This window comes from Hypomesus transpacificus, chromosome 9 (assembly GCF_021917145.1).
Source record: "Hypomesus transpacificus isolate Combined female chromosome 9, fHypTra1, whole genome shotgun sequence".
Classification (NCBI taxonomy): domain Eukaryota; kingdom Metazoa; phylum Chordata; class Actinopteri; order Osmeriformes; family Osmeridae; genus Hypomesus; species Hypomesus transpacificus.
Genome location: NC_061068.1, coordinates 13,512,115 through 13,630,904, shown reverse-complemented (window position 1 = coordinate 13,630,904; position 118,790 = coordinate 13,512,115). Strand labels below are relative to the sequence as shown.

At 43.9% G+C, this 118,790-nt stretch overlaps 4 protein-coding genes across 7 annotated transcripts; 1 reads left to right on the top strand and 3 right to left on the bottom strand.

Annotated features, from left to right (window-relative positions):
* Positions 1–12,570: 12,570 nt before the first annotated feature.
* LOC124471315 lies at positions 12,571–15,120 on the bottom strand. Its single transcript, XM_047025785.1, has one exon. The coding sequence runs from the start codon at positions 15,118–15,120 to the stop codon at positions 13,063–13,065; it is 2,058 nt and encodes a 685-aa protein (XP_046881741.1). The 3' UTR covers positions 12,571–13,062.
* Positions 15,121–36,005: 20,885 nt separating this feature from the next.
* Positions 36,006–55,095, bottom strand: LOC124471333 (oocyte zinc finger protein XlCOF20-like). 3 transcript variants are annotated; one of them, XM_047025813.1, is made up of 3 exons: positions 43,793–44,362; positions 43,363–43,431; positions 36,006–37,369 (listed from the first exon to the last, which is right to left on the bottom strand). In XM_047025813.1, exons 1-3 carry the CDS (start codon positions 43,983–43,985, stop codon positions 36,153–36,155), a joined length of 1,479 nt encoding a protein of 492 aa, XP_046881769.1. In that variant the 5' UTR covers positions 43,986–44,362; the 3' UTR covers positions 36,006–36,152. The 3 variants fall into 3 exon arrangements, with proteins under 3 accessions (XP_046881769.1, XP_046881770.1, XP_046881771.1); XM_047025814.1 differs by lacking the exons at positions 43,363–43,431; positions 43,793–44,362 and adding an exon at positions 54,835–55,095; XM_047025815.1 differs by lacking the exons at positions 43,363–43,431; positions 43,793–44,362 and adding an exon at positions 54,800–54,925.
* Positions 55,096–76,132: 21,037 nt separating this feature from the next.
* On the bottom strand, positions 76,133–89,606 carry LOC124471339 (zinc finger protein OZF-like). Of its 2 annotated transcripts, none has more exons than XM_047025821.1 (2): positions 89,372–89,475; positions 76,133–77,903 (listed from the first exon to the last, which is right to left on the bottom strand). In XM_047025821.1, the coding sequence occupies exons 1-2, from the start codon at positions 89,391–89,393 to the stop codon at positions 76,675–76,677; spliced, it is 1,251 nt and encodes a 416-aa protein (XP_046881777.1). In that variant the 5' UTR covers positions 89,394–89,475; the 3' UTR covers positions 76,133–76,674. The 2 variants fall into 2 exon arrangements, with proteins under 2 accessions (XP_046881777.1, XP_046881776.1); XM_047025820.1 differs by having other exon boundaries at positions 76,153–77,903; positions 89,325–89,606.
* Positions 89,607–90,500: 894 nt separating this feature from the next.
* Positions 90,501–97,845, top strand: LOC124470613. Its single transcript, XM_047024540.1, has 6 exons — positions 90,501–90,632; positions 96,000–96,196; positions 96,307–96,415; positions 96,658–97,075; positions 97,263–97,422; positions 97,682–97,845. Exons 2-6 carry the CDS (start codon positions 96,001–96,003, stop codon positions 97,843–97,845), a joined length of 1,047 nt encoding a protein of 348 aa, XP_046880496.1. The 5' UTR covers positions 90,501–90,632; position 96,000.
* The last annotated feature ends 20,945 nt before the right edge of the window (positions 97,846–118,790 follow it).

Genomic DNA, 118,790 nt, shown 5'->3' with positions numbered 1-118,790 from the left:
CTAGTCAAACTAACAGTGGTGGGAAATCATACGTGATTTGTGTTTATAAAGAAGGGGAGGTTAGAGTCCTCTCCAAGGGTTAGTGTCCCTGAACACTGTCTTTGTCAGGGGAGGTTAGAGACCTCTCCCAGGGTTAGAGTCCCTAAACACTGTCTTTGTCAGTGTAGCAGCAATTTCCAAGTTACTACCACTGGTGGCTGAGATAGATTTAGTTCTGACGCGTGTAGAAAGGATGAGAAGTAGAGGTGAGTCCAGTTGGTATCTTTGACTGTTTATTGTAGAATGGTGGATAACAAGTTGTTGGAAAATAAAAGATGTTAAACTAAAGAGTCTTTCGTAAAGCGCATAGTTCCTTTGCAAATGTCCTGGCACACGGTCAAAAAACTGTTTTAAACATACTAGGAAAGAGAGATAACGTAAGAACCAACGTAAAGGTTAATTTGGCTCCTACATAGCTCAATGGACTGGGACAGTGGCTGCTTTGAGTTAGAGTTTAGGGCATTTATGAACTCGGCTCCTACAGTCAGGGAAGGTTAGAGTCCTCTCCCAGGGTTAGAGTCCCTAAACAATGTCTTTGTCAGGGGAGGTTAGAGTCCTCTCCCAGGGTTAGAGTCCCTGAACACTGTCTTTGTCAGGGGAGGTAAGAGTCCTCTCCCAGGGTTAGAGTCTCTAAACACTGTCTTTGTCAGGGGAGGTTAAAGTCCTCTCCAAGGTTTAGAGTCCCTGAACATGCAATATTTGTGTGGAGTCAGATTGAGTTGAATAAAAATAGAGAGGAGTGTGGTGTGGTTTTTTCTTTGACCAAGAAGTTAAAGAAATCCCGAGGAGAGATGGAGAAAGGTAAGGGCTGTAAGAGTCGCGTTACTTGAGATCTTATAAAGGTAATCTCTAGTTCTGCATAATTATGTGAGTATTAATGCTGATAGATGTGTTTGTTTAGATGAATTAGAAGTTTGGTGGTTAACAAATGCGTGATCAACATTTGTTGTAATTCCTAGCCAAACAGAGAGGTTTCTTCAAGCCATTTTTGAACATTAAGAACATTATTTGGTCTATATTTCATTTGAGAAGCATACAGATTCTGGTTTGGCATAATGAAAATGTATTTTATCATATCTTTGATGAAAAGAGGTGTGATTTGGTAAAATTGAGAATCTGAAACAAAATAAGTCTTAAACTTAACTTTTAAAAGAAAGAAAACGTTTTTTGAAGTGAAAGAAACAAGACTAACAGTTGATTTTGTTTAAACAAGGAAACAAAGAAACAGATTGTAAATTCTGGTAGGTTATGTAAATTCACAGGAGGAACTTATGTTACTAAAGTATCTGTTTAATGCTGATAGATGTGTTTGTTTAGATGAATTAGAAGTTTGATGGTTAACAAATGCGTGATCAACATTTGTTGTAATTCCTAGCCAAACAGAGAGGTTTCTTCAAGCCATTTTGAACATTAAGAACATTATTTGGTCTATATTTCATTTGAGAAGCATACGGATTCTGGTTTGGCATAATGAAAATTTATTTTATCACATCTTTGATGAAAAGAGGTGTGATTTGGTAAAATTGAGAATCTGAAACAAAATAAGTCTTAAACTTAACTTTTAAAAGAAAGAAAACGTTTTTTGTTCATCAAATTACGCTAATTATTGTTTCTTTTTTAAGTGAAAGAAACAAGACTAACAGTTGATTTTGTTTAAACAAGGAAACAAAGAAACAGATTGTAAATTCTGGTAGGTTATGTAAATTCACAGGAGGAACTTATGTTACTAAAGTATCTGTTTCATTATGTGCTGATTTGAGCCATGGGATGAATCATGTCTCAAACAGGAGGGATGGAGATAACGAAAGAGTGTTTATAGAATATGGATTTTAAAACTATGAAACTTTAAGATTTTTTTAGCATACCCTATTTGTGCAAACATGATATGCATGAACTTCATTGAGCTAAAGAAATGTGAAGGGGGAAATACTGCCAGGTAAGTATAGATACAGAATGTTTACTATATGAATTGAAGTCTTTCCCAGTCCTATACCAGATGCTTAACACCATTTGAATTGATTTATAGAAGAACATTGAATTGATTTATTCTCATTATATTCTTTGTAATAGCACAACTTAAACCTTTCACATAGCATGATGAAGAGACGAATCAAATGGTTAACCGATTGTATAAAAAATGCTAACTAGAAAATAGATGTATTCTGCTAAATTCTGTTCCAGGTGAAGCTGTAAATCAAAGAGTGGGACAGGGTCGGACTGGCACCTCCTGGGAAGCGGGAGACCACGTTGAGAAAGTGGTACTGGGCATCGCAGATTATCTGCACATTTATGGAATGATACCGTTTTTCTATTTAAATAGGAAAACGGATCTAGAGAGGGTGCCTTGATGCGCACGTGAGTGCAGTCTAGTGCACCGATGGTGTTTGGCTGACCAGCAATGGCATAAAATGCCCTCGTCACTGGGATCTGCTCCATCTCGCTATACGGGAAGCGGATATATTCTGGGACCAGTTCGACGATCCCATTAACCACCCTATGGAGGCTACGGCTGATTGATGGCTGTGAAATGCCCACCCTGTCTCCCAGCTCCCTCTGAAATGTCCCAGTGGCTAAAAATCCCAATGCAGACAGCACCTGGACGTGTGGTGGCACTGGGTTGGAGCATCTGGTCCAGCTCCTCAGTGCTGGCTCCAGTGTGTTGCATAGGTCCAAGAGGACAGGTTTCGGAAGCCTAAAGCGTCCAATGAGAAACTCATCACTCTCTGCGAAAAGGTCCAAATGGTCGCGGTACAGGCGCTCCCTCCTCAGCGCACGATCAGCAATTTGCTCGAGCAACAGTAATTGTGCCATATTGTATGCCTAAGGTGCACAATTATCCCTTTAAATAGGTAGAGTGATCAGTGATAATTGGATGGCCTGGTTGAATTTATGATGTTCAAGTCCAAGTGCAAGTTAAAGGTTTTATTTGTCACATACAACATCAGACCAGTAAGATGAGCAGTGGAATTGTTCTCCACTGGATCTAACAGTGTGCACACTAAGCTAGTTAAATTATTATAATTATTTTAATCCAAGGATGTCTGTAGAGTTGATGGGAACGCAATCACCAACGATTTCTCACAAATTCATTAACACTTCTAACTTGGAGAGTTTTCTTAAATGCGATTCCCCTTGTGGTTTTTTAAGGAATCGCATTTGAGACAACTCTGCCCGATTTACGACTGCTATTTCGAGTTCGGAAAGTCTTCTGAAGTTACGAATAAATCCCAGATGAGAAAACTTTCATGAAAGCCCAATGTTTTTCGTAAATCGAATTGAGAAGAAATTCCTTCTTAAATTCTTCTTAACTGTGTTCGAGAATGAAGCCAAATAATCAGTTAACTATATTCAATAATAACAATAAATTCAACAAACTAATTTCCATATAATAACCCTGTTAACAGACTGACTACTGTGGAATAAATTGCGATTTCCAGTGTACCTACATTATTCACTAATCAATAGAACTAGTCATTGGATACTAGTTAGTATGTTCTCATAAGCTTGCTATTAATAAGAGTAGATTGTGTCTATGTGTCAGGGTTAATAGATGTTCGGGATCAGGAGAAAGTACTGGCTAAACGTCCTCTGTCATGACTACAAGGAGAGCGCCAACTATGAACTCTCTAGTCTGAGTGGTTATGTGTTGGGAGCAGTGAATCTCTTACTCTGAGACTGTTGTAACATCATTACTGCCTGACTGTCACTATCTATGTTTACATTCTTGTGCCCTATAAAAGATGGTCCTCCAGCCTTCAGGGCTGAGAGAGACATCATTGAGACCTAAGCCTGGTGTTGTGGTGTCATTTATTGTCAGAGGTCTGGTTTTCTCTCCCAATCTTCAGATTGATAAATACTTATTGAAATCCAGAACTCAACTGAACTTAGTCACTCCGTTTATGAAGAGACGGACTAAACGCTTTCTTCATCACTCTTGTGTAAAGTTGCAATGCTGCACCTGTTATAGTCTCTCCACTGGACCCTGTCTCCACAGCAGCCTCCATCTCTTTCCCTGTGTCACCTGTGCCTGCTTTAATACACAGAACCGAAAATAAAGACAATTGCATTTGAGCCACATAGCACATTTATTATTTAAAGCCAAAAAACATGTTGTGCATGTTTAGAAGAGTGCCTTTTTCTCTTGGCCATTTATTTTACTTCATTTAAAATGTATATCCTATATATTGGCTAACAGTAATACCAAATGTGTAATGTTTTTACAAAAATTTAAACAATATGGTTTGGAATGATATTTGAATTTTTTTTATGTCGAAAATACAGCAGCTTACAGCTACTTGCACCTGGCGCCTCTGGTACAGCCGCATTTTCGGGCTGCAAACTCTCTCGTCTTTTGACGGCGTAAACATGTATTCTATAGACCAATTATTTGTTTGTAAACATTCGGGATGCGCCCGCAATGTGGGTGCAGAAAACCGAGAAAGGATAGCATTTTTAATGGCAAAAGGACCACACGGATAATACAAATAGTTAGATTTAAAAAGACCAAAAAGGTTGAGGAGGACAGCCTTTAAAGGGAAAGCGATTACCCATTAATCTGTCGCACCAGAATTTTGATTTGGGTCACGAAGGTCTTGAAATTTGAGTGAGAATGTCGCCCGGTACAGACCGCATAGTCGAGCGGCAACCATGTCTTTACGTCATGTCACAAAGTTCATAATTTTACAGTTTTACAGTCAATTTTACATTTTAAAAAGTCAAGCAGGGCAGCTTTCAAGAGATATGGGAATTCTGCTTTTAGCCAGCTGGTCCGATGGTTTTTCTGATTTGTTTAAACTGGCAATCTGAGTGAGACTGCATCCCGTTACACTGTTTTGACGTTAGCCTCAGTCAGACTCGCTCACTGGCAGTGTGCAGTGTGCACAATGTTGTATTTCACTCCATTCTACACCAGAAGGACTGCCTAATGTAGATACGAGCCTGATGAAGATAGCCAGCATCTCGGATTTCTTTAACCAAGCCTGTTTAATTCGTCATTTGCCTGAGAAAGCGACATCCGTTAGCCAGGCTAGTTTTGTCCGATCACTTGGTCAGGCTATTTAAGGGTATCGGGGTCAAGTGACTTTTGTGCATAGACAAGTGAAACGTAAATGTATATTTGTCCAAAGGCCAAGAGCCTCAAAAAGTTAATATCAAGCCCTGCAATCCAGTGGCCAGAGATATATGATGACCTGATCGACACTCCAAGTGTAATAGACCGGGGAGAAGTTTGTCTTTTGCAACCAACATGCGCACTTGAGACTGCTTGACAGTTGTGTGACGTAGGGTGATAATTGGTCTATACATTTTGCAGCATTTGCTTGCTGTGCCCGTTGTTTTTCTCCTTTTCTTTTCCTTTCAATTTTTTTGCCAAAGAAACAACGATGTTAGCTAAAATAGCTCCAACGAATGGGCTGTACCCGGAAAACGATTGATTTTGACCAATCGTGATCTGTAAAATGGACGGACAAGTGCACCGTTCAAGTTTACACGGGGGAAATTACGGGATTCGGTAAAAGTTTAATTTATCAGCTGGCCCCGATGGAGTTGTAATCCTAAACGGAGAACTTGTTCGTATATGCATTGCCCTTTATTGTTTCGCTCAAAAAGGTTGACCGTGTGAACAAGTACTCTCCCTACCCTTAAATTAATTTTACAACACCGGCAAAAATCGTTTGTATTCATTCTTCAAGCATATGTCGTAAATAATTATTCCAGTTCCCGTGTATAGTGAAAATAAATCAGAGTGTCGAAGTGAGGAAAATCCTAAGTCCGTACAAGTCAAAAATAAACTAAGTCCAAAGGTTGAAAATTATTCCAAGTGTAGACAAGTGAAAAATAAACTAAGTCCAAACGATGAAAATTATTCTAAGTGTTGACCCGTCAAAAATCAGGCTAAGTCCCAACGTTGAAAATTATTCTAAGTCCAAACCAGTCAAAAATCAGGCTAAGTCCCAACAGATGCACTGAAACTCAGAGTATTGATGCAAAGGTTTATTCCAACACAGGGTAAAAAAAAAAGGTATCCAAGTGAGTAAGCTCCCAAGAGCAGACTGCCCGTTTCTCTCCGGACAGTCCCTTTTATACAGTATTTTCTGCCTATTATTTGTGTCATTATTTGCTATTGGTACAATACAGTTGGTCACAGATACATTATGCATCCTCACATTATTGGTACCTTTCTGCTGATGACCATTTCTACGCTTTGTCACCCAATTGGCCCCTATACTATGGTTTCTGATTACAGAAGCTGGGTCACGTTGACATCTCTGTCCTTGAATAAATCTGACCTTGTCGAGGCTCGTGTTGGGTGCACACTTATCTTGGTTTGGAGGAGTTTTCCTGCAGCTTGGCCTTGTGTGTACGTTCTAATTTACAGCTAGGCCTCTGCATTCCTTAGAGTGGTACTTCCCTATCTTCCTTTGCTAAAACCAACTTTTCACACCTCTATTGTTTTTACTCAGTCAGAGCTTAGCATCACATTTCCCATAATACAACTTAGAGTATAATATAAGGAATAATTGAGACATTCACTTTTCAATTAGATAGTTCCATAAATGTAACCCATCTCCATCATTTTCAGCAGGGTGACGTAATTTTCTTCATCAATTCCCCCCTTTGGGACTCGCAAAGTCCCATCTTTACTAATGATGGGATGAGATTACAACTATCAAATAAAACAGTAGTAGTTACATAAAGATGATATGGACATGTAAATGTGAGAATACTGTCAGCTCGTAAAACACAACTGATAACAAGACCATTCTCTTCCATTATGCAGTTGAGGTAATAAACAGTAGTGCAGACCTATGCATTATCAATTGTCATCTTGTGCATAAATGTCATCATGTGCGAAGCTTTACCTTGGTGGCCTGGTGGTCTTCCTATCGCCCAATACTCGCATAAGCTATCAGCTTATAGCAACACATAGCAGGGGAGTGAAGTAAAAGGGTTATGGGTGATGGAAACTCCCCGTAGCCCCAATGATGCACATGGCGCAGGACATCAGGGCAAACTATGCTCATAATGCGACATGAGTATCTGTTCCAGCCTCTACCTAAGTATATAAGACAAACTGAGTCATCGCTAGTTGTCATACTGTACTTTCCCGCTCATCCACCATCCACACCTCGGAAGCTTGGCACTGAGGTCCTGATTACTTATACAAAATTGGTCCGTCTCGTAAGTGTAAGAAAAAAATGGTAAGAAAGGAAGAGTATAAAATACATAGTGTATGAATATTCGTTGATTATACATATCACCCCAGCCAGTGGTCGTGACATATGAGATATAGGTGTTCGTTGCCACATGAAGATTTACTACCATTTCCCACCCAATGACTAGTGGTTATATGATGGGCTAGTAAGCAACGTGGTCATGCAACATTTAAAATGTCCCCCTGCAGTATGCGAGGCTAACAACCAAAACAATGACATCAACACAACATTACTGCAGGGTCAGCAAACCAAAAACAAACAATACATTGACAACAACACAACAAAAATCAGTTTGAAGACATGCAGTGAGGTTGACTGTGAGGTAATGTGGTATGATATCCATAAACCTGAGGCAGACTATAAGGTAATGGTGTATGGTGTCCATAACATTGAATCAATTGTGACTTGTTCTTCGTGGTGATGGAGAACGAGTCCAATTACCCCTCGTCGTACTATCCACGTGGTGGCGGGTTTGGCGGGTAAATGCGTTGAGAGGTTCCCCACACCCGCTGCAATCTGTCCATCGTCTCTCTGAGCTCCTCATTCTCGCGAATCAGCACCCGATTTTGGTGCTGAACTGCCAGACACTCGTCCTTCTGACGAGTGTCTTCCTGGCGGCGAACTCTCCACCGCTGCAGTGATTGCCCTCGCTTTCTAGCAGTAGCGAGACGTTGTCTAATCCTTCGGGACACACGTTGCTGGAGGCTCCTAAACTTAGCCAGTGACATGTCTCCGATCCGTTGTATGGCCTCAGTGGTCCAGGAACCGGCTATCATCATTTCGTCGTCAGCGTCGTCATCCGTCTCGTCATCGGGGCCCTCGTCCGCGTCGTCCGTGGATTCCCCCGCCGTTGGGCCCTCTGCTCCACCTGGTCTGGTCTGGTCTCCTGGAGGTGGTGGTTGGCCGCTGGATGATGGTGGTTGGTCACTGGATGATGGTCCTGATAGACTGAAATCGATTGGCCACCCCACGCCTTGGTCCAGTGCGATCAGAGGACCAAGGTCAACGAGTGGATGATCCTGCAGCAGCTGTAACTCGTCTACCTGAGGGGGAGGCAGGTCTATGGGCTGGATCTGCCACTTCCTTTGTCTGGGGTCGCTGGGAACCTGAATTTCTTCTCTTACAGCGATAATTCTACACACTGGTATGGGGATTGGGGGACGCATGTCTACATCTCTAGGGGCCAGTGGGGGTGGACTCTCAGGGGTATCTGGTACAGATGAAACTGGGGACACTAACTGACGTAAATCTAGACCTGGAGTTGGGGGTTTCTGACTTGTTGGGGATGGCATGGATGAAGTTGGCGTCTGCCGGGGGGTTGGGTTGCCTTGGTCATTCTTCTGGTTGGGGTCGTCTGCCGTGTTCATCTAGTGACATAACACAAGATTAGTATTTGCCAACCTCCCCATGGTTTAGCTCATACAGGTTAGATTTGTACTTGAATTTTGGTGACTCCCCTAAATCCTTCATTTCTGTGTAAATCTCTAAATCGAGTTGGTTGTTAGTGGGAACCATATACAGTGATTCATCACTTTCCTCACCTTTCGGATATACTTGTACGGGAAACTGTCCAGTTATTACTCCTGCCATCTTTTTTATCAGTCGCGCTACCAATGGCAATATGCAGCACGCAGCTACTACCACTATTATCACAATCATTGCCACGGCCATCGCTATCCCCCTCAGTAATTTAGGCCACGTTAAATTTGTCAACCAGCTCCATAACGCATTTGTTCCCGTCTTCCAATTGGAATGTATTACATGCTCCTGTCTTAGTTCTTTTAGATTAATCAGAGCTTTAGTAAGATTCCCCCCCTCCCCGGTGTGCATGGGAATGACGGTACAGCATTCTTCACCAATGAGATCGCAAACTCCCTGATCTTCTGCTAGTATGGTTTCAATGATAAACCTATTTTGCATGGCCATCAGCGAGGTGGCATGTAGTTGTTCTTTTACTCCTTCTAGGGCAGTTATTGTGTAGTTCATGAATCGTTGTTGGTTGTACCATAAGTAATTGATCCATCTGCTGTTACGTGCTATGTATTGAGCATTTATTACCTGACCGAAAAAGGGCAATGAGCCTGCTATATGTCCTGAGATTATCCAGTCATTACTTATGGCCATATGTTCAGTGGGCGTTCCGACCGGTATTTGGTCGTAAGAGATGTATACCGTGTCACCTGTCTTCCACTGAGTTTGTGTGTCTCTTTTTTGTTTGTTTTGTACTTGGCTTTGCGGTACTAACACTGTTACTTTTCCAGTTAGCATAACTGGGGTGCAGATACCCTCCCATCCCGGCTCTAACCTAATTTTAAGACTTTCGTCCCCTTCGCACAACCAAAATATATCTCCCAATGGTACTGTTCCTTCTGCGTAACTAGGTATGCGATATTGTTCAGTATCTGTGGATTCTATTTTATGGGTAATGTATTCACCGTCTAATACCAGCTGTTCGCACTTTATTGTAGCCGTGTTTGCCGTGGCGCACCGTCTGCCAAATACTTCCTGTTTACAACTCACTAATCCTTTGGAGTCAGTTAAGGCGTAGCGTTTAATCACATCCTCTATTTCCGTACCCCTTACTATACAAAATGGAAAAATTAGAGTTGGCGGGATCTTAACCAGGGGTGGCGCACTATAATCGCCCTCTTTTAACGTTTCATCTAGTTTGCGCGGACAGACCGTCTCATCCATACTCATACTTTGGTATTTTCTATTCGCCATGTACATAGTACAGTAAGCAAAGCACTGGTCTAAGTCTGCACAGGACCCCAATGCACTGCCTGGGATGGGCCTGACCTGTGGAATCTTTTTTGCATTGTAACATGCTACACAGGTTTCCTGACTTACTTGCCGAGCTGAGTACTTCAGCCATTTGTAGAACAAGTTAGAATTGAGTTGCCCCGTTCTTATCGATTTAACTATGTCCTGGCTGCGTTTGACTCGACGGGTTACGGAGTATATTTTGATCATATTCCAGGCTCTCCGGGTATTCATTGTTTGTTTGGTGTTTACATCAATACATTGAGTTTTCAAGCATTTTATTGTTATTTTTGTCATTCCTTTGTCCCTGCACCTTTGGTTCGGGGAATAGCTGTAGATTAATACATTACTGGGGCCGGTTGTTGTTATGTTGTTAACGTCTCGGTTGGGTGGGTTGCTGTATGTTAAGTTAACTTCCTCTGCTAATGTTATATGCCCTAGGTTGGCTGCCACGACTCCTACAGCTAATGCACATTTTGCCATCTGTATATCCTCCATAGATGTTTTTGACTCATTAATGGGCACTTCCCGTTGTGGCGTTGGGTCATATTGGTGATATGGGGTGGGTAAAACCTGCTGAGTTGAGTTAGGTTGGGGATACATGGTGGGTTTCGGGCGTGCTAGCATCCACATCAAACTACCTGCCAACACTATGGCTGTCCCTATAAGCATCATCCCTATCCCCAGCTGTATCATGGCTGCACAATCTGGGTTTCTTTCCTCATGTCTCAAGGTGATTTCACACCTTGATACATTCTTAACTGCCCGTTGACCCTCGCTTTGGTACTCCCTTAACTGGCGAGCAGCTGCTGACAATGTTGCTGTTGTTTGTGACTCTCTGCTGGACCAGTCTGTGAGATCGTCTGAGTCCCTGCGGGGAGGAGTGTCCATCCCCATCCTGGAGTCCCTGCGGGGCGGTGACACCTGCCCCTGTTGTCTCCGGTAGAGCTGCTTCATTCCTAAGCGCCTCAGTCTGTTCTGGATCTTCTGCTCTGAAGCAGTGATTTAAATGGTACCAAAACTTCTTACCGTCGACTTTTAGAGCTGTGTGGGTCGTTAGACGGACTCTGAAGGGACCTTCCCGTCTGGGCTCGTTCCACTTCCGTTTGAATACCTTCACGTAGACCCAATCTCCAGGCTCAACCGTCTGCAGGTTCTCTGGGATCTCTGCTTCCCTTTGCTCTGTAGCACCTTTTACCTGTGAGAACACTTCCTTATGTATTTGAGTTAAATGTAGTAGGTAGCTTTGCAGCTCCCTTTCCAATTTTTCTAGGGGAGGACCTGTAATGGGTCCTCTCAAGTAAGGAACTGGAAGCGGTCTTCCAGTTGCCATCTCATGCGGTGTTAGAAATGTCATGCGGTTAGTACTTGAGCGCATTGCCATTAGTGCCAGCGGTAAAGCTTGTACCCAGTTTAACTTACCATCGGCCATGATCTTTGCTAACTTAGCTTTCAAGATACCGTTGGCCCTCTCGACTGTCCCTTGTGACTGGGGATGGTAAACACAGCCAAACCTTTGTCTAATACCTAGCATTTTCAATGCCAATTTAAAAGTTTCAGCCACAAAGTGCGGTCCATTGTCTGAGCTTATGCTATCCGGGATTCCGAATCTCGGAAAGACCTCTCTACACAAAAATTTTGCTACTGATCGGGAGTCTGGACCTGCAGTTGGTACCGCCTCTACCCATCTGCTGAATCGACATATTACTACCAAGATGTATCTCAGCCTTCCTATGCGTTGCGTCATGTCAACATAATCGATCATCAAATGTCGAAATGGTCCATCAGGTGTTGGGATGTGTGATATGGGGGCAGGAAGTGTTTTCCTAACATTATAATGTGCACATACCTCACATTCGTGTAACACTCTATCAACTGTGGCTGCTAAGTATGGGGACCACCATACGGCCTGAAGACGACGTATAGTCTCCCCCCTTGCGCCATGGTCGCCGCCATGCGCATTCCTAACAGCAAAGCGTAACAACGAACTAGGTAGGACAAAATGTCCCTGACAGCTCCTCCATAGACCTTTGTGCGGTCCGTCTTGAGTGGTTTGTATCGCCCCCCGTCTCACCCACATGTCCTTTTCCTGGGGACTGACTCCGTCCTGTGCTAACACAAGGGAAGACAACGTGGTAAGAGGGGCAGGGTCCTCAGCTACCTGTACGGGTCCCATTACTGCCCCTGTCGCTGCCTGTCTGGCCGCCTCATCGGCCATATTGTTACCCTTGGCTATGAGAGTATCTGTCTTTTGGTGGGCTGGGCACTTGATAATGGCCAAGGCCGTTGGAACGTGCATAGCTTCTAAAAGGTGCGAAATGGAGCTTCCGTGACTGATAGTTGTACCATCCGCTCGACGGAAACCTCTCTGTTTCCATATGTTACCATACACGTGACACACACCATATGCATATGCAGAGTCAGTATAAACATTAAGACTCTTACCCGACGCCACCTGACATGCAGCTGTAAGAGCCTTGATCTCAGCCAATTGGGCTGAACATGGTTGGTCCACTTTTACAGATTGGAGTATCTCAAATGTGGTGTCATCCCTAAGCTGCACCACGCTGTAACCTGCATGGTTACCTACAGCATCCCTAAAGCAAGATCCATCCACAAACAATGTGAGGTCTGCTACGATGGGCTCATTGTGCAAGTCGTCGCGTGCTCGCATAAATACATCAGTTACATGAACACAATCATGTGGTGTCCCATCTACAGGTAACACCATCTTAGTTGCTGGGTTTACTATGCTGCACCTTTGAATGGTAAGCTCTGGTGCAGACAGTATCACCTCGTAGCCAGTCCGTCTGGCTTGTGTTAACACAAACCGGGGACTTGTGAGTAAGGCATACAGTTGATGGGACGTATATAACGTGATTGGGTGTCCCATGGTTAGTGATGATGCCTTCTTGAAAGCAAAGACAGCGGCTGCCAGTCCCTGGTAGCAGGGTGGGAGTCCTGCCTCTACATTATCCAGTTTTGTACTGTAATAGGCTAACGGTTGTTTCCCAATGGGCGTGTCCTGCAACAACACAGCAGTAGCTTATCCAGACCGTTCTGCAACATATAGGTGAAATGGTTTTGAGTAATCCGGATTGCCAAGGGCGGGGGCGGATTGCATGTCACTTTTAAGGGCCAAGAAAGCGCCCTCCGCCTCTTCGGTCCACTGCAGAGCAGCAGCAATACTGGTCTGCCCCGCAGCCCTAATAAGGGCCCGCAGAGGCGCTGATTTGAGGGCATAGTCACAAATCCATGGTCTACTGTATCCCGCCATTTCCAACAAGGTGAGCATTTGCCCTACCGTCTGTGGTTTCGGAGCTCTGGCTATGGCCTCTATCTGTGACAGAGCTATCTGCCTCTTATCCCCACTAAGTCGTCTCCCCAAATAATCAACTGTCGTCTGACAGAACTGCAACTTATCTCTACTGACCTTATGACCGCCTTCTGCCAGCTGGTTTAACACGGTGACAGAGTCTCTCTCACACTGCTCCTTTGAACTACTGCAAATAAGGATATCATCTACATACTGCAAGACGGTACTAGTGACGTGCAGGTTCTGCAGGTCCTGGGCCAACACTCGATTAAACACAGCTGGGCTGTCCAGGAATCCCTGGGGTAACCGAGTATAAGTCATTTGTTTGCCTTCAAAGGTGAAAGCAAACAGGTATTGTGAATCAGTGTGTAGGGGAACTGAGAAAAAGGCAGAGCACAGATCGATGACGGTGTACCATTTGGTACCTGGGGGTATGTTAGAAAGTAGTGTATGTGGATCGGGAACAATTGCCTTTGGAACGTCCACAATGGAGTTAATAGCCCGCAGATCATGTACTAACCGATAATCATTAGAATGTGGCTTCTTTATTGGAAAGATGGGTGTATTACAGGAACTTTTTGTCTCTATTAAGACTCCCGCATCCACTAAACCCCTAATCGTGGGTCTAATCCCGTCTATGGCGTGTTGTCGGAGTGGGTACTGCCTCTGGTATGGTAATCTTGCTCCCTTCTTCACTTTTATGTGTATGGGGTCTGCTGCCCGTATAAAACCCACATCTGTCTTATGTTTTGACCATAGGGATGGGGGCACCTGTCCTAACACATCTTCATGTTCCGACAATGGGCATTGATGTGATGCTGTCTTTACATTTACAACCACTATCTCAGCTGTCCCTACGTTGTAATTTCTCGCTGAAATTCTATGAAACCGGGCATCAGGAGATATGTGTAAGTACTTATTATTGGTGGGCCTCCAGTCTAACACTTGTAAAGCTGCTTTTATCATTGGTCCTAACTCACTAGATCGATGTCCTTCGGTTGTCATCAATGGGACATGCGGGGCTGAGTTCTGTACATGATACCATTCTCGTAATTCTGGTGGGAGTGTTACGGCTGCGGCTGCTCCTTCAGGGCCTACAAAAATATCCTGGCTGATGATGGAGTATTGTTTTTTATTGATCAGCTCCATCCAGCAGTCGGCATAGTCTGTGTAGTTTTGATGTTCGTCATATAGAAGAGTGCAGTGGAGCGGCATCTGTTGTGGTCTTGGTTTCCCTACCAAAGCTTGGACCCACGGTTCCCATTCTTCCCATAATTGGATTAGTGAAGATTCTTGTGGGGCCAATTGTAGCCAGTACGCTAGCGGTGGTGTCCGGCTGTGATGATCTTGTGCTGTTACATTCATTAATGGACTTAAGCCATTTTGGAGTTCCTTTCCAACCATCACTGGCATCATCTGGTTTGCTGAGGGACCTTCATGGAACTCTATTTGCAGGCCGCGTTGAGTACACACAATGTTGGCTTTTAGTATGCAGAGAATGTCTCTTCCTAATAGATTGATGGGAGTGTGTGCGGAGTACAGTAGAGGCGCTACAATAGTTTTTCCTTCAATTTGCATCGTGAGTGGCTCCGTAAGTGGTATTACTTGTGTTTTCCCAGAAAAGCCTACAGTTCGGATGGATGAACTGGAGAGGGGGAGATTGAAGCCGTTTTTTCCAATGCATGAATACGTCGCTCCGGTGTCTACCATGAAGGCATGTTCTCGTCCTTGCACTGTAACTGGTATGGTGGGTTCTTCTCGTGGTTGTAGTGAGATAACTGGTGACATTATTGTTTCCCCCTCAGGCTTCTCCGGGCACCTCTATTGCCAGTCCGCTGCTGGTCCCCAAGACTGTGATGGACAGTCTCTTTTGATATGTCCTGGTTGTTTACATCCCCAGCACACATTAGCTTGTTGATTGTCAGTGCGATTGGGGTAGGACTGCGCTTGTCCGTTCTGATTGGGGTTGGACTGTGCTTGTCCGTACTGCTGTGGGGGTGGGCCTTGTCCTCCTCCCCCCTGGGAGTTCCCACCTCGCTGCATAGGTCCACCTTTTCCCTTCCAGGATCGATAGATGCCATCTGGGGGTCCAATGTGCACATGGATTGGTGGCAGAGCTGTAGGGTTAACTATTGCTGCCTGTACTGGTCCTGTTGCAACAGGTGGCTTGGGTGGTGGCTGGAACATCACTGGGGCCTGGAGTGTCGGGTTCTCGGGAGCCTGGGGTGGTGCTGTTATAACCGGGGCTTGTGTCTTGGCTTTGTCTTTTTTCAGCTTACACAGTTCTCCCAGCTGCAGTTGCGCTAGCTTGTTGAGAAGTTGCTTGTTTAGTTCTTCCGCCTCCCGCTTATCTTTCCTGCTATTATCAACGTGATGGACAATGTGTTCTGAGAACAGTGGCCAGTCCATTTTCATCAGACCCACCACACCGTCCAGACACTTCTGTACTTCCAGTGGCATTGCCTTCTTCACCATTAGCATAAACAGTCTCTGTGTGGTGTTGTTCGTGTTCCAGGCACTCCCTGTCTCATCTCTCCATCTGCGTTGGAAAACATGCAGAAACTTGGATGGACACTCGTCGTCTTTCAGCATTTCGCCTTCCAGCTTGGAGGGATCCATCTTCTCTGGGTAGTGTTTCCTTAGCTCTGCCCATACTTGGTTGCGATGACCTCCGAACCCTACACCGTCCACTTGGTTTCCGGACACCACTATTGGCAGTTGTGCACTCTGGAAGATTTCTTCTGTTATTTGTTTTCCGGCAGTATGCATCAGTAGAGCCTTTATATCTCCCAGAGCCAGAGTCACCCCTGCTGTGCTCTCTTCCAGTGCTGTTATCCATTTATTTGCTCCATCCGTGAGTGTGGGCAGTCTCCCTGCTAGGCCGATCATGTCCATGAATGACCATGGCACGTACATGGGATTTTGTCCAGCTCCTTTCAACACCAGGGGGCACAGTGAGGTTGGTGCGTCTAGGTCTTCTATTCCCCCTTCGGCTGGGTGGTCCATTTGGCTGGATCTTCTCCCCAGTCTTCCTCCATCTCTCACCCAGCGCCGCTGTTGCTCTTCCTGTTGGTGTCGTCTGGGCGGTGGACTGTCGACTGAAGCCTTCTCCACTTCCGCAGCTCTTCTGTCTTGTGGAGTTATGGTCCCTTCCAGACTTAAGTGCATTGCCCCTCTGTCGTTGTTCTGTTGCCATGCGCTGTGGGGATCCTTGTTGGGTCTGTCATAAGGCGTTGGCCTGGGCGTGGGTGTTTTTTCTCTGTGGACTCGTAATTTTGTCGTCAGGTTGGTTATTTCGTCATCCATCCTACGTAATGACTGCTCCCAGTCTTCACATGTCCGTGTGAGGTGGGCCCACTCCTCTGATGGTTGCCCTCTGCTTTTTTGTTTAGGCCGTGCCCCTGATGAGAGATATAGTGATTCTAGTTTCGGAGGTGTTTGATAAATTTCCTCGCCCTCCTCCTGTCGGATGTCTCGATGGTCACGTTGTCTCAGTGATTCAGCTCTCTTAAGTTGGCTCCATATCCTCCCCTCTTGATCGGATTCTTTTATTGCCTCTTCCAGGTAATTCAGTTTATCAGCCAGGTGCGCCACTTCTGCTTTGGCTGCCGCTTTCTCTTGGTACTCCCTTCTGTCTCGACTATCCTGGGACCGTTCACTATCACATGTTGTTTTCCCGTCCTCTTTTCCCATGTCAGTTTCGACCAGCTGTCCTGACTTGACTGGTAGTTCAGGCGCTTGCCTAATGTGGATTTCAGGTGCTTTGTTCAGACTGAAAGTGAAATCTCCCTGTAGTTGCCCTGTTACTTTTCCTTCCTCAGGGCCCATGTTCAGGAGTGGATACTGTCCCATTCTGAATGGATTCATGTTGTCAGGATATGGGGGCGGCTCCGAAGGCCATGCTGGTGCGGTGGGGTCCTGACCCTGTACTCTCTCTATCCCTGTCTCCATTGCTGTAGCCACGTCATCTGTTTTGTCTTTTTCATTACTTCGTATTTTCCACATGGTTTTGGCTATCTGCTGGCGCTTTTGTCCATGCATTTTAAACCAGCTTAACACCATTCTTTCCCTCGTCCTCCTGCCTAATCTCTTGTCACCGTGGTCTTCAGATTTATGGTGTTTGATATTGACCTCCATCTCCTCACAACACGCCCAATCAAAGGATCCACCTTTCGGCCAAAGTGGGTTGCGAACATGCCATTTCTTCATTAGTTGTTGAATTAATTTTTTGTCCTCTGGGTGGCGCTTTATTATTATCTCCATTGGGACCTTCGACTGGCTGTCTCTGGCCCCCCCTCTACTGTTACCGTGAGTGATCCCCATGTAGATTTGTTGTGCTCTGTTGGCCAAGGACCCGGGAAGCTCCGGTTGGTCGTCTGTTTTCCTGATTTTATTTATCTCTATCAAATAGCTCATTGGCTGTCCTAGTTGGTGTTCTGCGGCTCAGTTGGAGTCCTGCACCAGCTCCTCAGATCTATCTTGTCTTGGAGGTCAGGTATTATGATCCCTGCTCAACCTACTGGGAATAACAGTGACACCGAGTGATGGATCTGGGGCTAACTCGTCCCGTTATTACCCTCCCGACACTGTAAGGCGGATATCACCAGTATATTTGCCAATGTGGTCCGCTCTAAGAGCTGGGCCAGACTGTTACAGTTACACAAACAATGCAATGCTTGTTGCTCCAGACACGTCTGAGAAAAAACGTCTTCTGGGCTTAAATTTATAATCAAGCTTTAAATGTATTTGGTGGGCTTTTTACCCCTTTTATGTTAATCAATGTGTAAGAATGGTACGCCGTCTATATCACGGAACTCCCGAGTCTTTGATGCGTTTAGTAATACTTTTTGCAAATGCTGTTCTGTGTAACTCACACCAGTCCCTCTGACTTCAGACGGTCGTTAAAGTTTCACACAGACCTCTGGTGTTTCCTCCCAGCTTTACCATCTGTATGTGATTTATTTGCAAATGGCACACTGCTCTTCCCGCCACTCAGTTGTCAAATACAACCTAGTGTGAAACTACAAGAAACGGAAGGACTGGTAGCAAGAGTCTAAGTGTGTACCTGTGTGTGGGGTGTGTGTAGGTGTCAATGTATGATTATATATGTGAGTGTGTGTATACGAAAGTGTGTGTGTGAGAGAAAGAGGGTATGTGGAGTGAGTATGTGTGTGAGAGTGTGTGAATGTGTGTGGATGTGTGAGTGTGTATGTTGTGTGAGAGGTGTGTGGGAGTGTATGCAGGGGAGAGGGTGGTAGAGGAGAGAGGAAAGGGGAGGGGGGAGATGTGAGAGAGGAAAGAGGAGAGAGGAAAGAGGAGATGTGGGAGAGGACTGAGGAGAGAGGACAGAGGAGAGAGGTGAAGCGAGAGGGGGAGGAGGGAGGAAAGAGCAGAGAGGAGATGTGAGAGGGGAGGGAGGAGAGAGAAAAGAAGGAGAGGCTCAACTCGAGCTGGGGAGAGCAAAATGGGCGTGGCCACTTGCTTGGTGGCAGGAGCGAGTGAGAGAGGGAGAGAGAGCGGAGGGGTCCCTTCGCAAAGTGCGAAACTTACGCAGATGGGAGTTGTCCGTCGAAGTTCAGACAACCTTCCCACACAACTATATCTGTTTTCCACTGTTCCAGAGAACCACCACTTATATGTCCCACAACTTAGTATTCTCAAACTCATGAAACACTGAAACAGAGCTCTCCGTCGGCTCTCACAATCCCATTTCCTGTCTTTATAAAATTTATTTAAAATATATATCAGCCTATTTTCCACGTTTCACATGTTATTACACTTACGTTCTAGCAACAAAAGGTATCTGTTGTATATCAGAAATATGCTGTTCTACCTTTTAGTACCAATAACACTTTTATTTTAACTTTCTGAAAATTCCCCAAATGCTCTATGGTTTGCTATTACTTTAAATAAAAAACGACAATTACAAAATCCTTACGGAATAACGTCAAATGTGAAACAATGTTCAACTCAATTTACATAAATCTGTAATTTTGTCTGTTCACCCGCTGCCCCGTCCAAGAAAACGGACAGCGTCTGTCTACCGGTCGTGTCTCCCTCGGGGAGTCTCCGAGCGGTACTCTGAGTTGCCTCTCGTCAGCTCCAATCAGGTTTATAATCAAGCCTCTACCTTCCCCTTTCCTGACAGCGGTCTACCTATATTATAATGCTGTGCAAAGCGCAGGTCACTTTGTCTTTTTCTCTCTATTTCAACAACCTGCTATACAACACGTTATATGACTTTTGTCTAAATCTACTCATGCAGTATATACAAGCAAATTTACAAGCATTGGTTCTGGCCAGTTTTATTATCTGTCGCCCCTCCAGCGACCCACGCAGTTTTTTACAAAGTACTTTCGTTCCCCCCAAGGGAAACCGCCGGCTCACTCCCAATTTAGACCAGCTGAAGGGAGTCGCTCTCTTGACTTAGACCAGCCAGGAGCTCTGCCAACTTAAACCAGTTGGGCGTCGCTCTCCCAACTTAGACCAGATGGGAGGCGCTCTCCCAACTTAAACCAGCTGGGAGTCTCTCCTCCAACTTAGACCAGCTGAAGGGAGTCGCTCTCTCGACTTAGACCAGCCGGGAGCCGCTCTCTCGACTTAGACCAGCCGGGAGCCACTTGTATTTATTTATCCCCAAGGATAACTGCCTCGCTTACTAGCGCGGAGGACTTCACACATTCGTTATTTACTTATCCCCTAGGATAACTGCCTCGCTTACTAGCGCGGAGGACTTCACACATACTACAGTTTTACTACTATTATTCTAAACACACTAAAACAGAAAATACAATTTATATAGGGCGACACAGGGTTCTCTCTCTACAGAGTCTCAAAAAATAACTCACAGCGTAGCGATTAATGCCAACGTCTCGCCGTCAAAGCAAGCCAAAGCAAACATCCCGCAAATACTAAGCATGCAATCAGCCAGCAAATGATAGACGTACGTTCCATGTTAGTCATTCATTCTTTCCGCACCATAGCAAAACATATAGGCAACAATTATTACAATTATTAAAAATCACAAATTAATAAAATATATAAAAATACATGTACGTTTGCATCAAAACTGTGGTTGCAGTGCACTAATATATTTTATAAATCCAATTTAAAAACTAGGTTCTTTTGAAAAAATGACACTATACCAGTATCGGGCCTGGGCGGACACACTCGGACACGCATTCAAATTTAGCAGAGTAAATGGTCTGCTTACCTTGTAAATTTTGTGGCCAAGCGTGTTCCGAAGTGCGTCCTCCCGGGACCCGTTAGCTTAGCGTCGGTAAATTCCCTCCTGGCTGGCTCGCCAATTGTCGTAAATAATTATTCCAGTTCCCGTGTATAGTGAAAATAAATCAGAGTGTCGAAGTGAGGAAAATCCTAAGTCCGTACAAGTCAAAAATAAACTAAGTCCAAAGGTTGAAAATTATTCCAAGTGTAGACAAGTGAAAAATTGAAAATTTATTCCAACACAGGGTAAAAAAAAAAGGTATCCAAGTGAGTAAGCTCCCAAGAGCAGACTGCCCGTTTCTCTCCGGACAGTCCCTTTTATACAGTATTTTCTGCCTATTATTTGTGTCATTATTTGCTATTGGTACAATACAGTTGGTCACAGATACATTATGCATCCTCACATTATTGGTACCTTTCTGCTGATGACCATTTCTACGCTTTGTCACCCAATTGGCCCCTATACTATGGTTTCTGATTACAGAAGCTGGGTCACGTTGACATCTCTGTCCTTGAATAAATCTGACCTTGTCGAGGCTCGTGTTGGGTGCACACTTATCTTGGTTTGGAGGAGTTTTCCTGCAGCTTGGCCTTGTGTGTACGCTCTAATTTACAGCTAGGCCTCTGCATTCCTTAGAGTGGTACTTCCCTATCTTCCTTTGCTAAAACCAACTTTTCACACCTCTATTGTTTTTACTCAGTCAGAGCTTAGCATCACATTTCCCATAATACAACTTAGAGTATAATATAAGGAATAATTGAGACATTCACTTTTCAATTAGATAGTCCCATAAATGTAACCCATCTCCATCATTTTCAGCAGGGTGACGTAATTTTCTTCATCACATACTTCAAGTCTGCTTGTAGTTTAGTTCTGTTGACAACAACTATGCGGTGCTTAACATACGTCACATACTCTGTTGCTCTGATTGGTTGTAGATCTATCCAATTGAGCGAAGAGGCATTTGTTTTCCAGGCTCGTTTGAAACACGCCCTGCAGTCAAAGCCCAACGGAGAGTTCTCAGACTCATATTCTGACTAGAATTATGAGTATGACAACGTCAGGCTAGAAATGCCCACCCCCACCCTTTGGATTTTGGATTGCTCCAGTTAAACAGTTGCTTGGTATTAAGGCCGTCTTCAAAGTGAGTGTAAACTATTAGGATTTTTTCTTCTTGAATAATGCCGTGGCCGAAGCGGCCGTTTGTTTGACTGGTCGTTCGGGAAATCCGAGTCTCCTGATGGCCAGTCCGACCCTGAGTGGAAGAGTTAAACCAGGACATTGGTTTGACAGTTACATTGTTTTTTAGTTTTTTTTTAATGTATATATTTTTTTCTTCTATATTACAATTCTAAAAGCTTGGCTAAAGTTGTATGTATGTGGTGAAGGGGGCCTGAGAGTATGTCCAGGTCTGCCGTGGATATATGGATGTCGAATGTCCACTCTGCGGAGTGATGGTGGGTTTTCCCTTATAACATCATTAGGGTTTTCCCTTATAACATCATTAGTGTTTTCCCACTGTGTCCAGTGTGTCCTCACCACTTGGCCATAACGCTGCATAGTCTCATCAGTATTGTTGAATTGTATGTCAACATTGTGTAATCAGTAATGGGATCTTTTAAAATTTGTGTTTGTTGTCACACCCTAAAAGGGTGTGAAAGGAGGGATTTATTTGAACTTTAAAAATATCCACTTTAAATCCTCAAATTACATTTACATTACATTACATTTAGTCATTTAGCAGACGCTCTTATCCAGAGCGACTTACAGTAAGTACAGGGACATTCCCCCCGAGACAAGTAGGGTGAAGTGCCTTGCCCACAACTTCATTTGGGGCGGGGAATCGATCCGGCAACCTTCTGATTACTAGCCCGACTCCCTCACCGCTCAGCCATCTGACTCCCATCAAATGGGTTCTTGATTTCAATATCTGTCTTTAATCATTGGTGTTTGACTGTTCGCATCTCATTTGACTCAGTAACTGCTTGATCATGGGAGATAAGGTGATGCTGGGACTGTAACTCTTTTCTGCTTCAGGACATGTCAGACCGGCTACCTTCTGACGACCTTTGGATATACAACCCCTGTTCTAAGGCCCCATTCCCCTGGAGACCCTGTCCCCCCCTTTCTCACTGGATGATCTACCCCTTCCCCTTGGAGACACTGCCCCATCTGCCCCTATGCCTCATCAGACCTAGGAGTGGTTTGCCCCCCCTTCCCCTTGAAGACCCTGCCCCAATACATCATCAGAACTTCGGGAAAGCCTGTTGTACATTTATGGACAGGACCATTCAAGGTTATCGAGAGAACCCCCCCCCCCCTTAAGGGTGCTGGGCAAAGGAAGTACGTGGTACCACTGGAGCATGTGTTGTGCTGCTCCAGAATCCAGTCGTACGTTGCAGGAGTTGTCGGAGAAGGGCAGGAGGGCCAGTGAACCTTTTGCTATTGCTTCGAATGTGATGGTCCGGAAAAGAGGGTTACGATTAGGTCAAGAGTGTTACTGTTTGACCACACTAGAATTGTACTGGACTAAGAAGGTTTCCGCTAATTTGCTTAGTGTGTGCTATATCAAATGTCAACATGATTGTTGCTCTATCCCATGTATCAGGTCCCTGTGCAACCAGATCATTGTCTCGGCTGTGGAGAACCCAACAAAGGGGTTCCAAATGCCATTGCTGGGGCTGGCTGACCAGGACGAGGAGGCGGTGGTTGGTCCGGGCTATCTTGATTGATCTCTGGTGTTTTCAGAGATCAAAAGAGGGATTAAAGAATATATTGTGCTTCCTAAAGTTATGCATTGTGCTTATTAAAGTTATGTCTTATGAACTTAGAAGTTTGCTTAGGCTTAAACATTGTGTCTCACACAGGGTATGGAGAACAGGCTGTATTTTGTGTCTTAATCTCTTCATTTCAGAAGCAACCTTGAAACCAGGCTAAGATAGCACCCGAGCAGGTGGGACGCGTAGGCAAGAACAACTCCCTGATGCATGAGAAAGCTCAACCTTCTTTTTATCTTTTTATCTTACTGCACTGTATAATATATGCTGGGGCATTGACAGATAGTTAGTTGGACTTTGTGAACCAGCCCAAAACTCTGTTGCGGGTAGGGAAACGTAGGCAACCCCAGAGCTTTGTACCTGTTGATTTCAAACTGCTGCATTAAAGCTGATATTATCGGACCCCTGCGATTCCAGACCACTCTTTCTAGAACACAGAGTTGTGTCATTGAATACCATCATTGGGGTGTCCTTGCCTTCGGCAGCACAAACCATTGTTATCTCACGTATATATTTATTTTAATTTTTGCGCCCCTACGGCCCAGTCAATATTTGGACTACATAGACAACGCCTGTGTCAAAATGTTCGTCTTGGTCTCGATTGCGTTGCTTGTATTTGGATTTACGTTCCGTTGCACAGTTTAGGAGGTTACAACGTTTTTGTGGGGACAAAGTGTCTTTTGTCGACAAAGGGTAACCTGTGCTAGCTACGTCACCACGTCAACACACGTTAGCAGCTACGTCACCACGTCATCACACGTTAGCAACGACGCATGGATACAACGTGATAGACTTTCTAGCTCGCAAATTCAAGCTTGGATTACGAGTGAAAAATACCACCCCCCAAAAATCACAACCATTTGGCTTTGTAGAGAAAGCGATTTCGAGTGGAACTGCAATCTCGCATTTTTGATTTAGGTTGTGACAGTCTTTGAAATTTGAGCGAGTGCAGGTCGCCCGTGAGACCGCCTCGTCTTTTAGGCGGCAGCCAAGCCAGAAAGCATCATAGTAGTAATTTTTGTAGCTAATTTTCAAAGTTCAATTTTACACGAAAAAACAGAAAGAGGGAAATGTTATGACGATATGACTATTGTGAAAACAGCCAGGTGGTGAGATTTTAATATAGGTTGCTGTAAAAACGTTGATTTGTTTGCTACGTGAGAGCCTTTCAGCCTCCATTGACGATTGCGTAAGCAACAACAGTTGTCAACAGTGTTGTCACTCAGTCAACTGTCGATCTGCGTCTGGTGAGTATTTTCTTAATTTCGTACCAGGGTCAATTCTACATCTAAATGGAGAGCAGTGTTTTACAGATATGGCGATTGTGAAGACAGCCAGCGGGTCAGCATATTTTTGTGATTTGTGTAAAACTTGGAATTTGAGTGAGACCGCGTCTTGTTTTGACGTTAGTAGGGAGGACAATAGAACGCGTCATTTTTGGCCTAGGCTAACCAACTGTCAAATACTGTGGAACGCCGGTAGCAAACGCATTAAATCGAATGCTAAGTTAGCCTGAATGTAGCTAAGAACGCCACTGAGAAATCTGGCACCGGAATTTTAAGGTCCACGTCCTTTTCTTAGCTCTATAACTAGCGACTACTATCGAGATTTAAAAACAAACATGCCAGTTAACATGTAGACACTTACCCCTTAATGCTATCAAATGTTGGTTGCAATACATATTGAGGAAGTGTGTGAAAATAATGTTTATAGTTTTTGCTGCTTTGGTTACCTTTCATAGAAGGTCGGCACCACCGGGAGACATATCTTAAATGAAAGAGTAGGTTTTTTTCTTCAAAATAAGGTATATTTAGTCAATTTTAAAACATATACATTTTGAGAAAAATCAAGTTGAAGACATGTTGCTGAAAATCCCATAGGAATGCATTGAAATCTGAACGTTCTATTGAGAAAAAGGTTGGTTTTTCCCTTGTAACTTTTTCCCACATGTCGGCACCACCCTGATACTTCCTGGAAAGCAAGGTTACGTAGAAAGACGTCATCAGTCAAATTTTAAAGAAAATTGAAAGACATACATTTTGAGTTTTGACTCCCTGAATAAAGTCTTTCAGAAACCTGTGACGTCAGACGTTTTGAGCCTCTGTAACTCCCGCGCTTGACTCATGCTAGGCTGCTTCCAATGCTCACATTAACTGATTGACATCGTTTATGTGCTACTAGCGTTATTATATATAGCCGTATGTGGATGCAAGTATCGGTCATGGTTACTGGTTTGAAAGATAAATATTTTTGACACTTTACATGCATCTTTTCAGTGTGCAGAACAAAAAACAAACATTGATGATATAAAAACCACTCTCTTGTCGACTTAAAAAAAAAGAAGTTTCTATCGAAATGATTCATGGTCGTGATATGCAAATGTTGTTGTCACGTAGCACCAATCGGAACCAATCATTACCTTTTTGTCTGTCAGGAAATGCAAATCTATTTTTTAAAAAAAGCGCGAATATTCTTTTTTTCCAGCAATCAATTTTGCAAGACAGGAAATTCTATGGCAGATAAAAAGACAAGAACTACTGAAATTGCATTCACAGGTGAGGGGGAGCAACACATGGCCACTTGCAGAAGTTTTGGTATGATTTTAGATCCAAATAGTCTTAGGGTTTGTGATAAATTACCATTAGAAACATTAACAAATGGGATCATGATCGACATTATCACGCTTTGTCACACATTAGTATTTCAAATGCCAGCGCACCTTGTAACGTTTAATATAATTAAAAATGACTTTAAACTCCACAAGCATTGAAAAGATGTAACTTTACCGGACAAAATGACCAATTTAAATGACCAAATACTGTAGGCCTACTGGCAGGGCCGCCCATAGAAATGGCTGGACCCCTGAAAAGGTCCAGTGAATGAGCCCCCCCTAATAGGTCTTTAGGCTACTTATATTAACGCATGTACGTGTGTGCTCTCTCTCTCTACATTAAACATATGTAAACAGAGAGATACTTACTCAGCGATGGGTGCTACATTATAGAAAAACAAATACATCTTTATACATAAAACTTAAACATAAAGTTTAGTAAATATAACTGAGAGGCCTTAACAACTTGTGTGGTGCCGGGCCAGACGCACACACATAAAAATAAGAATTTGACATACTGAGATCTGCTACACTCACACCACATTTTCTAGTATAAAATGCAATTTACCTGCCTTCATCTTTGCCTATTATACAGCTATCTTCCTTTTCTTTCTGGATGCAAAGTCTTTTATAATGTATTTAAAGTCAATTTGTTTAGCCATCTCACACTCAATGGCAAGTATTGTGATTGAGCCTCTCCTGGCTCATTGTGGAGCGCAAGACTTTGAGTTTACTTAAGGACCTTTCTCCTCCTGCCAGAGTTAATTGGTTAAGGTAAAGTGCAGAATATCCTCAGAGCAATGAGCAATGCAAAACATGCACTTTCTCAGTGTCAGCTTTGCTCAAACTAGCTTCCTCTTGGTTAGCATCGTGGCTACTGCTGCTCGTCTGTGCCATAGATATATCGATGGTTTCTGCAGCCTGGCTGGGAGCATCTTTCGAAGTTGACTGGAGAGCAAGCAACAACAACCATTATCTAGCGGCTAACTTGGTCTAGCGTTATGTTGTGTAGTCTGTCCTGTACCCCGACTCTGTTTAATAATCAACACTTGGTCCAACCCTGCGTTCGCATCACTCGTTGACTTCACCGGTTAAGTCAACAATACAATGTTTATGTTTGCTTTTTTTAAGTAGGCCCTAATCGTGAGTATTTCAGTTCAAAATAAAATTGGTTATAATTTCTTAAAATATTTAGGGACGAACATGATTATTGCTGGCATCGCGGCTAGGCCCCACCACGGCAGGGCCCCAGAAAGTTTTCCCATATGTGGGCAGCCCTGCCTACTGAACATGTATTAGCAATGAATGATAGGTGTAGAACGCTTGTTATAAGCTTAGCGAGTGGCAGGCAGACAGCAGGCAGTTTATGAAGGGTCACTCTATGTAGACATCCACAGAGGACCCATCTTAGATAAGTTGTTGGAGTCAACGTCAGAAGAGTTTGATGCTATGACTCAACAAGTTCTAGAACTTGTATTTGCTACTTTAGTGAAAGTTTGCTGTAGGTTGGTAGCGGACCACTTGGAACAAGGACGGTATGATGATGTGTCTGAAGATCAGTATCATGTCCTCAGATCAGTGCCCAAAACAAATGTTTCATGCGAGAGGGATTTTGTGATATTTGATTAGATCAAAGTTCAGGGCAAGTAAAATAGCATTAGAGGGTATGGTCATGTTTAAGAAGAATAGGTCCTGGGAATGGTTGTCAGGGTTAGATCCAGATAGAAGAGCTGAAGTTCTCGCCTCAGCTCGGACATCTGTGAAAGGGTTTATAAATAGGTTTGTAGTCTTGCAATGGGTATGTAATATTCAGACTGTATTGGGTAAGTAGTCATTTGTTTGGTTTTAGCATTGTGTTGTCTGATCAAGTGGGCCTGTGCGGCACTGACAGACTTAGCTTTGCAGTGTGTCATTTAGCTATTGGTATGTAATATTCAGGCTTTGTGGTAGCTTGAGGATATTCATGATGGACCATTTTGTGATATGAGACAGGGGGCCCCAGTAGGGGGTGACTCCCTGTTAAGCCAAATGGTCTGCCATAATATCTGATAGCTGCATTGGGTAAGTACTAGTAGTATTTGTTTGGTTTTAGCATTTGGTTGTCTGATCAAGTGGGCCTGTGCGGCACGGACAGACTTAGCTTTGCAATATTAAAACGGAGTATGTCTATAAAAGTAGATACAGGTAGGATTAAAAGTAAAACAGTTTGGTGATATGAGACAGGGGGCCCTGTAATGGGGTGACTCCTTGTTAAGCCAAACTGTCTAGCTAGTATAGAAGTAATAGATACAAGTTGCTCCCCTGAACCTTCACCATGGATGCAGAGGTGCCCAATTGTCCTCTGAGAGCTATCAACCTGTAGGTTTTTTTCACAGGCAATGACTACATTTTGGACCATAAGTTTCATATCCCTATAAATAAAGTATATTATTTATAATACAATTAGTGTATACTTTTTTTTCCATCATAAACAAACAGACGTGTTCAAATCAAGGTATTTGAAAATAATGGGCAATGTCACAACAAGCACACACAAAAACCCTGTTCAATGTTAAATACACCCCCAAGTGGCCCAATTTACATTACAGCAGTAATGCTAAACGTGACAAACATTTGCATATTCGTGGTCTCGATTTAACATAATTATTTATAGCGAAGTACTGGACACCCCATTAGCTCGCAATGTACAAAGAATGGAAGTCTGGATAAGAGCAGAGAATCTGATAATAGCATCTGCTAAATGACAAATGCAAGTCATATTTCCCGCGCTGGCTAGAAGCAGAGCTCTGTGACGTAGAACAATGGCGTTCTTAAAGGGAAGCTTACAGCTTCTCGGTGCCACAAAACTCAAGGCTTAAAGCGGTGGAACGTTTCAAAAAATTACCTAAAATCACGACTAAAAACTGGATTTGTGAGAAAACTAATAGAGGTAACTGAAATCTGACTTCGGATAAGTTTAAGTTACGTTAGGTTACATACGGAATTGAAAGAAAAACGGAGCAAAACTGATAGGAAATTTTTGGTCTGTCCTCCCTAACGTTAGCTCCAGAGTCACAGACTCTGCTCGCCCACGGTCTCACTCAAATTCCAAGTGGGCGTCGCCGCAATGTAACTTGGGGGGGCCACCAATAAAAGTTGTTTGGACCCCCCCACATTTGCGATCAAAATATTAGTGCATGACTGGTCTACTAGTCCAGCGATTTTTCCATTGCTTCACAATCAAATCCGTTCCACTTTATAAGTAGGGAGAATACCCATAGCAATAGAATTCCACTCCGCGTTTTCTAGAAAAACAGCATCCACCACGCATATTCAATTCCCATACTCTTTGATCGACACATTGCGCTTGTAGCTAGCACTTCAGACATGACTGTTCCACAGACGAGATGGACATAAGGAGGGTTTTTTCGAGGAAGAGGAAAGTAAGTCAAAGTTGCCCAGTTTTCCCTTCAGTAGCCAAAGCACCCTTATAAGATATTCTCTGACTATAATAAAGTCACAAAGATCCTTCTGCAAACATTATGATTATTGCTAGCTAGGTAAGCAAGCTTTTTACCTACATCTAGCACAAGGTAATACCATACTTTATATACCCATTACAAGTGGAACAGCATTTGTTGATTTCTTAATCTGGGTCTGAAATATGTTGTGCTTTTGGCCGTGTTCAGACCTAGGCGTCTGTTTCAGGCAGAAAGAGGATGTTTTTTCCAAGTAGCTACAAAAGAAATTGCTGGTGTTATATGGTATTATGGTGTGCCATAACAACCGTGAGCTAATCTGGAGTTAACCTTAGCTAACATGCTAGTTTTTCTAACGACTGAACAAAATAAGAAAAAAACCTTTATTTCAGAATTGTATTCCAATTTCAATAAGGTTGCTCAACTTGTAATTTTGGCAATTAGCAGAATTTAATTGCTACATGTTAGTCTGTAACATGAAGGCAAAACTGATTCAACCATTAGAACCATATATCATCTGAAAGTTTATACTCTCAGGATGTTATCTAATGAGACAAGAGACACGTCCATCTCTCCGTATTAGTATGCTGCCCATGCATAATAAATTCGGTATTGGTAAATGGAGTAGGCTATATGTTTTATCTGAAAGCTTACATCCTAAGGATGTGATCTGTGGAAAAGACTACAGGTTTGAACACAAATTTGATCATTTCTGAACTGTCCAGTCATGCTTTAGCGAGATGCAAAAAAAAATATGTAGCCTACATAAATATTAGGCTACTAAACCTATACAAATTCTGAATTTCATATGCTGATAACATGATTTACATCTCAGAAGTCTTCATATGAAAAATCTACATTAAGCTTATTATTATCAATTATGAAAGAATGCTCAATGCGTCTGCTGATATAGGTGGTAGAGAGTGAGTCAGAGGCAGGGGCAGCATGCAGGGGCAGTGGAGACAGCTCTGTTGCTGAGGTGAGTGCTGAAAGGTGACAGGTAGTTGAAGATGTCCCATTGCTTATTGGGAAGTTTAGTTTTCAACAGTTTTTTTTTTTAGTTGTCCAGCCCCTCATTATATGTTTAACAGCTATGGTAAATAGTTTTGGTAAATGCACCAGAATGCGGGAAATTGCATCTAATCTAACTTTTCAACCCCAGTGTACTCTGTTGTTTAGCGACATCAGCTGATTTGAAGCCTAAAGAATGTTCAAAGTCTATGAAGTTCAACGTCTTTGGCGAACTATTTCTCTGCTGATCAACAATACGAATGGTAACAAATACATTGTAAAAAGACACACTGTGTTAAGTTATTTTTGTTGGCAAGTAGCCATGTAATAAGCGGGATAATGTAGGCTATAGAACGCTGCTTCGCGTCGGGGTGCTGTTCGCCCTGTCGGGGCTTAATTTCCCGATAATGACCGGCGTTCTATACATTATCCCTTACAAAAGAAACATTCTCATTTCCGGCGCTTTCAAACAATCAGTGAAGTGTTGATAGCAACGGCAGCTAGCTTGCCTCTAGCAAACTGCTTTTGAATTAGCCATGTCCGCCTAAATTAATATCGAACTTATTTACGTTTTGGGGGGCTTATTTTCAGTTAGCAGACGGTACTATTTGAATCGCAATTCCATCTGAAATACTGCCAGTGACAACGTTGTTACAGTAGCTTGTTTCAAAAGGGGTTTCTTGTTTCAAAGGGTGTTCTTAATGAATTATGCAATAGGCTCTGTGCACAATCGTACTGACGAACTTCCGCTGTAGCCAAAATTCGGGAAATCAGTTTCCGGTTTACTGGAGACCATCACCTGAGTTTCCAAAATGCTCAGCTTTAGTAGATGTCTCCAAGACCTGCCTTAAATAAGCGTCAGTGACGTCCATCGCATCGTAAATGCTTTTTTCCCCTGCTCCAACAAGCAAGCGGGACAAGGGATTCAAACTGTACATATCCAGTTATCTGCACAACTATGAGCGTAAGTAGTATAATTTGGTGTCCCGGTCGGTTAGCGTCTAAGCTAGTTAGCGATGTGTTCATTTTAGTGTAGTATAGAAGCTTGTTTTTCTTTATTTGAAACGCTAACTGTTCGTTGTTATGTATTATCATTTGTATTTCTGCCCCTCTCTATCCATAATCGTTTTTCTTTGAAACATGATAGCCTAATATAGCCCGATAGCCAGAATTTTTGCTACAGCGGAAGTTCGTCAGTACGATTGTGCACAGAGCCTATATGAGTAGGCTAAATGCTTGAAAATATCACTAGATGGGGAAAACGGACCCACCTGCAAATGACGCAAGCAAGCACACCCTACAATTTCCCCAGAAATTGTACACTCTCTAGTTACATATTGGAATAGACGCAACAATTACAATCGCTAACAGCATGCATACACTTTATGATATGTGACAAACTACCTACCAACTGGCAACTTCGTACTACTAGCCCATAGAGTTAATAGTACTAGAGGAAGCAACTTTTGTCTTCCAAGATGGCGTCCCCATTCATTTCTATAAAAAAGTGCTCAGTGCCTCAGTGAGGCAAGCGAGAGTGCACAAAACAGACACCTCCAAGCCACACTTGAGAGGATGGAACAGGCTGGCCTCAAGCTGAACAAGGAAAAGTGTGTGTATGCACAACCAGAGCTGCGATTCCTGGGCCACATTGTGGACGCTAAAGGAATAAGAGTAGACCCAAGCAAAGTAAGTGCCATAAGGGAGCTACGGGCACCCACTAACGTGCAGGAATTAAAGCGTGCATTAGGCATGATTAATTACATGAGCAAGTACATTCCTGACATGGCAACTGTTATCCAGCTCTGCATAAGGCTGCTGATGACCATTCATTTGAATCTGTACCAGACCAGAGCCAAAAAAGGTGGAGCCACCGTCAGTTAGGTAGCTTTTTCCAAACCTACCGTTTTACAGCTACATTTTTAATTGTGAGATTTGCATAGGAAAGAAGTGTTGATGGACTTTGAGGTTCACTGTACGACCATTTTACCCCCTGAACTGTCGCTATTCAACTGTGACAAGGTAAATTCGGTTCTGCAATCAATGACCCCTTTAAGAGCATTGAGCTCTAAGTTGTTCTGGCTGCACCAGGTTGTCAGCTTCTCACCTGTAATCAGACTCATTCCCACCAGAGTTGAGCCCAATGAGGGTGGTGTCGTCCGCAAACCTAAAGAGTTTGATGGCCGGGTGACTGGAGGTGCAGCTGTTGGTGTACAGGGAGAAGAGCAATTAATACATATATATCAAACCTACAACTTAATCATTCTATGTTACGTGAGCTAGTTTATCATAACTCTGTATCATAACCAATCTTTAACTCCTTAACCTCTCCTATACATGGAGACCACACAGAAGTCCTTTCATGCATCATATTAGAGGTGAACTGGAAACTGGGTTGGAGATCTGGCACACCCTGTTGTACAGTTCTAGTGAGACACATGTTAAACTACAATCCTCATTACCCACTAGCTGTGTTGGGTGTTACAATGTAATGCGTTACAGTAGTCTGACTACTTTTGTTAGGTAACGAGTAACTTAACGCGTTACTTATTTAATTGAATGAATCCGTTACTAGTTCCTTGTTCAAACAAGTAACGCGTTACTTAATTTAGTCTTTTGGTCGAGAGCACTCAGCATGTAGCTAAAAGTCTGGAAAGTTGAGGCTCCTTTTCGCTAGGTACCTACAAAAACGTCTTCATCTGCTAGACAGGTGGGTTCCCCTTCGTTCTTTTGGTGCGCAGTCTCACAAGCCCAATTTACCCGGCGTCATGGAGCCGACCAGCTAAATAGTTGTTTAAGACTTGCATGTACAGGCCTACGTAATGTCACATTAAATAATGTATTGAACTCAAGCTTGTGTGATGTGTTGCTGAAAGTGGTTTCGGTTTAGGATTATATTACAATAAGTAAAATAGTCTGGTTCAGTACATAAGTGAACACCATTTTGCTACCATATACCTAGACTAGCATAGCTATAGCTTAGCTTCGTTTTGCTCCTAGATTCAAACCTAGCCCTTGTAGAGCTAGCTAACTACTAGACGTCTGCCTGACATTTTACAACATTATTTATTGACTAAAGAGTTTCTTGATTGAAGAACTTCATGCAAATATTGCTTTTCATTATAGTGGATTATTACCTTGATCCATCTTGCTGTATAATGAGGATTGATCATGTTATATGCAAGGGACACTGAATATTCAGTACAATATGTGCTATTGCTGAGGTCAACCCATTAAATGTACCTTCTGGGCATAGGAGTGACCAAGGTGAATGTCTTAGAAATAAAATACTTTTCTTAATGTAACTCAAAGGTAACTTAACGCCTTACTCTCTACAGCAAGTAACCAAGTAACATAACTAGTTACTTTACAAGAAATGTAACTAGTAACTGTAATTAGTTACTTTAAAAAGTAACGTTACCCAACACTGCCCACTAGATACATCATAAACCAATAATAGAAACAATAACAGTATCTATAATTGATAATTTCTACACGTAATTACACTGGTCACCCTCCAGTCCAAGGGACTTAGTACTGAGGTTCCTATACTTCTACAAAATCTATTTTATTGTTCTATAACATGTTGTTCAGAATGTCTAAAAGTAAGAAGATACTACAATGTTAGCAAGCAATAATACAAATAAATGGTTTACAAGACAAGTGAAACAACAAATAAGTGAGAACAAATAAAAGGATGCACAGATTTGGGTTTCCGATCCTCTGTGTTGACAACCTTTTCCAGCATGAGCAGGGCGGTGCTGGTTGGGGATAATAGTGGCGGATGATTCTCTACCTGGAGCTTTTTCCCTCTCACGCCAAACTTTTAGTGTACATCAGTATATGACTGAAATGCTATAACGTAGATAGGAAACATAACATCAGATACAGCCATTCATTGAAATAAACAGTATGTGTGTGAATGTGTATACAGTATGTGTGTTTATACTGTATATTTGTGTGTGTTTATAATGTGTTTGTATACTGTGGCGGCCCCACTGAGATGGCACCTCCAGCACCATGGACAGCACCTCCACCCAGCTCAGCAGCTCTCCAGGTCAGCCCCCCCACTCCTCTGCTAGTTGGGGAAGGTTGCAGCTGCACCTCATATCGTCATTGGCGACGCTGCTTACAAAAGCAAAGTCACGGCAGCTCAAAGGGGGAACAGAGGACCTCAGAGGAGGGAGAGGCGGAGAGTGGCCAAACTGAGATGGTTACCTCATGTGTTTTTCTTGGTGTCCACTATAGAAGCAGGTCTTCCCTGCAGAGAAGCAGCTTCCTGAGACAAAGAGAACTTCCCCGGCCAATGCACAACCGAAGGTGACCTGAGTTTTCTATTTTGTTTATTTGTTGTTCATTAAACGCACCGCCGTGCAAACCTAACTCACCGTGTCCGACTCCTCTGATTTGGCTGTGCTGCTTGAGTCTCAGTGGGATTGTAACAATGTATGTGTGTGATTTATCTTATGTGTGTTTGTTCATTCTGTGGGAGGGTGTGTGCATACTGTATACGGTATATGTATGTGTATACCTTATGTGTGTGTGTGTGTGCATACTGCATGTTTGTATACTGTAGGTGTCTATGTCTATCGATAAACTATAATGGGCCTGCTGAAAGTATAACTATGTTTCCTGACAGATACTTGTCAGGAAAGCATTACTTCTGTCTATGAAGACCCTTAGGGCTGGTGGGATAAACGCTCTTTGTATAATCGGAACACATTTATCCACAGGGTTGTCAAAGAAGAGATGTGCCATAAGTGGTTGTAACTTGTCTAGATGCACTGTTTAATTTAGGCCTTATTAAATACATTTTAGGATTATTTTTTTTACAATTAACCAATAGCTTGTGAAAACAGTGACATGATTTAATAACTTGTTCATTTAAATTAATACGTTCTTTGGAGATAAAGTAAACGTGAATTAATTAATGTTGGGTCATACTGTGAGAGAAAAAAGTCATCCCTTATGTTTCCAAACACGGACAGAACAAAAGTACTGGAATTCACTCAACGGAACTATGCAAAATGTTAGCAAAGTCAGGTGGCTGAGCGGTTAGGGAATCGAGCTAGTCAAAAGGTTGCCGGTTCAATACCCGGCCGTGCAATGGCGTTGTGTCCTTGGGCAAAGCACTTCACCCTACTTGCCTCGGGGGAATGTGCCTGTACTTAATGCAAGTCGCTCTGGATAAAAGCGTCTGCTAAATTACTAAATGTAAATGTAGCAAATAAATGTATTTGTGCTCTTTACTTCTTTGAGCAGCTGTTTAATCAAAAAGTTAAATACATATTATTATATTATATTTTTTCCTTTTTTGGAGCGAGCGGTAGGGCGATTCGAGTGGAGCGGGATGCTATCTGCGTTGAGCGATAATGAGCGGAGCGGCCTGGTGCGGTTTTGAGCGGGGGAGCGGAGATTCTCACCGCTCCATTCCGCTCATATGTTCTGACACTGTCAGGTATACTCAAGAATACAAACATACTGACCACATGCTGTGCCATGTAAGAAAATATTCAGTGGAAGAATATCAAGAACCAGAACAAACAAGACAGGACCATATTGTTTTATTGTTTATTATAACAGTGCTTAGTATTTTACATTAATTCACGCTGTACGAATAAAGTTATGTGGCCTACTTTCTTGCATCAGTGAGGGCTGACGCGAGAAAGGATATCACGATAGCATTCATACCGGTATACTGCCCACCCCTACTCAACCACCCAGCAAAAGATCTGTTACATTGTGGTTACTGATGCAGTTTCTCTCCTGTGTGTTGTCTTGTGTTTATACAGAGAACGACTTCGAGCAAAGGCTTTGCTGCACTCCTGACATTGATAAGGTTTCTCTCCTGTGTGTGACCTCATGTGCATAACCAAATATGACTTCAATTTGAACATTTTGTTACATTCTTGACATTGATAAGGTTTCTCCCCTGTGTGTGACATCATGTGCACAACCAGATTACCCTTCTTACTGAACCGTTTGCTGCACTCCTGACATTGAAAAGGTTTCTCTCCTGTGTGTGTCCTCATGTGCAGAACCAATTGTGACTTCAATTTGAACATTTTGTTACATTCCTGACATTGATACGGTTTCTCTCCTGTGTGTTTCCTCATGTGCACAACCAATTGTGACTTCCATTTGAACTTTTCGTTACATTCTTGACATTTATACGGTGCATATAAATGTCTCTGCATGTGTGTAACCAGACTACCTTTTTGAGTGAAGTGTTTGTTACATTCCTGACATTGAAAAGGTTTCTCTCCTGTGTGTGTCCTTGTGTGTTGTATCAGATATTGCCTTTGAGAAAAGCCTTTGCTGCACTCCTGACATTGAAAAGGTTTCTCTCCTGTGTGTGTTCTCATGTGCACAACCAGAATAGAACTCTTATTAAACTGTTTTTTACATTGTTGACACTGATATCGTTTCTTTCCTGTGTGTTTCCTTGCATGATAAACCAAATCCCTCTTTACACTAAAAGTTTTGTAACATATTAGACACTGATGTAGTGTTTGTCTTCTGTAACGCAACATATACCTTGGCGGAGCCTCATTGTTTTGTGTTCTGTTTCGAATAAGCAGCTCTCCTCCATGTTCCTCCTCCAAACTCTGAGCTGTAGGACAGTCTGGAGCTACAACAGAGAGAGGCTGAGAGTCACTGCCTGGTTCTGATGCTGCATAGTCTTGTCGATCAGGCTCTGCTTTGATTTGCTCCTCGGTTGTGTTGGTGGGTAGAGAGTCTCCTTCTCTGTTCTCCACTTTAACAGTTTGGTCAAGATGTAAACATTCAGAAAAGCCTTCTTGATCACAGTCATGTTTCACACTGGTAGAAGTGAACGTGTAGTCTGTAGTTTCAGACTGCAGTCCTTTGAGCTGCTCTTCCTCCAGATTGGTCCAGAGCTCCTGTTCCTCTTTAATCTGTTCAGGTTCCGGGACAGAAAGCTGCTGCATATCTGGGGGAAAGAAGAGTTTGTTTGTTTATTTGCACAAAATATTATATAAAAACATAATACAAAAACAATGGATAAAACAGGTGCAGGAGGAGGGAAGAAGCATAAACGCTTATACGAGGCCCTCCTCCTCTAAACTAAACAACATTTATAATAATAAGTGCTACTAAAACTTTAAGTCCACAATAAATAATACTTTAAGTCCACAATAAATAATAATAATGTGACTGTGTGTGTGTATGTGAGAGAGACGCGTGAGTGACAGAGAGACGGAGGGAGAGCAGGGAAAGGGAATACAGCTGAACGAATACGCTGCGTGTTTTAGCCTAAACAGTGTTACTAATTTTTTTTTTTACGAAACGCAATGTGGTGGCCGGTGTCAATTCTGCGCACCGCCACAAATTAGTCTATGTGTAGGAAACACTGCATCTTATCGATGTCCCCAAAAGCAAGTAGTGTTATGCACTAATATCAAATGAAATTCGCTACTAATGGAGATTTGTTAAAACTGTAGACCAGGAGCGTTTCTACACGGGGGCCTCCAGGGGGGCCAGTGCCCCTGAAAAATGTCCCTGCCCCCACTGAGCTTTCTATTTTTTTTTTTACACGTTTTTCTTCTCCTAGTAGTCATCATGAACGGGAGGAAGGGACTTTGCAGCCTTTTTTGCCCCAGTAAAAAAAAATGTGTGCCTCCACTGGCACATGACAGTTCCTATTCGGTTGATAGGAACTGTCAGTAAGCCGTTTTCCCGAGCGCCTATGACAAATCCCGAGCGCCTAAGGCAAAAAAAAAGTCTACATGCTAGTTTTTCTAACGACTGGAAAAAAAGAAGAAAGAAAAACCCTTTATTTCAGAATTGTCTTCCAAATTAAACAAGGTTGCTCAACTTGTAATTTTGGCAATTCGCACAATTTCATTGCTAGCTCCGTGTTAGTCTGTAACATGAAGGCAAAACTGATTCAACCATTAAAACCATATATCCTCTGAAAGCTTATACCCTCAGGATGTTATCTAATGATACAAGAGACACGTCCTTCTCTCCATATTCGTATGCTGCTCATGCATAATAAATTCGGTATTGGTAAATGGAGTATATGGCTGATAATTTTTTGGGCTGTGCCATTTAGGGAAACTGATTCAACCACCTAAATCATGTATTTTCTGAAAGCTTACATCCTAAGGATGTGATCTGTGAAAAAGACTATAGGTTTGAACACACATTTGACCATTTCTGAACTGTACAGTCATGCTTTAGGGAGATGCTAATGTTTTATGTAGCCTACATGATTATTAGGCTACTAAACCTATACCAATTGTGAATTTAAAATGCTGATAACATGATTTACATCTCAGAAATCTTCATATGAACAATCTACATTAAACTTATTTCAATTATCAATATGACAGAATGCTCAATGCATCTCTGTGTCTCCTGATATAGCCTAGGTGGTTGAGATTGAGAGGGAGTCAGGGGCAGCATACAGGGGCAGTGGAGACAGCTCTGTTGCTGAGGTGAGTGCTGAAAGGTGACAGGTAGTTGAAGATGTCCCATTGCTTATTGGGAAGTTTAGTTTTCAAAGTATTTTTATGTCCAGCCCCTCAGTATATGGATAACAACTAAGGTAAATAGTTTTGGTAAATGCACCAGAATGCGGGAAATTGCATCTACATCTTTAACCATCGGCAAAATGTGTCCCCCCCACTCTCAAAATACTGCTGACGCCGATGGTGTTTTTTCGTCAAGTAGCCGTGTAATAAACGTGATAATGTATAGAACACCGGTCATTATCGGGAAAATAAGCCCCGACAGGGCGAACAGCACCCCGATGCGAAGCGGTGTATCTTGTTCTATACATTATCCCTTACACATTTCAGTAGTTTGCATATAAATGTAAACCTTGATAATCTTTGAACCTTAGGCCCTAAATGATAGCACCATGGGGCTTGGACTTGTCAATCTATAAGCCTATCTATTTTAATGTAAAGTGGAAGCAAAATGATTTCCTCAAGCATAGCCTACATTATTTATGAAATGGTTAAAAAAAAAAGCACTGAAGACCCATTTTGACCCAGGAAAAACCCTGGGGGTTCTTTCAAATTACAACAATATGCTAAGACATGAAAACGTGTCCCAGGACCAAAAAACACAGAGAAGAAAGAGGGGGAGGAGGGACACATAATAAAAACCACAACAGTAAGAATGATGTCTGCAGCTTACAAATAAGACAGTGCTTCCCCTAGGATTTTTTTTAGCAGTGGGGGCCGGTCAGGTCTACCCCCCCCCCCCCCCCCCCAGGTCTACCCCCCCCCCCCCCCCCCCCCCCCCATATTTCAGAGCAGCTTAATGTAATAGTCTAATAGCTAATGTAATATTGCACATTTTCACCCTATTTCCCCTAAATAAATAACATTTGCATTATTAAAGACACCTTACAGTATGTTCTAAATGGCATAAATGCTGCCAATTAATAATTGACATAACAATTTATTGTAAATGCAGTGGCCTAGCCTATAGATTAAGGTAGGCCACTCGGAAGCATGTACACTGTCTGCTTCATTTGATCTAAATAGGCTAAGCATTCTGTAGCAAGGAATAATAATATACCCACTATTTATTCATTAAAACTAGGCTACTTAAGCATAATAATGCACCTAAAATACAAACGAGAGCAATCGCTATCAAATCAACAGACGTGCAATTTCGCTAGCAGGGGAAAAATACAAACAACGAAAATCACCAGTTAACTTAATTTAAATGTGCAAGAACTATACAATAACAGGCTTAAATGAACTGACAACATAAGTTATACGATTTACAGTTCTCAAGGACGCACACGCTCAATCTCAACTGCGCTGTGAAGCGCGTCTGTGCTATTCTCCGACATGCGCTCTAACAACCACGGCTGATAGACGGCCTAAAAGTTTGTACAGCTCTAATTCTGATACCGTGGTGGCAGAAATTTAACCGTGGCGGGCCGCCACGGAAAAATCAACATAGGGGAAACACTATGACATATAGAAAGAGACATACACAAACACACAGACAAACAAAAGACATAAGGGTTCACAATTGAACACATGCACAAATAGACATAAGAAGATTATCGCACAAGTCTACAGCATCTATTTCAAGGATTCAGCAGTGTTGGACCATGTGTCCAAAGTCTTTTCTGACGCTCCATTTATGCGAGCTGTAGAGTTCCATTTATATGACATCCAAAAAAGAAAGGGTCCATGTGCGAATAGACAAGTCCTGAGGTGGTTTCGAACGGGTTGCAATCATTCTCTTGGCAGCTGTAAGTCCAGCAAATACTGCACGTTTTGGAGGTTTAGTTGGCTGAAGGGCTGACAAATCATTCAGAATATAACCCTGATAGTAACAGATTTAGTATCAACTAGAGAGCATACAATGTCTGGGGAAATTGTGAGGGTGTGCTTGCGGCTGCCCCAGCTGCCCATAGTCTCCTGGTGTTTGGTTAGGGTTTAAGTGTATGACTGCAGTTCTGACCATTGTGTTCCCTTGATAATAATTTGGTAAGAATTTTGTAAGAATTACATGTATCACTCAGATGGAGGAGAGGTGATACTAGTTGGTTGGAAGAAAAGGAGTCCAAATGTAGCTCATAAAGATGTAGCGCTCTGTAGGTAACTTAGTAAATTGTAATCAGATATAAACAACTTTTTGGTTGCCCAACAAGAGGAACACACAGCATATGCTTCTTCAACTCCTTAATCCTCTGAGGCACCTGTTGCACCTGGTCATGTGGTTGTAGGCTATGGGACGTCTAATATTGCATTTGTCTAATTATGTGTAGGACAGTGTTTCTCAAGTGGTAGGACATATTGATTCATAAAAGCATCTTAATGTATCAACGTCAATATATTAATGTTTTCTGTTATTTTAAAGCAAGCTCAGAGACGTATGAATGTGGAGTTGCTCGCTATATAGAGTAGGACACCGTGAGCTGAGCTCACAATGTATCCTATGTGACGCCGCTTTTTATGACACACTTCAAATATGTAAAGATGGTACCATTTAACCCTGTAAGACCCCATGGTTGTAAAATTACAATGGCACTTTGAATGGTGTAATTGTTCATTTTTTTACATTTTGGGTGGCTCTTAAAAGAGTCGTTGTTGTGTGTGCTGTGGCTAGCACAGGAGTTGTCGGAGACCGTCTTGGATGTTTCCCAAGAACACATTGTTTCCAACGTGATCAAGGTGGACACCGTCGGGTCGGTACATCCACACGAAACCGTGTCGTATTTGGGGGTGTTGAATGCTCCCCATCCCACTGTCGGCCAGGAAGCTAGACACCGCTGCGTTGACTCGACGTCTTGCCCTGTCAATACCAGAAGCGCTGGTGCTCCTCTGATACCTCCAGACGCAGTGTTCCAGGATATCCGAAAACACCAGCAGAGTGTTTGATAACATCTCCATGATGGTCCCCAGGTCTCGCTTCATCCACCTCGTCAAGTGTAGCCCAGTCACTTGGCTGAGGTTGTTTCCCCTGACGTGGAGCACCATTATGTCCGGGCTGGGAAGCATGCCACGCTTCTCACGGAGCTTAGGCACATGGTCTTCCCACCTCATGCCCCTCACCCCTACCCATTCAATATGGCACTCCAGTGCAAGGTCGGGGTACAGTTCGACCTCCTCCGCGTGTTGTGCAAGCCAGTAAACCAACGAGCTGCCAACGATCCAGACGTGGGGACGACTTTGGTTTTCCATGGTGTAATATGATCCGACATCCAACATCTGCCTCTTATATACTAGATGGCTTCCCGCTTTTCAAACAATGCAAGGCTAACATCTGCCTGTTTATTTGCCGCCTGTGTCTGTATTGTTTTTATTCACAATATTCTCATTGGTTGGCCTAGAGGACAAATAGCTCTATATTATTTCTGAGACACTCGTGTCCTATTTTGTAATTTTACCACCCTGATCGGCATTATTTGAGTAATGAGGGCAAGCACAGGCTTATCGATTACTTAAAAAACGTTTTGTTTCATCATGCAATATAGAGGAGCCTAGTTAGAGAAGGATTTAGCAGTTTTATTATTACATTAGCCTATTTTATTAATAATTTTCAGAGTAACCTCAAACCTTTCTTTTGTTTCTTTGACTTAACATTTTCTTTAAGGGCTTAGTGGTCTCGGTTTACAACCTTATTTATAGCGACATCATCATTTATAGCGAAGAAGCCTACCGGACACTGTTAGCTCGCAATGCACAAAGAATGCTCCTGCAACAAAGTTGTTACTTAGTAACAAATAGCCAGCTAGACCATATGCTAGACGCCCAGCAAATGTTTGTAGCTAACAAAGAATGCCCGTGCAACAAAGTTGTTACTTCCCCTGCAAGAGGGAATGGTGATCAGCAGGGCCGTAGCACCAAATTCTGGGCCCCTATACAAGAAGTCCGGAAGGGCCCCCCCCCCCAGGGCCATACCCTAACATATCACTGAGTCGCAGAAAATGCCCACTGACGGGTCTTCTTGTTGGCAAAATCCCTGATAAGGTCCTTAAAGTCCAATGCTCTTGCCAATTGGCTTTCAATCGAGAGAAGAGCAAGACTGTTCAGTCTGTCCTGGGACATGGTGGACCTCAGGTAGTTTTTGACTAGCTTCATTTTGCTGAAAGCCCGTTCTCCGCCAGCAACACTTACGGGTAGGGTGCAGAAAATCCTCAATGCTATACAGATTTTTCCAAAAATGCTCTGTAGTTGGAGATTATAAATGGCATTAAGGAGCTGAAGAGGTGACAGGTCTTGAGGAAATGTTGCCTGATGTATTTTTTTCAGGTGCAAAACTTCCTCCTCGAATCCAGCTGTGAGATCCTTTGGATATGCTCTTGTAAGAGTCTGGCATGACACTTTTGTTTGTTCTTCTGACATATCAGCAAACTTCAGAATCGGTCCAAAAGTTGCTACAAGGTTGCTACAGTCATTCAAGTCAAACTAGTTTATTTCTGCTTTCATGTTGAACTAAGCTCACCTTGTCTCAAGTCTGCATCAGAGGAGGATGAGGGGGTTGTTGCTGCTGGTCCACTTTCTGTGACAGTTTCTGTAATTTGTTTCACAAATTAAGTTTTACTAGCAGGCAGCTAGGATGATATAGCCATTGTGTCATGTCATGACTTATGGGGCTAACTATAGCCTATATGCCATAGGTTATTATTTATCATGTAGTAGCCTAATAACGGCTTAGTATTAATTTGATATTAGCTTGCTTCAAATCAGTAGCCTGCTATTGCAATATTAGCCTACCGTACACTTTATTTATCCATTAACATACTAACCAAGGGAGGCCTCATTTAATTGAAAGTGTAGCCTATTGTCTGCTTGCTAACTTGTCTCTGTTCATTTTAAAAACGATACTTTAAGAATGGGGTTTCACCTTGTGTGGTTAAACGTTTTGTGCTCACCTTTCTTTGTAAAGAAGTTAGTCAGAACCTGACTTCCTTCTTTTTGTTTTTTCTCCCTCTCTTTCTTTTCCTTTCGCTTCTGAGAGCCAGACTTTAACTTCTGTAGTTGTGACATGTTGCCGCATCTCCATCCAGATAAAAGTCTTTTGCGGCGCACGTAGCCTTCCCAACTGAATGCCTTACCGTAAGGCATTCAGTTGGGAAGGCTACGTTGGGGGCGGAATACCCAATCGAGCTGTGAAATCAGTTGTGTGGACTGAACCATTATGCGATTTTTGCAAGGGGTGTTTAGAATTTTGGAATACAATAATGTACTAAATTAATACGCAAAGCTTGCATTTAGATCGATATTCATCGTGACATGTAGTTATGTAATTAAACCATTTGAACAAAAACCAAAAAATAGGCTACTTAAAACCAAAATCTAAACTTCCCATGGGCCCCTCTCTGCCTTGGGCCCCCCCACAACTGTAGCACTTGTCTACCTAGTCCGTCGGCCCTGGTGATCAGCAACCTCATAGTTGAATCAAAACGAATACATTTGGCAGACCGGTGTAAAAATTGACCTAATCTCTATGACTTAAACGTCATTGGCCAGGTTTCCCAGATTCGTTAAGAAGCTCATAAGAACTTCTTAAGAACGTTCGAAGAGCGCTCTAGAACGCTCTTAGAACGCTCTTAAGAAGCTCTTAGCATTAAGCCAATAAACGTCATTGTAAGTTTTCCTGTGATATTTTCAGGCATTTAACTTAGTCATATTGCATTCATTCATTAATAAAGAACCCCCTTTGAAGCTTATTTTAACGACGATGTTACCAGCAGTAGCTATCTCAGATGGAATCGCGATTCAAATAGTAACATAGGCTAACTGAAAATATGCCCCCAAAAACGTAAATAAGCTTGACATTTATTTTGGGGAAAATCACTCATTCATAAAAATGTCAGTGGTAGCGATCATTGTCAGTAACAAGGCAAAATGCGATATAGCCCTGCTGTGTGGAGAAGCTGCCAAGGTAAATTGTAGGCTACTACTACTGCTAGACTGTCTTGGTAGCGATTGCGTTGGTTGAATTCGATTTAACATTACTTCCGTTGTACGGTCTAGGCTGAAATGAATTATTTTCATGAACAGATTGACAAGGTTTAGGCTGTAGCAATGGAGTTCAGGTTAGTAGTGACTAGTCAGATAGTTTCACCTATTGAAAGACTTTTTATTTAAGTAAGGTTAGTGGCAAACATGTGCCTCCGTTTAACTTCCTACTACAGTAGTACAGTACTGTTAACAGCTGTGGAGATGTTTTTGTTAGCTACTAGACTAGGCTACAGCAATGCAGTGAGCTACACTGGTTTGAAACCACAGGTAATGATAATTTCACCCACAAATTGTTTACCTGTAATCTAATGTCATAATAAATCCTACAACGAAAATGTATTTGTGAGGAATGTTTATTTTACCGATTGAAAACAGATGCATCATAGACCGCTGTAGTATGTGTTGCCCGGGCAACAGAGGCTAATTTCACTGAAGCATTATGCAAACGGAGCGAAATGAGGAGCGATTTTCGCTAGCGATGGCCAATTGGAGTGTTTTCTTGTTTGTCTTAACGTAGCAACCATGGCAAACATTTCTAGCTTTCTAGGTTTCAAGGTGGAGGAGAAACTAATCGTTTGTGTGGCTGCTTACCTAGTCCTGTAAGATACATAGCTGTATTTGTACAGAGATGTTAATTTAAAAAAAACAATGCACGGCGCAAGGTTTGCCGAAGTTGTGGGTGCTTGTACTTTCAAATTCAGTTTAGTCACATTACGTAACTTCGTTCTGTGGTAACTAGCTACAGTAGCTACCCCGGCTGGAACTCTCTATCGTATCGACAGATTAGCAGAGACTGAGGAATAAAGTAAAATGTTTTTTACACATGTCAACGTGTCTATTAAACAGTTTTTTATGTTGTATACAAGTTGTATTTTGATCGATGTTGCAACCACGTAAACCCAAGTCTGCACACTTGGCCATGACAACTACAATAGTGACTTTAGAGAACTACATTCTACATTTATCTGTTTGAAACGCCCCCGAGCGTGGTGAACTGTGGGAAGGCAAGCGATGGCAAGCGATTCGCGTCGCTGCAGTGTGAATGCACTGTTAGCATCATGACGATGCTAATGCTTCAGTGAAATAGTAGACTACTGTTTCCGAAAGTAGATGTACTTCCTTAATGATATTAGCTTGTATTGTACAATACACATTACAATTGTGTGTCATATCACAAAGTAAAATGAGCAAATAGTTATCACCAAGGCCTCTTTGCTTGTGGCGTTTCTGCAGCTGCCTTGCAGTAAAGCAGTTAGCCTAGCCATCTCCCAGAAGTTAACGAGCTGCTAAACTAATGTTCTGCTAGAGATAGTCACGCGAGTTTTCGTGACGTTGGTGACGTTAGTGGCGTCGGTGACTGTGGCTAGCAAGTTAGCCACCGTTAGCTTCACTTTTCGCCACAAAAACATAATTTCTACTTAAACCGTGCAACGGAACGTAAATCCCAATACAAGCAACTCAATTCCTACCAAAACGAAACGTTTGACACCGAGGTTGTCTATGTAGTCCAAATATTAACAAAGTTTTAGGGGGGCAAAAAGAAATAATAATAATAATATGTGAGATAACAATGGTTTGTGCTCGCCGAAGGCAAGCACACCCCAATTATTTAGGCAGACGTTTTGGATGCAACAATGTTCCAGAACTGACAAACAGGAGGGCAATCCCAGATCATGTGAAGATATGTACCTTGTGCGTTTAGTGGGCAGAAAGTGCATAGAGGACTGTTAATTACTTTCATGTGATGCATTTTCAGAGGGGTGAAATATGTCCTATGAATGAAATTTTAGTGAATCTGCTGATGGTCTGGATTGCGTGATACTTTCGGAATGTTAGACCATACATCATGCCGGTCAAGATCTGTGTTCAGGACTGGGCAGTCGCGTTCCCAGACCCTCTCAATAGGAAGCCCAGAGCGGCCGGATATCACCAAAAACTGATAAAGCCTGGATACCATACCACAAGTTTTTGGCTGCATAGTAAATCATTTCCAGATGCCTTGAGTGTTGATCTTAGTTGAAGGTAAAAGAAAAATGAGGAACGTGGTAGACTGAGTGCGTTTTGTAAGTTGGAAAAAGGTAACAAACCAGCCTCGCTAAAAATTTCCTTTAGATAATGAACCCCCTTCTGTTCCCACTGTGGAGCTGTTATAGGCCTCCCACCAATCAGGAGTGCTGTATTGTTGAGTAACGGAGAAAGTGTATGTCAGGTACATGCTACATGGCAATATGTTTCAACCATAGAGTTAATATAACTAGAGTAAGCTACTTTTGTCTTCCAAGATGGCGTCCCCATTCATTTCTATGAAAAGTGCTCAGTGGCGCAGTGAGGCAAGCGAGAGCGCGAGACTGGACGCAGCCATCTTTCCATTTCCGTGTCTTCCTGTCTAGCTTTCCCTAGCTCCGAGAGCTCATGTAAATCGGCTATCGGCCAATGTGAACTTTTGTGCTTTTGCCCTGTTAGTATCCGCCAGCACATTTGCAGGCAACTTTCATTGACTAAGCAAATAAATGGGTTGCTAGTTTACCCATTTCGGATTGGTTTCAAACTTAGCAAAAATCGGGAAAAAAATTTCTATGAAAAAGCTAGTAGTATGAGCCAGGTTCGAGAATCAAACAAAAATTATTGGGGGAGATAGTTTTGTAAATGTTGAATGGAGTTAATAAAATAAAAACGACCGGAAGAGTCGGAAACCTAACCGTACATGCAATACCACCTACATCCACCGGGGCCGTTGCTTCAAGCCGAGGGGCGAGGGGTGGGGGCTTGGTTTCAACCAATCTCCATGTTTTAATAAAGATGAGAGATAATGGGCCCAAAGCACAGCTGGCACTGTTTATTGGAGATATTAGCAAAAATAACGTAATGGAGTGTCCATTGCTCTGTCATAGCACTTTCTAAAGTGCGCCAGCAAACAGACGTATCCGGGTCAAACCAGGTGAGAAGAGGGCTTAACACATAAGACCAAAAATAATGTTTAAAGTTACCCACCATCTCCCTTCCTCCTCTGTAGAGTGGACATTTTAAGTTGCGGCCGCTTGCCTTTCCAATTACATTTTGACACTGTTGACTGTAATTTATGACAATAATCAGAACGAGGGGAAAGAGGTAGCATAGAGCTCTCAAAATTAACCCTGGGTAAAACATTAATTTAAACCACAGAGATACAGGCTAGAAGAGACATGGGGAGACCCATCCATTGTCCAATATCTTTCGAAATGTTGTTCAGAGCAACCAAGTAGTTATGCTAAACAACCTGGTTCAAGCAAGGGAAAACCTCTATACTCAAATATTTAATCACGAGGATGGTAGTAGATATGGTTGAATTGCAAGCAGAATCATTTCAATGAAGTAGTGCAGACTTTGACCAGTTAATTTTAAAGCCAGATAAGCTTCCATACTCTTCGCATAAGGATAGAAGATGAGGAAGAGACTGGGAGGGATCTTCTAAAAAAACATAACATCATCCGCAAACAATGAGAGGTGATGTTGTGTATTGCAAATACGTATTGGCGACACCATAGTCGATTGGTGAATGGCTTGGGCCAGAGGCTCTAGGGAGAGTACAAATAATGCAGGACTCATGGGGCAACCTTGGCGTGCAGATCTAGACACTGGAAATAAAGAAGAGGAGGTGCGTCCGGTTAAGACTCGGGCTGAAGGGTCAGAGTACATAATTTTAACCATACCAATGAAAGTGTTACCAAAGCCCATCACCTCCAAAACTAACCATTAGAATGACCATTCAAGTCCATCAAAGGCTTTCATTGCGCCAAGAGAGAGAAGTGACATTGTCGCTTACGGTCTTCTGCAGCATCAACAATGTGGAGAAGGCGTCCAACGTTATCTGCTGCCATCCTCGTTTTTATGAATCCTGTTTGGTCAGAATTGACTTATTTTGACATAGACTCCAAACGACGGGCTAGGAGCTTTGCAAAGATTTTTAAATCAGAGTTTAACAGGCTCAGAGGTCGATAGCTAGGGCACTCTGTGGGATCCTTATCCTTTTTCAAGAGCAAGGAAATCAAGGCTGTGTTAACATCCCTTGAGAATTCACCCTTCTCAATAGAGAAGTTAACCGTGTCAAGAAGGAAAGGACCAAGGTGTTCCCAAAAAGTTGCATAAAATTCAGGGGTTATCCCATCAAAGCCCGGTGATTATCCTTTTTGCATACTCTGTACTGCCACTCTTAATTATTCTATAGTGATCAATTTGTCTAAGTCAGCCGATTCCTCTACTGATAAGTGAGGCAAGTCAAGCTGATTTAACCACCTGTAGCAGTGGGTCTTATCCAGAGTAACCTCTGATCATACAAATTAGAATAACATGTCTGAAAGGATTTATTTATTTCAGCGGGGTCAGTTCTAATATTCTGTTAACTCCAGCATCTGAGAGCATCTTATAAAAATTGCCTTCAAAAATATTTGGCGCATAAACTGACACAAGTGCAATTTTCCTTGCACTAAATTCTAATGTGGAGATCGCAATCCTGCCTCCACCATCCGACCAGGAAGATCCCGATCCCGATCTTCTTCAACGTAGCGCAGTGTTTCCCATACGTTGACCTATTTGTGGCGACGACCCACAATTAAACAATTTACCGCTACAAATATATAATTATTTTTGTTTAGTTTTTACTGTTTAACATGGCAAAGAAATATTTAATTGTAGATTTGCGCGCATTGATTAGCCCAGCCTCCTCTTCCCTGATAACTGATACAGTCAAGTTACATATAATAATACACAGCTAAATACATATATTCCTACTTCATTCATGCCACAAGAACATCCATAGCGTTAGGAAAGTCTTTTATCAAGTAGTGCAGAGTCGATGGAGTCAACATAGTTTGTTTCTTGCAGCATGCAGCATGCAGCAAGGAGACAAGTCTATGGCGGTCGAGAGTTGTCTGAATCTTGGGTGTTCCTTTCATTATAGAATTTTTGTGTGAGTGATGTAGAACTGGTTTTCTGGATATGCAGTGGAAAGTTACAGGCTCTTTTTGGACAAAGGGTATTGACATCTGTTCATATTACAATTCTGAGTAATTATCTTGCTGATATTTAAAATAAGATATTTATTTTATTTCAGATACAGTATAAATTTAGCTAGATTACAAATACTGAGGATAGCCTACCGAAGTTGAGTTAGACAATGTTGTTAGCGATGCTACCTAACGTTAGTTTGCTAGCTGTGTAACATTTCACTGGGTCTTGCAGCGCTGCTTGATTTACTGAAATGATTATGAAATGTTATGTTCTACTAGCCATTTACCTTATTTGAGCACAGGGCTTGAAATTGGTGGAATAGGTGTCCATCTGGCTGTTGCATGGCAACAATTTATGTAGGAACTATACTTTGTAGTGGTGGAACAATGACGGTTTATTATTTAAATATTTTGTTTCTAATTGTTTTTATTTATGAAACCATATCAAATATTTGAAGTAACAGTTTTAGAAAAGTAATAAGCCCCACGAGTCCGTTTTTTGCGCAGATTTTAGAACAGGTAAGGGGTTTTTCGGCACTCCGCTTCGTGTCGTGCCTAACAAAGCCCTTACCTGTTCTCAAATCAGCACACAACACGGCCTCTTGGGGTTTATTGCTTGATTCGATGCTCCACCATTTGGCACACACATCGATAAAAGACTATAAAGATGCGCGAATGACGGCCAATTCGTGGCGATCAATATCTGCAGCGGTAGAGCGGTAGAGTCTCATAAGTTGCATTAAAAGCACTCCTCTTCCATGTCAAGCAGCTCCAGCTCCATCAACAGTCTTTGTCTGTTAGCTGCCATCGTTCACTGTGTGTGAGGAAAGCCGAGAGGAGGTACATAAACACTCGACGACAACGCTGACGACTTCGAATGAAAGGCGTTTTCTCTAAGGTCGTCTTCTTGAAAGACGTCTGTGATGAGAACTTCTTGGAGAGAAAGTTTATTGTGAGCTAGTTAATGCTCTACTCTAGCGAATTCAGAAACGTGAGTTTGTTGTCTGTGCACTGACTGCCACAGTTTAGTGACCTGGAGTAGTACATTGTAGTTTTGACTGTACATACAGTTTGTATGGATTTTTTTGTTTCAAATTATATCAGTCTTTTTGTTTATCATTTTTCACATTGGATTATACACTTGGTGGTGGAGATGGGAGATAAACAACGACGATTTCTAACTTACAAAGACGCAACAAAGCAACGTGTGTTCGACAAAAAAACGCTTCTCCACCTACTGTTTTGGCGGTGAATTGTTTTCAGCACCCCTAGCCTTCGGAGAACCATAAAGGCAACAGAAATGCTAATTAATCCGTCCTATCCGGCAGCCCGCCCATCCGTAACGGAGTCTGAGTACCATACTGGCACCTTTAGCAGGGGGTGCATTGCATTTACATCTAATTGAAAACAAGGCCTGCCATGAAATGCTCTCCCCCGGCATACATTTCTTCCATTCTGCTCCAGCATTATGTACATTTAATAGTATAAATGTAATACCAATACATGTGTATGTATAGGTTGGACAGAAAGGCCATGGTAGGTGGGGAATTATTATGTTTTATTTTTTCATTTATTTCATTGACTTAAACAATAAGAGTAATATATCCTATCTTAAAAAGCATTTTATGGTGAGAACATTTCTTCTGATGTTGATACATCGTTTTTAGTACTTGTCTTTTTGTAGGCTATAGGCATGTGAACCTTTGGTCCCTTTTCAGGGCAGCTGATAGCCTATTCTGGATCAGAAAGCTGTTGTTTTCAACCATCGGCGGCGCTAGGGAGGGGCTAGCAGGTGCTTCAGCACCCCCAAGAACAACCAAAGCACCCCGATAGCACCCCCAAAAATATTGCTCATTTATTAATAGTACTCAGGCCCGGAGTGGCCATCGGGAAAATCGGGAGAATTCATGGTGGGCCGCTCTGCCTGCTCATAAATTGGTCCAGCGGATCGCCTGCTTTCTCTTCGTTTTTTTCAAACACTGAATAAAACGATATGTGTTAAGTTACTGTGTGACTGATAAGTAAGCTAATAGGCTACACTAGGTTTCAATCAAAATAATCGCATGATCAGACTGTGGATTAAAAAGTGCTGTTTTCAGTTGTTGCGCATGCTCTCTTTCTCAAACACACGTAGGGTGGGTACTCAGACAGGTCGCAAACAGGGGCGGCGCCAGATAATTTTTAATGCAGGTGCTAAGGGGGTGCTAGATCATTGACAGGGGGAGCTGCGCAATTATAAATATTATATATAAATACTGTCAGGGCCACCTGGGCCGGAGTGGGACCCATTTTCAGCCCGGCAGTATAATGGCCCAAGCCAGCCCATCCCCCAGCAGGGGCAGAGAAATACGTTGAACAATCGAGGCTTAACCCGAACCTAGAACCTAGTCAAGGTTTAGATGCGAGGTGAATTCGGAACTTCACATGAATGGGAGCGTGCATAGCGCGCGAGCGCCATTTATTGCATTCAAATCGCATGCCTTTGAACCTATACATTAGTATGCATGGCTCGACAATAACGATGGCCCGGGGCCAGTAAAACTAGCAACGTCGGGACAGTTAAACTAGCAACTCACTGGCCTAGTCGGCCAATTATTGATTGAAAAAAAAAAACAAATTTTGTAATGATAATATTTTTAATAGTCGTCGTCGTCATCTGCCGCTTGTCCGGGGATCGGGTCGCGATAATAATAGTTTTTAATAGTAAATAGTAAAAACAATTACTGCTTTTATTGTTTTTACTGTGCCCTTTTTTACTGTAAAGCTGACGTTGACATAATATAATTCATATCAAACTACTGCATGTGTATGGGTTTGGCGAGAAAACCAGGTAGTTAACAATATCGAGATATCCAACTGAAGGCAGAATCACCGGGTCGTCACGGATCCAAGTAGATGGTGCTAACTGGTAGGGATCTGCACCGCCAATAAATCCTAATTTCTCAAAATATCGACCCTTTTCTTGTGGTCCAAGTCCTTCCCTATATGCCTTTGGATCTTGGACGCGTTTTGATGACCATTTCGGTCGTTTAGACATGGCTACAGTTGTACCAAAGAGTATAGAATATACGTTCTTTGGTTGTACTCCGTTCAGTAGAGTGCCTCCAATATGGCCACGCATCCGGGTTACCACCCAGAACGTGACGTCGGTGAAAACCCTCTTTACATCTTCTCCCTAGCGACATCAGCTGGTCGAATTATGGTATGGCGACTAGGGATGGGCATAATTAATCGACGATCGATTATCGATCATTAAGAATTTAGTCTATGACATTATTTGTTCATCAATAAAACGTGTTCTGTTGCGTAGTGTGAGTCTTGAAGGAATGCAATGGATTTCGCTATGTGGCAGCAATTAAATATTTTACCAAACGAAGCCAATGTTTGGAAAAAAACGCCACAGGCCTACTCAGTAACCAGCGAGTGTCCATGTATTTCTAAAGTAAACATGAAGAGGTCACGGCAAAGTGTAGCGCGAGACCATTTTGACTTAAAAATGTATTTGTTCACTGCCAACACTGCAAAGCTGAGTAAAAATACAACTCCTCCACGACTCAATTGATGTTCCACTTGAAGAACGTACATCCGACCCTGGTTAGTGGCGGTGCATCCTGCTCTCTGGGCAATCTCCTGTTAGCACGGAGGTGCTGCGATGCACAACGAGCAGAGAAAATTACCCAACGGATCTGCAAGTCCATCGAGATGGATATGCTACCCTTAAGTATTGTTGAGGACGAAGGTTTTTATGAAGCTTTGTTAATTAGCCGGGAAAAAAATTAGGGTTAGCTGTGTTTGAGCACCGGCTTCTAGCTGTCGGCTCCGCTTCTAGGAGTTACAGAAATAGTCGTTCTTCTTGTAATACCTACAGATCTCAATGCGGAAACATGCTGTGTTTTTTCTATTCTCATTGCATTTTAATATGGCCTATAGTAAACTTGTATGTAAAAAATGAAATTGATTAATCGAAAATCGATCGTTAATTCTCCCGACGATCGATTAAGACAATTTAATCGAATGCCCATCCCTAATGGCGACTGTATCGAGCGATGGAAAGAATTGTGACGTCGACGTCCTCGCGACATCAGTCTCACAATCGTCATTGACAACTTGATAAATAAAGGTTATGTGGCAAATGTGTCGATGTGTAAGTGTCAAAAATATGTTATCATATATGTTGTTGTATTATAAACAACGTAACGTCTTTCCAATTTTACATTCATTATATTTATGTTCCGGTTCTTATAAATATATTCTTGTGAATAGTTAGGTTCAGTATGGCCTCGTGGTAAAGAGCTCTGCCTTACAAACCGTTCTACCAAATTCGAATCTTGGTAACCACATTTTTTTTAAGTATATGCGAAATGAATAAATTATTATTTGCTAATGTAGACTATTGGCTCAGGTTTTGGAACATGCTTTTGTAACTGGGAAAGGGATGGACATATTTGAAGGCTGGTAAAACTAGAGAAAGATATGTGCTTGTGTACACCTACTCTCTCACATCTCACATCTGTATCTATCTCTGTCTATCTATCTCTGGCAATCTATTTGTATCTCTGGCTCTGTCAATGAGTGTATTCTATAGCGTCCATAAATAGGCCTGTGTCTACACTCTATAACCTACGAATATTAGTGATTCCTGATGTCTGTATAAGCGATTAAATAAAACGCCGTTTGTCTCAGCTGCTCGTCTGACGTCCAAAGCTTCGGACGTCACTTCGACACTTCGATAGGTAATGACGTGGTTTTTGCTTTGTCTCGAAAGGTCGATACCGCTTTGTGAGCACGGTATTAAGCGTAACATCACTAGGTGCCTATCCAGAGAGTCTTGCATCGGGTTGCATAACAGTAAACACCGTTACGCTAAGGTGTATATACTCATTTTCTGACCGTTCTACATCAAATAAGATATAATGAATACAAACACACCAGCTTATAATCAGCCATAGTTATTGATATCGAACCTGTTCGGTGAAGCTTGATTTCAGGTTGAGTAACAATGTCTAACAACCGTTGAAGTCGCGCGCTCGCCTCCTTTGAATGATTAATCTCCTCTTCGAACTCGGCAAACGATTTTTCAACGGCCGCGAATATCTCCAAAGCTGCCGTTGTTAATCGTTGAGTGATCAAATCCCTGAACATATCTAGTTTAGACATTCTGGTGCTGAAAAATCGGAACGTTTACGAAACTGTAACTCGAGGAAGTTAGAAGGCTCGTTCATTCTAGCCGGATGTAAATAACTCTTGCTGTTCCAGTGATCAGTTCAATGACCTCTTCATTTTCAAACCTATCCTGGCGCCATCTGCTGTGGTGGAGTTGGATCATTCGTGGCTTGATTGCATATATATAAAATACTTTTTTTTTTACAGTCTATAGACACAGTATCAAAGCGGTTTAGAGATGGTGTCCCGTTACTAACGTGCTCAGTGGCAAAACATGTAGCCTAAATAACTAGACAAGGAACGTTTTCTGAAGAAAACTTGATTTTTCTGAAAACAAGTTTCAAGAATTTTCTTTTGATAACTTGACTAGGGATGAAGAAATACAATAATTTAGCATGCAGTAGGGAAGTATATTTGTCATTGTTTTGCATTGTTTGATATTTAATACATTCCATTGATTTTTTGCATGAAAAGTATTGGGACATTTTCGCGATCTGACTCAGTTGCTGGACATTGCAGATTCAGCCGCTAATAGCCTACTAATAATAAGTCTCGCATCACCAATCCTGTTGTAACCGAACGCCGATGGTTTTTAGTATCTCTTACAATGTAGGCTACAACAAATAAAACAGTTTGTTTAACATGCAAATCATCAGAGCGCGCTTATCACTGCCTGAAAACTTGCAGCATGCGAACTTACGTATAAGCTGAGTGGGGAACGGTGGAGCAGAAACGTATTTTGTTGTCTTGGCCGGAGACGATAATGTCATTCGATTTGGATGTGATTCTTATAATAGGCATATTCATTTTTCAACCCAGCCCGTTAGCATGAATTAAAAAATAAAGCAATAGCAATCTTCAAATCCGTTAGATATTGTAACGATGGCGCTAGGGGTCTATATTGGAGTGGATGCGTAATAATCGGACGCAGAGAAGAAGACCTTTTTATCCTGTGTCCCATACACCGCTCGACTACAGGTTTTATTACTACACCACCAATCACATGTAAATGCCAACAACAAGTCATTAACTCACATACAATTCACAGTTATGGCAACAACGATAACTTATAGTTACTAATATCCATACATCATCCACTGACAAACCTAATTGACAGAACAACAACACTCAACTCAAACATGCATACAACATTAACCAAACATGAAACAAGTATGTGAATTGCGCCACCCACAATCCTTTGCGCCAACAGCGCGAGTTAACACGCGACCAATCCGTGGGTCGCTACATAGCCCCCACCTGAGGGGTCAGTCGTCCCCGACAACCCCATCACCCAACAGGTAGTCTCTCAAGTGTCCTGGCCGTAACCGCCGCCGAGTTGGCCTCCTGGGACTGGTAGAAGGTGCCATAGGGGGGGGGTTACATTGTCCAGTGGGAATGGTGCCGCTGGTGTCGTTCTCTGCTCCACCCGTCTCTGGAGCAAGCGGGCGATATGGTGATAGTCTGTCCTGGTGCAGCACCACCACACGCCCCCGACCAGGCATGCGCACCCGATACACCACCTCAGAAACCCGTTCCATAACCTCACTGGGCCCTTGCCAGTGACTGCATAGCTTGGGTGACACCCCCTTCTTACGAGTAGGGCAATACACCCAGACCTTGTCACTGGGCTTGAAGGTCAGCTTCCGACACCGGGTGTCGTAGGCTCTTTTCTGCCGCACCCCAGAGTTAGCCTGGGCCTGACGAGCGTACTCATGGACTACTTGGAGGCGATCTATCAACCTCCGGTAGTAATCCATCTCCTTTCCTCCAGCAATCTCCGGCTCGGGCGGGGTCCCGAAAACCAAGTCCACCGGTGTCCGGAATTCCCGCCCAAACATGAGGGCAGCTGGTGTGCACTGGCTGGACTCTTGGACGGCCGTCCGGTACGACCACAGGACCAGGGGCAGGTGGCGATCCCAGTCCCGCTGATGTTGGCTGGTCAGGATGGCGAGCTGGGTAGCCAGGGTGCGGTTGAACTGCTCCACCAGCCCATCGCTCTGCGGGTGGAGAGGTGTCGTCCTCGTCTTGGATACTCCCAGCCGTCGGCAGACCTCGCTAAAGACCTGGGACTCGAAGTTCCGCCCCTGGTCACTATGGAGTTCCGCAGGGACCCCGAAGCGGGCAAACATCTCCTCTACCAGCCTTTCCGCAGTTGTGGTGGCACTCTGATCCGGCACCGCGTATGCCTCCGGCCATTTGGTGAAATAATCCATGGCCACGAGGACGTAGCGGTTGCCGGAATCAGTCGCTGGAAAGGGCCCAAGTATGTCCACCGCTACTCGCTCCATCGGAGCCCCCACCATGTACTGCTGCAATGGGGCATGGGAGCGCTGCGTTGGCCCTTTCTTAGCAGTGCAAAGGTCACAGCAGTGCACATACAGCTCCACGTCCCGTCGACAACCTGGCCAATAGAATCGGCCCCTGAGGCGGCGGAGGGTCTTGGCGATGCCGTAGTGCCCCGCCCCCACCGAGCCATGGACGGTCTGAAGGACCTGTTGGCGGAGTTCACGGGGTACCAGCAGCTGTAGGAGGTCGCTTCCCCGGCCAGGAGCTTTCCACCTCCGGTGCACCAGCCCGTCATGGAGCTCCAAGTTGCCCCACTGTGATTGGTAAGCCTTAACCTCCGGTCCGTGGGCAGACACTTCTGTCCATTCGGGACGCCGCCCCGTCGCCAGCCAGTTGATTACCACCGCCAAGGTTGCATCGGCCTCCTGGCATTGTTGCAGCTGAGCGGAGGTCCATGGAGAACTCCCCTCGCAGTCAGCTGTCTGAATGGCTGCCACCGTCAGTGGTTGGTCCCGCTCCTCTTGTCGTTGGCAATACCGACATTCCAAGACTGCACAGGGGCGGCGGGAGAGGGCGTCAGCATTAGCATGCAACCGCCCTGGTCGATGCTGGATCTCGAAGTCATACTCCTGTAGGGCCTCCAGCCAGCGAGCCACCTGGCCCTCCGGGTTCTTAACTCTATGGAGTCTGGAGCTATTTTGTCCGTTTTTGAGTACCTTTGATTTGGCCTTGATATACTACATAAAGAAATGTTTATCATACCAATGTTTGGTATCTTTTTTTTCAGCACAATCTCACCTACATGACCAGTTAAATTAAGATTTTCACTTTGGCATACTTTTCAACATACTGGACCCAAACAGACACAAAAACACAAGCTCCGTGTGGAAAAATTATGGTTTTTTGACTATAATACACACACATATGCTCAATCAAGCATTTCAAAAGTTTGAAATTGAAGCACAAGTTGTATATGTGAACATAAAAAGGTAAAGTTGATTTATAATTAAGCTATTTACAAAGAGAGCAGGTCTATCCATATGCACTGTTATTCATCCATATTTGTCCCATAATAAAAATTATTCACAATATTCAAAAAATAAAAAATAAAAATATTTTTTTTTTCTCCACTAGATGTCAGCCTTGGCTCATTTATAACCTTCTCTTTGACCACCGCAGAACCTCCGTCTATGCCACAATGGCTCTTTTTTCTCTTTATGTCAATAAAACGTAAAAAAAAAAAAAGATGTATAAGAATCAAAAATCAATATGTTCTGAGGTATTTGTATTACAGTGAAGTAGAATAGAATAATATAATAAGATAAACGAAAGCAATGAATGTTTTTCTTACCTCTCGTTGTAAACAAAAAATCTTGGTCGTCCATCTTTTTTTTTTTTTTTGCTCTGAGGTAGAAATAACAAGTCGCCGGCATGTTGGACAGCGTGTCCGACTCATTTCCCCCCAAATAAGTCCAAATGTTTAGCTAAACTACTCAAAATACTTCGAAAACTAGTCATAATAAACCAAATTAGTTTTTTCTTAGACGTCTCTTTGTCCTCTCGTTTTCTCGTGCATCCTATAGCTATGAGTCAGTAGAATCACCCGTTTTTCTCCGTTTCATTTTTGGACAAAAAACTAGAAAAATATTACAATAAATGCAACGCGCGCATAAAAGAGCGCATTTTTTGGACGCACTTTTTTCATGGAATTGAAATGATCGTATCTTAAGTTTTACTTGGTGTATTTACACAAACCACGCACTCAAATGTAGCTTCAGGTCTGCACTTCCGCATGAAATCGACGGCTGCCCTCTGAGTGTCTTTGTTTATATGCTGCGTAGTCCGAAAGCTGACCTGCGCTCTGATCGCGCCGGCGCGATCACCGACTCGAAGGAGTTAAAGTTCAACAGCCAGGTAAGGGAAGCATGATCGGTGCGCACAAGGAAATGGCTGCCATGCAGGTACGGCCGGAATTGTCGCAGTGCCAGGACCACTGCCAGCAGCTCACGCCGGGTCACACAGTAGTTCCTTTCAGCTCGGTTCAGAGTGCGGCTAAAGTAGGCTACTGCGCGCTCCACCCCTCCAACACTCTGGGACAGTACGGCGCCAACTCCCACGTTGCTGGCATCAGTGTCCACGATGAAGGGCTGTTCCGCATCTGGGTAGGCCAAAATGGGAGCCTCGGTAAGGTCAGTTTTTAGCTGGGTGAAGGCTCCGGCACACACGTCGTCCCAGTCAAAGGGCTGTCCCTTGTCAGTCAGTCGATGGAGGGGTTTGGCAATCGTGGCGAAGCCCCGGACAAAACGCCGGTAATAGGACGCCAGGCCCAAGAAGCTCCGCAGTTCGGTGACGTTGGCAGGGGGTGGCCAATTCTGGACTGCGGCCACCTTAGCGGGGTCGGTAGCTACCCCGTGCGCGCTGACCACATGGCCCAAGAACTGCGTTTCTCTTGTCAGCAGGCGACACTTGGCAGGGTTCAACCGCAACCCAGCCTGACGAATGGCTTCAAAGACCTCTTGCAGGTTACCCAGGGCTCGGTCAAAGTCGCTGGCATGCACCAGCAGGTCATCCAGGTATACCACACAACGACTCTGTGGTATTTCAGCCAGTACCCTCTCCATCAGCCGTTCGAACGTCGCTGGTGCATTACAGAGTCCAAACGGCATAACACGAAACTGCCACAGTCCCTGTCCAATGGTAAAGGCAGTCTTTGGTCGTGCGTCAGGGGCCAACTCCACCTGCCAGTAGCCACTACGCAGATCAAGGGAACTGAACCAGCTGGAGCCTGTGATATGGTCGAGGGCGTCATCTATGCGAGGGAGGGGGTAAGAGTCCTTCTTGGTCACCGCGTTGAGACGTCGATAGTCCACGCAGAACCGCCAGCTGTCATTCTTTTTTCGAACCAGGACAGCTGGTGCGGCCCACGGACTGTCAGAGGGCTCAATTACCCCAGCAGCAGCCATCTCCCTAACTTTGTCTTCTGCCACCTGTCGCTTGCCGAGGGCCAGCCGGTGAGGCCGCAGGCGGATGGGTTGGGCGGTACCGGTGTCGATGGAATGCTGAACCAACCCCGTCCGCCTACAGTCCTCATCCTTTGCTGCAAAGATATCTGCATAGTCCTCTAGGAGGTGCCTCAACTGGCCGCACTGCTGTTGGTCAAGGCCATCACTGCTGCGGCGGCAGAGTTCCCTCACCGCCTCAGACGTCTCCGCCGATGTATGGTTGGTAGGCTGACCTGGCATGGAGTCGCTGGTGGCAGCTGTTTGGCAGCTGGCTTGCTGGTCTCTGACCTTTGTGTTCTTGTCCTGGCCGGCCTGGAGCGCCACAGTCTCCCCACCAAGGGTGATGGCTGCCCTCAGGACATCAACATAGGCACCCCAACGGGACAACAGGTCCAGGCCGATAATGCACGAGTCCTGAATATTGGCAAGCCAGAACTCGTGCTCCGCCTCCTGGTTCCCAGCCTGGATCCGCAGATGCTTCTTCCCCTTTGTAGCAGCCTTCTCCCCTGTCACCGTCACCAGGTTCGTGTCTGACTTTGCCCATGCGCCGGAGAGCGTCCCCATGGTTCCTGGAAGGACGCCAGGACGCACCAGTGAGACGGTAGACCCCGTGTCTACTAGAGCTTGGCAGGGTTGGCCATCAAGCCAGCAGTCCAAATACAGTCCCTTAGTGTTGCCTACACGACCAATCAACAGTTCTTGGCTTAAGGGAGGGGCCAACGATTGGGGTGGCGGGCCCCTCACTGCGCCACCCCCCCCGTCGTTTCCCGTCTGCTGTGGTGCTCTGGAGACTGGTGCTGGTGCTGGGCAGTCACGGGCAATGTGACCAGGTTCGTCACAACGATAGCACCGAAGAGTGGATCGAGGTCGACGGTTCCCAGCTGGGGCTGGCCGCCGCTGAAACTGCACCTGACAAACTGGCTCGGCCTCCTCACCCTCACAGTCGATGGCCCGGACGTGTGGAAGGGACAGCCGTGGGGCAGCCTGAGTGCAGAGCACCGCCTCTGCCCGTACCGCTTCTTGAAGAGCCCCCTCCAGGGTTCTGGGCATGGTGAGACGCACATGCTGGCGTAGCTGCTCTGGCATAAGCCCCTTGAGGAATGCATGGAGAGCCAGCTCCCCTCTTGCAGCGGCGTCGAACATTGGATAGCCATGGCGGGCGTAGAGCTGGATATCTGCGGCGAAAGCGCCCAAACTCCCTCCCTCCTGGCGGCGACAGCTGGCTAGCCTGTCCCTACTCTGGTCAGGGAATGGTGGCTGCCCGAACCGCCTCTCCAAGGCCCCGGTCAAGGTCTCCAGGTTCCGCTGTTCTCCCGGGGTCAGATCCAGGAGCACCTGCAGCGCATTTCCCTCCAGCGCCAGGGCAAGATGAGTGGCGGCTTCCTCGCTGCTCCAACCACCATGCCACACTGCCAACTGGAACTGGGCAAGATATGGCTCCAGGAGCGTCTCTCCATTGAACTTGGGCACCTTCGCTGGTGTTCTTGGCATGGCAGTGGAACGGGGCAGGATGGCCCCAACATCCACCTGTGGGGACGCCCCAGGTAGGTCAGGTTGGATGTCCACAGCTATGGCTGTGTGTTCTGTGGTTCCACTCCCGGCCTCTAGGGGGCGACAAGGCCGTGGCACACTGGACCCATCAGCGTGGGACGACGTTCTTGCCCTGGAACGCTCCATCTTCAGCCTACGTTTCTCCAGGTGTAGCTGAGTCCTCTTAATGGTCTCTTCAAGATCTGCGATTTCTTCCTCCATCCTGCGTGGTTGCGCCATCCCACTTCTGACACCAATGTAACGATGGCGCTAGGGGTCTATATTGGAGTGGATGCGTAATAATCGGACGCAGAGAAGAAGACCTTTTTATCCTGTGTCCCATACACCGCTCGACTACAGGTTTTATTACTACACCACCAATCACATGTGAATGCCAACAACAAGTCATTAACTCACATACAATTCACAGTTATGGCAACAACGATAACTTATAGTTACTAATATCCATACATCATCCACTGACAAACCTAATTGACAGAACAACAACACTCAACTCAAACATGCATACAACATTAACCAAACATGAAACAAGTATGTGAATTGCGCCACCCACAATCCTTTGCGCCAACAGCGCGAGTTAACACGCGACCAATCCGTGGGTCGCTACAATATTTTCTCTCTGTGACATGAAACACACACACACACCACATAATCAAACAACAAAGTTGTTTTTTTGGAGAAAATAAATATGAAGAGTATAAATTACTGTTACTGGATTTGGTCCCAAACCAGGCTGGAGATGCATGTGGAGAAGCACAGGAGAGACACCCTGGAGGAACTCTGCACCCCTGTGGTGAAGGTAAGCTGGCTGAGCGACACACACACTCTCCGACACATAGTCCAGGGGAATCAGACCAGCCAATCCGGCAACGAAGGCGGGTCCATAGATTTAAATTAGGGGAGGTGATAGAAGGAGTCTATCTGCCTGTCGAAATACTGCAGCCACTTGGCACACCTGCAGCCCATCAGATGATCAGGGGAGGGCATAAAAGGAGCCAGCCCAAGGCCGCAGGGTGAGGACTGGAGAGACGACCCTGGAGGAGCATTGCCCAAGCAAGAGACTGGCTAGAAACAACTGACCTGTCGCTTTGCTTTTACCCTCCCTCAGAACCACACCCCATGAAGGCAACAGACCCCAGACGGAAGGAAACCTGATTTGAGTGTCTGAGTCCTATTTTATTATGAATCTGGCCTTCAAGTCCCCTGAGTTGCTACAATAGACACGCACCCATACACACCTTGGGCTCGTTGTGTCTCTGGACAGGACCGTGAGTACTGGGGGAAGGGCCTCCACAACCTCTACACCGAGAACGGGGCCCTGCCCACGGAGCTCCAGGAGCTGGGGAAGACGTTCGGCTACTCTCCTAAAGACCCCCAAAGGAAGAGCTGCACAGCCTGGCTATGCTGCTTGTTCAGGCGGAAGTAAAGGACATGATCTCCTATATCGGAGAAGAGTATCTACACTTGGAGTACATTTTACATTTAGTCATTTAGCAGACGCTCTTATCCAGAGCGACTTACAGTAAGTACAGGGACATTCCCACCGAGGCAAGTAGGGTAAAGTGCCTTGCCCAAGGACGCAACGTCATTTGGCACAGCGGGGAATCGATCCGGCAACCTTCTGATTACTAGCCCGACTCCCTCACCGCTCAGCCATCTGACTCCCATCTGAGTAGGCTGGAGTAGAGCTGGATCTGAGTAGAGCTGAGTAGAGCTGGATAAAAAAATGAATTCAAATTGAAGCAAAGTACAATAGAATAAAACAGCAGCTAAAAGCACAATAACACTCCTATTGCACTTATTAACGTGTTCATCATCTCGTTGTCATCTGCCGTGAATAGTAAATGCCATCAGATTTCTCCGGCCACACAAATACATTTTTGTCACCATTCTGGATGATAAAATTGATTTGTATTGAGCCAACTCACAGCACTGAGTTGAGATGACAGCTACTGAATGAATGAATGCCTTTATTGTCATTGCACATAACAACAAAATTAAATTGCACTTCCCTGGTGGTGACACATAGTATGACAGGACAATATAGTAAAACATGAATTAAGTCATAAAAAAGAGATTTCTGAATATCTGTGTTTCAACGTCTATTTGCACATGTTCTTCATAACTCTTAATCTATGACTACATTTAGCCTGTGGTCTGCACCTCTCGGTCACCAACCGTCTCTGGAGGAGGAGATCCCTAACTGAATTGCTCCTCCCAGGGTTTCTTCCACACTGGTGTCAGGAGCACATCCTCTCCCTCAACACCAGTAAGACCAAAGAGCTTGCCGTGGACTTCAGGAGAAAAGAAAGAGAACACGGACCCATCGCCACCGATGGGGCATCAGTGGAGAGCGTCAACGTCTTCAAGTTCCTTGCTGTCCACGTCCATGAGGAACATGGGGGGTCAGATGGCTGAGCGGTTAGGGAATCGGCCTTTTAATCAGAAGGTTCCCGCTTCGATTCCCGGCCGTGCCAAATGACGTCGTGTCCTTGGGCAAGGCACTTCCTTGCCTCGGGGGAATGTCCCTGTACTTACATTTACATTTATTCATTTAGCAGACGCTTTTATCCAAAGCGACTTCCAAGAGAAAGCTTTACAAAGTGCACTGATAATAACAACAAGATAGCCCCAAAGCATTGCAGATAGCCAAAAACAGAAGTACACATTGTGAACAACCAAAAATAAGTGCTAAAGGGAAGAAACCATAAGAGCATGTAGTTAAGCAAATTACAATTACACAACATGAATCTCTAAGTGCAAGTGTACCTGTAGGAAAGCAATAAAAAATAGGATTAAATATAATACAACAGTTTAAATCAGCTACCACTAACCAACAAGAGCAACAGTCTAAGCAAGAGTCATTGTGATCCTTGAGGAAACTAGCGTTGGGTTCAACAAACCATTCCTAAGTACCGTTGTACTCCCGGAACAAGTGCGTCTTGAGCCTTCTCTTGAAGGTGGAGAGACAGTCCGTGTCTCTGATGGAGGTGGGGAGGTGATTCCACCACTGGGGGGCCAGGCAGGAGAAGAGCTTGTGTTGGGACCGGGCGGTCTTGAGCGGTGGGACCACCAGGCGGTTGTCTGAAGAACACCGTAGGTGGCGGGTGGGGGTGTAAGGCTGCAGGAGAGACTTGATGTAGTCGGGTGCAGTCCCGTTCACTGCTCGGAAGGTCAGTACCAGGGTCTTGAATCTGATGCGGGCCGTTATGGGTAGCCAGTGGAGGGAGATGAGGAGCGGGGTAACGTGGGAGCGTCTGGGTAGATTGTAGACCAGGCGGGCCGCTGCGTTCTGAATCCTTTGAAGAGGGCGGGTTGCGCATGCTGGGAGACCGGCGAGCAGCGAGTTGCAGTAGTCCAACTTGGAGAGGACCATTGCTTGGACAAGCAGCTGGGTGGAGTGCTCAGACGGGTATCTCCTGATCTTCCGGATGTTGTAGAGGGTGAATCTACACGACCGGGAGACCGCAGCAATGTGGGCCGTGAGGGAGAGCTCGTCATCCATGGTAACCCCAAGGTTCCTGGCAGAGGATGAGGGGGTCACCGTCGCAGATCCCAGGGTGATCGAGAGGTCGTGGGAGATGGAGGGGTTTGGCCGGGATGATGAGAAGTTCCGTTTTGGCAAGGTTCAGCCGGAGGTGGTGCTCGGTCATCCAGGCGGAGATGTCTGCGAGGCAGGCCTCAATCCTAGCTGAGATCTCCGGATCGGCCGGGGGGAACGACAGGTACAGCTGCGTGTCGTCAGCGTAGCAGTGGTAGGAGAAGCCATGGGAGGTGATGATTGGTCCAAGTGAGGTGGTGTACAGAGAGAAGAGAAGGGGTCCAAGGACGGAGCCCTGTGGGACACCAGTGGAGAGCTGGCGAGGGTCTGACACTTTGCCTCCCCAGGAGACCTGGTATGATCTTCCCGACAGGTAGGATGAGATCCACTGGAGTGCAGTGCCAGTGATCCCCATCTCAGAAAGTCTGGAGAGCAGGATCTGGTGGTTAACCGTATCAAACGCTACAGAAAGGTCCAGCAGAATGATGACGGATGACCTCGAAGCCGCTCTGGCAGACTGGAGGGCAGTGGTGACTGAAAGGAGGGCAGTCTCTGTGGAGTGGCCGGTCTTGAAGCCTGATTGGTTGGGGTCAAGCAGGTTGTTCTGAGAAAGAAAGTTAGACAGTTGGTTAGATACAGCACGTTCAATTGTTTTAGAGAAGAAGGGTAACAGTGATACCGGTCTGTAGTTCTAGAGGAGTTTAGAACATGGAGCAGAAAAGTTATGATGGAGGGGGAGATGGTTTGAAAGAGAGGGGAGGGGACAGGATCAAGGGGACAGGAGGTGGGGCGATGAGAGAGAATGAGGTCAGAGAGCTCTGCCTCGGACAGGGGAGAGAAAGAGTTTAGACATTTAGTTGGGTCAGTCATGGAGGGTGAGGGGGTAGGAAAGGTGGGTTTAGGGAACCGACTGCTAATGTAGGCGAATTTTTTCTCAAAGAAGGAGGAGAAGTCGTCTGCTGTCAGGGTGGAGGGAGGGGGTGGGGGAGGTGGGTTAAGAAGGGTGGAGAAGGTAGAAAAAAGCTTGTGGGGGTTTGAAGCAGAGTTAATTTTGTTAAGAAAGTAGAGGGTTTTAGCACCAGTTATGTGAGAAGAGAAGGATTTAAGGAGGGAGTGATACTTATCAAGGTCCAGACCGTCTTTGGACTTGCGCCATCTCCTCTCAGCTGCTCGAAGGGTGGACCGTTCTTCACGAATAACATCTGTAAGCCACGGGCAGGAGGGAGAAGATCGTGCAGGCTTTGTTGACAGGGGACAGAGAGAGTCAAGTGATGCAGTTAAAGTGGTTAACAAGGTGTCGGTGGCAGTGTTAGTGGGGTGGGACAAGAACTCGTCAATGGGAGGGAGGCAGGATGTTAAAATAGAGGAGAAATGGGAGGGGGATAGGGAGCGGAGTTTGGCACGGTCATCAAGGTCAAGAAACTGGTAGGTTTGAAAGACCCTGCCGTTCTGACCGCCGTCTCTCAGTGTGTCATGGAGGGAGTGCTGAGGCTGTACCAGTGCCTTGATGAGGCCGACCCTGCTGGTGTCCCTGTCCCCTGTGGAGAGACAGCCAAGGCTGTGGAGGAAGCCATGAAGGACAAGCTCTTCTCTCAGCATCTTCCCGAGGCACTGAAGTCTTCTTCTTCTTCAGCAGTCTTGTTCCAGCAGTACGGAAGATGGATTCGTCACACGGTGATGTTCCAGCAGGCCTTTCCCAAGATGACCGACCAGGATGTCTTGGACTACCGGTGCAAGGTACTGAAGCCACGCCTCTCCAACAGAGATGTGGTGTGGGTGGAACACAGGTACCTTGTTTGTGATGAGAAGGTGGAGGAGGAGGAGGAGAAGAGGAAGGTGCGTCCAGCCAGCACTCGGATCGAGAACCACCTAGCCCTGGACTGCAGCCTTGCTGCCTTTCATAGGCAGTTCCCCCGGGCTGACTTCTTTGAAGATGTCACACCTAACCAGGGTGACATCTCCAAGGTTGACCTAGGTGTGGAGAAGCCTTCAGCGAAGGTAAGATAATATCAACTTTTTTAGCCTTTGCTATTGAGAAAATTGTCTATGCATGTAGATAAACCTCTTATTCTATTGTTTCAGTCTTTACATCATATTGGCTTAGACGTTGTACCGATACCTCAACAGGTTCGAGACCAGAAGTTGGCCATCAGAGCGGCCCGTCGCTTTGGGCCCCTCGTACCTGCAGGCCAACCATGGGCAGGGGATTGTCCTGAGGTTCTGCCAACAACACCAGAGAACCAATGGCTGAAGACCACACCCCTGGACCACAAAGAGAAGCCTATCATAGCCCTTGGCCAGAAGGCCGAGCCTCTGGTCCATGTGTCAATAATCAGAAAGGTTTGAACTGGTCTTTTGTACTCTGTACAGGATATCGTTTAATAAATAATGCAAGTGCACAAGGAGGCAAAATAAGGTAAACATACCTCAAAGATTCCTTTCCCTTTCAGGTACTGACTGGTGTGTTTGAGCACCACTGTTGGCCCTGGCCCACAGCCAAACGCAAGGAGCAGCAGGACTTTCATGAAGAGCTGGTGGAGCACACTCACCTCCTGGTGCAGAGGGAGGCAGAGAGGTACAGACACAAACTTCTTAAAAACCCTGCAGCGTTTCACCCACCCAGAGGAGGAGACCATATTTTGCCAGGCAATAGCCTGGTCCATGAGAGAAGAAGCCTCCAGCTTCTTACCCACCATGAAGCTGAACAGAGCCAACCTGCTAAAGATTCCACAGCTAGCTGTAATCTTCTGCAGCATGGTCGCTGCCAAGCTGATGGCCAACTTGAAGCCCTCTGTCCACTTCGCTAGCGGCACCAAGAAGGGAGACGACACTCCCTACTGCATTAACCTCCCTTCAAGAGAGAGGCCAGCTCAGACAGGCCCCAAACCTGGTTGGAGATGCATGTGAAGAAGCACAGGAAAAACACCTTGGAGGAACTCCGCACCCCTGTGGTAAAGGTAAGCTGACTGAGCAACACACACACACTCTCAGACACATAGACACGCACCCATACACACCTTGGGCTCGTTGTGTCTCTGGACAGGACCGTGAGTACTGGGGGAAGCGCCTCCACGACCTCTACACCGCGAACGGGGCCCTGCCCACGAGCTCCAGGAGCTGGGGAAGACGTTCGGCTACTCTCCTAAAGACCCCCAAAGGAAGAGGAAGAGCTGCACAGCCTGGCTATGCTGCTTGTTCAGGCGGAAGTAAAGGACATGATCTCCTATATCGGAGAAGAGTATCTACACTTGGAGTAGATCATTCTAAACACTAGCTAGTCTGAGAACAGTCTGTTAACATGAATATTTCCAAGTCACCAAGTTTGGTAGCAAATCTATGCATGATTCCATTGACCTTAAATTTAAACTTAAATTTAAACTTGTACCTTAAATTTTCCAGTTTTCAGCTCAGCAACCTCGGTTTTTGCATATTCTAAACCAGCCTTAAATCCAAATTTGGCTGCTACATTCCCAGTGTTAGCAAACGCGAGTTAGTCTGTTAAAGGAGACATGACATGAAAACTTCATTTTATGAGGTTATTTAACATTAATATGAGTTCCCCTAGCCTGCCTTTGGTCCCCCAGTGGCTAGAATTTTCGATAGGTCTAAACAAAGCCCTGGGTGTTCTTCTCCGCCTTTGACAAAATGAAGGCTCAAACGCTCTGTTTGAAAATCTCCTCCAAGTGACGTAGATATGAGGAAGGTTACCTCCCCTCTCTCTGCTTTGGCCGCCCAGATCATCTGGCCCGCCCATGAGAAACTGAGCTACCACCGTGCAAGGGCGAGTGCGATATCGGTTTTTCCTGGAGAGACATCATGGTGAGCAAACAAACGAAGCATAACAGTTGCTCAGTGGTTGGATGTACAAATGCAAGAAAAATCTTTTTTTAGTTCCTTCATCCGAGCCTTTGCACAACCAGTATCTTAATTGTATTTTCGCTGGAAATGCGCCGACACAACTTCCCAAAGTTTTGTAGGCTATGTCTGCGCCAAACATTTCAGCCACTACTGTTTCCTCAACTTGAGCCAACACAAAGCTGGCCTTGCTGAAATTAAATTCTGGATCATTACTAAATCTCCTTGGTCAAGCTACAAACCTTAGACAAGTAAGTTAACTAACGCTATATCATTTTGTTGCTTTACTGTATATGGTTACCTAGCTTGCTACCCTTAGAATGTGGCTGTAACATTAGCTCTGCAGCTAACAGCTGAGTTACTGTTGCTAATGTAAAGATAAATGGCATCAAGTATGTATGTGAATACAAATGCTGTAACGCCAGTGTTGTACACGTCTTTGTTATTTGGATAACCGTTATGCTGTTGGTGTTATGGCGTGTGCGATATCCACCTTTCCCCTCATTGAAATTATTATGAGTGTGCACCTTTGCAAACCAGGGTGATCAGATGAGAATGGGCAAATTCGAAGCATCTTACAGCAACGGGGCTACGAGCTAGCTGAGTTACTGTCGCCGATGTAAAGGTAGATGGCATCAAGTGTGTGTGTGTGTAAATACAAACGCTGTAACGCGAGTGTTGTACCCTTCTTTGTTATTTGGACAACCGTTATGCTGTTGGTGTTATGGCTCGCGATATCCGCCTTTCTCCTCATTGAAATGACTGAGTGTGCACTTCTGCAAACCAGGGTGATCAGATGAGAATGGCTAAATTCGAGGCATCTTACAGCAACAGGGGCTACGAGCCGTTGCGATACATCCGTTGTAAACATTAGCGCATGTTGCCGCCCCTCTCCTCCTCATTAGCAACACTGCTCGTAGTGGCTGTAACTTTGCACCAAGGCTGAATTTCGGGAAAGATACCTCAGATACAGTATTAGGGAACCACTAAGGCCTATTTAAAGCATCCAAAAACAGCATTTCATGTCTCCTTTAACATGAATATTTGCAAGTGTAACGGGTATGTAATGGACGTGGTCTTGCAAGCAAACTCCGTCAGAGGTATCTGGCCGCACCGACCAGGAGTCGAACTCACCACCTCTGACTTGCCAAGCGCACCACTACCAGCTACGCCAAAGAAAAGCTAGCTATTCATTGACGCGGGTGGCCCATTACATCCCTGAGGAGTGAGTTTCACCAGTTCACACCGGCTACATTCACCCCTCAAACTCACTCCGGCCGGTTAGCTGATGCTAACCTAGCGATCCGGGTCACGGCACCAATGTAACGGGTATGCAACGGACGTGGTCTTGCAAGCAAACTCCGTCAAAGGTATCTGGCCGCACCGACCAGGAATCGAACTCACCACCTCTGACTTACCAAGCGCAACCACTACCAGCTACGGCAAAGAAAAGCTAGCTATTCATTGACGCGGGTGGCCCATTACATACCTGAGGAGTGAGTTTCACGAGTTCACACCGGCTACACAAGCCTCCAAACACAGACGTCACACTTTAAATCCTACCTGTTACCTTTCACCATCCACTCATTTAACTGCTGTCGCATCCCTTGACATGTGTTAAAATAATTTCTTCATCAAGTAATGCACAAAGTCGTCGGATTCAAACAAAGTACAATAGTTTAATGCTTGCCAGCAAGGAGACAAAGTCTGATTGCAATACAAAGTTTGTCTAACTCCCCAGTCTTTAGGTAAGACCATTTATTGGTGAGAAGTCCCCTCCTCTGCATATCAGCTGTCAATGTGATCAATCCTAGAGACAGAGTGCGCGTACACATGGAAACTTACGGAGTTCCCTGACCCTAGGTTTGACCATATGAATCACTCAACACAGATAAGGTTAACACATTTATTGCACCTCTAGTATGATAATGGTCAACCTAGGTCAGTTTGTCTACGTAAGCCTAGTGTCATCTATAGGTCATGTGAGGAGGGGGTTCTCTGCTGGCAAGGAATAACAGCACCAGTATTTTTCAGAATATAACATTACATCCTAAATTTCTCCGACAGTGGATCACAGACTTCCTGTCTGACAGGAAGCTGTGCGTTAAGCTGGGAACACAAGTCTCTGACTCCCGGTCCATCAGCACCGGATCTCCTCAGGGCTACGTCCTTTCCCTTCTGTTATTCTCCCTGTACACCAACAGCTGCACCTACGGTCATCCATCCGTCAAACTCCTGAAGTTTGCATACGACACCACCCTCATAGGGCTCATCTCCGGTGGGGATGAGTCTGACTATAGGTGGGAAGCTGACAACCTGGTGACCTGGTGTAGCCAGAACAACTTAGAGCTCAATGCTCTTAAGACAGTGGAGATGGTTGTGGACTTCAGAAGAATACAGCCCCACTCACCCCCATCACCCTGTCCGACTCCCTAGTCAACACTGTGGAGTCCTTTCGCTTCCTGGGCACTATCCTTTCCCAGGACCTCAAGAGGGAACTGAACATCAGCTCAAGGGATGTGCACAGGCTATGGCTAAGGTTGCCCGGGCAACTGCCCGTTTGCCCTCCTCGAGTCAAAGTGCCCCTCCGAGGGAAATAAATAAATAATAGTACATTTAAAAAGCTGCAGAATTTCACGTCAACCTAGATTTTTTAAATCGCCACCCGAAACATTTCATAAAGTAGCCTTATTCACTTCCAATCGATAAGCCTATGGGCAACGAGAGTGGAAGTCACAAGGGGGAGGGGGTATGCCCCCTACTCTGTTTACTCTGCGGTACTGCATGCGACTGCCACCTGAGCCTGCATTTTCTTGCATTTTCTTGCACTTAAGAGACGGTCACGGTTGTTTTATTCTGTGTCGATAAAAACTGCTTTGACAATGTCAGAAAAGGTGAATTTTAAGTTGAAGAAATGTATAACAAACGAACAATCATCATCAAGTTCTATGAAATCAATTAAAATCTTCCTAAATCCAGGCTCAGTTTGCCATGTTTAGCCTAAATAATCAGACGGCTAGCTTGCCTACCAGACAACCAGCCCGTTATCACATGCACATTTTTGGGTAGGAAAACTAAGCTACATGTCTGCTGATGGTTAGTTTATAACATTTTGTTTTAACAAGAAGTATAAATGATGGAAGTAATGCATTACATGAATTATTATCATTAGTAAGCAGGCTATTTTTGTTTTCTATTTTGGGGGGGGGGTGCTTTTTCCAGGCCAGAGCAACTGCCCTTCAAAATTCCTGTGCACGTCCCTGCTCATCAGTGCATGACTACACTAATAATGTTCTGGCTGAATGAAAGCAAATCCCATAGGGAGGGAGCTGTCAGTACTGTACCAGCGGAGAGTGTCAACGGTGTAGCCAGGCACAACCAATGCAGCGGGTTCATACGGAGGTACATTTATTAATACAGCTGCAAAAAGGTATTGGCAAGCCGCAGCAAGTAAACAAACAACGACAAATAACAATGACTAATAGACAAGGGACGTACCAGTACATAAAGACACAGAGAAGGGACTATGAGCGATTCCCGATGAGACAAACAAAGTGCACTACGCTAAGGAACGAAAAGGCCCTGTTGGAAAACCACTAACTAACCTAGTATTTCCTAACCTAACTGCACTAAACTCTAAGTTTCAAAAGGTGCAGGTGGAACCGCTCCTAAACTACTGTGCATAACATCGGTTATCTACGTGTTGAGGAGTATACCCATTGGTCTCTAACACTATCTCCCTTCTCCTCTTACACATCTGGACAAACAAACAGCCGCTCAGAACGACTTGCCCCTCTCCCTCATACGCCAACCAGAACACACTATATCTGTGACGACAGTCTAATTAGGCCCGATTACAGGGCTGCCAACTTTTCCAAAAACCTTGGCGTGAGATTTGGTAGCCCCCCCCGGGCGAACTTTTGCGAGCTTCACTCCCCCCAAAGGCGAGTTTACACGGCTGCATAGCCGCGGGGACATATTTTATCAGGGGGGTGCTGGCGGGGGCTTAATGTTGCGGGGCGGCAGGGAGGAACTGGGAGTAAAAATTGGCCCTAGACTTTGATCCAGACCGGCCCACCAGAACTGGCCCCCATATACACCACAACAGCTGCCCTGCTAATGCAAGCATAGTCTGTGTTCAATGTGATGCGAGTTAGGGAGCTCAATCCTTAAAGCGAAAGCCGAAAATTTTTGGGCCTTTATTTGAGCACAAAATAGTTGAGCTCCATGTAAAATAAACAGCCGTTTTTCAATTGGTAAAACCTTGTCTAGTGAAGATGATTTCTTTGTCTCTTAATTTTTCAGCCCCACCCAACGTTTCTTACCCTGGTTTTCCATAGTTATTCTTCTTCCGGTGCTCCCGATTGCCAGTCCGCTACTGCGGAGCTGTGCCACGGTGGTGGATTTTTAAGTCATATCATATTAAATTCTCGTGCTGTCAGGAGGTGCTGTAGCACCCTCAGCACCCCTAGTTCTCACGGCCATGCACGACTGTTTGCGTGTCAATGTTGCTTCACTCGGTTAACCTGCGCGTCGTCCGTTAATGTTTACAACGTTAGCTTGGCTACTTGTTTGGCGTTGCCTTTTCAGCGTGAGATATACAAGGTGTGGCGTGACAGCGTGAGAAATGGGTAAAAATGCGTGTCACACGGCGAAACCGTGAGAGTTGGCAGCTCTGCAATTAGACACAGCCGCTTCAGGTCTGGATCTCGACGTCGGGACGCACACTCCGACGTCATCATCAGCAGTCACAGGAACACCTACAGACAAGACACACAAACAAAACACACACACCTGTGACGACCTCGCCTCTACTGGTGGCTGGGGGAGCTACTGGTCTTTGTACTACGGATGTCCCGCAGGTGTGGCCAGCTCATTCGTGATTGGAAACACCTGGGTCCGCTACCATAAGAGCACCGCCCACGGATTTCATGGGAGTTTCAGGGAGAGAGAGAGAGGTCGCGTGGAAACCTTGCTCCTTAACGCTCGTCTCGCGAAATGCTCACCACCCGTTGCACCGTAGCCTGGTCTGGTAATACCACCGTAGTTGCTGAATAAAATCATTATGTTTGCGTGAATCCTTGCGTGACTCTGTTATTTGGCATGCCTGTGAGCCGGGCATTACACACCCTACAGGCAGGAGTGGGAGCCGTAACAAGTTAAACAAGTAACAATTAAACAACATGAATCTCTAAGTGCACGTGTACCTGTGGAAAAGCAAATAACAGTAAAATAAAATATTTCACAGCGAGTACAACAACTTAAATCGGTTACCGTTAACCAACAAGAGCAACAAGTCTCTAAGCAAGAGTAATTTTGATCCTTGAGGAAACTAACATTGGGTCCAGAAAACCACTCCTAAGTACTGTTGTACTCCCGGAACAAGTGCGTCTTGAGCCTTTTCTTGAAGGTGGGGAGACAGTCAGTGTCTCTGATGGAAGTGTTGATTCCACCACTGGGGGGCCAGACAGGAGAAGAGCAGTCTTGAGCGGTGGGACCACCAGGCGGTTGTCTGAAGAAGACCGTAGGTGGCAGGTGGGGGTGTAAGGCTGCAGGAGAGACTTGATGTAGTCGGATGCAGTACCGTTCACTGCTCGGAAGGTCAGTACCAGGGTCTTGAATCCGATACGGGCCATGATGGGTAGCCAGTGGAGGGAGATGAGGAGCGGGGTAACATGGGAGCGTCTGGGTAGATTGTAGACTAGGAGGGCCGCTGCGTTCTGAATCCTCTGAAGAGGGCGGGTTGCGCATGCTGGGAGACTGGCGAGCAGCGAGTTGCAGTTGTCCAACTTGGAGAGGACAAGTGCTTGGGCTAGTAGCTGGATGGAGTGCTCAGACAGGTATTTCCTGATCTTCCGGATATTGTAGAGGGTGAATCTACATGACCGGGAGACTGCAGCAATGTGGGCTGTGAGGGAGACCTCGTCATCCATGGTATCCCCAAGGTTCCTGGCAGAGGATGAAGGGGTCACCGTCGCAGATCCCAGGGTGATTGAGAGATCGTGGGAGATGGAGGGTTTGGCCGGGATGATGAGAAGTTCTGTTTTGGCGAGGTTCAGCTGGAGGTGGTGCTTGGTCATCCAGGCGCAGAGTCTGGATGACCTAGCTGAGATCCCCGGATCGGTTGGGGGAAACGACAGGTACAGCTGCGTGTCGTCAGCATAGCAGTGGTAGGAGAAGCCATGGGAGGTGATGATTGGTCCAAGTGAAGTGGTGTACAGAGAGAAGAGGAAGGGTCCAAGGACGGAGCCCTGTGGGACACCAGTGGAGAGCTGGCGTGGGCCTGACAGTTTGCCTCCCCAGGAGACCTGGTAGGATCTTCCCGACAGGTAGGATGAGATCCACTGGAGTGGAGTGCCAGTGATGCCTATCTCAGAAAGTATGGAGAGCAGGATCTGGTGGTTAACCGTATCAAACGCTGCAGAGAGTTCCAGCAGAATGATTTACAGTATTTGCATAAAATACAGGGGATATATTTGTGTTTCAATTCACAATATAAACAGCTGTTCACTTTGACTTTGATCATTTAGGTTTTGAACATGATGTTATCTGTTTTGCTGACAGTGTGAAAGCATTGGTAAATTGGGCAGTAAAAATAGATTGTTTTGGTCTTGGTTGAGCTTGTGTGTTAAAGAAGTTGTTAAAATTTGTGTTTACTTTAAGCATTTTGTGTCAAAGCAACAAAAAATGTGTTAATAGTACAGCCTACACAGACGGATGTTGTGCTAACTGTGTTAAGAGTTTAGGAAACTTGTTAAAGGTATTGAAAAAAACTGTCATAGCGATTGTAAAAAACTGTAATGACATGCAATGTGAGTAAATGTTTAAAAAATATCACGAAAAGGAAGAGAAGTTTAAGTCATAATATAGGTTAGGCCAATCTTTACACACAACTGCCCAATTTCTTTGTTTTTATGCAACTGTTTCAATGATGTGAGGCTGCCACATAGTGCAAGAGGAAGTAGGCTAAGGGAAATGAGAAGAGAAATCTGTTTTATTCTTCACTTCACTTTTCACATTCTACACACTCTTAGTATTTAGTAGTGTGAGCAGCACGAAATGCTTTAAAATCTATGCAATCTTCATACATAATAACTATGGATACTTATTTAAAATATACACAAATATCAGTTGTAATATGTAAGTACAAATTGACCGATCTGCAACCGACGCAAGCACACCTCACAATTTCTTCAGAAATTGTACTCTCTCTAGTTTACCCTCTCTAGTTTGTTTTACTGAACACAGACCGATCATGGTTACTGACGTGCATAGTCATCCATCAAAGGCCCATTCTGAGCTAGGAAAAACCCCTGGTTAGGCTTAGTAAAGCCAGGTAACTAAAAGATATCCCAGGTATTTTGTATTTGCTTCATATAGGCCTCAGCCTCCCAGCAAAAGATCTATTACATTGTTGTTACTGATGTGGTTTCTTTCCTGTGTGTCCTCGTGTGATTATACAGAGAACTACTTCGAGCAAAGAATTTGCTGCACTCCTTACATTGATAAGGTTTCTCTCCTGTGTGTGTCCTCATGTGCAGAACCAGATTGCTCCTCAGAGCAAACACTTTGTTACATTCCTGACATGGATATGGTTTGTCTCCTGTGTGTGTTCTTATGTGTATTAACAGAGAACTTCTATGAGCAAAGAGTTGGCTACACTCCTGACATTTATATGGTTTCTCTCCTGTGTGTGTTTTCATGTGTTCAACCAGAGTATATCTTCTAGCAAATAGTTTGTTACATTCCTGACATTGGAAAGGTTTCTCTCCTGTGTGTATCCTTGTGTGTTTTAACAGAGAATCACTTTTAACAAAGCATTTGCCACACTCCTGACATTGATATGGTTTTTCTCCTGTGTGTGTTCTCATGTGCTTAACCATGTTACAACTCTTACTAAACCGTTTGTTACATTGTTGACATTGATAAGATTTCTCTCCTGTGTGTGTCCTCATGTGTTCAACCAGAGTATATCTTCTAGCAAATAGTTTGTTACATTCCTGACATTGAAAGGGTTTCTCTCCTGTGTGTGTCATCATGTGTTTCAACAGAGAACCACTTTCAGCAAATCGTTTGTTACATTGTAGAAATTGATAAGATGTATTTACTGTGTGTTTCCTCATATGAAAAACCAAAGCACCTTTTCCACCAAAGGTTTTGTTACATTGTTGACACTGATGTACTGTTTTTCCTGTGTGATGTTTCTGTGGCATATGTTCTCTTGGCAGAGCCTCACTGTCTTGTGTTCTGTTCAGAAGAAGCAGCACTCCTTTATGTTCTTCCTCCAAACTCTGAACTGTAGGACAGTCTGGAGCTCCAACAGAGAGGGGGTGAGAGTCACTGCCTGGTTCTGGTGCTGCATAGTCTTGTCCATCAGGCTCGGCTTTGATTTGCTCCTCAATTGTGTTGGTGGGAAGAGAGTCTCCTTCTCTGTTCTCTACTTTAACAGTTTGGTCAAGATGTGAACATTCAGAAAAGTCCTCATTAACCCAGTCGTGTTTCACACTGGTAGAAGTGAACGTGGAGTGTGTAGTTTCAGACTGCAGTCCTTGGAGCTGCTCTTCCTCCTGATTGGTCCAGAGCTCCTGTTCCTCTTTAATCTGTGGGGGCTCCGGGAGAGAGAACTGCTGCACATCTGTGGGGTGGAAGAGGCAAGACAACAGTTAGATGTGGCTTGCTTTATGGTATGGCAACCTATATTGACAGCCGAAGAAACCCATTCAAAAACTAGAGGGTATCATTTCTGGGGAAATTGTGAGGTTTGCTTTGCAGAAGTTTTTTTTTTTCTTCTTAAATTGTACAAGTAATATTTTGGTAATTTCAATAAGTACCATATTTCTTCGATTAAACGCTGCCCTCAAATAAACGCCGCACCAAAAATGAACATTGTGTAATAAACGCCAGCCTTGATTAAACACCACAACAAAAAATCTGAAAACGGTTATTTAATCAGTGTAATTAAAACACAAAAGTAGAAGATGTAACCTTTTGTTCTGTATAAAATGATACTGTGTTTAGCTTTGTGTGTAAAGAGCCCACCCTCAAATAAAACTGTAGGCCAGGCTTAGGTAAACATACAAGACCCTCATCTTGGGGCTGAGGACTTACGTTGCCTGTCCACTGCAGCGACGCAAACCGCTTGCCTTCCCACAGTTCACCACGCTCGGGGGCGTATCAGACAGATTAATGTAGAATGTAGTTCTCTAAAGTCACTGTTGTAGTTGTCATGGCAAAATGTGCAGACTTGGGTTTACGTACTTGCAACATCGATCAAAATACAACTTGTATACAAAATACAAAACCTTTTAATAGACATACACGTTGACATGTGTAAAAACATTTTACTATATTACTCAAAGTCTCTGCTAATCTGTCGATAAGACTACTGTAGGGAGTCCCAGCCGGGCTTGCTAGCTAGTTACCACATACCGAAGTTACGTAGCTAATGTGACAAGACTGAATTTGAAAGTACAAAAAACCCACCAGGAGCACCGACAAGCTCAGCAACCCTGCGCCATGCATTATTATGCATTATTTTTGTTGATGCCTCTGTCCAAAAACATAAGACGTATCGTACAGGACTGGGTACGCAGCCACACAAATGATTAGTTTTTCCTAAATCTTGAAACTGAAAGCTAGAAATGTTTACCATGGTTGCTACGTTACGAGAAACAAGAAAACAATCAGATTGGCCATCACTAGCGAAAACCGCTCCTCATTTGTATAAATCTCAACCAGAGCATGTTTAAGGAGAGCCTGGCCACTCCCTATTATGCCCCATTGTACCAAATTGTGCGTGGTGCATTGTGGGTAGCGACGCAATCCAAGCGAATTGAGTTGAGACAGAGAATGTCTAATATGGGGAGAACTGCCACTTTCGGGAAACTTCCGGGTTCTGAACCGGTTGCAGTTCCACTCTAGTTCCATATGAGGGCACTAACAAGCGAGTGCAGAATGAATGGAGGTCTATGGAGCTATACCCCTCAAAATCCACTTTCCTCAGGATATAATTTTTTGTCTAGTAATTTGAATTCTGAATTCGAAAGGGGAGGCAAAAAAATACACACTGCTAGATGTTTGATTTTTTTTAAGTCACCTTTCTGTTCTAAAAAGTATTTTAAAATGTCAATGATGTCATACACATCATGACCATAGATACTGCTTTACGACTCATCCTATAAGAAATCGAAAGGACATAAGTACTTGTTCATTCAACTTTCGATCTATAATCCATGTTGAACATGCAAAAACTACAATCAAATCTGAGATTTCTCAACGACAATCAGGCGAAAGAGACAAATTTAGCCGTTTAGCTCCATAGACTCCCATTCAGCACTCGCTCGCGATCACCCCCAGTGGAACTCTGGTGTAACTGCAACCAAATTCGGTACAATGGGGCTTAATAGGGAGTGGACAGGCTCTCCTTAATTAGTAAGAGAGATTTAGTGAATTGTAGCTGCAGTGCGGCCATACACAAACAAAGAATAGAGAAGGAGGTCAAACACAAAGCCTAGTGTGCATTAAAGTTCGTTATTAAAGTTCCTAAAAAGTCACAATCTAGTCAGTTATAGACATTTATTTTTAAACTTTCAGGGGACGTTCGTTTATTATAAAGGTTCGGAAATGTATGCTTTTTTGTTTTTTTTATCCGATTCATCATCAAAAAAGAATCGACAGATTAATCGATTACTAAAATAATCGTTAGTTGCAGCCCTAGATGTACCATCACTGAAACAAAACATCTAAGCTGGATCCAGCCTATCCAAGCACCAGCTGCGTCTCTAGAAATGTTCCATACTAGCCTATTACAGCACATCTCTCGCCCTGTTGAGTGAAGAAGCCGTTGATAGACAGCAAAACTTTTTGATTGCGCATCCTTCATTTATAGCTACAATACCGTCTGATAATCAATTTGTGTACATACATCTTCAACTAAAATTTTTGTGTAAACAGTTTAGTTCTTTGTTATCGTTTTTTTTTTGTAGTTGGCTAGTTTAGAGTAATTTAGCACACTCCTATTCAGGTGGGCCACCCGAAGGACAGAATTAGAGGTAAATATGTTTTAATACAAACTTTACCTCTACTATCTATGTATTTGTATGTTTGTCCAACGTGAAATAGCCATATGGAAAATTAATGTATATTCATTTCTAGCCAAGCAAGCTCATTCATATGGAGTTAGATTAATTTCATAATTCAAACAAACAAACGCAACACGATTCAAACTAACTTAACACGATCCAAACAAACGTAACACGATTCATACAAACATAACACGATTCAAACAAACAAACGTAACACGATTCAAACAAACGTAACACGATTCAAAAATGTATTTCGTGATTCACAAATGTAACACGATTCACAAATAAATGACCCTGATACATTCGTTTGCAACCTGACAAACACAAGTTACAAATCCCTGCATTCGTTGGTGTGAATCCCTGCATTCGTTGGTGTGGATTTTTGGAACTTTCCTGACGCGCTTAGATTCACAAATGCATTTATTCTAAAAGATATCCTCTGCAGCCTATCAGATCGTCTCTTCCAATTTTAGCCAATCACATTAACGTGTCTATGTGGTCTTCAACAACCTGCCATAATGACGGACATCGTCTCCTTCAGATCACAAGCAATGTCGTCTGGTAGCATGTAGGTGAAATGTTGCTTGTTAATCTTATTAAACCGATGATCATACGTGATTGAATATTGTTGAGAATGGCAGGATTCAAGTTTAGTCATTTTCCGTGTTTCCTAGGCTAACGCAGAGCCCGTCTACCCATATTAGACATTCTCCGTTGATTGGCTAAATTGGAGACATCTGATAGGCTGCAGAGGATATATTTTAGAAAAAATGCATTTGTGAATCTAAGCGCGTCAGGAAAGTTCCAAAAATCCACACCAACGAATGCAGGTATTCACACCAACGAATGCAGGGATTCACACCAACGAATGCAGGGATTTGTAACTTGTGTTTGTCAGGTTGCAAACGACTGTAATAGGGTCATTTATTTGTGAATCACGTTACATTTGTGAATCACAAAATACATTTGTGAATCGTGTTACGTTTGTTTGAATCGTGTTATGTTTGTATGAATCGTGTTACGTTTGTTTGGATCGTGTTAAGTTTGTTTGAATCGTGTTGCGTTTGTTTGTTTGAATTATGAAACTAATCTAACTCCATACATTCATGTTGCAGGTGTTGATTCCGGACGAACTGGTGGAGGACGAGGAGGAGGAGGAGGGAGAGGATCAGGGTTTCAGGATTCAGGCTTTTAAAATGCATTTCAATAAAGTGTTTGTTTATACTGTAAATCATATTTTTTCTTCATAAGCACACACATAATAAGTTACAATACACAATACTTAGCAGCAGCCTGTTATACTTAAAGTAGATTTTTTAAATAAAGAAGTTAAATTACATTGTTGAGTTTAACACATTGTTTAGTTTTGCACTATAAGCTAAATTTTACTAGGTAGTATGCATTTTATACTTTGCATACAATACATTTCCATTATATGCATAAATGTGACTATAAATTAAGGTTGAGAAATTGATTCTGCATTTGGTATGCAAAAGTTATCAGGACGTCACAAGGGGAACGTCCCCATGACGTCGCAGACAAATGTCCCCTGAACGTCCCCTAAATGTTATGAGGACGTTACATGGACGTCCCCGGGACCTTCAGGGGACCCTACAAAAAGATGTCATGGGGACGTTCCCTTGCGACGTCCTGATAACATTCGGGGACGTCATTTTGTTAGCTGGGAACAGCCCGTCACTCGTGCACTGTGCTCGTAAATAATTTTTCAAGTTCGCACATACCTATTTTTAGCCGCTAATGCGAGTGAAATACTCGCACTGTAGAGCCCTGTAGGCCCAGTTTTGGTTTATTTGGTTTGTTATTGGTTGACATGCGGCATTGCTATGGCTTCCTTGTGGCCCAGATCTGGCAAACAGGAGCGGACCGCCCAAGTGCCATCATTCCATGCGGTATGTAGGCCGGATGAAAGTGTTGAATGTGAGCCGGATCTGGGCCAGTGTAATTTTGCCTTCAGTGCCCAATAAAATCAGATGTCCGCAGCAGTTTCACATCCCCACGCCTTTCAGACCAGGGGTTTCATTTATAAAACTGTGCGTAGGATTCTTACTAAAAGTGTACGTACAAAAAAAAAATCTGATTTATAAAACCGTGTGTACGCACACCTGTAAGCAATGTTCCCTTTATAATTCACAGACTACCCACATGTGCGTACGTGAATCTGCATTTTACCCCACCCTGAACATGCCCATTTTTAACCATAAATAACATGCAGTCCAGTGGCAAGAGAAAGCCATTTGCTAAAAAAAAATCGATTAAATCCATATGCAACATAAATAATAATTCAGACAGATAATGTACTTTTTTTCAGTTGCATTGTTCATGCATTTCATGTAGGCTGGCGAGTAAAATAAAAAAATTCTAGCCAATGGCAACTCAAGCTTCATTGTGTCCGGAAAGGGTTGCAAAATAATAACATCCGAAACATTATATTACGCTCCAAATACTGTATTCGCTCAAATTATTGCAAAATAATTTGCCTCGCGCACTCCAGTAACAATTTGGGTTCATGCTAAAGTTCTTCACAAACTAGATTTCCTGAACTATACGTATCGTGGATTAAGCAAGGGGAGTATAGTGAATTGTGTTGACAGTTCTTGTATGTATCGAGGTCGGAAGAAAGAAAGTGATAAATGAGGGGCCTGTGCCCCAGTAGAGCTTCATGTTTTGCGATGGTCGTTACATTGCATGAATATGATCCATAACTTCAAACAACACAGCAGAAAAAAAATGATTATTTTATGCATTCACCATATTGTGTTTGGCAATAGAGGGTTTTCACCGACGCGTCATCAGACCGGAAGTCGCCATCTTGGAGGCACTCCGCATCACAACAAAGCACTGGCACTGAAGTATACCCTAAACGTCATCAAGGAAAATTGTGAATTATTGCCGTGTTTCAGGTTGTACAAATAGGACAGATCGTGAAAAACATTTGGTATAATATCGACTTCCAAAAGTTCTTAAAAACCAGGAAAAGGAATGCCAGAGATTGTCAGAGGAAAGGAGGCGCTTGTGGTTGGCAAAGCTCAAACAACATCTACGAGGGAAAAATCTGGACAACATACAGATTTGTTCCGCACATTTCTTGTCAGGTATTGTGAAATGTTTATTTCAGCGGCTCAAAGCACATTTTCTATTGTAATGATAATATTTTTAATAGTAAATAGTAAAAACAATTACTGCTTTTATTGTTTTTACTGTGCGCTTATTTTACTGTAAAGCTGATATTGACATAATATAATTCATATCAAACTACTGCACGTGTATGGGTTCGGCGAGAAAACCAGGTAGTTAACAATATCGGGATATCCAAACTGAAGGCAGAATCACCGGGTCGTCACGGATCCAAGTAGAGGGAGCTAACTGGTAGGGATCTGCACCGCCAATAAATCCTAATTTCTCAAAATATCGACCCTTTTCTTGTGGTCCAAGTCCTTCCCTATGTGCCTTTGGATCTTGGACGCGTTTTATGACCATTTTGGTCGTTTAGACATTGCTACAGTTGTACCAGAGTATAGAATATACGTTCTTTGAGTGTACTCTGTTCAGTTTACATAGAGTGCCTCCAATATGGCCGCGCATCCGGGTTACCACCCACAACGTGACGTCGGTGAAAACCCTCTATTCTACTTTCACAGTTTTACCTTATGCCAGGGGTGGGGAACGTCCGGCCCTCCATGGAACAGCTGGAACCATATTTGGGGTGTGCTTGCCTTCGGCGAGCACAAACCATTGTTATGTCACATACAGTGCCCTCCAAAAGTATTGGAACAGTGAGGCCAATTCCTTTATTTTTGCTGTAGACTGAAAACATTTGGGCTTGACATCAAACGATGAATGTGAAACCAGAGATCAACGTTTCAGCTTTTATTTCCAGGTATTTACATCAGGATCTGATGCACAAATTAGAAAATATCACCTTTTTGTTCGAACCCACCCATTTGTCACGTGAGCAAAAGTATTGGAACATGTGACTGACAGGTGTGTTTTGTTGCCCAGGTGTGTCCTATTACTTACATTATTCAATCAATAAATACCACTGAATGTCTACACTCAGGTTCAGATTGGGTGAGATAGGTTTTGTCTAGGCAGACTGTATTCAGAGGTGAAAACAACATGAAAACCAGAGCGCTGTCTTTGGGTGAAAAACAAGCAATTGTGAGTCTTAGAGAAGATGGAAAATCAATCAGAGCCATTGCAGAAACATTGGCCATAGCCAGTACAACCATTTGGAATGTCCTGAAGAAGAAGAAAACTACTGGTGTACTAAGTAACAGACGTCGAACAGGTAGACCAAGGAAAACATCAGCAGTTGATGACAGAAACATTGTGAGAGCTGTAAAGAAAGACCCTAAAACAACTGTTAGTGAGATCAGCAACAACCTCCAGATGGCAGGAGTGAAGGTATCACTATCTACTGTTCGCAGAAGACTTCATGAACAAAAGTACAAGGGCTACACCAGAAGATGCAAACCACTCATTAGCAAGAAGAATAGGAAGGCCAGGCTGGAATTTGCCAAAAAGTACAGAGATGAACCTCAAAAATTCTGGGACAAAGTTTTATGGACTGATGAGACAAAGATTAACTTTTACCAAAGTGATGGAAAGGCTAAAGTTTGGAGAAAGAAAGGAACTGCTCATGATCCCAAACACACAAGCTCATCTGTGAAACACGGTGGAGGTAATGTCATGGCTTGGGCTTGCATGGCTTCTTCTGGGACGGGCTCATTAATCTTCATTGAGGATGTAACACATGATGGCAGCAGCAAAATGAACTCGGAAGTCTACAGAAACATTTTGTCTGCCAATTTAAGGAAAGATGCAACCAAACTGATTGGCAGAGCCTTCATCATGCAGCAAGATAACGACCCAAAACACACTGCCAAAACAACAAAGGAGTTCATCAGGGGCAAGAAATGGAAGGTATTAGACTGGCCAAGTCAATCTCCAGACTTAAACCCTATAGAGCATGCATTTTACCTGCTTAAGAGGAGACTGAAGGGAGGAACCCCACAAAACAAACAACAACTGAAAGAGGCTGCAGTGAAAGCCTGGGAAAGCATCAAAAAGGAAGAATGCAAAAGTTTGGTGACGTCAATGGGTCACAGACTTGCTGCAGTTATTGAAAGCAAAGGATTTGCAACTAAATATTAAGTCTTATTCACTTAAATATGTTTTAAGTATATCTGTTCCAATACTTTTGATCACATGACAAATGGGTGGATTCAAACAAAATGTGATATTTTCTTAGTTGTGCATCAGATCCTGATGTAAATACCTGGAAATAAAAGCTGAAACGTTGATCTCTGGTCTCACGTTCATTATTTGATGTCAAGCCCAAATGTTTTCAGTCTACAGCAAAAATAAAGGAATTCGCCTCACTGTTCCAATACTTTTGGAGGGCACTGTATATATTATTATTTTTATAAATTCTTTTTGCCCCCCTATAACTTTGTTGATATTTGGACTACATCGACAACCTATGTGTCAAACGTTTCGTCTTGGTAGCGATTGAGCTGCTTGTATTGGGATTTACGTTCCGTTGCACGATTTAAGTAGAAAATTACGTTTTTGTGGCGAAAAGTGAAGCTAACGGTGGCTTACTTGCTAGCCTGTCACTGACGCCACTAACGTCACCAACGTCACGAAAACTCGCGTGACTATCTCTAGCAGAACATTAGTTTAGCAGCTCGTTAACTTCTGGGAGATGGCTAGGCTAACTGCTTTACTGCAAGGCAGTTGCAGAAACGCCACAAGCAAAGAGGCCTTGGTGATAACTATTTTCTCATTTTACTTCGTGATATGACACACAATTGTAATGTGTATTGTACAATACAAGCTAATATCATTAAGGAAGTACATCTACTTTCGGAAACAGTAGTCTACTATTTCACTGAAGCATTAGCATCATGACATTAGCCTCTGTTGCCCGGGGAACACATACTACAGCGGTCAATGATGCATCTGTTTTTAATCGTTAAAATAAACATTCCTCACAAATACATTTTCGTTGTAGGATTTATTATGACATTAGATTACAAGTAAACGATTAGTGGGTGAAATCATCATTACCTGTGGTTTCAAACCAGTGTAGCTCACTGCATTGCTGTAGCCTAGTTTAGTAGCTAACAAAAACATCTCCACAGCTGTTACAGTACTAGGAAGTCAAACGGCGGCACATGTTTGGCACTACTGTACCCTTACTTAAATAAAAAGTATTTCAATAGGTGAAACTATCTGACTAGTGACTACTAACCTGAACTCCATTGCCACAGCCTAAACTTTGTCAATCTGTTCGTGAAAATAAATCATTTCATCCTAGACCGTACAACGGAAGTAATGTTAAATCGAATTCAACCAACGCAATCGCTACCAAGACAGTCTAGTAGTAGTAGTAGCCTACAATTTACCGGGCCAGCTTCTCCACACAGCAGGGCTATATCGCATTTTGCCTTGTTACTGACAATGATCGCTACCACTGACATTTTTATGAATGCGAGCTAACAGTGTCAGGTAGGCTTCTTCGCTATAAATGATGATGTCGCTATAAATAATGATGTAAACCGAGACCACTAAGCCCTTAAAGAAAGTGTTAGGTCAAAGAAACAAAAGAAAGGTTTGAGGTTACTCTGAAAATTATTAATAAAATAGGCTAATGTAATAATAAAACTGCTAAATCCTTCTCTAACTAGGCTCCTCTATCTTGCATAATGAAACAAAACGTTTTTTAAGTAATCAATAAGCCTGTGCTTGCCCTCATTACTCAAATGATGCCGATCAGGGTGGTAAAATTACAAAACAGGACACGAGTGTCTCAGAAATAATATAGAGCTATTTGTCTTCTAGGCCAACCAATGAGAATATTGTGAATAAAAACAACACAGACACAGGCGGCAAATAAACAGGCAGATGTTAGCCTTGCATTGTTTGAAAAGCGGGAAGCCAGCTAGAGGCAGATGTTGGATCATATCACACCATGGAAAACCAAAGTCGTCCCCACGTCTGGATTGTTGGCAGCTCGTTGGTATACTGGCTTGCGCAACACGCGGAGGAGGTCGGACTGTACGCCGACCTTGCACTGGAGTGCCATTTTCAATGGGTAGGGGTGAGGGGCATGAGGTGGGCAGACCTTGTGCCTAAGCTCCGTGAGAAGCGTTGCATGCTTCCCAGCCCAGACATAATGGTGCTCCACGTCGGGGGAAACGACCTCAGCCAAGTGACTGGGCTAGACCTGTCGAGGCGGATGAAGCGAGACCTGGGGGCCATCATGGAGATGTTCCCAAACACTCTGCTGGTGTTTTCGGATATCCTGGAACGCTGTGTCTGGAGCACCAGCGCTTCTGGTATTGACAGGGCAAGACATCGAGTCAACGCAGCGGTGTCTAGCTTCCTGGCCGACCGTGGGATGGGGAGCATTCAACACCCCCAAATACGACTGGGTTTCGTGTGGTTGTACCGACCCGACAGTGTCCACCTTGATCACGTTGGAAACAATGTGTTCTTGGGAAACATCCAAGACGGTCTCCGACGACTCCTGTGCTAGCCACAGCACACACAACAACAACTCTTTTAAGAGCCACCCAAAATGTAATTTTTTTTTACAATTAGACCGTTCAAAGTGCCATTGTAATTTTACAACCATGGGGTCTTACAGGGTTAAATGGTACCATCTTTACATATTTGAAGTGTGTCATAAAAAGCGGCGTCACGTAGGCTACATTGTGAGCTAAGCTTACGGTGTCCTACTCTATATAGCGAGTAACTCCACATTCATACGTCTCTGAGCTTGCTTTAAAATAACAGAAAACATTATATATTGACGTTGATACATTAAGATGCTTTTATCAATCAATATGGCCTACCACTTGAGAAACACTGTCCTACACATAATTAGACAAATGCAATATTAGACGTCCCATTGCCTACAACCTCATGACCAGGTGCAACAGGTGCCTCGAGAGGATTAAGGAGTTGAAGAAGCAGATGCTGTGTGTTCCTCTTGTTGGGCAACCAACATTGTTGGGCAACCAACAAGTTGTTTATATCTGATTACAATTTACTAAGTTATCTACTGAGCGCTACATCTTCATGAGCTACATTTGGACTCCTTTTCTTCCAACCAACTAGTATCACCTCTCCTCCATCTGAGTGATACATGTAATTCTTACAAAATTATTACAAAATTATTATCAAGGGAACACAATGGTCAGAACTGCAGTCATACACTTGAATGTAAATGCTTTTTTAAATATGTAAACACCAGGAGACTATGGGCAGCCGCAAGCACACCCTCACAATTTCCCCAGAAATTGTATGCTCTCTAGTATCAGGTGATTTATTCGTTGGCAGCAGCACTATTTTAATATGTGGAATTGGACCGTGGAGGCGCGCAGCGTTCTGTACCAATGAACCAGAAAAAAATGCTCGCGCGCTCGCATTGAGTGTGGAATTCCTTTCTAGCAAATCAAACCCAGAATACGTTGTTGGTTTGGCCTAAGCCCCGAATGATTACAACGTGTGGCTCCGCGCCTGATTAACACTCGGAACAATAAGCAGTATACAAAATGGTAGCAGTATAAAAAATAATACGATCCCTTTCCGTAATGATACCCCCCCAGAAATGTTCACTGCACCCCCAGTCAAAGCAGGCTGCATCCGTGCCAACTACCATCACAAACCTCACCGAAGAGAAGCAGTTCCAGCCATCACATTAGGGGAGAGTTAATTAATTGTTTGACCAAATATAGCAGACACATTTTTAAGTTGATAATTCTGTACGGCCACCGAATGATTTTATAAATATCCAAATGGCCCTTAGCAAAGGATCCCCACTCCTGCCTTACGCTAAGGTGTACATCCTAATTTTCTGACCGTGCTACATCAAATAAGATATAGGCCTACTGAATATAAACACAGCAGATTATAATAAACTCTCGTTACTAATATCGAACCTGTTCGGTGAAGTTTGATTTCAGGATGAGTAATAATGTCCAACAACCGTTGCAGTCGTGCGCTCTCATCCTTAGAACGAGAAATCTCCTCTTCGAACTCGGAAAACGATTTTTCAGCGGCTGCAAATATCTCCAAAGCTGCCGTTGTTAATTGCTGAGTGATAAAATCCCTGAACACATCTAGTTTAGACATTCTGGTGCTGAAAAACCTGCAAAGTTTATGAAACTGTAACTCGAGGTAGTTTCATTTCTCTTTGAGGCGCGTTCTTTCTAGCCGGATGTAAACAAATCAAGCGGTTCCGGTGATAACAGAGAGGCAAATATAGAGATTCCTCAGCGCCCCCTTGGCTGTTTCCCTCCCTCAAACGTCAGGAGGTCCACAAAGTTCTCCGCTTCATGCTGTGAACCTACAGAACAGATCCTGGCGCCATCTGCTGTGGTGGAGTTAGATCATTCGTGGCTTAACTGCATATACCGTAAACCAGGGGTCGGCAAGTAACTTTGGCAATAACTGCGGTCCTGAAACGGCGGTCCTGACACTGCAGCTTCAGGACCGCAGTTCTAGGACCGCAGTTCTAGGACCCTCGCTATGACGTGTCACTAGAGTACGTATCACTAGATCGCAGGCCGTAAGGCGAAGCCGTTTTTCGTTTTATCCCGTTCCCATATATGGGGCACTACATTCCTTTGATTCTGATAAAAACACCTTTTGGTTTTGAGCAAGAGAAAAATGTGGAATCCTGCAGTTATTTTTTTATTAGTGTTTAAAGTCAGCACTCCCTGCAAACACGTCCAGTCGGGGCCCACATGGGCCTCACTTGGGCTAGTTGGGCTTCGGCTGGGCATGGGCTCAGAGTGGGCTTTGTTGTTGGGCCCCACATGGGCCGTATATGGGCAAAGTAGGCTCCAGCTAGGCACTCCCAAGATATTCAAAATTGATTATGTCAGACATGGATGCTATTTTTAACAATATAACCACTGGGCTTGGTCAATTTTTATACACATTTTATTAGGCTATTAAGCTATTTAAAAGGCTAGCCATAGCAATTTAATAGTCTTAAGCACCATACTACTTATAACAGACAAGTTTTCTAACGGTTTCTCCACAAATTTTCAAACCGTAAAATAAGCAGTGCGCACTCCACTGTGCAGCGCACATCTGGAAAGCTCCGCCCCCATCACCGAGCTCAAGAAAGAAGTCTGCCCAGCAACAACTTTGCCGCCTTTGAGAAGTACTCTGCAGCTGTCCGTTGGATCCTCAACAGTTCAAGCTCAAGTTTGAGATGGTGTCGCGTGGACAAAAAGCAGGTAAGAAACTGCCTACATGCATAATAAACAGGGGATGAATTTTTTCTTTTACCGCATGATGTTAACCAAAAGCTTTTATGGAGAGTTAAGAGGACAGGAACTAGCAAGTTTTTAGCGAGGTAGCTAGCTAGCTAGCTAACTTAGAACTAGCTTTAGCTGTGTAGCTAGCTAGCTAGTTTGGGTAATTAAACCTGGTTAAAGCATGTTGTTGAACAGACAAGTTTAATTTATTAAGTCAATATCAAGCATATTTTGAGTGGTTGACATAAAGATATTGTTAAGAAGGATTTGGTTGTGAACTTGTTAGCAAGGCAGTCGAACAGGCATGGATAACAAGCTGATAAAAAAGCGGTAAAATGCAATTTCTCCGCTTTTACAAGTTGGTGGCATTTTAATGTTTGCACTTTTTGCATTTACAGCAAAAACAATGATGTAGTCAATGTGAATATGAGCAAAGTTTTATCGGCTAGGGTTTTCTATCCATTAATGTTCTCACTTCCACGGGGCTGAAGTGCTGAGGCTACCATCCGTGGGCCGTTTTGGTGCTTGTTTTTTGTCTGTTGCCTTTCCTTCGGTTCTCTCGAACGTGCCAGAGTGCTGCTGTATCATTGACTGGAAGAGAATGGATTTATATCAGTGGTCGGTGAATTAGGTGATTTCGTCTCAAGTTAGTTGTTTAGTAATGGTTTTGCACCAGAGAAAATTAGACTAAGGGCCCGTTTACACGGAGTAAAAAGCGCATATACGCCCTGTTTATATATATTTTCATGCGGTTTGGCCTTTCATTTACACGAACATGTAGGTTTTATCAGGGGAAACGATAATTTATAAAAACTCCGGCCGGAGTGGAGCAAGTGAGCACCGCGCCCACACGACAGAAGGAGATACTTTTTTTTTTTTTGCTGTTTAGGTTGTGTTGGGCCTAGGAATGAGCGGGCTGGTAGGTCCATTCTGGAGAAGTGGTGTTAGTGCTAAGCAATTGGCCTTAACAGGGACTAATGCTATCTTTCAAATAGTGTACTGTTCACACTGAAGGCTACTAGTTGGTAAAATCAGCCACATTAATACCAGCTTCAACCAACTATATTATTTGCAATTCTACTCTACAGGTTATTCATTCCTAATCCCCTGTAATCATAGCTAAAAACTAAAATGTTTTTTCTTTTATTTATTTTTTAAATAATGGAGTGTTCAGAAAGAACTAAAAGGAGGAAAATATCAGCGAAGGTGGAGGAACACTTGCGTCTCCTTGAAAAGGAGACTATGATCGATGATTTGTTGACACAGGATTCTGAAAAGGAATACCCACTGGATTTGTTAGTGTCACGGCCACAGCCGTGCCCCCCTATTGTTTTTGGTTTTGCCCTGCCCTAGTGTTTCCCTGTCATTGTCGTCACCTGTCTCGTTCACTTGTCGTTAGTTTCATTGTGTTCACCTGTGTCTTGTTTGTTTCTGTGTATTTAGGTTCCTGCTTTGTGTCCAGTCTTTGTCTTAGCATTGTCCTTTGTCCCTGAGTGTACCCTGTCTGTGTTCCGTTTTTGAGAATTAAACCTGTGTTCCTCGCTATGCCTCGATACTCCCCTGCATTTGGGTCCAACCCCACCTCACGTTGTGACAGAATGCTAAGACCAAGATGGGACCCAGCAGAGAGTTCACCCAACCCTTTCCTAGGGACCCGCCTGGCCTTTGGTGGACCCCGAAGCCTGCAGCTCAAGGCCCACCCCAAGTCCTGGTTCCAGCCCCAGCCGGAACCCCGACTCCAGCCTCGGTCCTGCCCTGGGCCCCTGCCTCGATCCTGCCCTGTGCCCCTGCCTCATCCTGAGGTTGTGCCGCCCTGCGCCCGGACGAAGAAGGTTGCGCCGCCCAGCACCCAGACCACCAAGGCTGTTCCTGCCAGGGAGAGTCGGCCGCCTGCCGCCAGAACCCAGCCCCGTTCCTGCCCTGTACCCCTGCCCCGTTCCTGCCCTGTGCCCCAGCCTCGTTCCTGCCCTGTGCCCCAGCCTCGTTCCTTCCCTGTGCCCCAGCCTCGTTCCTTCCCTGTGCCCCAGCCTCGTTCCTTCCCTGTGCCCCAGCCTCGTTCCTGCCCTGTGCCCCAGCCTCGTTCCTGCCCTGTGCCCCAGCCTCGTTCCTGCCCAGTACCCCAGCCTCGTTCCTGCCCAGTACCCCAGCCTCGTTCCTGCTCTGTACCCCAGCCTCGTTCCTGCCCGGTGCCCCAGCCTCGTTCCTACCCTGTATCCCAGCCTCGTTCCTGCCCTGTTCCCCAGCCTTGTTCCTGCCCTGTGCCCCAGCCTCGATCCTGCCCTGTGCCTCAGCCTTGTTCCTGCCCTGTACCCCAGCCTCGCCCCGAGGTTGTGCCGCCCAGTGCCAGGCCATCCGAGGACTCCTGGCCGCCTCCTCCTCCGCCCGAGGACTCCTGGCCGCCTCCTCCTCCGCCCGAGGACTCCTGGCCGCCTCCTCCTCCGCCCGAGGACTCCTGGCCGCCTCCTCCTCCGCCCGAGGACTTCTGGCTGCTGCCTGCCGCGGTGCCCGCGCTCCCATGCGCCCCGGTGCCCGCGCTCCCATGCGCCCCGGTGCCCGCGCTCCCATGCGCCCCGGTGCCCGCGCTCCCATGCGCCCCCTCGTCCGCGCCCCGGTGCCCGCGCTCCCATGCGCCCCGGTGCCCGCGCTCCCATGCGCCCCCTCGTCCGCGCTTCCATGCGCCCCCTCGTCCGCGCTCCCAGAAGCCTCCTCGTCCGCGCTCCCAGGCTTCCCCTCGTCCGCGCTCCCAGGCGCCTCCTCGTCCGCGCTCCCAGGCGCCTCCTCGTCCGCGCTCCCAGGCGCCCCCGTGCCCGTGCTCCGGCGTCCGGGCCGCCCCCCGGACCTGCCTCTACCCTCTGCCCTGCCTCCGGGTCGCCCCCCGGACCTGCCCCGACCCTCTGCCCTGCCTCCGGACCTGCCCCGACCCCCTGCCCTGCCTCCGGGTCGTCCCCCGGACCTGCCCCGACCCCCTGCCCTGCCTTGTAGGTCGTTGGGTGACGTCCCTTGAGAGGGGGGTACTGTCACGGCCACAGCCGTGCCCCCCTATTGTTTTTGGTTTTGCCCTGCCCTAGTGTTTCCCTGTCATTGTCGTCACCTGTCTCGTTCACTTGTCGTTAGTTTCATTGTGTTCACCTGTGTCTTGTTTGTTTCTGTGTATTTAGGTTCCTGCTTTGTGTCCAGTCTTTGTCTTAGCATTGTCCTTTGTCCCTGAGTGTACCCTGTCTGTGTTCCGTTTGAGAATTAAACCTGTGTTCCTCGCTATGCCTCGATACTCCCCTGCATTTGGGTCCAACCCCACCTCACGTTGTGACAGTTAGAGCATACTGAAAGCGAAGATTCCACTGAAACTTTCTACGATGCTTGTGATCAGAACTGTTTTGAGAATTCATCAAATGATTTAGAAGAAAATTCCTCATCTTTTTAAAATGATTTTAACACTCCCTCATTTGATGATTTGGATTCTGAAAACTGGGTGCCGGGTAGACCTGGTTGTGATAGTGACTGTGATTTGCATGGAGATGAATGTTCTGACTCGGAAGATGATAATGATGAGTCACGTGGGCTTGCAGAGTGGGCTGCAGAATTCAACATACCACAAACAGCGCTGTCTGCACTTCTTAAAATCCTAAGGAGGAAGGGCCTTGATATCCCAATGGATGCCAGAACTCTTATGTCCACTGACAGATCTTGCAATGTGACGAATATGGCTGGGGGGTCCTACTACCACTTTGGAATCGAAAATGCTCTCCTAGCTGAACTAAACATCTTTAGGACATTTAGCAAATGTGACTGATGCTCTCACACTTCGAATTAACATCGATGGATTGCCCTTATTCCGTAGCTCCACTATGAGTCTGTGGCCTATTCTGGGTAGGATTAAGGAAATTCCAGAGTGTAATGTGTTTGTAATTGGAGTGTACGCAGGTGCATCCAAACCCGTAAATGTGCAAGAGTATTTACAAGAATTCATTGTAGCTATGAAAGCCGTTTCTCACAGTGGTATTGTGTACAACGGTGTACATTTCAGAGTTGCATCACCCTATGCTTTCATTTGTGATGCACCTGTTCGTGCCTTTCTTAAATGCTCCAAAGGCCATACGGGGTATTATGGGTGTGAGAGGTGCACTCAAAAAGGCCAGTACATGAATGGGAAGGTGGTTTATCCTGAAATATCAGCAGAGCTCAGGACAGATGAGCAATTTGGTAGGCAAGGCTATCAACAGCACCAACGGTCAGCCTCCCCCCTAAATGGGCTGGGTATAGGTTTAGTTACCAGTTTTGTGTTAGATTATATGCACCTTGTGTGCTTGGGGGCAATGCGCAAGTTAATATTTCTTTGGTTAAAGGGACCGCTGAAATGCAGACAATCTATGAAGTTTTTTGTAGTAATGTCAGCATATATGGTTTCTATCAGGCAATATTTACCAAGCAATTTTGCAAGGAAACCACGATCCTTGTTTGAATTCAGCACATGGAAAGCTACTGAGCTTCGGTAATTTTTACTTTACTCTGGCCCTGTTGTCCTCCTCAATAATATACCCACTCGAATGTACAGAAACTTTTTACTTCTATCTGTATCTATGAGAATTCTTCTGTGTCCTGCCTTATGTTCTCCTGACAATTGTGACTATGCTGAGGAAATTTTGAAACTCTTTGTAACAGATTTTGCTGCAATTTATGGCACTGAATTTGTCAGCTATAACATACATTCATTGATCCACCTAGCTCAAGATGCACGAAAATTCGGCCCATTGGATAGTGTTTCAGCTTTTCCCTTTGAGACATTTTTAGGTAAACTAAAAAAACTTGTCCGTTGGCCTCAAAACCCTGTCCAACAACTCGTCAGGCGGATCCACGAAAAGCAGAAAGTGGCAAGCCAGAAGACCACATCAGTTTTCAGCCCACTTAAACAGCTCCACTTTTCTGGACCAATGATTAATTCAATTGCAACATGGGAACAATACAGGCGTTACAATGATGGACAGACATTGATCTCCACCTCTCGTGGCGATGACTGTTTTTCTGTAGGGGGAAGGGTTCTTATTGTGCAGAACATTTTGTCACATTCTGGAGCTGTTAAAGTCCTGTGTAATTTCTTTGAAACTGCCAAATCCTTTTTCACCTATCCAATGGACTCATCATGTCTTGGTATTCTTTTTGTTTTCAATTTATCTGAACACTTGCAGCTGTTACCTGTGGAGGAGTTAAAAACAAAAATGGTGTTGTTGCCCCTCAAGACTGGATACGTGGCATTGCCACTCCTGCACTAGTTTGCTATGATTATTATTATTTTATTGTTTCTTTTAATTATGAATGTATGTATTTTGATGTATGTATTTTTTTTTTAAGCATGTTACCTTTCGCGATAGTTGAATTTATAAATGGTGGAGGATTGGCAGTTGTACCGACCAAATGGTTTATCGGGCCTGAGGAGGATGAATGCTACTGGCCACCAGCAAGGATGATCATGGCAAAGGCAGTCATAGATCAACAGGACCCTCACACTGACTGGGTGACATACAAGTTGACTGTCAAGAGAAAAATCGGTAATGTGTCCATGTGTATGATATTATCTGACATGATGAGTTCACTGTTGATTCGGTTTAAATTTGCTTTGAATGAAACTAATTGCCACTCATTTTTCTGTCTCCCAAAGCAACTTATGAAACTGCCCGCACAAAATTAGTCGAGTATGAACAGAACACAGATGTACCAACAGAGTCCGATTCTACAGAGAATATGGGAAAGGGGAAGCGTAAAAAGAGGTGAGGCTATTTGAATTATGAAATGGTAGATACTAAATGGAAATATGTACAAACTCTGTGTATAGTGGTATATTATACATTTCTAGGCGAGTGATTTTGTCCAGTGAGGATGAGGATGATGACACATGGTCTGGCAGCCCCATCAGGCCTACACCTCAATCCACCCTTAGATCATCACCTCAACCGACTCCATCCAACCTCAGATCTGTGCTGACTTCTCCACTTGCTCCTTCCACCCTCAGATCTGTGCTGACACCTCCACTTGCTCCATCCAACCTCAGATCTGCGCAAACACTTCCACCGCCTCTATCCACCCTCAGATCTTCACCTTCACTGCCTCCATCTAGTAGGCCTACACTTCCACCACCTCTGGGTAACCTAAGATGGCCCGATGTTTCCACCAGTCACCATGTCACCACGTCACCAGCAACCCCTCGAAGACCAATCAGGGACAACATGTTTGTCCGCATCTTAACCATCCTTGAGGAGATGAAAGAGACACAAAAAATCCAAGGGAGGATGCTACAAACGCTTCTACAACAGCGTGGCAACATTGGCACCACTGTCTCTTCTACCCCAGAGGGTTTTCCTCTAAAGACAGTTAGGGATGTGGAAATCATAGAAGAAAAACTGGAAAACCCAAACTTCATGTCCGAACTGGTATGTATGTTAAGCCAAGGGTAGTGCAACTCAATTCAAATGTATTGGGGGGCTAGCAATTAATTTGATCTGAAACTTGCTTGAAATTGCTCACACCCATGCATCTGGCAGTTCTTTCATGTTGAGTGGTTTACTCCAGTGAGCAATATAGATACATTTGCTTTGTATTGCCTTTGTTCCCCCTCAGGTTGAAGCTGTGACTGACATAGGGGGGGGAACTGTAGACGAGGCCACAAGAAGGATGATGACCTTCCTGCTAGACCATGGCCTATCCAGGCAGTACAACTTTGTGGGCCGAAACGGGAAGAGAGAGTTCAAGGCCTTAAAACTGTATGAAGTAATATATGGTAGGTGTGCATGTGGATAATGTTTTAAGTTGTACCGATACTACAAAGGTTTTAAATATTGTGTATGGAGCGTTTGTTGTCCTGGCTGGGCAGTGTGTTTGCACGTCTCTCAGTTGCCTAACTTGTGTGTTCAAGAGTATGTGTAGTTCTAATAGTAATCTTATATAGCGCTTTTCTTAACAATGTTGCCTTTACAGTCCTGGCTGAGAGTTGTGTTGGCACATATGAAGTAAGTGACCGTTATATTTGTTTCTTGCAGGAGGCTTAAAGAAAAACGCCATGACCAGCCAAATCACCCGTAAAGATGCAGAGAAGGCGGTCTCCAAGTGGCTCATTGGTGCTAGGGACCGGGGGGGTAACAGACAGGCCCGACAGACAACGCCTCAACAAGGACTTCAGGCCTCAGGCTCATCTGAGGTGTAACTAATTGTCTGTGACAGTGAGGGAACACTGAGCAAAAGAATGTTTTCATCATTTTACTTTAATAAAAGGGTAATTGATTGTATTCCTGGTCTCTTTGTTATTGTACCATGTTTAAAGAACTGTATGGGCGGACTGTAAAATAAGCCCCCAAAATGAATTTGTTAGCCCATAATAATAATGGTTATAACCCTCATGGGTGGAATAGGGACCCATAATCAGCCCACATGGGCCCGGCTAGTGTGGGCCCCAGATGGGAGAAACCTGGGTTGCCCATGTGGGTTTTAGCTAGGACCCATGTAAAGCCCATCTTAAGCCCATCTGGGCTTGCCCACATAGGGCCACTATGGAACCCCCGGACAAAATTAACTGGGCCCCAACTGGGCAGCCCAGATGGGGCCCACTCACCAGCCCATATCCAACCCATATGGGCCCAACATGGGTGTGTTGATAGGGCTAGTTCTTTCATCGCGTAGGCCCTAATAGACCAATTATCACCGTACGTCACACAACTGTCAAGCAGGCTCAACTGCGCATGTCGGTTGCAAAAGACGAACTTCTCCCCGGTCTATAAGCCTACACTTGTAGTGTCGATCAGGTCATCATATATCTCTGGCCACTGGATTGCAGGGCTTGATATTAACTTTTTGAGGCTATTGGCCTTTGGATAAATACATTTACGTTTCACTTTTCTATGCACAAAAGTCACTTGACCCCGATACCCTTAAATAGCCTGACCAAGTGATCGGGCAAAACTAGCCTGGAGGTCGCTTTCTCAGGCAAATGACGAATGAAACAGGCTCGGTTAAAGAAATCCGAGATGCTGGCTATCTTCATCAGGCTCGTATCTACATTAGGCAGTCCTCCCTGACGTTTCTGGTGTATAATGAAGTGAAATACAACATTGTGCACACTGCCACTGAGCGAGTCTGACTGAGGCTAATGTCAAAACAGTGTAACGGGATGCAGTCTCACTCAGATTGCCAGTTTAAAGGGGCAATTGACTGCAAAACCGATTTTACCTTGTCATAGTTGAATAACGACAGTTCGGTGGGTAAACTCAACATACCGTAAATATCAAAGTCCATTGACACCTTTTTCCTATTCAAATCTCAAAAAGAAAAAATTTGGCTGTAAAACGCTAGCTTTTCAACAAAGCTACCGGTCCTACGTAGGACCGGTGATCGCCCTCTTATTGGCTCTGGTCTGTATCTTTGTCACGCCCCAGAATTTACATTCAGACCAGCCCGAGGTAGATACTAGTTTAGCTGCGCGCTGCTCTGTGTAGGCTAATTATAAGAAATTACAAAGAAGAACGTTTTGAATTATAACAAGGATATTGAAATTGGACCACGGTCGTAAATGCTGTGTTCCAGGCTGTACAGGGAAGGCTAGCTAACACTCACAGTCTTCCCAAGGAGCCAAACATTCAACAGGCATGGCTGCTGTTGTCTATGAGAAGATCCCTGCGAAGTTCGACACTCAATCATTAATTTGCTCTGAACATTTCACCCAAGACAGTTTTGACAACCTTGGACAATTTCAAGCAGGATTTGCTAGGAAGCTGAACCTGGAAAGAGGTGCTGTTCCGACCGTATGCTCATTGCAACCGCAAGCTATAAGGACAGTATGATGTTGTGCTAACAGTTATTAGCAATGCTAACGTTTCCTGTATATAGCATACCAGGTAGAATGCTAAATACGTTTCTACACACATCAAATGACTCTAGCTAGACTAGCTGTAGTCGGCATTAGAAGGGAAGCTTCCGAAAAATAGCCAGAAAACGAACAGCAGTCTGGCTTATTGCTAACGCCTGTCTAAATAATCTATTTGAAAGAACTGGAGAAAGGCAGGTTCTAGATACAAGATACGTTAGCATTGCTAGTAACTGTTACTAGTAACACCTAGACTGTAGGCATGTAAACAAGTTTAGCTTGCTAGTTAACGCAAGAGCATAGGTAGAATGTGTGATAATTTAGCCTAGTTTATTGGCAATGGGGCTAACGTTGATTCATGTTCCTGACTGTGTTTCATTCAAATAAATAACCTGTGTAATGAAAATCTAAATATCACGATGCATGTTTGTCCAGATCTTTGTCATGTTATTTTACAGCAAGATATCTAGAGCTAGCCTAGCTAGCTAACTGAAGCCGAGTAGAATCACGATATGGTTTGGTTGCTAAGCTGTGGCCTAACGTTCTACCCACCTAAGTCAATCCAGTTTGCTTCAACAACAGAAGTGGAAACAAGTAATGTTATCATTTCAAATGATATATAGTCAATCTGTTGAAAACAATGTTGTGTAGACACAATAGATTTATTTGCGCGTTTTTATTTCAAGTCTCCAACTTCGGTGTTTCAGCGAGTGCTGCTGTTGGCCGTGTTGCGTTTTTGCTCCCAGCTTCACTCGTTGATAACCAACCAATCAGCTTGCAGCTTATCTAAATATTAATGAGCATACCATAAAAGGAGAAAAGCTAGTGTTTTTTCCCGGAAACATTTCAGAGGATCTGTCAGAGGGCATAGAACAGCACCCGGGCCATTTTCAACCCAACCAATGTTACATACCCTATTCGGAGACCTTAAGGAACAGTGTGAAATACCCCAAAAAAACAGTCAATTGCCCCTTTAAACAAATCAGAAAAATAATCAGACCAGCTGGCTAAAAGCAGAATTCGGATATCTCTTGAAAGCTGCCCTGCTCGACTTTTAGATGTAAAATTGACTTTAAAACTGTAAAATTATGAACTTGTGACATTACGTGAAGACATGGCTGCCGCTCGACTATGCGGTTTGTACCGGGCGACATTCTCACTCAAATTTCAAGACTTTCGTGACCCAAATCAAAATTCTGATGCGACAGATCAATAGGTAATCGCTTTCTCTCCTAAAGGCTGTCCTCCTCTACCTTTTTGGTCTTTTTAAATCTAACTATTTGTATTATCCGTGTGGTCCTTTTGCCATTTAAAATGCTATCCTTTCCTGGTTTTCTGCAACCACGTTGCGCGCGCATCCCGAATGTTTACGAACAAATTGGTCTATTATATTTTGATCATGAGTGATGAGGAAATCATCACGTGGTTGCCGCTAGACCAATAAAGTGGACGCTTTTTGTAGCAACATTTAAAGAGTCCAAGATGTTATCTCGATCAATCTCAAGTAGCGAAAACAAGGAAATTAAGGCTAGACCTTCAAGACTACGTGGTAAGGATTTTAAACAAAGCTATATGCATCTCATGTCCATAAAGAAAGAAAAAACTAAGTATTTTACCTGCACACGGTGGGATACATTCAGAAATTGGGTCAAACGGTGGCTTGGCTTGCAGGGCGAGAATCAGAAAATAGGGGAAACTTACAAACATTGTCTAGAAGTTGACAATGTTCCCGAAGACACTGGGTTTCACTCTACTTGCTACAGGCGTTTCATTGACATTTATGGCAAAGGTAATATAAAAATCATTTTCTGTTGCTTGTGAGAAAGATGAATACCTGACTGCATTTACGAATATGAGTAGCAGTTTTAACCTGGACCAGTCTAACTTTGTTCATGTTCAAGTATTTTACTGTCAGATGCACAGAACAACAAAAGGTCAGACAGGGCACTGAAATTCTTAAGACAAGACAACGTAAGCACCTGGCATAACATAACATACAGTTTAAGTACACATAACATAAATTACATCTATGCTAAGCTTAAATAAGTAAACCTCCTAAATATACAGATAAATATAAAAATACTATATACTAAACCCTAAATACTGTTACGACCCTCCCTGACTGAACAAACTAAGGCTTTCGATGTCTAGGGGCAAAGGAGGGACTAACAACCAGCAGCCAACATGAACTCAAACGAAGATGTAGAGAACCGTGCGTTTTATTTTCACAAGCAGAGAAGGCGTTACAGGAGAACAAGGGGACCATGAACGGTGCCAAATGAATGAAAACAATACAAGTGTTAAATACCCTGCCTAACCCAAATAATGTCTCTCTTACAAAATTACATGGGGCGGCACCGTTCCTTGCCTAGTGAAGTAACAAGGGAGTAAGCTGAGTGATGGGAGTGTTTACCCATGGGCGGCTTACCTGTCCCCTCTCTCCTGTGAACGACCAAATGAACAACACTAAAGGCAACAAACACGAGGACCTGCTACCGACAGAACATACACGTGAACACAAAACAGAATGCGGAAGGCTGACTTCCATTCCAAAGACGGATCTGGGGTCTTGAAGGCTGCGAGGAAGACGGACGGGATCGAGATTGGACGAGATCCGGAACTAACACAGCCAATCGCGGACAGACACCTGCGGACAACGACAGGGAGAACAAAAAGGGGAGGGGCAAACACGATAGGGCAAACGAACAGTACACAAAAGGCCCACAGGCCATAACAATACACATAATAACCTATTGCTAACCGTATAAACCTATTCTAAACTAAGTGAAGTAGAGTGAAGTACAATAGTGCAATTACTGATAGTGCAACCAGTAGCTGAAAGTGACGGTGTGTAAGTAGCTAGTAAGAAGTGAATCAATGACCATGTCAATGTCCATTCAGGAGTCTGATGGCGAAGTACAGTGAAATACATTAGTGCAATGTTACAAATAGTGCAACCAGTAGCTGAAGTGGCAGTGTGTAAAGTGACTAGTATGAAGTGAATCAATGTCCACATCAATGTCCAATCAGAAGCCGGATTGCCCTTGGATAGAAACTGTTGTCCAGTCTGCGTATGCGCGACCGAATGCTGCGGTAACGCCTGCCAGAAGGCAACGGGGTAAAGCGACTGAAGTATGGGTGGTAACAGTCTCTTAGAATCCTGCTAGCTTTCCTGAGGCATCGTGTGTGGTAGGTGTCCTGAGCCACTCAATCGGCTATAAGACCAAGAATCACCAGGACTGGTTTGACAATAACTCAGACACCATCCGTAACTCGCTGAACGCCATGCACAAAGCACACCAGGAAACCCTGAAAAAACCCTCATCGAGCACCGCCAGACAGCAATGCAAAGGACCCTGCGGGCAATGCAAAACAAATGGTGGACCGAGAAGGCACAGGAAATCCAGTCTTTTGCTGATAGGAATGATATGCATAACTTTTACAATGCAGCCAAATCTATCTACGGCCCAACAAACCACTGCATTACACCCCTGAAAACAGCAGACGGGCTCAGAGTCTTAAAAGACCAGAGCAGTGTACTGGAGAGGTGGGCTGAACATTTTAAGACCCTGCTGAATCAGGACTCTGAAGCAGATCACACCATCCTGGATCAACTGCTTGAACTTCCACCGATTGACGACCTTAACCAGCCTCCGACCTTCCTGGAGGTTCTGTCAGCCGTCCGCTCCCTGAAGAACAACAAGTCTCCGGGCATTGACAATATCCCTGAAGAACTGCTTAAACAGGGTGGTTACCTCTGTACAAGAGCATTACATCAACACATTGTGAAAGTATGGGCTGATGAAAACATCCCACAGCAATGGAGAGATGCCAAAATTGTCACCATCTACAAAAACAAAGGTGACAAGACCATATGTGGCAACCATAGGGGTATATTACTCCTTGCTGTTGCTGGTAAGGTCCTGGCCAAGGTGTTGCTGCGGAGGCTACTCGACAACATCACAGAGTCATTGCTCCCAGAATCACAATGTGGCTTCAGAAAGAACAGGAGTACAGTCGACATGGTCTTTACAGCCAGGCAACTTCAGGAAAAGTGCAGGGAGCAACATCAAGACCTGTTTATGGCTTTTGTTGACCTCTCCAAAGCCTTCGACACTGTGCAGAGAGACCTACTGTGGGACATCTTGCTCCGGTTTGGATGCCCTAGCAAGTTTGTTAACATCCTCCTTCAGTTTCATGATGGTATGAATGCTAGAGTGACAATAGCAGGACAAGAGTCTGCCTCCTTCCCTGTGTGCACAGGGGTCAGGCAGGGGTGTGTACTAGCACCAGTGCTCTTCAACATCTTCCTCCTATGCGTCACTCAACTTCTCCATAAGGAAGTTGAGGACAACAGCGGGGTGACAGTAGTCTACAGACTAGATGGTAATCTCTTTAACATCAGAAGGCTGCAAGCAACCACCAAGCTGCACAGAGTGAGGGTCCTCGAGCTGCAGTATGCAGATGACTGCACTCTTGTGGCTCACACTCCACAAGACCTCCAGGCTGTCCTGGATGCAGCTGTGAAGGCTTACAGCAGGATGGGGCTGACTATCAACATCACCAAAACAGTCTGTCAGTGGAGCAACAACATCCCATCCACTTCACTCATCTTCAGCATCACTGATAAGCATCTGTCTGTCGTACCATCATTTAAATATCTGGGGAGCATTCTCTCTGAGGACAATAACATCGACGATGAGGTCCAGAACAGAATCCAACAAGCATCAGCTGCCTTTGGGAGACTCAGGCGCCGGGTCTTTCAAAACAACTTATATCTCCATACAAAAATCTCTGTGTATCAAGCTTTTTGCATCACCACCCTCCTCTACAGTTGTGAAGCCTGGGTCACTTACAGCTGTCATGTGAAGTTCCTGGAGCATTTTCACATCCGCTGTCTCCAGCGCATGCTAGGAATCACTTGGCGTGACCGAGTGCCACACACTGAGATCCTCAGGAGAGCAGGCTGTAAGAGCATTGAGGCCACCATCACCCACCATCAGCTACGATGGCTGGGGCACGTTATAAGGATGCCCCTTAACCGGCTGCCTCACAAAGTGCTGTATGGCCAGCTCGCCCAAGGCCAACGCTCTGCTGGGGGGCAGAAGAAGCGTTATAAAGATCAGATAAAAACAGCACTGAAGAGGTGTAAAATCAGACCTGGGGACCTGGAGGGCTTGGCTGCTGACCGTAACACCTGGCGTCAGGTGTGATGGGACGGGACAGAAGCGCTGGAGGAGGACAGAACAACCAGGAGACAGGACAGGCGGGAAAGAAGGCGTAGAGGTAACACAGCCAAGGTTGCCAGTACCATCACTAGCACATACACATGTCCCACATGTGACAAAATCTGTGGATCCAGAATAGGACTGTACAGTCATCAGAGAATCCACCGGTGAAATCAGAAGTGGACGTCATCATCGGCCTCGATGGACAACTACAAGCAAGCAAGTTGGGCTGAGAGCTTCCTGCCGATGATGAACTCAGTAGAACGGACCACACTACGTTGGGCCTTGCGGTCCCTGTCTGTGCAGCTCCCATACCACACTGTGATGCAACCGGTCAGAATGCTCTCTATAGTGTATCTGTAAAAGTTAGTGAGGATGACTGACTCCATGCCGAACTTCTTCAGTCTCCTCAGGAAGAAGAGGCGTTTATGGGCCGCTTTGACCACCTTGTGAACAGACCAGGTGAGATCATTACTGATGTTCATCCCCGAGGAACTTGAAGCAGCTGACCTTCTCCACTTCGGATCCGTTGATGTGTAGGGGTGCATGCTCCTCCTCTTGCCGCCTCCTATAGTCCACAATAAAATCTCCTTAGTCTTACTGACGTTGAGAGAGAGGTTTTTGTCCTGACACCATGATGAACTACTTTGCAACTACTTTGCAAATATGTGTGCCACCTGTATGGCCACTCATCTGCCAAAACCGTGAACGATGCAAGATACAAAGCATTCTGCATGGCATCGTCAGCTTTGCCAGAACTATCCATACCCCCGACAAGTGACGCTAAAAGACTATTACCAGCCATCATTCAGTCTTTTTACCCTGTTGCCTTCTGGCAGGCAATACCGTAGCATTTGGTCTCACACATGCAGACTGGACAACAGTTTCTTTCCAAGGGCCATCAGGCTTCTGAATTAACATTGATATGGACACTGATACACTCTCACTAGTCACTTTACACACTGTCACTTTCAGCTACTGGTTGCACTATCAGCTATATTGCACTATTGTACTTCACTTGTCTTAGGTTAGCTTAGGTGTATAAGGTTAGTATAGGTTATTATGTGTATTGTGTATTTATAGGTTTACTATACTGTATTGAATATTATATATTATTATATATTAGGAGGTTTATTATATTTTTGCTTATCATAGATGTAATCTATGTTCTGTGTACTTATATGTTATGTCATGCCAGGTTGCTTTGCGTTGTCTTGTCCTAAGAATTTTTCAGTGACCAGTCTGACCTTGTGTTGTTCTGTGCACCTGACAATAAAATACTTGACTAGAAATCCTGCCCCTGAAAGTGTGTTGCCAGGGTTCCTTTTTTTCCATTTCCTACATAGAGAAAATGTTGGTGCGCGCCAAAGCCGTTTTCCCAAGCGCCAATGACAAATCCCGAGCGCTAAAGGCAAAAGAACCTGTGTTCATCACGCGTGCAATGCATGTCAGCGAATATGTTATCAAAAGTATGTTTCAAGTAGGCTACAGCCGAACCCTCGTTCTGTTTTGATCAATAATAATCAAGTTAATAAGCATGTGTTCTTGTCTGATCTATACGCAACTGTGAGGTGCGCGAATGGACAGAGCGGCCACTAAACTGTCGTTCCGCTGCGAGGGCCAGCCCGACGTGCACGAATAGTACACCTGTAGCCTACAAATGCTAATTAAATTTCCACTCAAAATGCTGACAAAAGTTTGATTTACGATTTCAAACGCAGCCTCCATTGGTATTCTTAACCTGGAATGATAACATATAGTGCAGTGTTTCCTCTATGGCTACATTTCTGCCGTCACGGTATTAGAAATCAGGCTGTACAAAAGTTTAGTCCGTATATCAGAAGTGAGTGCATGTCGGAGAATAGCACGGACACGCGCTTCACACCGCAGTTGAGATTGCGCGTGTGCGTCCTTGAGAACGTATAACTTATGTTGTCAGTTCTTAAGATCGTTATTGTATATGTCTTTAGTTCTTGCAAATTTAAATCAAGTTAACTGGTGATTTTCGTTGTTTGTATTCTTCCCCTGCTAGCTAAATTGCACAATTCTGTTGATTTGATTGCGATTGCTGCCCTTTCTCAGGTTTGTATTTAAGGTGCATTATTTTCCTGAAGTAGTTTTAATTAATAAAAAGTGGGTATATTGTTAATATTTGCTACAGAATGCTTAGCCTATCAAGATCAAATGAAGCAGGCAGTGTACATGCTTGAGAGTGGCCTACCTTAATCGATAGGCTAGGCTACTGACCATTTACAATAAGTTGTTACGTCAAGTATTATTTTGCAACATTTATGCAATTTAAAACATACTTTATAACTTTATTGCTTTAGGGAAATAGGACGAAAATATGTGTGTGTGTGTTTGGGGGGGGGGGGGGGGGGTGCAAAACACTTGGGAATAAATACACTGATTAGAAAAAAGAAAAAAAAGAATATATATATTGTAGTAGGATATATAAACACATGAAAACGTAAACATATATATATACAGTGCCCTCCAAAAGTATTGGAACAGTGAGGCCAATTCCTTTATTTTTGCTGTAGACTGAAAACATTTGGGCTTGACATCAAACGATGAATGTGAAACCAGAGATCAACGTTTCAGCTTTTATTTCCAGGTATTTACATCAGGATCTGATGCACAAATTAGAAAATATCACCTTTTTGTTCGAACCCACCCATTTGTCACGTGAGCAAAAGTATTGGAACATGTGACTGACAGGTGTATTTTGTTGCCCAGGTGTGTCCTATTACATACATTATTCAATCAATAAATACCACTGAATGTCTACACTCAGGTTCAGATTGGGTAAGATAGGTTTTGTCTATGCAGACTGTATTCAGAGGTGAAAACAACATGAAAACCAGAGCGCTGTCTTTGGGTGAAAAACAAGCAATTGTGAGTCTTAGAGAAGATGGAAAATCAATCAGAGCCATTGCAGAAACATTGGCCATAGCCAGTACAACCATTTGGAATGTCCTGAAGAAGAAGAAAACTACTGGTGTACTAAGTAACAGACGTCGAACAGGTAGACCAAGGAAAACATCAGCAGTTGATGACAGAAACATTGTGAGAGCTGTAAAGAAAGACCCTAAAACAACTGTTAGTGAGATCAGCAACAACCTCCAGATGGCAGGAGTGAAGGTATCACTATCTACTGTTCGCAGAAGACTTCATGAACAAAAGTACAAGGGCTACACCAGAAGATGCAAACCACTCATTAGCAAGAAGAATAGGAAGGCCAGGCTGGAATTTGCCAAAAAGTACAGAGATGAACCTCAAAAATTCTGGGACAAAGTTTTATGGACTGATGAGACAAAGATTAACTTTTACCAAAGTGATGGAAAGGCTAAAGTTTGGAGAAAGAAAGGAACTGCTCATGATCCCAAACACACAAGCTCATCTGTGAAACACGGTGGAGGTAATGTCATGGCTTGGGCTTGCATGGCTTCTTCTGGGACGGGCTCATTAATCTTCATTGAGGATGTAACACATGATGGCAGCAGCAAAATGAACTCGGAAGTCTACAGAAACATTTTGTCTGCCAATTTAAGGAAAGATGCAACCAAACTGATTGGCAGAGCCTTCATCATGCAGCAAGATAACGACCCAAAACACACTGCCAAAACAACAAAGGAGTTCATCAGGGGCAAGAAATGGAAGGTATTAGACTGGCCAAGTCAATCTCCAGACTTAAACCCTATAGAGCATGCATTTTACCTGCTTAAGAGGAGACTGAAGGGAGGAACCCCACAAAACAAACAACAACTGAAAGAGGCTGCAGTGAAAGCCTGGGAAAGCATCAAAAAGGAAGAATGCAAAAGTTTGGTGACGTCAATGGGTCACAGACTTGCTGCAGTTATTGAAAGCAAAGGATTTGCAACTAAATATTAAGTCTTATTCACTTAAATATGTTTTAAGTATATCTGTTCCAATACTTTTGCTCACATGACAAATGGGTGGATTCAAACAAAATGTGATATTTTCTTAGTTGTGCATCAGATCCTGATGTAAATACCTGGAAATAAAAGCTGAAACGTTGATCTCTGGTCTCACGTTCATTATTTGATGTCAAGCCCAAATGTTTTCAGTCTACAGCAAAAATAAAGGAATTCGCCTCACTGTTCCAATACTTTTGGAGGGCACTGTATACACACAAATACATGTTACATTTATATATTTTGTGTCATTTATTTAAGCTTTGTGTTATGTAACTATTTATTTATCCAAGTATTTATTTATTTAGTTTTGGCCCCTATAATCCTCCATACACATATAGCCTACTTGATGCCATCTATCTTTACATAAGCAACAGTAACTCAGCTGTTAGCTGCAGAGCTAATGTTACAGCCATATTCTAAGGGTAGCAAGCTAGGTAACCATATACAGTAAAGCAACAAAATGATATAGCGTTAGTTAGCTTACTTGTCCAAGGTTTGTAGCTTGACCAAGGAGAGTTAGTAATGATCCAGAATTTTATTTCAGCAAGGCCAGATTTTTATTGGCTCAAGTTGAGTAAACAGTAGAGGCTGAAATGTTTGGCGCAGACATACAAAACTTTGTGAAGTTGTGTCGGCGCAATTCCAGCGAAAATCAAATTAAGATACTGGTTGTGCAGAAGCTTGGATGAAGGAACTAAAAAAATACTTTTGTTTTGATTTGCACATCCAAGCAATGAGCAACTGTTATGCTTCGTTTGTTTGCTCGCCATGATGTCTCTCCAGGAAAAACCGATATCGCACTCGCCCTTGCACGGTGGCAGCTCAGTTTCTCATGGGCGGGCCAGATGATCTGAGCGGGCAAAGCAGAGAGAGGGGAGGTAACCTTTCTCGTATCTACGTCACTTGGAGGAGATTTTCAAACAGAGCGTTTGAGCCTTCATTTTGTCAAAGGCGGAGAAGAACACGCAGGGCTTTGTTTACACTTATCGAAAATTCTAGCCACTGGGGGACCAAAGGCAGGCTAGGGGAACTCATATTAATGTTAAATAACCTCATAAAATAAAGTTTTCATTACATGTCTCCTTTAAAGAGCATACAAATACCAGATGGTATTGCTCCAAAGACTTTTGCATAATCCCCAGCTGTCACTGGAATCCTGTATTTAGTAAGAAACTCTTCATATGTGAAAGGACGACCCTTTTCATTAACACACAAACACACAAGTTTGTGGCACACAAACTGAGATTTATCGATAATTTCAATGTGTTCTGGAACTGTGCAGACCGTTTTCAAGCTGACGGACTCCACCCAAACCATAGAGGATCTCGACTACTAACAGCAAACATCAGTCACGTGCTCCTGACCACAAATCAAGTTTCTCTGTAGAAAAGGAAATGCCGTGCAGCAGAGAGAAAATGGAGGAAAACAAAGATCACTATCCACTACAATATCTACAAAGATACACTAACCACTTATAACAAAACCACCCGTCTAGCAAGGAGAGAATATTTCTCCAACATTATTACAGAAAATGCCAGAAATTCCAGAGTTCTTTTCTCCACCATTGACCAGCTGTTAAACACTGTCCCTGTCCCACCCCCATCCTCAACAGTTAAATGTGAAGAGCTTGCTTTGTTCTTCAAGAACAAAATAACTTTGATCAGAGCTAGTACTATTAGTGGGGTCGAAACTGACATCAGTAGATTCTGCAACATAATCATGAGCACATTTACCTGTATCACACTTAGTGAACTTTCCAAAATTGTCAGCGAATCTAACTCCACAACCTCAGATATTGATCCTATACCCACAACATTCTTTAAGCGAGTGTTTGATAGTGTGTCAGTTCCGGTGCTAGAGATTATAAACACATCCCTCAGAACTGGCGTCTTCCCAGATGCCTTCAAAACAGCTGTTGTAAAGCCCCTAAAGAAACCCAAATTGGATAACAGTCAATTGCAAATTACAGACCAATATCAAACCTTCCATTTACAGTTTTTTACAATCGCTATGACAGTTTTTTCAATACCTTTAACAATTTTCCGAAACTCTTAACACAGTTAGCACAACATCCGTCTGTGTTGGCTATACAATTAACACATTTATTGTTGCTTTGACACAAAATGCATAGAGTAAACACAAATTGTAAATGCTTGAACTTCTTTTACACACAAGCTCAACCAAGACCAAAACAATCGATTTTTACGGACCATTTTACCAATGCTTTACAGTTTTTTACAATCGCTATGACAGTTTTTTCAATACCTTTAACAAGTTTCCGAAACTCTTAACACAGTTAGCACAACATCCGTCTGTGTTGGCTATACAATAAACACATTTATTGTTGCTTTGACACAAAATGCATTGAGTAAACACATATTTTAAATGCTTGAACTTCTTTTACACACAAGCTCAACCAAGACCAAAACAATCAATTTTTACGGACCAATTTACCAATGCTTTAACACAATGTTTTTGTCAGAACAGATAACACAATGTTCCAAACCTAATTTATTGGCTAAAGTCAAAGTGAACAGCTGTTCGTATTATGAATTGAAACACAAATATATCCCCTGTATTTTATTCCATTGCTACTAAGAAAAAGCTGGTTGAAGTTATGCAAATACTATAAATTACAGTTGATTCCCAACTAGGAAACACTATGGTGTTGAGGTTCTTTCAATCGCATGACTATATGGTATATATACTGCAAATTGGAGCTCTTTGTGCTGATCTTGTGTGGAAAAAAAAACAATATAGAGCAACACGAAGAAAGTAAGAATACAGTAATACCTGCACGAAGGAGAGGTAAGTAAGGAGAGACAAGTACCAGGACAAGGGAGAGGAGTGGGACAAGGGAGAGGAGTTAGAATGTGTGGTGGCGCTCAGAGAAGAGTCAGAGCTAGGGTAATACTGTAAATGGCAGCTGTATTGCATATTTCTTGCAATAATGTCCTGTTGCAAATGAAGCCTTTACTGCAGCAATTATGTTTCTGTCTTTTTTTTTTTTCAATACAGTAACCGTACATTCTATAAAGCTACTCTGACATCGGTCATTCATTTTTTGTTCAGAATTTCTGCAGCAAAAGAAACAAAATGCATGCATTTTCTAAACCCAACAAAACAAAAATGTAGAGGCTGCAAAAGAAACTGTATTGCAAACACAATCTATGATCCATATACTGTGAGACCTGACACATACCTGCATACGTAAATGAATGCAGTTTCTGTAATTCCATCTGATGTTAGAGTTTTTTATGACATTGTGCTATGATTGACTAAATGTTCCTGTGAAAAGAGAACATGTGTTAGTGTTTGGTAGACATGGTGTCATGTTTAGTGTATTTTTGTGTTATGACAATTAATGTTTGAGTTTAGTTTACAATGTGTGATTTTGAGCATGAAATTAACTGTTTTGCCAATTGTGTGTGGTAGGTGTGTTGGTGCGTTAAAAGTTTAGAAAACTTGTTTAAGGTATTGAAAAAACTGTCATAGCGGTTGTAAAAAACTGTATTAGTAAAGTACTGGAAAAAATAGTTTTAGTATTTTCTTGAAGAAAATAACATTCAGGAAGTCTCGCAGTCAGGTTTCAGGAAATATCACAGTACTGAAACTGCTCTCACCAAAATAATTAGCGACCTCAGATTAAACTCTGATGCAAATAAAGTCTCTATCCTTATCTTGCTAGATCTCAGTGCAGCATTTGATACCATTGATCACGACATCCTAATCAATAGACTGGAAAAGCTTATTGGGTTCACGGATAGTGTATTGAACTGGATAAAATATATATATAATATATATATACACAAAATATAAATATATCACAGGAAGGAAGTTTTATGTTAGTTTAGGAGACCATAGGTCCAAGAAACATGAGAACTACTATGGGGTTGCTCAAGTAAGTTTCTTAGGTCCATTACTTTTTTCTCTTTATATGTTACCACTCGGCGACATAATCAGAGAACATAACATAGATTTCCATAGCTATGCGGATGACACACAACTATATATATCCACTGAACCCAACGATGCAACGGCCATCAATTCCATTACCAACTGCCTGTTGGCAATAAACAAATAGATGAATGATAACTTTCTTAAATTAAATGAAGACAAAACCGAAGTCCTACTATGTGGCCCCAAATCCAAAAGAGAGATGCTTACTAAGAGTCTAGGAAGTTTAACCCCCTGGCTTAAACCTGAGGTGACGAGTCTCGGTGTAATCCTGGACTCAGATTTGAATTTCAACTCTCACATAAATAAAGTGACCAAAACAGCTTTCTTTCACCTGAGGAATATAGCAAATGTACAACCATTCATGAACCAAAATGATGCAGAGAAGTTAATTCATGCTTTTATATCCAGCCGGCTGGACTACTGTAACACACTTTTCACTGGTCTTCCCAAGAAAACCACTGAAAGACTACAGCTCATTCAAAATTCTGCAGTTAGCTTATTAAGTTGGAGCACACCCTCTGGTCCCCCTTTTTAAAGAGGGGAACCACTACCCCGGTCTGCCAGTCCAGAGGCACTGTCCCCGATGTCCACACGATGTTGCAGAGTCGCATCAACCAAGACAGCCCTACAACATCCAGAGCCTTAAGGAACTTCGGGCGGACCTCATCCACCCCAGGGGCCCTCACCGTGGAGCTTTTCAACCACCTCGGTGACCTCAGCCCCAGAGATAGAAGGGCCCCCCCGATGTCCCCAGACTCTGCCTCCACGTCGGAAAGCGTATTGGTGGAATTAAGGAGGTCTTCGAAGTATTCCTTCCACCGATCTCATTCAAAATTCTGCAGCTAGATTATTAACCAAAACTAAAAGGAGTTTACATTGGCTCCCTGTTACCTTGACTTTAAGGTCCTTTTCCTCACATATAAAGCTCTACACGGACAAGGACCTAGCTACATTGCAAACTCCCTTATAAACTGCACACCAGCTAGAACACTGCGATCATCAAATGCAGGCCTATTAGAGGTCACCAGAAGCAGTCATAAGAAGATTGGTGATTCGGCCTTTGCTAATTATATCCCAAATCTATGGAACAAATTACCCATAAATATTTGAGAAGCAAACACGCTAGACATTTCTAAAAGACAGCTTAAAACCTACCTTTTTACCGAAGCATTTAAGTAATTTTATCTCAGAAGGGTTTTACTACTTTTATTAGTTATATTATTGTTGCTATTTTAATTATTACTTTTATCACTTGTATTATTGTTTTTATTGTTTTTATTGATTTTATGTAAAGCACCTTGAGCTACAATTCTTGTATGAAATGTGCTATATAAATAAAGTCTTACTTACTTACTTACTTACTTACTTACTTACTTACTTACTTACTTACTTACCAGCAAGATATTATTACAGACCCAATTTTCCAAAAAGAGAGATTTGTGTTTATATAAAATGTTCTTGTTATTCCAGATCAAATAGTTGTGAGGAGAAAAATTGTGTTTGTATATGAGAGACCAAGGCAAAAAAGCCTGTCTCATACGCAGATCATTTTGTCATTTTGTCAATGTCATAGTCACAAGCAAGAAAAAAGTTTAAACCACCAAGATTAGACAACACATGGAGAGGTATTATATTCAAAACTGAATTGGGGTTTAAAAAAAAAATTCTGCCAATTTATCTTAAAGGTGTTATTTAAAGTACAAACATACAGTACATTAGTCCACCCTTTCATAGGTATCCATAACAACAGTCTTTCTTATATAATGTGTCTTATTTTTCCAGATGAAATTGAATATGATTTTGTCTATCTCCTAGTAGCTTATTATCCAGATGCAGTCCCAAAGCAGCATAAGTCAAACGAGAGAGACCCTCTGCCTTAGTAATCAGCACTCTACCTCTCAATGATAAATCTCTTAATAGACATTGATTCAATCTTTTTTGAAAAGAAAATTATGACAGGAGAAAAATTGGAATGACTTCTCTTATGTTGGTCTTTGGTAACTACAATACCCAAATAGAGAACTTCATTTTTAATTGGAATATTGTAAAGAGAAGAGGAAGTGCACTCCTTAATAGACAGAAGTTCACACTTATTAACATTCAGATGCAGACCAGATGCCTCTGAAAATTCTTTAATTGCTTTTATAGCAACAGGAATTTGAAACTGATTCTTCAGAAATAGTGTGGTATCGTCTGCCAGCTGTGTCAATAGTAATTCAGTGCCAAATAGAGAGATACCTTTCACAGCACTAGCTTTAATATGTTCAGCCAACAACTGAGCCACTAAAAGGAAGAGATAGGGGGAGGTAGGGCATCCCGGCTTTATACCTCTAGACACCTCGAATCTAGGGAATGTGCCGTCCGTTAACTGAATATAACTATTACTATGCATATACAAAGTTTTAATAGCCGTAGAAAAGTAATTACTAAATCCAAACTTTCTCAAAGAATGCAAAATAAACTGATGCTCCACAGTATCGAAGGCCTTGTACAAATCCTAAAACAAAATAAAGCCATTATCATCAATTACATCTGAATTATCCAAAATGTCCAAAACCAGCCTAAAATTATTTGTAATATGTATTTTTGCCATAAAACCAGATTGTGTTTCATCAATAATAGAAGTCAACACTATCTTGAGTCTTTTGGCCAAAAGTATCGCTAGAATTTTATAATCATTGTTAAGCAAGCAAATTGGTCACCAATTGTGAATGAGCAGTTTGTCTTTGTTGTGTTTGGGTATTTAAACAGTCACCCATTGAGTCATAGTAGTTGGAGGCAATTTTTCTTTAGGCATTCCGTAAAGACCTCCAATAAAAACGGAGCTAGTTCATCGGCAAATGCCTTGTAAAATTCTGTCGTTAGCCCATCAGTACCAGGTGATTTGTTGTTTTTTAGCAGATTCAAACTATTCTTAATCTCCTGCAGAGATATAATCTTATCGCACATCTCTATTTGGCTCTTATCAATAGTTTTAGCATTCAGAGAGTCCAGGTAATTATCCGCAGTTCTATGGCAAAACTTAGAGCTATATAAATGTTATAAAAATTGCTACAATAATTGGATATCACTTTGAAGTCATCTGTAATAACCCCATCAATATTCAATTTATTAATACTCTGGTTATTGGAATGAGCACTTTCCAAATTAAAGAAATAGTGTGAATTTTGTTCCCCCACTTCCAACCATTTAGGTCTCGACCTAATATAAGCACCTCTTGCTTCTGATTATACAAGTCATCCAGTTTAGCTTGTAGATTAACTAACTCAACTTTTTACTCGACTAATAAAGTATTTGGGCTTTTATTTGACAAAAAGGTAATCCTTGTTATTACCCTTAATTCTGCAGATCTTTGAGATCTGGATTTCATAGAGCCATATTTTCTAAAAATAAATCCCACCTCAAATTTGAATAGCTCCCAATTACTACTAAATCGTTCTTCTTCTTTAGATTTTGACCAAAAATAACAAATCTGATTTAAAACTTCTTGATGTTTTAACATCATCATCTTGTAATAGTGAGCATTTGAGTTTCCAATACCTTGAATGAGCAGTCCCACTTTTCAAGTTGGATAACTTGAAACAAAAACATATCGCCTTATGATCTGTCAGAGGAGTTGGGCGTATATCCACCTCTATAGTATTTCTTTGTTAAGACTCCCAAAGATTAACCAAAATCAATTCTAGACTGACTCGAACCTGTACTATTACTCCACGTGAATGATTTATCAACAGGATATTTTTTTCTCCATTTGTCTATGAGATCAAATCTATCCATAAATGCTATGAGACTACTATTGTTTATATTGGCTTACCAGGAGGCCATTTATCCATGTTACAGTCTAAAATGTTGTTAAAGTCCCCCCCCAATAACAGAATGGCGCTAGGAAATTTAACCAACCAGTCTTCCAGAATATTCTCTAAGATACCAGTCAGGTCACACACCACATACACAAACAAAAAAGTGTGAAGGGTGTCTCTGGCATAATTTACTGTTACTGGATTTGTGTGTACCCTTATGTGTGTACCCATACTGCACCACCTAACCCAATATGGCCCACACCACCTGGGGGGTGTTCAATCAACGTTGATTAAGGGAAAGCGAGACTTATTTCACCAAGTCTCACTTACTTTAGCGAGAGTTCCGTTCCATTAACTGGATTATTCTAGTTCAAGCTACGTAACCAAGGTTCGGAACTAGCCTGATCCGTATCAGGCTAGAAGTCAAGCTAAACTAAAATGTGTTGCAAATAATTTCAAACAGACGGAAACAGAATCTCAAAAGACAGTTCCGTCGAGTAAATTCCTGCGCGCAAAGCACTTTAGTCCGTGTTCGGAAACGTAAATTCAGACTTTTTGAAGTGCAGAAATGAATGATTCACGTGTTTAGGCCTACTTCATCTCCCAAAAATATATTAATTTAAATTTACAAATTAAGAAATAATGTCACTTTATATTTGCCCCTACATCACAGTGTCCCAAATGTTGCCCTTTCCAAAGAAGACAATTAGATGCTGTGACCAACAGTCTCCCCTAATGTTCCCAGTAGGGCATGCTTTCCCAAAGTGAGTCTGTCACTGTCCAAGCCCCCTCTGGATCTGTGGAGGCAGACTATGTTAATTGGAAATACTCATGATATAATAATGAAAGTCATGCTGAGCATGACTTTCATGAGCACCCCTCCTTGAGTCACCACCTTACCGCGGTGGAGGGGTTTGCGTGTCCTAGTGATCCTGGAAGCTATGTTGTCGGGGGCTTCATGCCCCTGGTAGGGTCACCCAAGGCAAACAGGTTCCAGGTGAAAGACCAGACAAAGAGTGGCTCAAAAAACCAACCATGAAGAAATACAACAATGGTTCTCAGTTGCCCCTGCCCGGAAGCGGGTCACCGGGGCCCCCCCCTGGAGCCAGGCCCGGGGGTGGGGCTCGATGGCGAGCGCCTGGTGGCCGGGCCTTTTCCCATGGGGCCCGGTCGGGCACAGCCCGAAGAGACAACGTGGGACCCTCTTCCAGTGGGCTCACCATCCGCAGGAGGGGTCATGGGGGTCGGGTGCAGTGTGAGACGGGCGGCGGCCGAAGGCGGGGGCCTTGGCGGTCCGATCCTCGGCTGCAAAAGTTAGCTTTAGGGACGTGGAACGTCACCTCGCTGGCGGGAAAGGAGCCTGAGCTGGTGCGCGAGGTAGAGAGTTTCCGGCTAGATATAGTCGGCCTCGCCTCGACGCACAGCGTGGGCTCCGGAACCAGTCTCCTTGAGAGGGGCTGGACTCTCTTCCACTCTGGAGTTGCCCTTGGTGAGAGGCGTCGAGCTGGGGTGGGAATACTGGTTTCCCCTCGGTTCGGCGCCTGTACATTGGGGTTCACCCCGGTGGACGAGAGGGTAGCCTCCCTCCGCCTTCGGGTGGGGGGACGGGTCCTCACTGTCGTTTGTGCTTATGCACCAAACGGCAGCTCAGAGTACCCACCCTTTTTGGAGTCTCTGGGGGGGGTGCTGGAAAGCGCTCCTCCTGGGGATTCCCTCGTCCTCCTGGGGGACTTCAATGCTCATGTGGGCAATGACAGTGAGACCTGGAGGGGCGTGATTGGGAGGAACGGCCCCCCCGATCTGAACCCGAGTGGTGTTTTGTTGTTGGACTTCTGTGCTAGACACGGTTTGTCCATAACGAACACCATGTTCAAGCATAAGGGTGTCCATATGTGCACCTGGCACCAGGACACCCGAGGTCTCAGTTCGATGATCGACTTTGTAGTCGTGTCATCGGACTTGGGGCCGCATGTCTTGGACACTCGGGTGAGGAGAGGGGCGGAGCTGTCAACTGATCACCACCTGGTGGTGAGTTGGCTTCGATGGTGGGGGAGGACGCCGGTCAGGCCTGGCAGGCCCAAACGTAATGTGAGGGTCTGCTGGGAACGTCTGGCGGAACCCTCTGTCAGAAGGAGCTTCAACTCCCACCTCCGGGAGAGCTTCGATCATGTCTCGGGGGGGGCCGGGGACATTGAGTCCGAATGGGCCATGTTCCGGGCCTCCATTGTTGAAGCGGCTGACCGGAGCTGCGGCCGCAGGGCGGTCGGTGCATGTCGCGGCGGTAACCCTCGGACCCGGTGGTGGACTCCGGAGGTGAGGGATGCCGTCAAGCTGAAGAAGGAGGCCTATCGGACTTTATTGGC

Coding starts and splice junctions, on each gene's coding strand:
- LOC124471315 (XM_047025785.1), bottom strand. CDS start 15,120: ATGTCACCAGTTATCTCACTACAACCACGAGAAGAACCCACCATACCA.
- LOC124471333 (XM_047025813.1), bottom strand. CDS start 43,985: ATGCCTTACGGTAAGGCATTCAGTTGGGAAGGCTACGTGCGCCGCAAA. Junction 43,432..43,792: donor TAACTTCTTTACAAAGAAAG/GTGAGCACAAAA, acceptor AACAAATTACAG/AAACTGTCACAGAAAGTGGA. Junction 37,370..43,362: donor TGATGCAGACTTGAGACAAG/GTGAGCTTAGTT, acceptor TCTTTCCCCCAG/ATATGCAGCAGCTTTCTGTC.
- LOC124471339 (XM_047025820.1), bottom strand. CDS start 89,517: ATGTCTAAACTAGATGTGTTCAGGGATTTTATCACTCAGCAATTAACA. Junction 77,904..89,324: donor AATCAAACTTCACCGAACAG/GTTCGATATTAG, acceptor TCCACCCCACAG/ATGTGCAGCAGTTCTCTCTC.
- LOC124470613 (XM_047024540.1), top strand. CDS start 96,001: ATGTTACCTTTCGCGATAGTTGAATTTATAAATGGTGGAGGATTGGCA. Junction 96,416..96,657: donor AAGGGGAAGCGTAAAAAGAG/GTGAGGCTATTT, acceptor TTCCACCCTCAG/ATCTGTGCTGACACCTCCAC. Junction 97,423..97,681: donor ACTGTATGAAGTAATATATG/GTAGGTGTGCAT, acceptor TGTTTCTTGCAG/GAGGCTTAAAGAAAAACGCC.